General features: G+C 39.7%; 6 protein-coding genes and 1 long non-coding RNA gene across 11 annotated transcripts in view; 2 read left to right on the plus strand and 5 right to left on the minus strand.

Annotated features, from left to right (window-relative positions):
• nsmfb (NMDA receptor synaptonuclear signaling and neuronal migration factor b) overlaps nucleotides 1-14,276 on the minus strand; it is a 66,580-nt gene extending 52,304 nt beyond the window's left edge. Inside the window, exons 1-2 of one of the 3 annotated variants that reach the window (XM_081611270.1) lie at nucleotides 14,152-14,276; nucleotides 13,946-14,017 (exon numbers count right to left, since the gene is read on the minus strand). In XM_081611270.1, coding sequence (XP_081467396.1) covers nucleotides 13,946-14,016 — 71 coding nt within the window. In that variant the 5' untranslated portion in view covers nucleotide 14,017; nucleotides 14,152-14,276. Of the gene's footprint in view, nucleotides 1-13,945 lie in introns of all 3 variants that reach the window. The other 2 variants (XM_081611269.1, XM_008417324.3) reach the window with 2 other exon arrangements.
• A 26,065-nt stretch (nucleotides 14,277-40,341) lies between these two features.
• LOC103469568 (leukocyte surface antigen CD53-like) lies at nucleotides 40,342-51,851 on the minus strand. Of its 2 annotated transcripts, XM_008417318.3 has the most exons (8): nucleotides 51,739-51,840; nucleotides 51,255-51,336; nucleotides 49,622-49,810; nucleotides 49,447-49,521; nucleotides 45,916-46,026; nucleotides 44,898-45,008; nucleotides 43,639-43,722; nucleotides 40,342-42,918 (listed from the first exon to the last, which is right to left on the minus strand). In XM_008417318.3, the coding sequence occupies exons 2-8, from the start codon at nucleotides 51,315-51,317 to the stop codon at nucleotides 42,850-42,852; spliced, it is 702 nt and encodes a 233-aa protein (XP_008415540.1). In that variant the 5' UTR covers nucleotides 51,318-51,336; nucleotides 51,739-51,840; the 3' UTR covers nucleotides 40,342-42,849. The 2 variants fall into 2 exon arrangements, with proteins under 2 accessions (XP_008415540.1, XP_008415543.1); XM_008417321.3 differs by lacking the exon at nucleotides 45,916-46,026 and having other exon boundaries at nucleotides 51,739-51,851.
• A 902-nt stretch (nucleotides 51,852-52,753) lies between these two features.
• Nucleotides 52,754-61,347, minus strand: lman2lb (lectin, mannose-binding 2-like b). The gene is made up of 8 exons (XM_081611271.1): nucleotides 61,114-61,347; nucleotides 59,302-59,420; nucleotides 58,990-59,107; nucleotides 58,336-58,418; nucleotides 58,075-58,236; nucleotides 57,533-57,647; nucleotides 56,741-56,860; nucleotides 52,754-56,660 (listed from the first exon to the last, which is right to left on the minus strand). Exons 1-8 carry the CDS (start codon nucleotides 61,313-61,315, stop codon nucleotides 56,518-56,520), a joined length of 1,062 nt encoding a protein of 353 aa, XP_081467397.1. The 5' UTR covers nucleotides 61,316-61,347; the 3' UTR covers nucleotides 52,754-56,517.
• Nucleotides 61,348-71,437: 10,090 nt separating this feature from the next.
• Nucleotides 71,438-79,728, plus strand: LOC103469565 (uncharacterized). 2 transcript variants are annotated; one of them, XM_008417314.3, is made up of 8 exons: nucleotides 71,438-71,956; nucleotides 72,257-72,580; nucleotides 72,664-72,931; nucleotides 74,729-74,875; nucleotides 75,773-75,849; nucleotides 76,520-76,605; nucleotides 76,671-77,071; nucleotides 78,759-79,728. In XM_008417314.3, the coding sequence occupies exons 2-8, from the start codon at nucleotides 72,321-72,323 to the stop codon at nucleotides 78,993-78,995; spliced, it is 1,476 nt and encodes a 491-aa protein (XP_008415536.2). In that variant the 5' UTR covers nucleotides 71,438-71,956; nucleotides 72,257-72,320; the 3' UTR covers nucleotides 78,996-79,728. The 2 variants fall into 2 exon arrangements, with proteins under 2 accessions (XP_008415536.2, XP_008415539.2); XM_008417317.3 differs by lacking the exon at nucleotides 71,438-71,956 and having other exon boundaries at nucleotides 72,395-72,486.
• A 221-nt stretch (nucleotides 79,729-79,949) lies between these two features.
• tm2d2 (TM2 domain containing 2) lies at nucleotides 79,950-86,187 on the plus strand. The gene is made up of 4 exons (XM_081611272.1): nucleotides 79,950-80,331; nucleotides 81,154-81,241; nucleotides 81,314-81,429; nucleotides 84,599-86,187. The coding sequence occupies exons 1-4, from the start codon at nucleotides 80,066-80,068 to the stop codon at nucleotides 84,810-84,812; spliced, it is 684 nt and encodes a 227-aa protein (XP_081467398.1). The 5' UTR covers nucleotides 79,950-80,065; the 3' UTR covers nucleotides 84,813-86,187.
• A 5,270-nt stretch (nucleotides 86,188-91,457) lies between these two features.
• On the minus strand, nucleotides 91,458-99,609 carry LOC103469603 (serine protease HTR4). The gene is made up of 8 exons (XM_081611273.1): nucleotides 99,516-99,609; nucleotides 99,229-99,433; nucleotides 97,391-97,585; nucleotides 97,251-97,283; nucleotides 96,307-96,421; nucleotides 96,162-96,219; nucleotides 95,355-95,450; nucleotides 91,458-92,836 (listed from the first exon to the last, which is right to left on the minus strand). The coding sequence occupies exons 1-8, from the start codon at nucleotides 99,593-99,595 to the stop codon at nucleotides 92,671-92,673; spliced, it is 948 nt and encodes a 315-aa protein (XP_081467399.1). The 5' UTR covers nucleotides 99,596-99,609; the 3' UTR covers nucleotides 91,458-92,670.
• An 8,174-nt stretch (nucleotides 99,610-107,783) lies between these two features.
• Nucleotides 107,784-108,884, minus strand: LOC145552994 (uncharacterized). Its single transcript, XR_014089163.1, has 2 exons — nucleotides 108,778-108,884; nucleotides 107,784-107,932 (listed from the first exon to the last, which is right to left on the minus strand). It is a non-coding gene; the product is annotated as an uncharacterized LOC145552994 (long non-coding RNA).
• Between the last annotated feature and the right edge of the window lie 35,295 nt (nucleotides 108,885-144,179).

Genomic DNA, 144,179 nt, shown 5'->3' on the forward strand with positions numbered 1-144,179 from the left:
AATTCCATGGAGAGTTTTGTTGCTGCAAAGTCACATGTTTTCCAATTGGAATTCCAATTTGCAATTATTTAAAAGGTGATAAGTGATTTTAAAAATGGCATTTTCTCAATAAAATGTAATAAACAAAAACCCAGAAATGATCTCTGACCAAACTGACGTCCCTGTTATAATGCTTTATTGTATTTTCAGATAATCCTGTTTTATAATCTAAACTCAATTTCTTGGTTGAATAAATAAAACCTAAATCTAATATGTATATTAGTAATTTTGGCTTTATCTTTACTTAGCGATTAGAAGCTTTCAGAATGTTTTCTAAATGTTGAACGTGTCATCTTGGGCTCTTGCAATAACAGATTAATTTATCTCGTATAAATTTATCTATGTATCTTTTCCAGAGGTGGAAAACCAATCCGTGCTGTAAATATTTTTAGAATTTATACTTTATTCTTTTCTGCATATTTAACCTCTGAGTTTAATTTTTTCACTCTCCTATGTTGTAACAATGAATCACTTCTCTTGGTGTTTAATTGTGTTGAAGAACACCAGGCTGTTTTAATGCTTTGCTAATGAGATAGGTGAGCAACAGATCGGCCCTCAGTGTTCACATTGATCTGACTAATTATGGTCTGTATCAGTAATCACCCCCCAGTGAACAGATGGAGAGTGGAGGGCCAGGCTGAGGGCCCGGCGCAGGGCCCGGCGCAGGGCCCCTCCTCCAGCTGCTGCTGTGGGTGAGACACACACTTATCTCAAAATGCAACATATAGTGACAGAGTAGGATGGCACGACACTGCGTTAGTTTCTAACACATTGATGATGCCGTTTGGCCTCTATTGTCTAATTATTGAATTTGAATCCATCAGTCGCTCACTTCTGCTATTGTTGAAGTTTCTGTCTGAACCAGGAAGCAATTGAAAAGAAGGTGAGAAGCAGCTTTAGTTTTCTCTGAGTCATTGCCATTAAGTTTATCTGCTTGAGATGAGAGAGACAGAGATATTTTTAGATTTTCCTCAGTCAGAAGTTTCCATAACGTTCCTTGGCATTTGGTGGATTTTCCTTCAAAAGTTCAAACTTCTCACAGTGCTCTGTTTGCTGTCCCGAGTTCCACTCTCATCCTCGGTTCTTTGTGCCTCCTTTCCGTCAGACTACTTTCCTATAAAGGTGACTAGTGGCGAAAGAAATTCTTAAAACAAACAAAACAAAAAAAAAACGTTGATGGACGTTTGGATAAAACCAAGGGAGTATGCAGTCTACTTATTGCAACAGTGAATTATTCTCCCACCAAAGCAAAACCAGTTTGTAGTTAGCATGTCTAAATTAACATCTGAAACAAAACAATTTCTTTTAAACCTTCCTGAAAATGAAAACCTGGAAATCTGAGATGCTTGGTTTGAGACGAAGAAACATTTTCTTAAGCATTTTTTGAAAACCTGCAGTTTTACATTTCAACCATAGGGTAGTTAGGTAAAGTGATTAATAATGATTAATCACAGCACTAGAGTGTGATTAATCTTATTACAATTTTAAATTGATTGACGGCACCAATATGTACTCTGTGCCTGTGTGCTGTGAGTCCTTGGAAACTGAAGTCAAATTCCCGGTTTGTGAATCATCCTAAGCAATGAAGCCGATTCTGATAAAAGGTTTGACTGTCATCCTGACAGTGGTTTCCCAAACTGATGGTGGTTTCCCAATTTGCAGAGGCCCATAAATATTGCAGTGGGTTGTGTAGGATGTGGAGATTGTAGCTTATCTTTACAGCTTCATTCTTTCTGTACTGTGAGTCCAGATGCACAATGAGGGTCAATGTTTTGTGATATGACCCGTGTCCGCTGCTCTCTCCCCCATTCCATCTGTCCTCACAGCACACCTTAGGAAGACTGATTTGTAAAATCCAGACAACTTCATTAAGGAAACCTTGTTCCTTACACTCCACTGACAACAAAGCTCACGAGTCAGGAAATGATTAGTGATGGGTAGATGAAGCGTCATGTATCGTTTCGACACATAGCAAAACTGTGTCGATTCTGTGTCGATACTGTGTCACTCAATAGTGACACCTGCTGGACATAAAAAATTCCTACAGGCATCATAATGATTTGATGACCTAGTCTATACAATAAGATTAAGTCTTTGTATTTTATTGAATATTATATATTGTATTATGTCATATCTTCAGTTAAATTTTAAATATATTTGATATACAGTCAATAAATAATGTGAACATGTACCATAAAGTGATATTTTAAGTGAATGTGTTTGGAATGAGGATGCTGCAGAGGATCACGTTACTGTTTCTTTTTCCACAAAATTTTATTTAAAAAAAGTTTTTACAACATTTTGAAATTTAGTCTGTTACGCTTTTTTGATAAAACGTTTCCTGCTGTAGAAAAAAATAAATTAAACACTACGTTTACAGCGAACCCTTGTTTTTCTAAGGGGTGGCGTTCCGAAACCCGTGATAGACGGAATCCGTGAAGTAGTTACCTTTAGTTTTTACAATTATTATACAGCATAATTAAATACTCTACACTGAAACCAAAGAACAAAGCCTGTTTTCAGATCAGCGGATGTGCGTGTGAATCAATCGGGCATTAATGTGATCCGGAGTTATGTCATTAAAGTGTTTCCTCCCACCTGCCCCGCGAGATTCACAGCTGTATCTACCGCAGAGTGATGGATCTCGTCAAGCGAGCCTCCAGTTTTGCGCTGCCTCTGGCCACAGTTTTTTTCCAGCTGGCTTTCAAAGTTTCAGTTTCCATCTCCTGAATGGCCAATCTGTATTAAATACTGTAACGTTATTGGCACTCAGGTAGAGAAGAAGCGCGGAGACTGTTTTTACCAATCGTACGGTAAACTAAGAGTCAATTTCAGCTGAATTTGGATTCAGGTACATCAAGTGGAAACTGACAAGAACCGGATGAAACAACAAAAATGAAAACAAATTTATTTTCCAATATAAGATCAAAATGGTCCCACAGTACTGCGGAAACCTTTCCTTTGAAGCTGCTCCATTTCGAAACAGTTCCTGTATCGGTCATATGACTTGCTGAAACCAATACGTGCACTGACACGGGTTTTGGTCTGTGGGCTTGACACATGCGCCGACGCATCGGTGTTGCCGGATCCATCACTAGAAATGATCTTTGCCCAGCAGAGCTCACAGTTCTCAGATAATAGATTGTAGGTTCCCATTCTGCCTCGCATAAATCTCTATATATCAGTTGAAGAGTCTCTTAATGTTGGTTGGAATGGTCTCTCTAGCAATCTAATATTTAACGCTGTATGTTCTAAAACAATACAGTATGTATGGTCTGGTTGAACTGAATGCTTCCTGAACAGATACCAGCTGCAGTGCAGACACACACACACACACACACACACACGCACGCACGCACACACGCACGCACACACACACACACACACACACACACACACACGACACACACACACACACACACACACGCACGCACACACACACACACACACTGCCCTGAAGGAACACATCCATCATCTGGATCCTCAGTTAAGCAAAAGACATCAGCAGCATGTTAGAGCCGATGGAACATGTACTCTGTCAATAAACAGAAATGCTGTCCTCAAATGTTACTTTCTTGTCACTGGTGTTGTTTGGCCACTGAAGTGGCAGGAGGATGGAAAACTATCCTGCAGAGTAAACAGGAGAAACTTTCAGGCTTGCTTTAACCTGGAAAGAGTTAAAGCTAAGCTAGATATGCAGATGCTTTGTTTTTTAGAAAACCAGCAATTTTTTAGGAAGTAATATCAGCTGTTCAACTTAAGTAGATGATAAAAGAATACCTAATGAGAAACTTCACTCAAAACACGAACTGTGCTCATGTTTCAAGGCAAATATACTTATCTTATTATAAAGAAACTTATGTTTTTACTAAAATCATTTTCAGTTTCAGTTTCTAAGAAATCTATTTGACCTGAGGAGGGATTAAGTCTTCTACCTGACTTAGAAAATACGGTACATTTTCTAAACTGTGAGTTTTAGAAAATGTGAATGTTTTATGAATAAAGTAGATCTCAACCAAAACCCAGAATGAGCATGATATTCGAAAAAATGGTCCAATCTTTAAAAAGCCTTAAGAACTGTTTCATTACAAATGTGAACAAAACTTTGTCAATATTCTGCTAATGCCAAAAAAGAAAGCACAATTTTGCAATTGCAGTGTTTCCATTAAATAAGAAATGCAATCAAAATCACACGTAAATAAGTTTGTTTGCACAATAAGTAAAAAAAAACATGCTGCAGTTTCATCCTCCAACTACTTCCTGTCATCTTCATGTTTTGCACCAACATCCGCCAACTGATCATGTGATTCATGTGATGTGAAAAGAAGTGTTTTCATGGCAGTTTTACAAAATCAATCAATTTTGTTACGACCAAAAAATAAAAAAAATAAAAATAAAACTCCTCATCCCAGCACAAAAACTTTGTATCAAAAAAAGTGAGTTTTTTTAAGTGGCATTGAGCAAATGTATTTTTGAAAATTTCAAATTGTGCAATTACATGGTCAATGGAAACACAGCTTATGATAGAATTTAAATGTTAAAAATAATCAGTTACCCCTGCTGGTTGAGAAACTCAGAATTTTTGACCTCTTATGTGGCTTTCAGCCAGAGAATCTGACAGGTTTATGTTTTAGAGCGAGCTGCTGGATGTTTTACTGCTAATAACCACACTGGACCATGGCTGGAACTAATCTGTGCAGCGATGAGGACAGGGCTTCTGCTGGTCACACCATCCTGCGGGGAAAAAGGCCGTGAAATCACAAATTCGCCAAAGTGGAAACTATTAAGGTCTGAAAACTGTTGGGCTGTGCAAATTTCTCCCAGAAGTGACTCAAAACATTTTTGAATTATCAAAGAGGACGCCATCTTTAAATCGCTTGTAATCTTTTCCACTCGAGAGGCAGACAGCAGCGGACAAAGTGGCTTTGCTGAGATGCACTACAAAAGGTTTGTCATTATACGGGACGGAGGCAGCAGGGCTCTTCACAAAGCGCTTCCAGGCTCTATGCATAACAAAAGAACTGTGCTCCCACACTTAAATCAAGCTCTCAGCCTTTTGGCTCTGTCTGTCCCCAATCCGCTTTGTATATCAAGAGTTATACCAGAAGGTTACTGCTACACCATTTTCAGCACAACAAGAACGTAGTCAGAGCAAATATACCTGTCTTTGTTAAAGACATAATGGTGAAGATGTAAAGGACAAAATGGCGTAAAGATATATGTGCAGCACAAAACAAGACAAGACGCCGGACTCCAGAGAATGAAATTATTTTGTTTCAGCAAAACTCATCAACACTTTTTACTTTCACTAAAAGAATAAAGGTTTCACAAAACTCAGTATGTTTCTATGTAGAAAAATTCTAATTCTAAAGTGGTTAAAGGATGAATATAAAGTGTCTTTTGTGTTCTCATCCAAACCCCCACTGATCATGAACATAGAAGCTACTAAAAATATCAGGTTTTGGTGTAAATGACCAAACCTTTACATGTGTTTCCTCTCCCTGAATATGATAACTTTGGATCAGCTGTATGGGATCTTCAGAACACTCCGGGTCACCTGCTCAACTTGTTAAAATCTTGAAAGTTGACTTTTATGAGTTTTCTGATAGAAACACAACAAGAATGCCCTCTAGAGTTTGATTTTGGAACAGAAAAGTTACTGAGGTGAACATATTTGAGAGGCCACATGCACTGGACAATTACTAGTAGTATTTGTATTAATAATTAGCATAACAATAATTTTAAATTTGAGCATAGTATCTATGATAAAGGCAGGGATGAAGAGGATAATAGGATTAATTGTGATGAATACATTATTGAAATAACTGTCACTATATTTAGTAATTGATTAATCACTAAATGACCGTACAGATTAATAAAAGGTCATTTGCTGAAAAACAAATTAGGAGCTATTAGGAGCTATACTGTTTTACTTTAACAATATATTTTCACACATAAGATAAAAACACCTTCGTCTGTAAACGTTTAACCCAAAATCATAAACATTTTATTGCATTTCAGGCAATAAAATGTTTATGATTTAAAAAAGGAATTAAATTATTGGTTTATTTGCATGTTTCATGTATTTCTAATATTGTATAAAAATGGCTGACATGGTTACATAAAAAATCTGTTGAGTACATTTTCTTCATCCGATTCATCGATTAATCATCAGAATAATCGTTAATCGGAATAATCTATTCCTAAAGTAACCAGTTGCAGCTGCTGATGTCCAAATTAGCATTACTAATACCTACAGTTACAACAGCAGGTCTGTTCAGCACCTGCAGTTAAAATAAACAGATTTTTTTGTCCAACACTCGGTTCTTGCAATGTCGTCTTGCAAAACACAAAAACAAAACAGAAAAAGAGAAACAAATCTTTTTTCTAGACCTTCCACTGCTTTACGTTTTGTGCACAACCACTGACAGAAACATGGCCTGAATGTGTCAGACAGGCAGAAAAAACAGCTTTGCCCTGCTGAGTCCCCACACGTCAAATAATCCAGCAGACTCAACACTGTTAATCCCTGTTCAGATGGGATTCAGAGGGATTCAGTGAGGCGGGAAGGTGGGGGGAGCCACTCTCCAGATCTGGATTGTGGCTCACGACTGCTGACAGAGTCACGAGTGTGTGTTGCAAGAGCCTCAGCTGGGGCCCACAGGCGTTGTTCAATAGCTGTAGCAATCAGCACGATTTGTGGAGCCTTAAGTGCACAGGGTGTAGAAAAAAAAAGAAAAAAAAACATGAGCAAAACAAAGTGTGGAATCAGATATCAAAAGGTAGTGATTTGGAGCAGTCAGTGGCTCTCAAACAAAGAATTGGAGAGAGAGATGCACACATGGCTGGAAGAAGAAAAGTTGGATTTGCATCTCACCTTCTGAACTCGGCTTAATTAGGCGCTGCAGAGCAGATCTCATCCAACACGACATTAGTCATCTGGATACCCTTCGACTGATCTGACACCAGTGAAATGAAGGTCTGATATGATATGATCATACCTCTTATGAAGGCCTTTTGTAGAATGACTCAGATATCAATAAGGTAAATACCATTTGAACTGTGCAGGAAGAGAACTGGCTGAATAAGCTGTTCCCCAAAAAGTCATGGCAACGAGAATGCTAACAGGTGAAGGGAAATGCAATATTTTTTCTTTTTGTAACGGTACCTGAGAGGGGGTGTGATACATCAAGCTGCAAGTAAAAAAAAAAGCACCACTAATGGATTGTAAAAACACCAAGGACCTCTGTAGTCTGCGGTCAGTATCAACCAGGGCCGCAGTGGGAGTTTCCTGGTTTAGACCGGCCCACTTTAGACAATGAGCTATTGTTATTAAAATCATGAAATTGAAATCTTATGCTAAGTGGTCATTTAAGTTTCCAAGGTATGGGGCGTTTTGCCATAGTAATATTTAAATTATGCAAGATTATGTTATATGTTACAAAACACACTGACTTAATTGAACAGAGGACTGCCCATTTCATTGTCCTCAATGCCAGCTCATTTTTGTGAAAAAGTTACCAACAATCTGTTTACAGAAATTATATTTAATTCTATTCTCTGCGTCAGCCTTACTCTTTCAACTTTCCACTGAGAGTTACATCAGGCTGCGTCTCTGAAAACAAAACAAAGCAAAACAATAGCTGCCTGTGGCCGATGGCAGGGCACTTAAAAAAAAAAAAACTGCTTCAACATATTTATGGGTTTATAACTAGATACATTAGTTAATTGAGATATCTCTAATTATAACAAAAGTCAAAATGTAGCTGTTTAGTCAAAACTTGTTTATAGATGTCTGGAATGAAACTGATTTTATGTTAAAATGGTCTGCCGTACATGGTTCAGAACAAGAAAACCGCCCCTTATGCCCCAAATTCAGACCCCAAGAATTAGTCTATTTGGACCTGTTAGCAGTCACAGGTGGTCCAAGGAAGAAGATTTGTACAGAAGTGATAACAGGGTCAAATTTCTCTAAGGTTACCTTCACACCATAGGCCTTAATTTCTTGTCACAATTTACGACAGCAGCAGCAAAAGTCAAGTATGATTCAAAATTTTAAACCTGATAGAATGATGAAAAATCCTACCTAAATGAATGGTTTTAATATACCATCGTCAATCTAAACTTAATATTTAACCATTAAAATCCCTGTTTTAATCCCTAGCCTCCTGAAATATACCCTTCTGAAGTCCATCATGCCGCCTCGAATGAATAAGTGACGCAGTTGCAAAGGGTTAATAGCTTGAGTCATGCAGAACTGATTTGACCGTTTCCATAGCAACGATCAGAAGCAAGACATTCCCCCAGAACTACAGAGACTCATTGTAGCTATGACCTCATCTATGACATAGATCAAAGAACATCTGAGGTTATGAATGCTTGGATCTCAAAACAAGAGGTTATATAGAAGCCGCTCTTTGACCCTTAGCACAGTGTTTTACAAAGATTTTAAAAATTGAACAAGTCGCAGGTCGCATGTTTTTTCCCCCCCGACTTTTGGTGCTGGATATTTGATCATCACAGGAGTGAGGAAAGTTATTAACAAGCTACTTCCTGGAATCACTTTTGAAATAAGTAGTTAAAAGGACGAGTCCACTGAGAATGATGAGTTTGATGCTTATCTTTTCAATCCTTCCACAACTGGGAAGCAAACTTCCCTGACTGGGCAAAACTCATCAGGCCAATGTGGGAGTTTAAAGACAGATTGGTTTGAAAATGTTACCCTTGGAGAGACCGCTGTAGAAGGGAACGATTTGGCCAATTTTCTAAAAGAGCAAACTTCATCTGACGTTTCCTCTGAAGAGATGCGACCTGACGATCAAACCTCAACTTCTGTGCTGCAGAAAAGGGCAAAAGAAGAGGATATCTGCAATGTTTGATCTCCCAACAAATCAGAATTTGTCGCCTGCAGTGCTTGCGCTCAAAGGGCTCAATATCAGCCCAAACGTCGCCCTAGAAATTCTTGTTGTTTGTCATCTTCACTGACAGCATGTTACATCTGTGGCGCTCCCCCAGATTTTTAGTATGGCAGAGATCTTAGTCAGCATGTTTTCCCCCTGGGTTTTGGCATTGGATATTTGTTTACCTCAAGGATGAGGAACATTTCTGACAAACTACTTTCTAGAAGCGATTTAGAAAAAAGTAGTTCTCAGGATGAGTGCACTTTCTCTCGGTATGATCTTTTCAATGCGTTTCATTTTGATGCTTCCCCAGTTGGGGAAGTTTTCTGTGAAAAGGCGACAGCTGAGTCTGAACACTCAACTTCTCCTTTGATGAAAACGGCATTAGAAGACAGGACCCCTGAAGAGACCACTGTCCAGGTAATGATTTTTCCAATCTCCCCAAAAAACAAACATGGATGGATATGTTAATGAACAGTGAAAAAACTTGCGTAAAGTGTAAGGGAGTTGTAATTACAACTGTCCATCCATTTCATCCATCCATTTTCTTCCTCTTGGGTCGGGTCACGTAGGTAGCAGCTTAACAAGGGAGGTCCAGACTTCCCTCTCCCCAGCCACTTGTTCCATGTCCTCTGGGGGAATCCCAAAGCGTTCCCAGGCCAGCCGAGAGACGTAGTCCCTCCAGCGTGTCCTGGGTCTTCCCCGGGCTCTCCTCCTGGTGGGACATGCCTGGAACCCCTGACCAGGGAGGCTTCCAGGAGGTATCCTAACCAGATGCCTGAGCCACCTTAACTGGCTCCTCTTGATGTGAGGAGCAGCAGCTCTACTCTGAGTCCCTACCAGATCACCGAGCTTCTCACCCTATTTCTAAGGGAGAGCCCAGACACCCTATGGGTTGAGCTCTTGGGACGTGGAATGTCACCTCTCTGGTGGGGAAGGAGCCGGAGCTGGTGTGTGAGGTTGAGAGGTTTCGGCTAGAAATAGTTGGCCTCACCTCGACGCATGGCTCCGGTTCTGGAACCAGTTTCCTTGAGAGGGGCTGGACGTACTTCCACTCTGGAGTTGCCCATGGTGAGAGGTGCCAGGCAGGTGTGGGCATACTTATTGCCCCCCATCTTGGCGCCTGTACGTTGGGGTTTACCCCGGTGAATGAGAGGGTAGCCTCCCTCCGCCTACAGGTGGGGGGACGGGTTTTGACTGTTGTCTGTGCTTACGGGCCAAACGACAGTTCAGATTACCCACCCGTCTTGGAGTCCTTGGAGGGGGTACTGGAGAGTGCCCCTCCTGGGGACTCCCTTGTTCAGCTGGGGGGCTTCAACGCTCACGTGGGCAATGACAGTGAGACCTGGAGGGGCGTGGTTGGGAGGAACTTCCCCCTAATCTGAACTCGAATGGTGTTCTGTTGTTGGACTTCTGTGCTCGTCACAGATTGTCCAAAACGAACACCATGTTCAGGCATAAGGGTGTCCATATCTGTACTTAGCAACAGGACACCCTACGCCGCAGTTCGATGATCGACTTTGTCATCATTTCGTCGGATCTGCGGCCGTATGTCTTTGACACTCCGGTGAAGAGAGGTGCGGAGCTGTCCACTGACGCTTCACTGTTGCATCTCAGTCCAGTCTGTTGTCCAGATGAACACTGAAGTGTTTATATTCTTCAACCACCTTCCTGTTCTTCTTCCATGATGGAAATGGGGTTTGATTTGATCCTGTTCCTCCTGAAATCAACAATCACCTCCTTTGTTCTCTGGTGCTCCGGCTTCCTGCCCACAGTCTGAATTCATGACTGTTAGGTCAACTGGTCTCTAAATTCTCCTTAGGTGTCAGTAAAAACTAATTTCATGATTAAAATATAAAAAATTTAACATCAGGGCTGCACAGTTCCTAGCACAGTTGCCTAGCAGCAGTAAAGTCTTGGGTTTGAATCCCGGGGTTTGCATGTTATCCATGTGCATGAGTGGGTTCTCTCCGGGTGCTCTGGCTTCCTCCCACAGTACAAAAAGATTTGTGCACATTAGATAATAGATGGATGATAGAATTTTTTAAAAATGGGTTTATGATGATAATTATTATTATTAGTAGTAATAATAATAGCGATAATAATGAAAATAATATTAATAGATGAGTATGTTAATTAATAGAATAATAATTATTGAATAATAATTATTATTTATCATATTGATAATTATTATTACTATTGATAATAGTATTAGTAATATAATAACATAAAGTTATTGTAATTTAATATTAGTATTGCTATTGTTTTATAATAATTATAATAGTACTAATAATATCCTCACAAGAAAACAGAATATCCAGTCCATTACAAGCCATAAAAACAAGCCATGTTTTTATGGCTTGATGTTTATTTTGCGATTATTAACAAGTGATCAACATGTTAGATTAGCTACCGCAGCTATTAGCTCACCTGCTGTACTGATGATCTGTCAGAGTTGGTGTTTAACTGGCACTGGAGTGCATCCCAGTTTTCCATGTCTGGTTTACAACCATTTACTTTAGCTTTTAAACTGGTTCTATTGATCCTGTGTCCAGACAGAGGGATAATCAGTAGCCTATTATCATGACCTGTTTGTTCTGAAGATCCTGCAGCTTCCACTTCGCCTCCTCATCCTGACTCTCATACTGATAGGAGGAACCACAGAGCTCTGTTAAGTTAAAGCCACATCTTCTGAAGTTGGGATTCCAGAGGAATCACCTCAAACCAGACGTTGGACTGGATTTTAGTTCAATGTCATTTGTGAATGTTAGATCCTCATTTTCAACAGTGAAGCTATTGAAAAATGTTATTTTGGAGAAAATCTCATCAACATCAATATTTCCACTAAATAACAGGCAAAAAAATAGTCTGAGGAAAAGCCTCTCAGACTCTGAACTCAAAGCAAGATGCCAGAAAGCAACAAACTATTTTTTTTAAATTACACAATTTAATTTCACATAATTATCGTGGTAGAAGACATTTGTTTGTTAAATACTTAATGAAACATATTTACCGTGTTCTGTTAGATGTTTGTTGTAAATGACGTATACTCACAGACTAACGAGGTAATTAGTTCAAGTTTGTCGTTTATTGAACGTTCAGAAATTACAGCGGCTGTGATGAACCACAGCAAAGGTAAACAAAGGTAAAATAACCCGAACAGGTGATCAACTCTAAACCATTCGCACCTTTTTAAGTTCTTCCTTTGCCATTTAAGCACACCTGTTGCCATGGCAATCGCCACGAGCCAAGCTCCTTAAGCCGAGCACAGGTTACGTTAAAACTTTTAGTCTGTTACAAATGGTAAGGTTTTGAAAATATCAAAACCTTGATATTTTCAGGCTTGATATTTATTTTGCGATTATTAATAAGCGCTCCCCTGAACGTGGTTCAGAGGTTCAGTGGATTAGTTCATTTTAAACTCCTACTCCACTAGTTATTTTGGTAATTGAACCAAGTCTCACATAATTGCGCAACACCTTGTTGAAACAATAATAATTGAGATTATTATTTTTGTTGGGTCATTAATTTGAAAACGTTTTGTTGATTTTTCTGTTGTTCTTTAATAAAGTTACGAACGTTTTGGTAAGGAGTCAGAGGAGAACGTTCTGATCTCAGCCTCCTGGCGCCGTTCAGTTTGTCACCTAATGCCGAGATCGACTCAAAACCTTCCACGATCAACGTATTGCACCGCTGCTCTAACAAAGCACGAACAATTCAGAAACAATATGAAATGGGAAAAAAACAGCTATTTATTAACTGATTAAGTCGTGTTTTAGATTGTTCTTGAAAAACTAATCAGTCACTGCTGATAAGTGGGTGAACTCACAGCTGCACAGTGAACCCATTCATTTCCTACAGCAGACAGCCGCTCCTCTTGCAGGTACTGCGTACCCCCGCTAAATCTTTTAGGGGTACGCAGTACCCTGCCGTACCCCCTTACTTTCACCCCTGGCTGTAATTAAAACATATGGTGTCCAAGGTTTGTCCATGCTGTCTTAAAAGACAGAAGCGTGAACATGGTGCATTAAAACATTTTCTTACGTGGTTGTGTAGCACAACATTCAGTTTCTTTAAAACACTTCTGCTGACTCAACATAGAGGCAGAATTTTCTGGTAATATCCTCTCAACAATAACACTGCAGTTTACACTGACCACACGTGTAAGATTCACATCAACTCACTATTTTTTTTGTTTGTTTTAAAATCATAGTAAAAGTCTGTTTCACTGTGACTGCTCTTTTACTCAAAGATCATTATGTTGCTTCTGCTCCTAATTAAAATAACTGTTTCAAACAGGAAGGTTAAAAAAATACTTTAGTTGCTGTTAAGTCATTGTTCTAAAAGAGACAATGGGTTTGGTAACTTAGAGTCTTACAAACCCAGAACTCAGAAATTGGCCAAAAACATTCGGACCATCTAACTAAGAATGGAAAAAGTGCTTCTGCTCTCACCTCTGGGAAGGAATTTTGTACTGAAGTTTGAAGATTTGATTCTGTAATTTACTTCCATGACCTGGTGGATCTGAATTGCATAACAACTGGATAGATTTCAACTGTTTGTAAATGTAAGTGTGTACTTTGAACCGGACAGAGCGAATCAGAATGAAAGGGGAACAGGAATTTAACAGAAACGGAATGGCTGAAGCAGGACAGCACTGAACCATCAGCAACAACAAAACAACACACAAATCTTTGGTGGGGATGTTGCCTGTAAGCTCTGAATGCGTGTCTCCAAAGCTATTTTGAAGCGACAGTGTGCATGGCAGAGCTTACTGGTTTTACTGGTGCTCATCACTGCAGCTGGTCTCCTGCAGGTGTAAAAATCAACAGCAGATTAACTAACAGAGCCGACCGCGGCTTCGCTAGCAGAGACTTTTCAACTGACAAGCATTCATGTTAAAGTTCCAGCGTTAGGGAAGATCGCCCCGCAGCTCTCCACAGCCCCGTGTCTGTGCGGGGGTTCCACCGCGCACACGTCGCGGGGGTTTCAGCTCCGACACTCACCGAACTTTTGCGGCCACGGAAGAAATCGCGTCACTCCTCAGGTTCTTCCTTTTGGACACCGCAGTTCCCATCCTGAAGTGGAAACGACCCAGAGAAGAAAATGCAGAGCATTCCACAAACTGATCGGCGGCAGACAAAAGGAGAAACCACGAGATAACGGGAAGGTAAAAAAAATCCCCGGGCATCCAGTGAATCACGACTTTTACCTTCACATGTTTGAACTGAGTGCGCCTGTGGGGCCGCGGGGGGCGCAGACAGGGTCAGGCAGCTGCGGGTTTGGCGCACAGCGCAGCAGCTGGGGGTGAAGCTGTGAGGTGTGCCGCGCTTTGCTCTCCTCTCCTCTGATGCATCTGAAGCTTCCAGGAAGGAAGCGACACCATATAAAGAGAAGCCGCCTACACGCACGCTGCGTGCCACGAGAAGGTGCGGGGTGGGCAGCTACTGCGGAGCAAACACGCAGCTTCATCCACTGGTGTGGATGCGATGCAGTGGCGGTTCATGCACGGATGTTTTCCCTGTTCTGCTATAAGTCCCCCTTTTGTTTTCACAAATAAATGACCCATCAAAAACAGACTTACTGTATATATATATATATATATATATATAACAAATGTAAAGACGTGCATATATATATAACAAATGTAAAGACAACAATTACACCTCAGTTGTACAATAACAAAATAAAAAAAATTCTGAGTCATATTTTAAAAAATCTTATATTTACACTTTTGCCCCAATCGATCCAAATGTTGCCCAACACATCCACATATCTGTGTATGAAAAAAAAAAAATGTGCCCGTTTCTTTTCACCTTCACAAATTATTCAGTCTGGGAACAGATTCCATTTTACAAGTCACAAAATATAAAGTTGAACATTTTTGCTGCAGCCAGTCCAGAATATTTGGAGCCAAAAAAGTACAAAATACAAAAGATTAATATCTTCATCAAACCCATTTTGTAAAATCTTTGTTTCTTTATTTTCCTGCTCACACATCCTGAGAACAAAATTGTTGGCATCCCTCTATTTAAGTCTGAAAAATCAACAATGCTCACACTGTTTCATTAGTTTATTTTTTTTAAAATAATTCTGTTGAACCTCAGTTCAAAAGCAACATTTGATTTTTAATGATTTACTTTATGTAAATTTTAACATTTTTATTTATTATTACTCTTGTTTGAAGCAACTACTGTGGGCTTATTAGTCATTAATAGACATTGTTGTCCACATGTGTGCATGCATATGTATTGCTCTTCATCAACCCAGAAATTTTCCTATAATGTTCTGGAGATCATAAAAATATCTCGATAAACGTAGCAGCTGAAGTTATTTTGCTTTCATTCGGGGTGACAATCTGTCATACTCTAAAAATGAATTGGCTAAACATATAGATAAGAGTTTTCATAATGTATTGGCTAAATGTATGTATTTAACCAATACATTAAAAAATGTTTCATGATTATTTGTTTCCAATAACACTAAAAATGCCAACTTTGAATTAAATTGTCATTATTTACAAAATCATGCAAAATTGGCATTTTTAATGGACTTTTAATGTAACTTTTAGAACAACTTTACATTAAAAGTGTCATTATTTACCGAATGACACTTCATGACAACTGTCATAAACATTTATAAAGACTTCTTTATGTTCATGACAGATGTTATGTCATGTTTATGACAGTGTCATGTCAGTCTTATGCACACCCCTTCAAATAAAATGTTACCAAAATATGCAACCAAAGTGGGGGAAAAAAAGAAATGGTATGAGGTACAAAGATGTAGGAGAATGGGACAAAATGCTGCTACATATTGGCGCAAAACCAATATTTAAACAAATTCAGTCAATGTTTTTTTTGTGCCTATCAGGCCATTTTAATTTCTCATACAGAGATGAAAACCTGCCCAGATTTCTTACTGGCCCCTACGAAGCAGCAAACCCTGACGGCCACTCTGTGGATCAACAGAGGCAGAGCCAGGAAACAAGAGCAGCTCATTTGACTTTCATTACTAGTCCCATCAAGGTGTCTACTGACCAGAAAGCCAAGGAGAATATATTTTCCCTTCTGTGGAAACCAAATCAACTCCATATATTCAGACACTGTAATAATAAGAGCGAGAGAGAGAGGCAGCATCCTACATCGTTATTTTGAAAGCATTTGAAATGTATAAGTTTCAGATGACTGTGCAGTGTCCTCAAGGGTTTCTGCTGAGTGTGTCCACATGTCAGAGCAGGGACAGGCAGACAGCACAGAGACATGCTGAGGACAGAACCGCGCTGTCATCGCTAATCAAATGACAGACGTGAAGGAACAGAGATCTCAGCTGAAAACAGCTGGTTACATTCACAGTCATTACGTATACCTGCCCACCTGCATGTCAGCAGAATGATGTACATGTTCTTATGTTTGGTTGATTATTTCCTTGTTGTAATGATGTTTCTTTGCAAAAAAATTTATGTTTTCTTATTTATTTTTCCCAATGGTGCCAAATGTCTGAAGAAAGTGAATGAGTAGAGCAGCAGAGTTGAGTTTGTGGTATCCTGGCCATTGCCTTCCTGCACTGTTAGGCTCATTTTAAATTCACAGACAGTCTGAGATTTCTCCTATTCACTTGGATTCCTTTGGTAGAATTTCAACTGGGCCAATAGGCAAACAGAAGAAGTTGTGAACGATGATGTTGATTTTTTGCACTTTTTTAGAATTGTAGTTCAGGCCATGTTGGCCACACTTCCAAATATGAAAGCAACATTAACAGTTAGCCATTCAGAGTCTTCATCCATTCCCAGTGGAGGATGGTTGCTATGAAGCTTATGGGCAGTTTTTGGTAAGCTTCATAGTGTTCCCAGGTGAAAAAAGTATACCTTAGTATAGGCCTACTAAATTTTAACTTACTTTAGTATACTTTTATCAATGTACTTAAACTGTACTATTTTGGAACAACTAATTTTGTGCTTAGTATACTTTAGTAGTATTTCCATCCATCCATCCATCCATTTTCTGCCGCTTATCTGGGGTCGGGTCTCGGGGGCAGCAGCTTCAGAAGGGAGGCCCAGACTTCCCTCTCCCCAGCCACTTCTTCCAGCTCCTCCAGGGGAATCCCAACGCGTTCCCAGGCCATCCGAGAGACATAGTCCCTCCAGCGTGTCCTGAGTCTTCCTTGAGGCCTCCTCCCGGTTGGACGTGCCCGAAACACCTCACCAGGGAGGCGTCCAGGAGGCATCCTTACCAGATGCCCGAGCCACCTCAACTGGCTCCTCTTGACGTGGAGGAGCAGCGGTTCTACTCTGAGTCCCTCCTGGATGACCGAGCTTCTCACCCTATCTCTAAGGGAGAGCCCAGCCACCGTGCGGAGGAAACCCATTTCGGCCGCTTGTATCCGTGGTCTCGTTCTTTTGGTCATGACCCAAAGCTCATGACCATAGATGAGGGTGGGAACGTAGATCGACCGGTAAATCGAGAGCATCGCTTTTTGACTCAGCTCTCTCTTCACCACGACGGACCAGTACAGCGCCCGCTTCACGTCAGACGCTGCCCCAATCCGCCTGTCGATCCCCCACTCCCTACCCTCATTCGTGAACAAGATCCCCAGATACTTAAACACCTCCACTTGAGGCAGGACGACCCCCCTGACCCAGAGAAGGCACTCTACCCTTTTCCGGCTCAAGACCATGGCCTCGGATTTGGAGGCACTGAGCCTCATCCCGGCCGCTTCACACTCGGCCGCGAACCGTTCCATTGAGAGCTGCAGATCACAGTCTGATGAAGCCAACAGGACCTCATCATCCGCAAAAAGCAGAGATGCGATCCTAAGGCCACCAAAACGGATCCCCTCAACACCTTGGCTGTGCCTAGAAATTCTGTGCATGTAAGTAATGAACAGAATCGGTGACAAAGGGCAGCCTTGACGGAGTCCAACTCTCACCGGGAACGAGCCCGACTTACTGCCGGCAATGCGGACCAGACTCTGACAACTGTCATACAGGGACCTGACAGCCCGTATCAAAGGGCCCGGTACCCCATACTCCCGGAGAACCCTCCACAGGGCCCCCCCAGGGACACGGTCGAACGCCTTCTCCAAGTCCACAAAACACATGTAGACTGGTTGAGCGAACTACCATGCACCCTCCAGGACCCTGCTGAGGGTGTAGAGCTGGTTCAGTGTTCCATGACCAGGACGAAAACCACACTGCTCTTCCTGAATCCGAGGTTCAACTATCCGACGGACCCTCCTCTCCAGGACCCCTGAATAGACCTTACCAGGGAGGTTTAAGAGTGTGACCCCTCTGTAATTGGAGCACACCCTCCAGTCCCCCTTTTTGAACAGGGGGACCGCCACCCCAGTCCGCCAATCCAGGGGACCTGCCCCCGATGTCAATGCGATATTGCAAAATCGTGTGAGCCAACACAACCGTACAACATCCAGAACCTTAAAAAACTCCGGGCGGATCTCATCCACCCCCGGGGCCCTGCCACCGAGAAGCTTTTTGACCACCTCGGTGACCTCGTCCCCAGAGATTGGAGAGCCCAACCCAGAGTCCCCAGGCTCAGCTTCCTCAACAGAAGGCATGTTGGTGGGATTGAGGAGGTCTTCGAAGTATTCCGCCCAACGGCCCACAACGTCCCGAGGAAGTCTTTCTCCATGGCCTCTCCAAACTCCTCCCATGCCCGAGTTTTTGCCTCAGCAACCACCCGAGCCGCATGCCTTCTCGCCCGCCGGTACCCATCAGCTGCGTCTGCAGTCCCACTGGCCAAAAAGGCCCGATAGGACTCCTTCTTCAGCTTGACAGCATCCCTCACCGAAGGTGTCCACCAACTGGTTCGAAGGTGGCTGCCGCGACGTGCATCAACAACCTTGCGGCCCCAGCTCCGATAGGCTGCCTCGGCAATGGAGGTACGGAACATGGTCCACTCAGACTCAATGTCCCCCACCTCCTCCGGAACGTGTTTGAAGTTCTGCCGGAGATGGGAGTTAAAGCTCTGTCTCACAGGGGACTTCCTAGTTACATGGAAAGACTAATTACACAAGATGCCCAAGGTAATTCAAATATTTTGTTTTATTACCGACATTTTAAAATTGTCCAATTTTACTCACAACTTTATGATAAATTATCAGTTTACACATCAAAAGTGAACACAATGAACATGAACATTTAAGTGTGACCATAAAACATTAAAGTGAGGATCAGCAACAGAACACTCCCGTTCACTGCACCTTACAGGAACCTACAAAAAAGAACAATAGAGTAATTAAACAGAGAAAGCATTTGTATTTAAAGAGAGCAGAAAAATAAAAAAATAATACAATTTTAAGACGTTGTGGACTCGCCATGTATGTGACATCATCAGAACTGATGATGATTGGGACCGGATGCCTGGGGTGGAAAAAACATTTCTGGGTGTCTTCTTTGCCTGTTTATGTTAGAAGTAGAAAAAAATAGTCAGCAATGTCATAGAATCAGTTGATGTTGGCATCAACTATGAAGCTGTTTTAAGTGTGGACTTAAAGAGACAAACTACCTTAAAATCTTTCCATCCAAGATCTGAACACACTGATTCTTGCAGGGTAGTGAAGGGGGCTGGTGGTGCCCATTTCCAGCAGCATCAGATGAGAGGCAGGGTTCACCCTGGACAGGTCACCAGTCCATCACAGGGCCATGAAAGTCAACAACAAATAATAAAAAAAAGAAAGATAAATGTTAGATTAACAAGAAGAGAAAAGTACTTTCCAGTTACCTTTTAATAAAATCGTGTCCATTAAGCACTTGGTGTTGGTAACACAGCAGTTTTTGAAAATGTAGCTAGCACCTCATTGAAAAAACAAAAACAAACTTACATCATGAAGACGATGTGAAGGTTCATCCTTAGAGCTGGTTGGTGATCTGGTGGAGCCAGAGCCTCTTCTGTGACAGATAAGTCTTTTGGTTTTCTAACATCCGATTTCTTTCGCTTCTTCTTTCATCTTCATTTGCTTAGTTAGACTGCAAACATATGTTGAAGATAAAATCATTGATGAACGAGTTAGAACAACAACCACCTCACAATATCAAAGTCTCTTTGCCTTATGGAGCTTAATTAAAACCAGGTTAGTTTATGAATTAAAGTATAATTCGCAACAAACAACCTCCATGCAGATATAACATGAAGCTGAATGATTCCTATTGTAATAATCATACAAGTCATAATAAAATTGATAAAATAATTATTTAAGACACCAACGTAAGTTATATATCTTTACTGCACTGTTTATAATTAAATGAAGATAATTAATAAGCAAACTTACCACCAGCTAGCAACACTTAGCAGCCTTTGTCCCCCGGGCTGTTTTTGTGACACACATTTCATTTCTATCGGTTGTTGTCCCGTTGTGTTGTCTTCTAACTCGGACTATGACGTCACCAGCTTGAATTTACCAAAATTAGTAACTATTGTCAAGGTCTTCTCTACTTTGAAGGCAATATTATGCGAGTAAAAATGGCGAATTTGAAGAGCGTCTGTTATCTTCCCCATAGACATCAATACTATGTATTATATTAATGTTAATGTCAATATTAATGTCTATGATCTTCCCTGCGTTCAAGTTTTTTCTTCTCTTTGTGGGGTTTTTTAAATAAATGAAAGTGTGCAATACCGCCACCATCTTGTCTGGAGTATGAACTGGAGATAATTCTGTTGATTATAAGGTTTTTACATCACACATCTGAAAATTGATTGGGTACTTTCTTAAAAATTACATGATGATTATCCTTTTCTTATTGTATGCAATTTTAATAAATAGTAAAAGATTATTAAGGCACTTAAAAATTAATATATATTCATTCATATTTTGTTCACTTAAAGTATACTTTTTTAATATATTAAAAGTGTATTTTGGTACAATTATGTTTTAAAGTACTAATTTCAAAATTGGTACAAGTGTATTTTTAGTATACTTCAGATATACTTATAGGTAGTACACTTAATAATTAGTATACTTAAAGTGTACTTTCACAAATTTAAGTATTGAAGTATACTAAAGTATACTTTTTTTTCGCCTGGGTTGAACTGGGGAATTACATATGTCACAGACAAATGTTAGTTATTGAGTAAAATTTAAAATATCAACACAGTCCATGCCTCCTGGAAGCAATCGGTATCCAATAGCTGAGAGTCCAGACTCTCTGGATGAAGTGTAGAGCAAGAGGGTGATTTTTTTTCCAGACTAAGCTTGTGAGGGTGCACCCATGAAGAACTTGGAAAATCCTACATGCTAATGCCAGGCAGATCATTCTGTTCTTCACTGGAATCGTAGCTCTTATCTTAGCATCTGGTCTCGTCTCATCTTGAGAGTTTGCTATTGCAGCATAATCACCAGAACAAAGCTAACACTCATTACTGCAGAACTGCTACAGTTTGTCACTGATGGCCAATCAACAAGTCCAACTATTACTGGGTTCAACTTGTTGTCAGATTCAAAGATAACTGTTACAAGCCAAACATAACACATATTTGATGGTTAAATTACAAGCATAGCTTCCTGCCTACTACCCTTATCACACTGCAGCAGTTACGTGAAAAGTTCTGGATAGAGATGGGTATGCATGCATCCACCACAGCCTGATGCATCACACCTGCCTGACCTCCTGCACTGCATTATGTGAGGTGAAGGTAATTTCTCTATACCAAAGGATCTTCTGTATTTCAGACAAACAAAAGTTAACCTTATCCACTACAATGGAGCAACAAGCATTTCAGAAGCATAGTTTAATTAATTACATAACCTTGTGGCAAACCTTGCTGACACTTTTGCCCTTTAAAAAAATACCTATGGGGTGTGGCATGGCATGGTGGTCACAGCAGACGCCCCATACAGAGGCTGCAGACCTGGACACGGCTGATGTGAGCTGGACTCTCGTCCTCGGTTCCTTTGTCACATGTCTTCCTCCTACTTCTGCCTTTTTCCTGCCTGATAACTGTTAAATAATCCCACTTATGTCTACATATGTTAGAGAAGCACACAGTCTGCTGTGTGACTGTTTGATGTCCTCATTTTTTTCAGTGTAAGAAAATATGTAACTGAAAATTGCAGATGTTATGGAGTACCAGAGGGTGAAGTTAATGAATCACAAAGTGGTTTTTTTCCCTCATGCATATCCAGCTCCATTATGGATCATAAAGCATCCATTATTCACATAATGGAAAGTGTGAGAGCAAAATGTGAAACTGCTGTTTGAGATCTTAAACCCATTATAATGAGCGAGAAATTAATTAAACCACGTTCTGAAATCATCATAGAAATAAAAAGCCATCAGCTGTCCAGACAAATATGAATGAATCAAATAATCTTAGTAAATAAAATGATGCTTTTATTTATAGCGTACTTGTTTACCCATTTAGGGTTCCCACAGTGAAGCTCCAGTGAAGTTCAGATTTATTTTGGCCATATCAAATAATCTAGACCTTACAGGCAACAATAAACCTCTCACACTAAAAATGACAAATTTTCCAGCTAATTAAAAAACAAACCACTTCACTGTTTGCACAAAGCAGTTTATATTTACTGGTCGACACTGAGACTCCTCAGGAGAACCTGCAGCAGTGATGGGCCCTCTGGCAGGACAGGAAGAACAGCTACCTGCACATTTCTCTAAAAGGAAACCATTCCTGGCCCAAAAAGACGATGATTTCCAGTTTAATGTTTTCCTCTTTCGTAGCCACCAGTCTGTATCTGGACTCTTTCACTGATTTTCCTGAACTGATGATAAACCAAATTAAAGTCAACTTTCTGACTGTAAACTTCATCTTTATCACTCAAAGAACCACTTTGCTCTCAAGAAATAACAAAAAAATGCTTAGAGCTGCAAATGTCAACACTTTTTGCAAAAGGACAAACTTTTATCTACTTTAGGAAATATGTAGTAATTTTTAAAGAACCACCATCTTATGGCCTATTTTTAGATTTAAATATTAAGATAATCATAAAATTTAGCAAAGAGAGGATGAAAAGGTTTTGTTATGCGGGATGGAAAATGATTTAAAAAAAATACAATCTAAAAACACTTTACTGGTACTTTTAGTATCATTTTTGTGGAAATCCAATACAAATAATGAAAAACAACCTGCATTTGTTATTGTATCTATGTTTGAAACATTAACTGGCTGTTATACATTTTTTGGCCACAGTTATTAAGAGCCATTGTGGAAGGTTCGAAGAGCCACTTGAGGCCCCAGAGCCACGGGTTGCAGACCTCTGATCCAAGACATGATTTCCCTGTTTGTTCACATTTCATGTTTGCATCAAACTGAGTCAGCAAGCATGTCCTTCTATATTTCATTACATTTTATCTTCTAAATTTGAATTAATTAAATAAATCTGTCCTCCTCATTATCAGGATCCTCCACAGCAAGATTTAGTGGATTTACTGGGTTTAACTTCAGTCAACCATCAACACTCTACCAGGACATCTGTACACCGTTCAAAATAAGATTTTAGGGTGCGGCGGTGGCGCAGGAGTACACCACATGACCCATGTATGCAGCTGTCACAGGTTTGAGTCCTGGCCAGTTGACCTCTGCTGAATGTCTCCCCCTTATCTCCAAAGCTGCTTTCCTGTCCACTCACTGTCAAATACAGACCCCCAGAGCTAAAAAAAAAAAAATCCTTAAAAAAAATGATTAAATAAGGTTTTATTAACAGATGGTTTGGCTGAGGGAGTAATGAGAGGGATGCTGGGAAACCGGAGCCAGGAACATGGCTGCAAATCCATCACTAAATCACACCAAGTCACTTTACACGCTCTCAGGAGACTGGTTTAAAACGGACCTTAATTCTGATATCCATATCTAAATCTTGTACTTGTTTTGTTTTGTCATAAGAAAAATAAACAATAAAAAAACTCAGATTATAAGAAATAAGTGTGCAAGAAGTGATTGGTTCAACAGCTGCCAACAGACAGCAAATGGTTTGAATCTACATCCGAATTCAATTTTGTTAATTATTCTTATATGTCAACCTGGAAACAAATCAAACTGCATTTCTTTTGCATGCAATTCAGCCTCAGTGCACACAGACAGAAGCAGAGGTTACGATGTAATTAGTGCCTGCTCTGCTCAGACGTCCTTGGAAAGATCTCTGTGACTGACGTCACCAACCAATATAAATAAGTTTATTCATCAGAAATAGGAAATGTTTTTTTTTTCCTCGAGTCTCTTTGGTATTTATTGTAAATATAGCAATATTTTCTTTCACCCTGGATGGTTTCATACCACACAGCTTTTTTTTTATTTCTTGAATTGTTTTTCCCGCTGATAATAAGGCAGGTTTATTTAAGGCAAACGATAGAATCATTCATATCAGTTCATATTTATAAAGAAAGGGGCTCAAATGACTAGATCTGATGTTTGTGCATTTAAAATGTTGTCTTAAATGTATACTAATTCATTTAACAATACATGTTCCAATGATGTTCATTCATCAGATTTAAATTACCCTAAAGGTAATTTATAAAGATAATTTGTTTAGAAATTACATGTTTTTGTATTAAATTAACTTTGGCTGAGAGTGAGCTTTAGGAAGATTTTGGGACAATTCAATCAGACAAAAATAGCTTAAGAAAATATAAAAAATACCTTCAGGATGTGATTTTATTAATTAAGAAATAAAACAACAATACAAACAAGCTTGGATCTGTATGAAGAAATCAAACTAATATCTGATTATGCCACCAGCAGCTGCAGTCCATCATTCAGTGACTGGTAATACAGTTTTTACTGTAAAATAATGTAAAATGATGTAAAATACAGTTATAGTTGCAGCTATAACTGTATTTTATACAGTTATAAAATACTGTAGCTGCAACTGGTTACCTGGTGAAGGTATTAATGTGGGATCTGACGGACTGTGTGCTGTCATGTATTACAAATGCCCAGACTTTGACTAGGCCACTTCAAATCCTGGACATTTTTTGTAATGCCATTTAGAGGGGGATATGCTAGTGTGTGTTTTGTGATCGTCCTGCTGCAAACCCTAACCCATAACGGCTGATAATTCCCTTCCAGTATTCATATCCTCCTCAGGATTTTTCTGATATCCAAAAATCATCCTGCCACCACCAAGTGTAACAGTTCACACACCTTCAGCCAGGATGGATGTTTAGTTGAAGAATTTATTATATTTCTGACTGATAAGTCCACACAGCACCGGCATCTATTTCTTTTCAGCAGAAATTAACAAACCAAAACGTGTAACTTAGCTCTAACAAACTCAAGGACAAGACAGTTTTAAGAGCTTGTTCAAAGTCCTTCTGAGGAACACATGAAATGTAGGAACGAGTTCAAGGATGTGCCAGCAAAAAGCATAAATTGAAACCCTATATCAGTCACTCCCGGCGCAGCGCCAGAAGATTTATCAGTGCATTAGAGCAGGAGGAGCCAAGGTTAGAATTTCCCATTTTAATCTTTGAGAGACGTAGTTTAAATTAGATTGCAGCACTCCAGTGATAATTGACCACAGCTGGTAATTGAGGGCGCAGCACGTTTTACTGGTCCTTCCTGCTCCACTCAGTCCTTCTCCTATTGCACTTAACTTTTATTAAACAAGCTGCACTTAAACTAGGACATGTGCTGTTAGAGGCTGGCTATTCCTCCAGCTGTTACTCATTCACTTCATCTGAGTGTCACATCCCCACATGCATGCGTTCCCACTCAGAGCATCTTACTCCACATGATAGGATTAATGCATCAGTTGTTCTGAATTAATGTCTCAGTAGCAGTCCAAGTGAATCCTATAGTTAGTCTTATTTCAATGGGTTTATGTTCTTGGGTTTCTAGGATCTTCATTCCAGTCAAAGTCATCCACCTCCAGGTCCTAATGCCTGCCTGCCATCCATCCATCCATCCATCCATCCATCCATCCATCCATCCATCCATCCATCCATCCATCCATCCATCCATCCATCCATCCATCCATCCATCCATCCATCCATCCATCCATTTTCTTACACCCTTGTCCCTTAGTGGGGTTGGGAGGGTTGCTGGTGCCTATCTCCAGCTAACGTTCCGGGCTAGAGGCGGGGTCACCCTGGACAGGTCGCCAGTCTGTCGCAGGGCAACACAGAGACACACAGGACACACAACCATGCACACACACTCACACCTAGGTTAATTGGCTTCTCCAAATTGTCCCTAACAGTCATGTTTTTGGACTGTGGGAGGAAACCGGAAGACCCGGAGAAAACCCACGCATGCACAGGGAGAACATGCAAACTCCATGCAGAAAGACTGGGGCTGGGAATCGAACCCAGAAGCTTCTTGCTGCAAGGCAACAGCTCTACCAACTGTGCCACTCTGCAGCCCCCTGGCAATCCAAAAAAATAATAATTATATATATAAAAATGTGGAACAATGTGACTTCTGGGGGCTAGTTCTGGTCCAGTTCTGTGTCTGGTCACTCGATGTTAGAGAGACGTTGCATTGCTTGTGTTTTGGTTGCTTAAGAGGGAATTTGGGTCAGGATGATCTGGACTGCATCTCCTGAGACAAACCAGGGGACAGTAAGTACTCACTGATAGCAAGCCTGACCATTTCTGTTGGCAAACCTTCATCTGAGAGAGAAATAGAGACGGAGGCACATCGCAGGCAGCTGCCTGGGAATAACTGCAAATTTAGTCTAAACATCACATCTAACCCACAGCAACAAAATGATACCTCATGAATTAACCATGAAGAAGAGATTTTTATGTTTTACTCATTTAATCCAGGTTGGAGTGATTTCAGTAAGTTTTACATCTAAAGGTGCTTGACTTTGATTTTTGGAAATTGATCTCATGATCATTTCTTTCTTTCAATGCAATGCAGCTTGTTCATTGCTTGTTCCAGATTGTTTTTATATTTATTTTGGCGGGCATAGACACATTACAAAAGACAGAATGACACAGAAACAGGTGAGAGCTGGACTCCCATCAAATCCGCCTTGTGTCTCTAATTCTGTTCAAAACTTTCATGGGTAAAATTTCAAGGTGGTTTCTTGCTGTTAAAGAGGACTGTTTTCTCTCCACTGTCGCCACATCCAGGCTGGGTATGAGGGATTGCTGTGAAGTCAAAGACACAATGCAAGCGACTGTCGCTAGCGCTCTGCTAAAATAAACTGGAGGATCCATCTTTTCACAGATTGTCTGTTTCATATGAGGTCACAACATGGTGACAGCAACACATTTTTTATAAAAGTTACATACTGCAGATTTAAAGTAAAGAAAATAATTTCAGAAAGACTACTGCAAAGAGTTGCCAGTTAAATGTTTAAAGCAACTCCCCCACAATCGGCACTTAAACGTAAAATGTGGGTTTGGATCCAGAGTCACAATAAAAAACAGACAGAGTAATAAAGACAGGATGAGTTTAGGGACATCAGGAGCCTCAGGTAGCTGAGTTGAGAATGATCACGGGTTGATAACTCCGACCTCCAGGGCTGTCACTAGGCTTCTCCCGTTTCCCTGACGACACAGGCCGCCTGTGGTCTATTACTCTGTGAATGTGTTCTCTATCACACCGCCCTCCTACCTCCTACATCATCCTGTCCTCCAATGCCATCCCTTGCTACGGCTATAAAGTGGTCAAGAATGTCCTGAAGGTCAGGGAGGCCCGATCTGTTGGCTGGGGATGTTGGCTCAACCCGATGGATGAGGGAAGGTGGAGCTGGGGGTGGTTGTATTTCAATGGCTGCTCATGATGTCCAAGCAGCTGACTTATGGACGTCCGTTTCACAGGACGTCCTTTAGGAAGGTCAGAATCACAACGACGCCGAAAATTAAAGCAATTTCAATGTGCAGATGGAAGGATGAGACAGCAGAGGAGACGTGGATCCTTCTCTATATTTCACTTGTTTCCATTAACCGTAGAAATGTACAAACTGAAATGATGAAAATAAATTTGGAAAGAGCAATTTTGAAAAAAACTCCCCTGTTTCAATAGAAAGGTTTTATGGTAGGTTGAGGTTGTTTTTCTGCCGTATCAAAATAAATGCAAACTGCAACAGAAGCATGTTTTTCACATCACATGACTCCAACAACCAGATGTTACTTCTGGCGGAAACAATGAAGAAGACAACAGGAAGTCGAAGGAGGACGATAGTTTGTTTTTGCTTTTTTCCAAACAAACAATGCACCCTTGGCTCCATCAGAACTCTCACAGCGTCACACAGTTCATTAAAAGTTGTGTCATTCTGACATGTTGTATCCAGTAATGTAGAGAAGCAAAATGGAGAGACTGAATCTGGTCTCCAGATACACATGTGCTCCTTCATCCATTCCCTTTGGGAACAGGCATCTATGTGATGTGGACAGAAATTGGCTCATTTTTATTTTTTTCTGGCTAAGAATAGAGTCTGCATTGGTGTGAGTTGAAAACCTTTTGGGTTCTGGGCCATCAAAACTCTATCGACCTGTAACATACAGCATTACAAAGAAAACGCTGAATAGAAGGAGCAAAGTCAGATCCAAATGGTTGTATACATCATGCATTGCACTGTGCCGTAGGAATCATTTTCTTGTTTGCAGCCTTTCGGTCATACAGCTAACTAGCGCTGACCGTAGCACAGAGCTGAGCTGTGTCCGTTGCCTGAAAAGCTTTTTTAACATCAACTCATCATTCCTCGAGTTAACGTCATATCTGGATTATATCTGTAAGTCTCATTCTGTGGTTATCCTTTGAGAATGCGCCACATAAAAAGCAAACATTCTAGAGTCATTTATTTATTACATGTGGTCCATAATGCTCGTCCTGCATGAATACGGCTTATGAGCACGAAACCCTGAATCATGGTGTACTGTGAATTTTGCAAACTACTTCACCCAATAATTAAAATGAATTTAAACTAGATATTATAACAGTGTTGTGAGGTCTTTGTCCAAGGAATACAGTGTTGTTTGTACTGTTGCTTTTGAATGGTTGTCGATATTTGATCTCATTAAAGAGAGATTCATGTGAATTTTGTGTCAGAAGAGAAAAATAACAATGAGTAGATTTTTGAGAGCCTAATTTTCTGAAAAAAATATATTTTTAACTCCTGTTTAAGAGTGGAGTGGAGTGGAAAGTGATCTAAGAAAACACTTTTTTGAACTGGGAAACATTCCAACATTTAAACTTCATCTTTATTCATTAATGTGCTTTCTGCAGTCAAGCAGCTCAGATATTTATGTATGCCTTAACAGCTTTCCAAGACCAGTCAGCCAAAAACTTGTTAGAGTGATACACGTGTTCCTTCATCCATTCCCTTCGGGCCTACCTTCCTCACCTCTGTATGACAAGAAACCCAGAGGGACGGCGCTGACAGGCCAGAGACCCGAGGCAGGGAGTGTTTCCTCAGTCTGACAAATCGCTAAGCCCAGTTCACTGGAACTGTTGGAGACTGTATGCTGCTTGGCACCTTTTAGAAGTCTGAACAGGTGCCAAAAGCATTTTTATTCATGTCAGTTAAATGCCAAATTTATCTGTAGAGGTCTAGAGCAGCTACATGTTTAATAATAGAACCTGAGTAGTGTTAGGATTTGTTGTGTTAGCTGCTAAATGTAGAACACTGCAGCAGGGGAGAACGGCTACAGTGCATCCTCTGACTGCAAACAGCTGAAACCAGAGGTTCACATATATTATATGAAAAAAGATCCCAAGCCGCTTTTTCCTCACCATGATAATAATCTAGATTAAGGGTTTCCAGATTTTGGAAATTTGAGATTAAACACAGTATTACTATGGACTAAATAAGTTATGCAGAAAAAGGTATTAAGTTTTTCTTTCTTACTTTCTTTGTTTCTTTCTTTCTTTCTCTCTTTCTTTCTTTGGAGTCAAGTTTTCTGTTGGGATTATTTTTAATATAGCAGATTTTCATGTGTTTTTACTGTTTTTCTTGTTAAACAGCAGTTTGGTCTGATGTGTTCATTACAACTGCAACAGTGAGTAAAAGCTGTCCAACAGAAACAGATGAAAACTGTTTCTAAACTGAAACACATTACAGTTTTACATACCAGACGTGCAAAATATTGACACCAAAGTCTGGATTGTCTTATTCAGCCTGTTAAAATGAGATCATCACATGGGTAAAATGACAGCTACATCAGCCCAGGGGTCTTTCTGTGTTTCAGGCAGCTTGAGGCTCACAAAGAGCCTCAAGCTGCTCTCTGTGCAGATCCAAAGCAATAAGATAAAATTAGTTTTGTTAGTCCGACAGCTCTGAAGAAGTAATCTATTGTTTTATCACAAGCAGAGAATTTAAACAGCCTGATTAGATGTACTGTGTTGTTAATAAACATGAATTTGCAACCTTTCCAACAATTTTTTTCTGCTTTAATCCTCACCAAGCCTCAGACTCAGAGGGAGCTGGTTCGAAACCCGGACAGCACAGAGCAGACCTCAAAATCAATTTGCTGTGATTTTTTCCTTTTCACAGTTCAGCAGCCCTTCAACAGCTGCCATGACTGATGATCTCAGGACTCACCTCAATAACTAAAACACACACCAAACCCTGAGCTCTGAGGCTCTGGGCCTCTGAAAGGTTGAGAACATGGCCGCCTGTTTGGCTTCAGCTCAAAGAACTCCTGTGAATCCTGCAGGAGTCTATGTGGTGTGAAATCGGGGCATGTGTGAGTGGCGCTCAGGGTGCTGTTTTTAGATGTGTGACGCACAACGAGACCCCCCCCCCCAAAAAAACCTTCATATCACCCTGTGAGCCTCACTCTGCCCCAACAGACACACTCAGATCCGTGTAGCTGATATTGATGCAAATACTCCTCACTTTGCTGGATTGTCCACCATTTTTTTTACTACACTGTAAAACCTAACTAGTTCTCCTTACTTAAATGATTTGCTAACTTCCATCCATCCATCCATCCATCCATCCATCCATCCATCCATCATACACTCTTATCCGTAGAGGGGCCGCTAGGGGTGCTGTTGCCTGTCTCCAGCTGTCAGCAGGGGGTCACCGTGGACAGGTCACCAGTCCATTGCAGGGTCACACACACACACTCACACCAAAAGAGAATTTAGAGAGACCAATCAAACTGACAATCATGTTTTTGGACTGTGGAAGGAAGCAGGAGTACATAGAGGGAACCAGCGTTGTAATTACTTAAACGGCACCCAAAGCTGTTGGTAAGAAGCCAACAGAAACCTCCTGAGTTAGCATAATATTCATTTGCTGTCATGTTTTGTTAAACGGAAACAAATTGAATCCGTCTTCCTTCATGTTTTCCACTATGCAATGGTTCAAATGCAGTGTCTTGAGTGTTAATATTTTGTATGGCTGGGAAAAACTGTGTGCATCTCTCGGGTGATTCATTTAGCGTGTCTCTGACCTTGGCGCCCCTCTCCTTCTCCACTCACTCTCATCTGCAGCTGCATAAAATCACCCGAGGGATTTGCAGACAGGAAAAACATTCGTTGACTCAAGCAGATTGTAAGGTGAGTAACGTGCAGGTGGTAAAGGCAACATGACTTAGTCAAATTCATCAGGATTTAATTAGGATGGATGGACAGAGTTTGCAGACCGCCACACCTGATCGCTCCTTTAACGTCATCAGACAGAGTCGTGTCAGAGCCCGGCTCTCTGCACTGGTTCCTCTCTGATGATCCACCTGTCAGTCAGTTGATCATTTGGCCAAAGTGTTCCTGAGGCACGGCGCTGAGTTGGGCTATTAAAATGGAAATCCTGCCAAATTAGCATACACACTCATCTGTACTGTCCAGAGGGAAAACTGCTCCAGAGAAAGAAAAACTCATATTATTCCACCTCTAACACTGCAGCACCTTATCTCAGTAGCAACAGCCAAATATTTATTTTTCTGAGAATTATTCTATTTTATAGCAGGTAGTAAAGATTCATTTATTTTAATGGTTTCTATTCATAATTTTGTGGCAGCAGATAACTGGAGACTCAGAGAGATGTATAATGTGGATGTGAGCATTTATCAGCATGATTTTAGCGTTTTGTTTTCACTATGTCTCTTAGTGCAGGGGTGTCCAAAGAGTGGCCTGGAGCCCATGTGTGGACCCTCACTGCAAAAACTGAAATATAAGTCAGATTAAATATCTTAAATTAAGGATATTTATCCTTGTTTTCCTTCTGACAAGATAATTTTTCTCACCAAGAAGTTTTTTATTCTACAGTATTTTTATGGTATGTAATATGTACTCTGTTTTTGTACTTTTCTGTCTTGTTTTTGAAAGGCGACTTTTTGCAGTGCTGGACTGATTTTGTGCGGTCCATCACTATAATTCTAAAAGGACATAAATTTGACCTGCCACATTTTTATGACCTCGCTGTGGAGAAACGTGTTGGATAATGGATGGATGGACTTTTGCACTCTCTTACATGCTCAGTTGTTCATGTGACAAACAGTTTGGCCACCATTGCTTTAGTTTAATTGGGGTTGGAAATTTTTCCAGGTGAGTGAGTCATTTCACTAACCGTCAAAACAAAGACTTTAAGAGTCAGGTTTGATTAGCTCATTAAGTCATCCCTAACAACTGTCAAATCCAATTAAAACGAGGAATAAACAGACAAAATCGTCTTTCTTTAAATGTATTTTCTACCACAAACCATTCCAAACCATTCAGTGATTTTTCCACATCTGGCTGATTTAATCCGGCTTTTGAAGTGTTTTGTTTCAAGTTAGTAGCATTTCTTTCAAATTATGATTACATACAAAAAGATGATCTTTGGCTCAACATGATGTGCAGATGATGGGCAAAAGCTAAAAATCCCCCAAAATACTGCAGGATTTCACACGAGAGATTAAATGTCAGAATTTGAACATGGACTTTTTCCAAATCCCAAAGCAGAAAACATTGCAGATTCTTCTAGTTTTTATGGATGGGTGACATTAAGGACTGAATACAGTTGAATATTTAATTCCAAGAAGTATAAAAGTAAAAGGAACATTTCTATTAACAGTGGAAACTTCCGCACAGCTGAGAGCTTCCTTCTTAGTGAATGATGTTTGTTGCTGTATAAATACTTTAATTGAAAGTGGATTAGTCACAGACACAGAGTGAATCAGAACTAATATCCAGTAATGAGCTGGCCTCTCTGCCTCAGTCACACACACACTGCATTTATACATCAAACACTTCATCAGAGTAAGGACCTGATCAAAGTCTGAAGTCTGAATTAAACATAGATTACAATGAGTCACTCAGTCTATAATCCCTTTAATCACAGCAAGTCTGATTAGCTGATTTCTCCATAAACAGTTTAATACACGTTAGGTGCACATTGTGTAAAAAAAAGAATTCTACCATGCAAATACAGTAAAATTCTGGCAACCACAGCTGCTGATATTTAAATTTTTTTACAGTGTACACACAGTGACATATGCAGTCCCTTGCAAAGATATTCCACATTTGTCACATTTAGTCAAGGTACAACCAGCTTTTGATTTGTTTCTTTCTGCCTTCAGTATCTCTGGCGTATCATTGAGACTTTGTTCCACATAAACCATTTCTGAAGATGGTATCCTAATTAATTATGACTTTTTAAAATCAAAACTGCATCCAGCATTAAAGCAAGCCACATTTAATGTAACAATAGAAGAATGAAAAACTTGAATTATGGGCAGGCAGTCAGTCAATCACAGAGGATACTAAAAAAAATGAGACTCTATCTGACTATCTGCATTTGAAAACCCTTCAGTACCTCTGGTAAACAATTGCTATTTCAGTGTTAGCATTAACTAAGAAATTAAATTAAAATCACATGTGTAAGTTTGATCACACGATAAGTCATTAAAATAATGGCAGACATTGACATCTTAGCTATCAGGCCTGAAACCTTGGAGTAGTGATGGAGTCTGACCTGAACCTTCAGAGCCACATTAAGACAATCACAAAGTCGGCCTTCTATCACCTGAAGAACATCTCCAGGATTAGAGGACTTATGTCTCAGTGCGATCTAGAGAAACTCATCCATGCGTTTATCTTTAGCCGCATTGATTACTGCAGCAGCGTCTTCACAGGTCTGTCCAATAAATCAGTCAAACAGCTGCAGCTGATCCAGATGCTGCCGCTCGCGTTCTGACTAAAACCAGGAAGATGCAGCACATATCACCAGTTTTAAAGTCCCTACACTGGCTCCCTGTAGCTCAGAGAATAGACTTTAAAATACTGTTGTTAGTTTATAAATCACTAAACGGGTTAGTACCACAATACATTAAAGATCTGTTGTTGTACCAACCGTCTAGACCCCTCAGGTCTTCTGGTTCTGGTTCTGCTCTGCATCCCCAGAACCAGAACCAAACAAGGAGAAGCAGCATTCAGCTCCTATGCACCACAAATTTGGAACAAACTTCCAGAAAACTGTAAAACAGGTGAAACACTGAGTGCCTTTAAATCTCAACTTAAAACCCACCTGTTTAGAGTTGCTTATGGAAAGTCCTAAAGGGTTAGAGTCTCAGTTGATGGGGTTTCAACTAAAGTTCTAAAGAGTTAGACAACGGGTGTAGCTTTTAATTATTTTTTTTAATGTTTATTCAATGTCACATGACTCTGTTTCTGTTTTTAATGATGTAAAGCACTTTGAAATGCCTTGCTGCTGAAATGTGCTATACAAATAAAATTTGATTGATTGATTGATTGATTGATTGATTGATTGATTGATTGATTGATTGATTGATTGATTGATTGATTGATTGATTGATTGATTGATTGATTGATATTGGAGTGACAAGCTGTTTGTACCTGGGAGCGGCTGCATGTGCAAAACACATTTTGGGGAATGTGCAGTTGGTGATTTTACAGATTTCAACGTGGAATGACACAACGTTTTATGAACTGGGTGATGTTGTAAGAGCTCTGGTGGAGCCAACTGTACATTCGTACAAAAAAAAAAGAACCCTAGCACCCTCCTACCACTTCCTGTTGTCTTCTTTGTCATTTTTGCCAGTAGTAACATCTGGCTGTTGATCATGTGATACGACTGAAAAACCACCTGTTTTTTGTTTTTTTTTTCAAAATCATAATTTTTAGTTGCGCAGTTCTATGGTTAATAGAAACGCAGCTCTTGAAGCATTTTGTGATAGAAGTTCAGAACAAAACTACAGTCACAGAGATAACAAAGCAAACAAGCAAGAGAAAGAAAAGGTGAGGAAGGTGTTTTAAAATGAACAGAGCGTTTAGCACGCTGATTGAGTTTCCTACCAAGAAAGGTGCCTTGCCTCCACATGTCTGATGTCTTAGGGGAGCAATTGGCAGGGTGGCAACACGTAAGGAACATGAGCATGTGCCGAAGCCAGAGGGATTCACAACTTCAACTGTGCGCTGACCCACTTACCTGTGCAACCTGCTTTGTTTTCGATACGGAAATGGCTCCAGAGGCCCCAGAACAGCGAGAGGAATGGAAGAGAGTGGGGGAAGGAGGAGAAGTCGACATTTGCAGCTTGAAGGACAACAGGGCAATGACACACATGACAGCAAATCAATAACTTCCCCAAGTGGAGGAAGAGAATAACTCAACCACAACCTATTTGGCTTTTATGTGTTTTTCTTGCACTCAGAAGTGTGTGACCCTGTGAATCTACTGGACAGCTGCCAGCACAAAGTGTGTGTGTGAAAATTAGTGTGAGTTTGTCTGTATATGCGCCACAAATGAGAACATCAAATGAAGACTACATTACAATTCTGAAGTCTTGTTGCTTGAGTCAATGAGTCATGAACCCACTGACTTGCATGCAGGTGGATTTTTTGGGTGACAGTTGGGGAGTTAAAGTCTTCAGTGCTATTTGATTGTGCCATGTAATAATGAGTTTTGGAAAATGTTAAGTATTGCCACAAAAATGATTTACAGTTTATTCAAACATCTGAAATGTATCATACACTATAGACTGAGAGACTGTGCCGTTTTAGAAGCATAGGCTCAACAAGATGTCAGACATTCCTCTGTTATCTTGGCCCAACGTTCTGTAACACTGTCAGCTACACGTCCACAAGGTTCTGTCTGATGGAGATCCAATGACTGCGGAGAACGATGAACTTATTTTCATGTTCAAGACACCAGTTTGAACTGGTTTATCTTCCAGTATCCTCTCCTGTTAACCTCTAACAGGTGAACAGGAGAGTGTTGTTGCGTGCAACAAATGCTCAGTTGGTACTAAGAGACCTCGAGAAAATATTTACAACACCATAATACCGCCACCTCCAGTCTGGAACGGTTACAGGAACCAGCATGGAGCCATGACTTCATGTTAGTAAAGAAGTAAAGTTGATCTATTTCTCAACTATAAATCACATGTTTTGCAATGTTTAGAGATGTTAACATGTTAACATGTTAACATGTTTAGAGAGTTAACATTACAGTAAAACCCTGCAGAGGTCTAGAAGAAGTTCATATTGAAATGAATGAGCCTCTCTGTTCCAACCATGAAACTTTTTTAAAATTGATAAATCAGTGATTCTTGAGAATAGAATAGGGACAAAATGGGGTTTAATTTTCCCATATTTTTTTTTTTATTATTTCTCAACCTTATGTATGTAAATATGACAAATAATGTTTTGGAAATGTAAAGATGCTAAGGTACAGGCTCCCAGTTGCAACATTTTTTTTTCAAATTACATTTTTAATCGACCTGACCCAGACCTTTGTCATCACCATCTGACAAAAATAAATATAAAATGATTTTTAAAATATCCTGTTAGTGATATTTTTACTCATTTTACAGACAAATGCTTCTCAAAAAACAAAAAAATATTATTTAAAATAAAAAAACAACAAAAAGTCCATCTGACAGAGTTGACAGTGCATGACGGAGTTGACACAGAACTGAAGGTGGTGACAAACTAGTGAGTAAAATGAAAAACTTGATACATGTGCAGTAATGCAATTTATGTAAAATACATTAAAATTTATTAATTGCACATTTAAGTGAGATTTGTCAACAATTTCACTGAAATAGTCTCAAAAACTCTGATGGAGTTGACATCTGACGGAGTTGACGAAATGCCAAACTACCTCAATTTATATGACGTTATTCTGAATGAGGCCATATTGTAGCTCATCAGGTCCATGAAATCTTTACAATATACCAAAATTAAGCTTTTATTTCACAAAATTTCATCAAAGTTTTGTAAATTGTAATATGGTGTTGACACATCATGGTTGTGACGAGTAACTTAGGAATAAAACAGAAGAAAAAACTAAAGAATAACATAAGCTAACCAGAGCTAACTAGCCCTCTTGGCAAAGGAAGAGAAAGGAAGTGGTCATGGGGTCCTCAGAAGTTCTGGTGCCCCCCAATAATGCCTGATTATTTTACATTCTTTTCATGTCTGACGGTGTTGTCAAAAACTTGGGACAAATTTCAATGGAGTTGGAAAATATCTAAAAATTATTTTTAATTCAATTTATTGATACTTTTATAATTATTTATATGACTACTTAATTATCATAATATATAATTTTAGTATTTCTTTAATTATTTTAAACTACTATAATATATTGAGTTCTGATCCTGGACAAGGGATTTTACAGGCATCATCCACCGACTACAATGTTTAAAATAAAAAATATTCAGAAAACATCAGGAAAATATACATTGTTGTGCTCACATGGCCCAGGTTAGTTTAGTCAGATATTTGAAAAATTATATTTTGTCTATATTTTATTCAAATGTTGTGCTTCATCCATAGGACCTGTTTTGTCCCTATTCTCAAGAATCACTGAAATATGAAATGTATTTTAAAATATTCTAGATGAGAAGTGAAGTGCCCTCCACAATTTTTAGATTCCAGATTTTATTAAACTTATTAAGGATTTGAGTTAAATTATGTTTTTTGTTCTTTACAGTGGTTTATTTTTTCATATAAAAACCCAGCAGGTTTAGAGTAGTGTGTGTTTTCCTGTTCCTGCCCCCACAGGTGAGATTAAAACACTGATTGTTTTCTTGGTACCCAATAGCTCACACAGCTCAGCTTCATCCTTCTGTCATAACTGGGCAATAAATCCAGCAGGCAGTGGATTATATCTGGGTAGAGTCAGTTTGAAAGGAAATGCTGCTCAGGGTCCATCAATTACTTTATGGACATGTCGACCGGTCATACGGACTGCTGCAATAATTTACATGCAAGTGACACTTCATAATAATTTGAACTGTTTATATTAATTATACAATTTAATCCCCAGCTGTTTTTGGTTATGAATGATTTTTAAGCTGCTCTCTGATAACCAGTGGTACTTAAGTAAATTTTTCCTGTATCTGTACTTTACTTAAGTAGATTTAATAATGGGTACTTTCTACTTTTACTCCACTACATTTTACAGTAAGTATCTGTACTTTCTACTTCACTACATTTCTACAAAAGTGTTGCGTTACTCGTTACATCCAAGTTGCGTTGACATGCGCAGTGGTTTCCTCTGAGCGGGAGAAGATGTCTGTCTAATCGTCAGTAATATAATAGCGCTGCATAAATCATAAGATATGGCGACATGTAAAATCAGCAGCGCTTCGCTTTCACAGACGGTGGGGACTTCGTCCAATTTTTAGCGTCGCTTGGAAGGAAAGCTTAAAGAAAGGTAAGCTCTGTGGACGTGATGCTAGCAAAGCTAGCTGTACTGACTGAGACACACATGTTGCATCTGCAATGAAAAAAAGTTGTCACTCATACGCTGAATTATTGTGTGGAGGTGTTGACTGAGGTGTCACAAATATGGGACAACGCTGTGACCAAAGTCTACATTGATATGACATTCAGGAATGATCCGATTCTTCTGGACGGATCTTTACTGATTATATTTAATTCAGCTCAAAGTATTTAACATCTAGGTGTTTTATGGGAATGTGGCTCTTAAGATCAATTTGAGAAGCAATTTTGATAGGTAAAACTTAATTTTTTTGTGTCACGTAGCGCGGGGTGCTGGTCTTGACTTGGTCTTGGGTTCGGTGGTCTTGACTACAACTCTGCTACATGGCTCCTCGGTTGCCTGTCCTCCCCCACCCACCTTTCTGCTGGATTTCTTTACAAATAAATGCCACTAGTGGCAAAAAAGTTAAGTTCATGCTATGTTAGGTCAGGAGTCAAGATGTTTCCATCCCTGAAATTATGATGCATAGAATCACATATCTAAGTCTAAACTATGTTACAGAGTAAACACAATAAAAACATGCTTTATCTGTGGCATTGTTCATTAAAATGGCACATTTCTAATGTATTAAAATTAAATACGATCGGTTCTCTTAATGATATTGTATTAGGGATTAGGTAATGCATTCAGCAAGTACTTTTACTTTTAATGCTCAAGTATTTTTAAAAGCCAGTACTTTTTTACTTTCTTAAGTACAAATGTTAATGTGGTAGTCTTACTTTTACTTGAGTACATTTTTGTCTGTGTATTTGTACTTTTACTTAAGTACATTTTTTGAGTACTTTCTCCACCACTGCTGATAACAAAGCAAACAACATGCTAATGAAGCAGCCAGCTACATACAGCCTTCTCTACGTGAAGCGTTCCTGCTCAGGGTCTTGCTCTTCATTCTGCACTGAGTAAGTGTTCGAATGTGGCGTCCTCTGCTGCCACCTAGTGGTTGTTCAGAGGAACTGAATTTTGGGCACATTTTGATGATACGCTTCATAGTTTTCCAATTAAATACATTTTTATAAATCGTAATGCATGGCAAAAATAAAATATTGTTTTTTTGTTGAATCATTATATCTGTGATTTATAATCCAACATCATTAAGTTGTCTCTTCAGATGCATTTCAGTGTTTCACTTGACAAAATCATTGAGAAATGTCAAACTTTTAAATACAGCATATGTGTCAGCTTTAATTCTATCCATGGATTTTACTTCACTACATTTGAAATCATATCCATTAGTGATATGGATATGAAACCAACCAAAAACATGATCAGATCACAGGATCCTGCATCAATTTAAAACATTTTTAACACCAATAAATTCTCATTTCCTTTGTGAAATCAAGGAGTAGCACAAATACCTTAGTCAACTTAAATTAAGACACAACTGACTTAAAAGAAACGTATATAAAAAAAGCTTGTTTTAAGTAAATAATTCCTTAATATTGATGAAAAAGCATTAGTCCCATTGGCTGATTATTTCACTAATTACATGGGGAATCGTCTTGAATTCATCTGTCAATAGAACTAGTATTTTTTCATCAACATTAAGGAATTATTTACTTGAAACGAGCTCCCATATCTTGCTGAAAAGATACTTTTTGTACTTTTACTTGTGTACATAATTTTTGTCCACCTCTGCCTGCATGCGTCTTGTTTGTCCATCTTTATTGAAGGGCTTTAGACGTCTGCAGGTTTCAACAATGTATTTCCAATAAAAAAGGTTCTTTACCTGAAAAGACGAATCAAGAATATTGTGTCAGTTAGAAGAACCATGATACCAAACCGACCGACATCAAACAAGAAATCAGTGAGAGACTTTTACTTGTTTATTTGTTTTGGTCACGCCTCATGCGCATCATGAAGGACTTTCTATCACATGCTCTTGCCATCTGGCCCCATGCGGGTTCACAGTCACCGACAGGCTGTTAGCTAACCATGTTGTTCACACAAACAAGAGTCCCAACGTCATACGGGTTCCATGAACAAAACATTCATCATTACAAACATCTTTAAAACTACGAAGGTATTTTGTTTCCGTGTTTGTTAAAACATTTCCTGACTGAACAGCAGACACTGGCAGATTACTGGCAGACAGTCACTAGACGGTCTGTCTGTGATCCGGCTCAGCAGAAGCTGCTCAGACCTGACACGGCCAGGTTTCCTCTGCTGATTATCTACATAACTAATAATCTAAAAATAATGTCAGTCACACAAAACAAGCCACATTTCAAAGCACAGAGTCCATTTAGCTCCCTGGTAAACTACCAGCTGAACTCCTGTTTTACAGTCTGTCGAATGAAGCTGTTCATTTTGATGCACAAAATCAAATTAAATCAGCAAAACATGTATGCAGTAATGACAAAAATATGAGTTTTTCTAAGACTACTTAGAGGTAAATATAATGTTTTAAAGACATGGTTCAGATATATGTAGTAGACAAACATGAGTGATAGGAGGCTAACCGATAGCCAGATAGCTTCTGCTATTAGCTGAAGTTAAATGAGTGTTGGGATAAAACTCTAGCAGACATGAAATGTTTCCACTTTCACAAGAGACAGTTGTTAAAATTGTCACTCAAAAACCTCAGTCTCTTCATGTGAAAATACTTTTACTGAGTCTGCAGGCTGATATTAACCCATCAGCAGGTGAAAGCGTAATACAAAATCCAAATGTTTACTCAGTTCTTAGCAGATTTAGGACTGACTGCAGGGTTTTACTGTAATGGCTATTGGAGCCAGTGTTCTGTCAGATAGCCATACGCTGTCAGGATAGCATACATGCAGTGAGTACCAGGCCCACGCATGCGCATTAAGAAGTCCAACCGTCAGTGGAGTTGTCAGTTCAGCATACGCAACAAGTTATGACAAAAATAAGTCATTAAATTGTTTATAATATGACATAATATGATTTATAATGTGACATAAGTGTATTTAAAGCAGGGTCTAGCTGCAGCTGCAATCAACTACAACACACGCCTGTGTAAAACTCATTAACCTACTTAACCGCCAAGTCAGGATGCCATATAACTGATGATCTACGTCATGATTCTATGTTGCTGATTAAATAAAATCATATGGTAATGACAGCCTGTACATGTCTGAGCTAAGCGTATGACTATCTGAAAACGTATGCTGATCTGACAGAACACCAGCAGCATCGACCAGCTTAACCTGACAGCAACATGAATGTTTAGCTATGAAAACTGGGGGCCTACTGGCTAGCAGCTAGCATTCCACCACTCTGAAGAGTTCTTCACTTTTTTAACTCGCAGTGATTCCCTGTCTACTACAGGTAAGAAAACTATTAATGATAACTGCATAGAGCCTCACTCACAGTTTTTCTCGATAGTTTACACACAAACACTGGTTTTTGAGACATTATGTAACTCATGCACCCATTCTGCTGCTGTTCATCTGGTTCTTAGAAATGTGTATTCATATGATGGTTTGTGTGTGTCATCTGAAAACAAAATACAATTTTGAGAAGAAATAACATTGTTTTGAATGTAAAGTTTCAGTTTGCAGAATCAAAGGGTTATGCTCACTGTGTGTGTGTTTTGACTTGTGTTAAAACTTCTGAAGCATGCTTCCAGAAAAGGTCTGTAAACAATCGAGAAAATCTGTAAAACAATCTGAACCTTTTAGGTTGAAAGAAAAACACACTGAAATTCAAATATGACATTTCTAACAGTCATGCCATTAATCTAACTTTTAATATTTTTTGTAATAATGTTTTAAACAATTTAGAAAAAAAAACAACATTTGACACATTACAGACCCTGAAAAGCTCTTTCAGACGGAACACGGTCTAATAGACTCATGTGACCTTTGAACTTCCCATTCTCAGATTTGTTTAGGGAGCAGGAGCAGCCAAACAGAAGACCAGCTGAAGGAGCCAATAATGCGTTAGGTGGAGCTGACAGGTTTCCATTAAACATGATAAGAATCATGTTGACTCTTATCAGGATTTGCCTGTGGCCTCTAAAAAGCTCAATACCAAGTAAAAGCTTTGTGAGAACTGATTAGAAAATTCTAGATTCACAGTCGCCTTTGCAAAGTCTGTTGAAACCTGTGGGCATGAATATGATTTTGTGCTTCAGCATTAAGAGCTGCTACATTTCAGAGGCGCTTTTTAAATCAGCAAAGTGATGATGTGGAGTATGGACCATGCTGGAAACTCAAAACCAATCATTAGAACTACACTACCATCCCTCACATGTGTTATCTTTCTGGGTGACAGGCAGCACTTTAATAGGATCCAGATGACCTTGTTGGCGTGAACAATTTTCTAAGTTGGTCCATGGAGCTTTTTCTCACTTGTAACCCAGTCCTCTTCGCCTGAAGTGGCAGAACAGAGGGACGGTGACGCTCAGGCACATGAACTGGAAACAAAGACGATGAGGATGCTGATGAAGCTGCACCCAATCACGGCTCATATCATGTCAAAGCACACATCGGGGCATTTTTGAAGATTTCAGTTAATCTTTTTGATTTCATAAGATGAAAACTTCACATCAATTTCAAGAAATGTATTTTACTAAACTGTCTAATTAATACAAGGTGAACTTTCTTTCTAGCTAGAAGAAAAAGACGACAACCAAAGTCAGCGAACAGGATTTTCTAACTCAACACCTAGGTGTGTCTTTGTGATGTTCATCATAACTTTGGTGCTAAAAACAAGGACTTCTCTGACATCATGGATATTTTAGACACCTGGTGACTGAAGTTAACTGAGATCGAGTGGAGGCTGAGAAATATAAAGTTGCATTTCCTCATAGATGTGAGGGTTGTTGTAGAGTTTCTGCACATTACAGGTTGCATAAGGACAGTTGGGATTTATTGTTTGCTTTTCCTTTGATTAAATTGAGAAAAACACACCCTGCACATATTGGGTTACCATAACAACCCCCTTCAAACAAGTTGAAGTTGCTACATACAACGCATCTGACAGGGATGTGGATATTTAGCGATTTGATCAGTCCATGTGGTTTTCACGGTTACAAACAGGACCAGTAACCTGGACACTGGTATCAATACGCTTCTATGTGCATTCATAAAGCCAAAGCATGATTATGGAAATGGGAACGCTGAATGAACTGTACCTGAATCATGAACATGGTGACCACTCCTGACGCAGTGCTGAGGTAGTTTGAAGCAAACCAGTTCCTGAGTTTCACCAGGCAGCCCTGCAGGTCCAAACACACAGGAGGATTTATTCCTGCAGACCTGCAGCTTGAACAGTGACACAGAGGGAGCTGCCTCTGAAAGCTACACAAAGTCACTAGATACAGCACACAAAGTTGTTGTTTTTTTTCCCTAGATCATCTTAGGATCAGGTTTTAGGCTTCTACAGGTTTCAAATTTCTCTCTTTTTTTTCAGTTTTGTCTGCAGGGATATTTTAGTGAACACAGTTCCTGATTCGAACCCTGCAGCTCACTTGTATTATTAACTTCTGTTGTGACTTTCATTCTGCTACGTTTGCATCCAAATACAGAACTGGTTTTTGATTTTTGTTAAAATACTAAAGAGTTTTAGATGATAAACACATTTTTCACATCACAGATATAGAAGGAAAACCTGACCAAATACAAAAAGGCAGCTTTAAACTAAATGATTCAATCCCTCCTGCCTGGCAGCTCTTTATTGAGCACATTTGGACTAAAATACCCCAACCCGTCCTCTGTAAATCAGAACAACCCTCATCCATTTATGTCTGTTGTCTGCAATGAATCTGCTTAATGACAACCTACACTGCTTTACAAAAAGCACAGAGACCTCCTGAACTTTTCCCTTTGTCTCATTTCATCCACAGACATCAGAGGAGTTTATTGTTGTCTGTGTGGAAAAACCAATACAGAGCAAAACCTGATGATGAAGCAAAAAAAAAAAAAAAATGAGACAAAAATGTTTGGATAATAAACATCTGAAAATGATTGAGTGAATTTGTATTTTCTTCTTCTCTTTTTGTTTGCCACAGCGAATCATCATTTGTAAAAAACAACAACAAAAAAAATCATACAGTATGAATACTTTTTTAAGCCGTTGTGCCTTTTGCATAATAGCAGTGTAGTTTCTTTATTGACCACTCTCATGGTTTCCTGCCCTGCTTGGTTTCTCTAATCACCATCTTTGTGTTGCTGTGTTAAATAACCATCTTTAAAAGGTTTTAAAAAAACAAACAGTAGTAAGCTGGAGCTGGGCCTCGCTAGTATTGTCCTCGTCTCAAATGTATGTTCAGCAAAACTCTTCCAACTTTTCAGAGCATTTGGTGATTATCATAAAATGTAATGAAGACATTTCAGACTGTTCTCCTGACCCACCACAGGCCCCACTAATGTAATGAGTCATGCAGTGAATCACCTCCTGCCAGTTGGGCTGGTGGTCAGTGATGTTGCAGGGATTCTTGGTGCAGCAGGACAGCGGAACTTTCCCCTTCCAGTCATCTGGGCTGTGAACTCCACAGCACTTAAACTGAACAGAGGAGGAGTTAATGTTGCCACAGAAACTAGAAGCTGCTGCCTCTAAACTGCAAAACACAACTGACAACCAGTCAAAGTTAAAAAAAAAAGAAGAAAAAAAAATAGTTGGCTCCCTCAATACCTCTGGGTTCTTTCTGGTTTTCAAGTGTCTCTCAAGTCTCTTCATTTTATAGTGCACAAAAATGTGAGCTGTTCTGAGAAGCAGTGCTACAATTGACCAAAATTCACAATTTTGTTTTTAACTTTAGCCAGAAACAGACTTCTGATTTCTCCCTCTTTTATATAAAGATGTAGAATATTTCAAAGAAAAATTTCAATCGATCTAAAATGTCTACATGAGTGAATGTATAGAAATGTCAGTTAAAAGTCATTATATGGACATTCATTCTATATTACGTGTCAAAGCACCAAACGACTATTCTTCACATTATTCGTTTCACATTTTAGCGTCACACAAAAATCACATTTATTTCATTATAACCCACCAAAGTCCCGTTTTCTGGATGGAATGTTTAATTAATTTTTTTTTTTTTTACAATTTCATTAATAAACTGAACTTGACTGCATTGTTTTCTCATTAGGATCGACTGAATTGACTTTGGGGTTTTTGGGGTTTTTTTGTAAAATGCCTTGAGGCAACATGTGGCTCTATATGAATAAGATTGAATTAAACTGAACCGGGTTTTATTACAGTCATAAAGAAACCTTTTTAGTACAGCTAATTAGTCGATGTACTAAAAAGGTATACTCCATAAAATGGCTGTTATGGGTCTATCACTGTGTCACTTAATCAAAATTTGTGATAACTGACGCAGCGTCAAGAAACGCTGTGGCAGTTGGATCTTCCAAATATGTACTTTCATAAACAGAGATATTAGAACGGGTGGTTTATCATTTACCAGGTACTGGACGGCATCAAAATCATTCTTAATGGTTTTGTTCCCCTCTGGGCCAGACTCCATGTAAACCTCCAAGCTGCGGGTCAAGTCCTTCTCAAAGTATGTGTCGATCTGTTCAAGACAAAGGCCAACATGGCAGTCAGGACAACTTGCTGCACGTTGGAGAGGTGAGGAGAGCCACTTGTGTCTGTGGTCACAGTGATGGACAAACATTTTTTTTGGAAATGTGCATGCAGTGGTAGTTTTGATATGGGCGAGATGGGCAGTTGCCCAGGGCGCCATCGGAAAGGGTTGAGGCACAAAGTCACAATTTCTTCAGTGATTTCCAAAAATTTCTGCAATAATAAACAAAATGTGTCTCAAGTTCCCATCACTTTTTTTAGCAACTAAATTCAATGTATGCAATAAGACTAGCCAGGTGTTACTAGTGCTGACCCTTGTTTTTGTAGCCTGTAACTCTGACCCGTTTTGGTCTCTAATCTTTGTAGAATTGTTATAATTCAGCTGCATTGGAGGGTTTTCCAGCTCCAACAGCCTTTTTTTTTTTAAGATCTTGTAACTGCCTTTAAATAGTATTCAGGTCAGGACTTTGACTAGGCCACTCCAATGTCTTCATCTTGTTTTTCTTCAGGTGCACTTGCTACTGTGTTTTGGATCTTGATCCTGCTGAAGAACCCAAGTTGGTTTCAGCTTCAGGTCAGGCTGCAGTATTCTTCGCCTTGGTTTCCTGCACATTTTGATGTGTTTAATTTTTTTATTTTTTTATAAAACAATGATTTTGAACAAATGTGAACCTCTTTTATTGCAACCAGTCTGCTGATGAGATTGACAGAGATGGAGTGGTACCAGCTGGAGTCTGACACGCCATCACCTTGTGACGGTGCCGCGAGAGATTGGAGAAGGAGTTAGCAGTGGTGGTTAGCCACTGTAACCCAAAACAGCAGGACGCACTTTTGAAGTATTCCACACTTTTCATTTATTTAACTTCGTCCACGTAAAGCCAGATCTCCATGGTACTAAGCATTATATTTCCATACATGAGAAAAGTAACGTTAGTTTACCCCTCTGCACCTCATCATCACCTATGTTCTCTTCTACAACAAAATGGAAGACTAGATCTTCTTCTGTACAATAGTGCAACAACAAAAGGAACAGGCGCCCCCTTGTGGTGATACCTACTCATCTCTAGGAACCAACAGCATAATGACTGTTACAACCTGCTCTGATCTTATGACTGAAGTTCGGTTAATGTTGCTCATTTTTAGGGAGCGGTACTTAAATTCCTTTCTGTCTTGTTGGCCTCTTCACAGGCAGGTATGGAGCTGCTAGTGAGAGTGGATCCAAATAAACCATTTATTGCATCGTCTCTATAGAACTTCAAGGAGATCGGCTCAACTGTTCAGGTTGCTGTGTTGAGGGGCAAAAAAAAATTCTGGTTGCTATGAATACGTATGTGGAAGATTCTACAGGTCAGGACAGGATGACTGGGTCAGCCTCTGATGTGGTAATCACTGTCTGAGCTGGCACCGATAACACACTCAGCTGGAGCACAAACAACCCCTGAACACACACACTCAGATACACGGAGAGCAGAATTCCTGCCTTTGATGGTAGTGTGATGTCACACATTGTGACATTACACTATACTGCACTGCACAACTGTGAAACTGTGACGTCACGTCATGGTTTCCTTATAATTCAAATTCAAAATTGGTCCAAAGGGAAATTAAATGTCATTGTAACTCTTAATTTAGGTTTTTCAAAGAGTTATTGTAGATTGTGATGATTGTTGGTAGGAAAGATCTCTTCTAGCAGTCTGTATTACAGCAAATCTGAAGAAGCCTCTGACTGAAGACATTCTGTTTTCCCAAGACAGTCTCATGAAAAGGATGGTTTGGGTAATCCACAATTTTCTTGGTTTTATGAAGAATCCTTCTTTGCAACATCTTCTTCAGAGGTTCCACAGTCGTCCTCAGAACAGAACCAGCCTTCTTTATCAGGTTGTTGAGCTTTTTTAGGTCCCTGTTTCTGATGCTGCTGCCCCAACAGATGATGGCTGAAGAGACAATGATCTCAACAAGACTTATAAAAGAACTACAGCAGGTTTGGCTTCCTTACAAAGTCCTGTTTGATCATCTATTCACAATAGCACTTTTTAGAAACTGTACATTTCAAAAGAAAACAGTATTTTGATTTTAAAAGGCCCATGAAGCTTGAAGTTGAGAAGTCGTTTGAAGAGAACTTTGGCATGTGTTTGTATTGCTAAATGCTTAATTCCCCATGCAAGAGATGTCGTATTATTTTAAACAAACTAAAAAAATCAGGCTTTAGCATTTTTTTGGTTGGTTATTTTTTGCCATCTGGTGTTTATAAGCAGCATGTAAAAACATGTAAACGGTTGCTAGGCAACATAATGAAAATTTACATAATGAATAATGAAAATTATGTACTGTAAAAGTGTCACAAAAATCGCAACAGACACGGCTCAACTGCGTCCCCCGTTAACTTTCAGAAAATTTGTCCACATTGACCTTACTTTATCATAGAAGCATGAAAACTGGTACACTTGCATAACTCCCTAAGACCTACAGAAACCCTCTGGCACCCATACACCAAACAGGAATGGCAGAATATCAAACTCCTCCTCGAGATTTTGATCAATCGGTTTCAAACTTGGGTCAGTTTACTCATAAGGCATGGGGGAATAAATATTATCAAAAATGTGAGTTTTTGAGCACAGTGAAGGGTCGTGGTCTGACATTGAAGTTTGACATCTCACCATGAAACACAATATCATATCTCATACACAACAACTCACTGGGACACCAAACCTTCGGTGATTGATCCGCATCCTGCCCTTTTGAATGCCCAATGTTCAAATCATGACATCACTTCATCCACAGATTGTCTTTTTTTTACACACATTGTATCTGAATGAACTCCTGAATCACTCAGAACAGTCTTGAGCAATGTTCCCTCTAATTTTCCATGTGTCACAGGAGTATCTATTACAGAAAACCCACTGTGGGCTGACCCACCTTTGTAATGTCATTGACACATTATTTGTCTTGTATGAAACTGAGTCTGATTGTTTTCGTTTTTTAAGGAGGAAAACGGTGGATTTCTCAAACGTGCATGGAGGGAATATCATAACGTCCCACAAAGCTCAAACATGTCAAACATGTTTTACATGACATTAGAGATGTAAAATTGGCAAAAACTACATCCCCATCAGTCTCAAAACTGTCCACAAAGGCAATGACAGTCAATGAACCTTTTGATGTGACTCCAGCCTTTTTGTAAAATCTATGCACATCTGATCTGATCTGTGCACCAATCTAAAAGAGATGGGGATTATCATAAAAGCAAAAGTATTCAAGTTTACAAATCATAGCATTTGTTTTAGATCACAAAATATTATAAGAACTTTTGGTCACGACAGTAATCTTAAGGATGTTTCAGCACACTTCATTAGGAAAAGACATCAAAGAAGGTTCCATAACAGACATATGAGTACCAGAAGTTTCCCACCTCTCTGTTGTAGACGAAGAACACACAGGCCATGGCCAGTTCCACCAGCATCAGGATGAACAGCAGTACATAAAACTGAGACACAGAAAGTTGGGTTATTTTTGAAGCATCTCATTTGGTCATTCAGTGAATTCAGCCCACTCAGGCAGTAAACCCCACGTTTCCTCCCACTCACAGTGATGAGCATGCAGCGGTTCTCCTTCATGCCTCCCAGCACTCCCAGGTAACAAACGCAGGTGACGATGGTACCGATCACTACGAGCGTGTTGGCCGGGTAGATGGGCAAGAAGGTGGTGACCAGAGAGGCGAACTTGGAGTGCATCATCTGGAATTCCCCGAAGGCCACCACGAAGGCTCCACACAGCTCCACGGGAGGCAAGAGAGACGAGGCAAAGCTCACATTATGAGAGTTGAAGGTTGAGCTGAGTGAGGCTGGCCTCAGTCTGTCTAACAACCTTTATAGACACCAGCAAAGACAACCTCTTCACATCTTGACTGAATGTTCACTGCCTCACTGAGCTGCTGCCTCACAGCAGAGTCCTAAACAGGCTACACAACACAGACCTGCATTTTCACTCGATATGTTTTGCGTCCACCCTTTTTCATCTCCAAACCTAATTCCAATTAAGTTGGGACGTTGTGTAAAACATAAATAAACACAGAATATAATGGTTTGCAAATCCCTGTTCAATGGAATTCACCACAAAGAGAAGACGCTCAGTGTTCAAACGATGAGCTTCATGTTATCCATTTAATGATGCCTGCAATACGTTGTAATGTCGCTTTGGGTCGCCAGGTGAAGCTGACGATAAAAATTCTGATTTGGTCGATAAAGTAATCTACATTAACTATTAACAACAAAACAAGTTGGTAATAATTGGAATTGGGGTACGTTCCAAAACTTGCAGATGTTCATACATTCATGGTTGCAGTAAATGATAAACATTCCTTAATGTTTCATCTAAAACTTTTTATTTTTATATAAATTATGTGGTTGAGAAGTAAACTGGTCCCTCTGATGACTTTATGCGACATTTTTATTCAAACTATTAATTTCAGGCTTGTAGGCATTTATTTAATGAATAATTCATAAGTTGGTGCCCAAGATAAGAAAATAACTAAACTAATTATATATACATAGAAAAAAAACTAGAAATCTGCATTATTTAATGCTAATAAAACGTGAGAAGAAAATATTTTAATACTGATCTGGAGTTCAGTGAGTTAGACTTTAAAGGATTACACAATGATGGAAAGTTTGCTACTTACATTTTAAAAAGTGTATAAAACATATTAATGCTGCTCCCAACCACAGTCTAGTTCAGTTCCTTAGTTTGCCAGTTTGTATTTAATTTTTTTCCTTAATATTTTATAAAGAAGTATTTACTAAAGCCACTGATATCAGTTTATCTTTTCATGAATTACTTAGTCTGAAAAACACTAATATCTTATTTATGTCATAGTACTTGTCTTTTTGACAACAGGATCACACAGCACAGCAACTGATGTTAGCACTTCAAAATCATAATCTTTGAAGCAAAAAGACAGTAAGACAATCCTAATGTAGTCAGAAATACAATTTTGTGTGGGTGTGTGTGTGTGTGTATCTGTGTCGCTCTGTGACAGAGCCCGCCTCCACTAGTGAGTACAGATAAAAAATGTGCTACATATTCTACATAAAGACTCCAATCTTGACCAATTAAAGAGTAAATATGTGAGGAGGGTTTTAATATTTGCAGGATGACCGGATCTAACCAGCCAGTGTGTGTGTGTGGGTGTGTGTGTGTTTGGTGCTCTCACCACCTTACCCAGCAGAGGAAGTGGAGAGACACCACCAGACTTTTCAGACAGCTGATGCAGGAGCTATTCATCCTTCCTGAACCTCTTCTTCTAAATGTGAGGAGAAAAAATTCAACACACGCACACACACACTCGTCTTTAAGATCTGTAAAGGTGAAACTGTGGCTGCATTCAGCCGAGTGTTTAGAGGACACTGCTGTTTGATATGGCAACACTGAGCCATGAGCCACAATGGATCCCCTTGTTGGCTGTGTTAATCATTATCTGCTCTCATCACCAGATTAACTTTTTGTCAAGTTTTAGACTCGGTTAGCTGGAAGCAACTTCAACTTCCTGATTCTCAGCAGCACAAAATATTGGAAGCCTGAAAATATAATGAAGATTTTTTCTGCAGGGATTATTTTTGAAACGTGTCTGTCAGTTATTAAGTTTTCATAATAACTGAAAATATAATAAATCAAAAGTCATGGGAAAACTTATGTAAACGCTTACCTTAATTACAGGGAAATATCCAGTAATGTCCGAGCTACTGGGAAGTTCATTTGGCGTTCCCAGCATTCCAAAGAATAACAGAGATCAGGCAGGAACTGCAGGAGTTAAAGCAGGGGGTGGGGAGGGGGGCATGGCTGAGTTTTATCAACTAATATTTACAGAAGCAACAATGAAGAGATGGAGGGGGAGGGGGGGGGGGCAGCACATGGTTACACTGCTAACCTCCAGCAGGGCTGAATGAAGGCTTCTGTTGCTGTGTGTGTTGATGTGTTCAGAGATGCTGGGTTAAGCTAGGGGTCAGGGGTCACTGATCAGTCTGATGTAAACAGAATGAATTATCTGTAACTAGTCGAGATCTTTGTTCTAGAATCCAATTCTAGAGCAACGAGTGCTTTCCCTGATCTGGACTCCTCCAGCTTCATCAGACACATGGTGCTCAGGAACAGCTTGGATATTTGGAGATACATGCATAACAAAGGAAAAACACTGGATTTAAAGGGACAGTGTTGTGTAAACTCCATCATGTTCCCTCATTCCTTCATAAACATACCTAAAGGTTGTCTTGTATGTTGACGGCAAATATGAATTATTTGCAGCCATTTCAACTATTAACCGTTATTTTTATTTTTGAGCCGATACCAAATAAATACAGTGCAAGCATCGCCAATATCTATACTGATACCAATACTTATTATTCAGGTTTGATATATCAAACTTCTGACATGCAGACATTGTGTTAATATTTTTGTTAAAACCTAAGCAAGAAATTTAACAAAGTTGATAGGTCTCTAGAAAATACTTAAGCTCAGCACAATAAACAGAAACGATAGAAAATCAAAACAAATGTGTGAACATTCTTCCTAACTAAATAAAGTAATAAAAGTTATATTTCATGTCAGCTCAAGACATCGTATTTTCGTTAAGGTTGAGAAACTACAAAACCAAAAACAAAATGAAATATTAAACTAACGTATGGATCAATGGAAACATGTAGCAAACAAAAAGAAGGACCAGATTAAGGGAAGAATAGAAACTTTAATGGAAAGATCAGTGTCAGCATTGATTTCTTCTCTAACATTTAAACCTACAGAACCAATTGGTTCACATTGAAATGAATGATTGAGGTAAATGGCTCAAAAATGCAAGAAATTTGCATAGAAAAATGAAAACATGATGAAGATCTGACAGCCTGTGAGTCAGCTGAAGCTCCTCTCACTGGACCTCCAGGATCTCCCAAGAGGCTTCGCAGGCAGAACTGTTGTCATGTTGCGTAATAAATTGCATTGCTTGAGCCCTCACAGATAAAACTGGTTTCAAAACAATACAGTAGAGAATGGTCTCTGTCAAATCACGTAAACCAGGGGTGTGCAAACATTTTGTGACATGGGTCAAAAATAAAATGAAAAATAGTTTTAAAACTAAAATCAAGTTTTGAGATTTTTTTTCTAAGCACTAAATACACTGCTCAAAAAAATAAAGGGAACACTTAAACAACACAATATAACTCCAAGTAAATCAAACTTCTGTGAAATCAAACTGTCCACTTAGGAAGCAACACTGATTGACAATGGGGACCCTCATCGGGTCAATCAGTGTTGCTTCCTAAGTGGACAGTTTGATTTGACAGAAGTTTGATTTACTTGGAGTTATATTGTGTTGTTTAAGTGTTCCCTTTATTTTTTTTGAGCAGTATATTTAAATAAGAGTCAGATTTGTTGTACGACACAAATGTGGTCCTTTTTGTCCTTTGTTGAAGGAACCTGAAAGATTTAGCCAATTCTGAGCAATAAAAACAATATAGAGGTCCCTGTTTATTTTTAAAACACTTGATGAATTTGGCCAAGTTTTAATAGTGTCTTAATGTAGGATACACCAATTGCTTATTTTTAATTTCAATTAGTTTTTTCCTAATTAAAAAAAAAAAAAAAGAAGTCAAATTTGTATCATTTGGAAACAGCAAAAGGTCCCCAGGCCACAGTTTGGACACCCCTGCCATATCTAGAAACAACATGTTAAAGCTACAGAAGGACAGGACTGTCTTTACTGGTACTAATGAGGCACTTCAACAAAACTCCAGCAACAATCCACAGCTTGGCTGTTTGTCAGAGCAGCTACATTTCAGATTAAAGTGGAGGTAAACGTTAAACGGGCCGCTACGTTCTGCAGATTGAAATGAAGAATGCCGGTTTGGTCGGATTAGCAAAAGAAGTGGACTGGAGGAAACTACAGTGGATAATCTCAAACAAACAGTGACCTGATGGGACCCAGGCCCATCTGTGGATGTGTCTGCTTCAGCGCATCACAGGGAACCAGTGAAAAGTATGCTCTTTTTTTTTATCAGTGTCATTACTTAGCAGCGATAAGATCACTAGCTTGTATATCAATTTTTTCATAGACAGCAGCTGGAAAGTCAGCCAGTTCCTGAATATGATGCCTGTGTAGAAAAAAGCTGAGATCTGCAAAGACAAAAAATACCTGAATTAAAGAGAAAACTATGGAGCATGCTAGGGGACATTTTGTCCTGTGTGTTAAGTCACAAAGATATTGCATTCCCTCGCAATAAATGAGCAAATACACTCTGGTCTAATTTGTATCCAATCATAATTACTTAATTTTTCGGAATATAAACCTTTTTCCCCACGCTTTGAAAAATGCGGCTTTTCTGTGGATTTTTTGTCAACCGCCACAGGGCTCTTTAGCAGGAAATTAATCATTAGAAGTCAAAATAAAAAAATACAAGGAAATAGCAGGAAATTAATCATTAGAAGTCAAAATAAAAAATAAAGGAAGAAAGCGCCAATTTTCATTTAGAACAAGCACATGCTAGCAGCAGGCAAGACGTAGACATTTCTTCAAACTTACACCCCCTCATGGAAACCACACAAAGAAAAAGATGTCACTTATAAGTTGAGGGCTATCAACCTGGCAGCATAGGAGGGAAATGGAGCCGCTGCCTGTAAGCTCGGCATGAACGAATTCATGGTTCGGCGTTGGGGACGTAGGGCTGCGTCCTTAATAGCATATTTATTAAGAACGCAGCCCTGTGCTGTGTCCTTGTGAAAAACAGAGATCAGCAGAGATGCCAGTGGCTTGTAGCCCGGTGCGGCTTATATATGTACATTTCCAGTTTTTTTCCCATGAAAATAACTCAAATATAGTTCAAATACTTTGTATGTAGTTTTTCTTAAGGACAGTTTCTGTCTTGAATGAAAGCCCATGTTCATGTGTATCCTAAAGAAAAAGGTTTAAAAGTTGAGATATATCAACGAGATTTTAACATACATGAAAGAACCTTACAAAACCCTTATATTGTAGTAGAAAAACTTTCAGTATTCAAGATTCAACATGAACTGATTCGTACATTATTGCGAGAGAACGCAAAACATTTGTGAGGGAAACTAATACTTTTGCTAGGTATCATAAAAGAAAAGGAAATCCCTTCATGTCCCTGAGGAGTTTCTGTAGTAAACAGAAAAACTTTAGTGAAAGTCTAAAAATCTTTTTTCAGGAGTCACATTTTCCTGAAACTCCTGTGCTCTGAATACTTCTGATGTTTTCACACCTCAAACTGATTGGTCAGCCTGGACTTACTGCCAAACCTAGTTGTCCAATCAAAGGACAGCAATTGCTTACAGAATTGTTTGGATCACTGAGGCAGAATCAATCTGTCCATGATTGGATAATTAAATTTGTGATGTCACAGATATAAAAACTGGAGCTAAATTTACCCTCCTAGCAGAACAAAGGAACTTAAAGGGATAATTCAGATTTTTTTTGTGACCTTGCTTCACCAATGATTTTCCTGTTGAAACCGGCAGTGAGAACAGAGGATGTAAAGATACTGCCTGATTAAAAACACAGGCAGTAGGTAAACATTTGCTGGCATGTCCATTTAGATAAACCCAGATGCGTTGTTCTAGGAGGCTGAAGATGGCGGCTGGAACCATCTCATTATTACAGGCCTTTCACTTTCAGAGCTACTGACTGAGAAACCAATGACTAAATAGGAAGTGGCAGTTGAGGGCGGTGCGTCACCAATTAATGTCCTGCTGAGGACGGAACTTATTTAGGGTCAAACTTCCTGCCTGGTGTAACAGCAAAGCAGTGCTCATATTTACACTGCTTTACTTTCCTATCAGACATTTGTCCGTGTTTCCCTCAGGAAGATGATTGGTGGTGCGCTGCCTCAAACTTCAGCATTAACTAAGCATTGGCTTCTGTCCATGTTGTTCTTTTAAAACTGTAAAAGTCTGCTCTGCTGTTGGTGCCGTTAGATTAGTCTTCAGTTTGAGTTTCAGACACCAAATAACAGTGATAACAGCTGCAAGTAGACAATACCTACTTTAACAGGACTGCAACTGGAGCAGCTTCCAAAATGTTTTCTGTTATAATGCAGGAGTTTTATTTCTTTACTTTGTTTACAGGTGCAACCTGTGAAGTGACTGAAGAGCATCCCCCAGAGGTGGGGGAACTCCCGTTATCATGACGTCAGTGAAGTCCATGCAGCAATTTGATTCCAGAAACTTGATTCTTTTGTTGCCTCCTGTTGGTGAGGACAGAGCCTCACTCAGCAGATAACCTGCTGAGACCTTCACATCCTCCAGAGAACTTAAAAAAAAAGATATAAAAACACTATCCACCTGACTTATCTGTCCATCCCGCTCGTGTTCTCTCTACGTTCGACCCAGAAGGCCGTCGGTCTGAGTTCTAGTCACAGCACGGCGGTCTCTAGTTGATCTAATGTGCACCGAGGACCTGTGTTCTGAGAAGCAGCGCCTCTCAGTAGAAGCGTTTGCGCTTGTTTTCCTTCCAGCGGCCGTAGAGCACCAGGCCCACCACGGCCAGCACGGCCAGGCCCAGGATGGAGAACAGCAGGGTGAAGAACAGCTGCAGCCCACTCATCCCCTCCTCCTCCACGTCCACTGGGAAGCCCGACAGGAAACTAAAATGAAGCCTCAGCTTTGAAGGATCACTTTCAGCCACGCGATAGAAATGTTTCTACCTTGAAACTGGTACATGTCGTCCAACCGCGGGACGGTGATCACCTCTTCCTCCTCCTCTTCCTCTGGAGTCCTCTCTACAGTCAGCTGGTACACTTTTATTGAGATGATGTCATGGTTATCTGTCGATAGCCGGTGGGCAACATTAGAACATGAGACTTAGCAAGATTTCTTTACTTCATCTATTTTGAACAAAAAAAAAAGAATACATACACATGTGCATATGTATTCTTTTAATCTTATGTTTTGCAACATAAGATTTATCTACCGTAGTTGTCTGAAAAGGAGTGAGAACTTTAGTTTTTTTTTATTCCCACTTCATTATGCTATTCTTCAATATACTTTTATGTTACAGGACAAAGGACATAGCAATGTCTTATATAGATTTTTAAATAAGATAAAAATCTTAGAAGTTCTGTTCTCAGTGCGTGTTTCTAGATCTCCATGTTTGGATATCAATAGATATACTTTCCTCCAAGCAATAACATTTGGAAATATGTCATAATTAAAATTTAAAAATCTGCCAGTAGAACTACTGCTTTTACATAATCAGCATTAAAGATTTATTCACATAAAACTAGCTCCTATGTCTTGCTGTAAAGCTACTTGCTAGTTTGATTTTTCTTATTTCAAAGCATGCCAAGATATTTTCACTAGTAGCCAGACCAAAAATACAAAATTTGTATCATTTTTAAACTGCAGTTGTAGGCCACACAAAATCAGCCCAGGGGCCACAAATGGCCCCTGGGCTGCACTTTGGACAACCTGCTGTAGGCTGTTTGAATGCTGGATACCTGATAAGTCTCCAGTAGCAGAGGAGGCACCCAGGTAGTATCCAGAGGGAAGCCTCAGCCCACTGACTTCAGCACAGTCTCTCCATTCCTGTTTCCCGTCCACATCCACCATGAGCTGCAGACACAGAGGAACACATCAGTTTGATACACTAGGCGTTTATTTATGGATTTGCAGCAGAGGAAAGTCAAAGTCATTTCGTTTTACATCGGTGGCATCCAAACAATTTAAGTTAAAATAAGTCTCAGGCAACAAGACCCTAAAAACACTGAATTCATTTTATGCTTTAGCTGCTATAGACAAAAAATGAGGTTGTCAAGTTAGTTTCTCAGGAACTGCAGTGGAAGGCCACTCAAAATCATTTCACGGGCCAAAATTGGCCCCTGGGCTGCACTCTGAACCCCCTATGAAAGATTTCATATGACATAACGTTAGCAGCTGAATCTCCTTATCCACAGAACAGCTCTAAACATGTATCAACTCTTTCATGGTGTTCAGATGAGCAGTTTCTCCCCGTCCCACTAGATAAAAAACGCTGCCATACCGTCAACTTGTTTTTGGAGTATCTGACCAGCAGGAAGGTGTCATAAATGGAATTGCGCGTCATGGCCGTGCATCCTCCGAGCTCGGTGGTCCGCCCGTCACGGTCGTGGTCGTACGTCAGGGTTCCGTTTCCGAGCATCACCGAGATATACGGAAAGGTCCTCTGCAACAGAGGGGCCAACCGGAGTTAAACTCTCCCTGAGAGAGGAGCTCGTCTCAAGCTGAAAACAGGGTTCAGAGAGATGTTGGAGGTTTTACTCACATCATGGGTCTTATCTGTGTTTGGGTAAGTGTCCACAAATATTCCAAGTCCAACAAACTGATTCATGTTGCCAAAAACGGGACCTGGAGACGTTGAGGAGGAGCACAGAGCGTGGTGAGGGAGGAACACAGAAATTCAGTTCAGTTCAGTTTATTTCTATAGAGCCAATTCAGAATAATTTGCAAAAATAAATAAATAAATAATTTCAATTCAACCAGACATACATTCTAAATGACCCCAGCTACAGCAGACTCGGTTTATTAGTCAAAGTAGTTTCAAACTTTTCTATGTAAGGAAACCCAGCAGATCGCATGAAGTTATTGACCTGCAGCATACACCGCTCCTGGACCAGCAGGGGGCGACAGTGGAGAGGAAAAACTCTCCTTTAACAGGAAGAAACATCCAACAGAGGTGGATAGACGTAGGATAGATGTAGCATTCAGGAGGACTGATGAGCTCCTCTGCCTTCATCCATTTAATTTCCTTTAATTTAATTTCCTTTTGGAATCAATAAAGTATTTTTGCATTAGGATTACATTTTCTTCGTCCAGTCAGTTTTTGACGCCTTACATCTTTGACTGTGTCTGCAAAGTACTGAGCATAAAAACAAAGGAGTGTCTTCAGTACTTATCTGTGTCATTGCTGCCAGCTTACCATTCTGCATGCGATCTCTGGTTAGCCAAATGGCAAGTCCATCTCCGTTTAGGTTTTTCTTCCCGATGCCATGGATTTTAAAGTGAACTCTAAGTTCCCAATCCCTCAAGACGAACGGCTGCACCACAAAAGATGAAGAGCAACAGAGGAGAACATGACACTAACGTACACATCAAAACCGACACCGTTTTCTACAGTGAAGCTACATGTGTAGCAGCATATTGTGGTGGCATCGTTTGTGAGCAGCTGTGACAGAATGAAGCAGGAAGTGGTTGGGTAACGTGGAAGCATGTGATGCAGCTGCAGACTTACGATCCGGCTCCACACCGCTCCCTGTCTGCTCTGCTGGTCTGGGGTCAGCCTCACATGGTCAGGCGTCACCACGGCCGTTCCCATCAGATCCCACTGGGAGGAGCTGGAGAAGCCCAGTCCTGCAAAAACAGGACACGTCGCCTTTCAATTGGAGCTGCACCCTTAATTCTCACTCTTTTTTTTTGTTAAGCATTACATCAAATATTTTTTAGAAGTGTGTACAGTAGGATATTTGAACGAGAACGGCAGCTCCAAGGTCATCATCTTTCATGCATCATATCCCTAACAAACAAATATCTGATTTTTACTAAACCCACATGAGTTCATCCTTCACTTTTCCCACAGTAAAATTCAAGCACTTCTAAAGGTATACCTTAGAGATAAAAACAATTAAAATTAACTTAAAGAAATGTTATGCGATACAATTTATTTCTGTAGTTAATAATGTGATAATATTATACATCCTATGGCAGGAAAAAGGTAAACTAAAATAGAACAGAATTTTGTGTTTTCAAAAATGTCTCACACACACCTTATACACCTGACTGGTAAGAGAAAAAAATACTAATTTAACAACAAAAAAACAATTTCAATAACATGTATAAAAAAAATTAAACATAAGTTAACTTTAATTCCAATTACACAGATCAACATAGTAACTGAACCATTAGGAATAATAAATATTTGTTACATTTTAACAATCCAAACAAATCATGTTAAGGTAAATTACCTTCCTGTTGAAATTCATGCTTAAACACAAAGAAAGTTACAATAAAAATTGTTAAAAAATGTTTTACGTTTTCTGTCATTTACAAATAAAAATATTTTTGGTCATTCTATCTGAGCTAAAACAACAGAAGTTGGTTCTGATTTCACTTCAAACACCAAGAAAAAAAGTGTATTTTTATTATGTATATATCTTGCGTCAACTGTAAATAACACTTTCCGAAGGTATACATTTAATTATATGCTAGATTGCACTTTATTACAAAACTGTGCAGTCTGAACATCAAGCACTTTCCAAACTGAGAACACCTCATTGAAATTCAAGCATTTTCAAGGATTTCAAGCTCTTGTATGGATCCCGATCACAGGTGCTTCCGACTCATATATTTGTGTCATCATGCGCAAGTCTGAAGGCTGCCATCTGCACTGCAGATGCTTCAACAATCAGGGCTCCTCAAGTCCTGCATCCTAACTTCAAGCTGCAGAATAAAGGGCCTTTTAGCTGAATATTACAGGTCAGTTACCTGATGACCTCATTATGAAGACAGAACGTAATCACATAGTGAGAGTACATTGAATTCTGCAGTTTTCATTTCTTTTTGAGAATAGAAAAAAAAAATCAGTATTTGACAATCACAACCAATCAATGTGAAATTAGCTGACTCCGACATGGAGTCAATTGATTGGTCTTCAGTTTGAATATTTAATGTTAACTCCCTTGAAGTGAAACATCCAAAGCACTGATCAGTGAGCGCAACCTAAACCAAATCAAACTACATCCGCCTGTGGAGAATGTGAAAACTGCACTGACTTTACTGGTTTCCGTTTGGTTCCGTCTGCTGAGATTTAATACCAGCTCTGCCCTCAACAAGCGCAGCCATTTAGTTAGGAGAGCAAAGTTCCTCTTAGTTAATCATTATCCGCTGCTGCTAATATGGCGTGTCGACTAGCTAGTTAACTAAGGAGCTCAACCCTGGGTTGTCGGGAGGATTTGCACTATTGTTGGTTTTTATTAATAAGTTTGAAGCGGCTCTAAGCCGTCAGCCACAATGCTCGCTAGCGCTGCCAGCCTGACAGTAAACTTACCTCGATACGGTTTCACCAGAGAATACTCCCGCTTCAGAAAATCCTCGAAAAACTCCTGCTGGTCTGCCAGCGACTGCTGCGTCAGAACACAAAAAGCCACCAGGACGCAGAGCAATTCACGGAGGAGATCTAACTGGAACACTGAAAACACTGAACTTCTTCTTAATCGAGCCATGTTTAATTTGCTGACTTTGGCTGCCATCTTTACACTCCCACTTTAAATAAATCACGTGATTCTATTCGCGCCTGCGCGCTGGTTGCTGGGACTCATTTTAAATAACAGGTCAATGCCGCCGCCATGTTGGTCAGGGTCTTTTAAAGCATAAATGTTTTGCAAATATCATCATGCCAATGGGTTATGGTCGGATATATATCCCAGACGTGTGTTTATAAAGTATTTTTTGTATTAAGTCCAGCAGAAGACGTATTATTCTGAAATACAGAAAACAGCGAGGTTAGTGCCCGTGGCGCCCCCAAGAGGGGAAAAATTCCTAGTTATCCACAGAGTCACTCTTTAGTGAAAGTTTGTTTTTTTTTCATTATGTGGTGGCCAGGATGAAGTCTGCAAACACATGTCTGAGTGTGCTCCAGATGTTTGTGCATCGTCAGCACCTCTCACAGATCAATATGCAAACAGAAATGGGATTTTTTCATTATGAACTCTATGTAACAATGGTGTCTTTATTGTCAGTGGATTAATTTGGAGTCAGCTCCTTCCTGAGTGGGGTTTCTGTCCCAGACTATCCTGAAGGGTCTTGTAAAGCAGTTGGTTCGATTAATGGACCAGACCTGCTATCGACATATGATAGGAAGTGCCAGATTTCTGTCAGGATCCTGTGAGGAATTACAGTAATGGATTACAGGGTGGTACTATAGTAGCTCCTTGGAGACATACAAAAAGACAAAAGCTGGAATAAGAGAACAAACATGAGGTGTTTATGATCAATCTGGGACCTGGGGTCCTTAGCGCTTCCTGTCCATCTGTGTCTCCAGGGAATATAAGACGCTCTTGCACCAGGAATGCTGGAGAATTCCAGCTGAACCTTGAAACCCGAAACATCACTGTCTAGCACTTCTCCGGACACCCACACACCACCATGTGCGTATGGTATAATCCGCAGCAGAGACAGACACATGCCGCTCTGGGCTGAGTGGGGGGCAGAAACTGTGGCCCGGCTTACTGGGCAGATAGACGTGCAGGGCATTCTGGGCACAGTCGCCTCCTGCTGTGACAGACATCAACTGTAATCCATGTTTGCAAGGTCAAGAGATATTTTGATATCCGTCGGTCACCATGAGCTTTAGCGTTCATCTTTATTAAAACTGTCTACACCTGTTGCAGTGTAAACAATTGGGCGCGAATGTTTCTCAGGGGGATGGGGGGCGGGTATCACTTCTTACCACCATGCACACCACACACTCCATGGTGTCAGCAGGGCGGCCATGTGTCCCAAACAGGAAGATAGTTTTAAGGGGGGCCTATTGTGTGTTTTCCAGGCACATAGTGCCATTTTGTAGCACAATCAGGTAACTATGTTACCTTCGGTTGGCATAAAAATGCTGTATATTTCAAAGATTTTTTACAATAAATTTGACTTTGCAATTTGACTCTGTGAAATTGGGCCTCTGTCTCTTTAAGAAGCTTCTGTTTTTTCTGACACTTTGGCTTCAGCAAGTCATCACAATAATGTTATTCCGTTATGCAGTCATAAGAAGATCTTTGTAAGTTTGAAATTGCTGCCTACTGTTACTCAGTCTAGCCAATCCATATTTAATCTATTTGTCAGATTAAATTTACCAAAATAATATTCTAATTTATTACGTTTCAAATCACTGAATCCAGCTGGTCTAGTCCCTTTCATCATCACAGGTGTATAAACTCAATCAAGCAGTCATGCAGACTGATCTGTTAAACCAGCGGAGTCCAAACTTTTTGTTATGTGGGCAAAACTCAGCAACAACTCAAGGATACTCAATGTTTTTTTCCTTTTAACTAAAGCACCAAATGTTTTACTGATCATTTTTTCTCTGCTCAACAACAACAACCAAGCATGAACTATTTTAATTCCACAAAGAAAATAGTCAGATTTTCTTTTGTAGGAAAGGAATGTGTGAATCATTCAAAACTTCAAAAAAATTTCTCTGCTGAAAGAAAGGCAGCCACTACTAAATTGTTTTGGGCCTGACTGAAACTGAAAATCTTTTCTCAGCAATAAAAACATGATTTCGGTCTCTCATTATTTGAAAACTTTTTTAAGAGTTTTGTCCAAACTGAATTTGTTGAGACAAATTGGTTTCATTAAGGGGTCACACTAAATCTGGTACCTCAAATGGCAAATGGACGCCCCTGTATTAAATCCTATTGAATCGTGATAGATTGTGTCTGGGTCCTATGCCGTTGTAAGTGTCTGCATTTTTGTTTCCATTATGTTTGTTAAGATTTTTAGATTATTGCAAAGTAAGCTCACACATTCTTGGATCTCTCTGGTGGATCCTTGGTAGATTTTTTTTTGGAATAATCAATCAGTGGTGATACAATATCTGGGTATCTCTTGCTACTTCTGAAAGTTTTGCAGTAAAAGGTTATTTTGCTTACTATTTAACCTGTGGAGGGATAAAATATGTACCGTGTTGGACTAACAGACTGTTTGCTCAGCTAATAGCCTGGAAATAACAGTTAAAGATGGGGTGGGGGGGCATTTCTGCAGACAATCTACTCCATGTTTCAGCAGATTTTACTGAATGCCTTTAAAACAAGCTGCTTGAAGTGATGGAGAGCTCTTAGTCCTCCTAACAACTCATCCACCTGTCTTTTGTTTGAGCTTTCAGAGGCTCAACACTGTAAACTCAACACTTTCAGCATAATTAAGAGACGCTGGCACACTGTTGCTAATTTTCTGGAGTAGCAACAAAGTCGATCTTTTTAAGGAGAAGCAAACTCTGCATTTGCAAATTTTGCTCAACGTTCATTGGGGTTCCAGCGCTCTGCATCTGTGACATGATGCTGACTGTTCCTTCCTCTCTGATGAACTTTTCAGAAACAGGAAGTTTAGCAAAAAAAAAAAGAAAAAAGAAAAAAGAAAAGCTGAAACTGACACAAACAAGACACTAACTGTATATAAAAATTAAGGGATGCTGTTGTATTTTTCACAAAGTATGTCCCAGAAATATCACCTCCTACATCCAGGCCAGACACTCATATTAGTAGGAAAATTTAAGGAAATTTGTCCAGTTAACAGCAGGCAAGAAGAAGAGTTTCACTAGGGAAGATCTGTTTTCGTTCATGTCAGCACAAACTGTAAAGAGACCCTAAGTGCATCTGAAACGAGCTGCGACTGTATTTCAGCTCCACTGACTGATGTGACGATATTCCCTCAGGTCCGTTGATTTGAATAGTGTGAATATTTATGTCCAAAGGTGTTTTCCTGCTGCTAATGTCCACACTGCTTAAGGAGACACTTATTGTCGGCTAGAAGTGGTTGTTCATTAACAGCAGCTGGTCCTGCCAGAGGAAGCATTAAGGTCTCCTCATTATTTAATCGTTCACTGTCTCACCCAGCAGCAGTGTGTGTGTGTGTGTGTGTGTGTGTGTGTGTGTGTGTGTGTGTGTGTGTGTGTGTGCGTGCGTGTGCGTGTGTGTGTGCGTGTGCGTGTGTGTGGTGATGGAGGGTAGGGGCAGTCAGTGCCATGATGGATTTAACTCGTCAACCCACACTGTGTCAGGTTTATCTCATAAACGGTGATATGAATGCTTCTGACAGCCTCCACTTTTCAAATGATTTAAAGCTGTCAGCTCACAGTTTGAAAAGCTGAACACAACATAAAACAAGACTAAAAGTTTGACATTTGATATCCTCAATATTTGATACAAATTAATTAGCTTAGAGAGCCCTTTAAGATGTATAAGTCCAATATTTCCATGCTGTGTGGAAAGAAAGCCTTTTTTTAATCACTGTGTGTCATTAATAAGGTTAACCTTTACCGTCTGTTAGCATAACTAAATTACAATGGACCTCCACCTATTTGTGATTTTTCTGAAGAACTCGATTCCTCAGTGGTAGCGAAAAATTTGCCTTTTCACAGTGTTTTTTGTTTTTTTGTAGACCATATGTGAAATATTTAAAGAAAATGAAGCTTGGGAAGCTGAAATACCAAAGTGCAAAGCTATTTGACACGCTACTGGCTGCTAAGCATCCAATCAAGGACTGCCATTCATTTTCCTTTGTGCTGACTGGCTGTATCCCCAGCACCAGAGAACACAGCAAACACCGGGATGAACTGTGTTTCTACTTGAAAATGTCAAAGTAACCAGAGAATTCTTTTTATTACATTCACATTCAAAAGTTTACATTTATTAAAATCTACCCATCCATTATCTTACACCCTTATCTCTAGTGGGGTTGTGAGGGCTGCTAGTGTCTATCTCCAGGGGTCAACGTGTGAGAGGCAGGGTCAGCGTGGACAGGTCACAATGCAGGGGATTTATTAAAATCCGGTTAAGATAAAGATCACAGTATCATATGGAACATTTACCCTGATAAGATTTGTAGATGGAGGTAAAGCTAACATGGCGTAGCTTTATGTCATAATATAGTTCCCTCAAGAAAACCTGGGTGTTTTGATTCTTTCATGCATGTTTAAGTAATCCTTGAATCTCCAGAGGAATCCATTCCTAAATGCTTGGTCTTTCTCATTCCACAAAGCTTCTCTTTGCAGCTGCGGCCTTTAAATCAGGTCAGTGATTCTTGAGAATAGGGACAAAATGGGTTTTAATTCCCATATTCCCATATTTTGTTTTTTATTATTTCTCAACCTTATGTATGCAAATATGACAAATAATGTTTTGGAAATGTAAAGATGCTAAGGTGCAGGCTCCCAGTTGCAACAATTTTTAAAAAAAATACATTTTTAATCGACCTGACCCAGAACTTTGTCATCACCATCTGACAAAAATAAATATAAAATTATTTTTAACAAAAAATCATTTTCACAAAAACTCTGATGGAGTTGACATCTGACAGAGTTGACGAAATACCAAACTACCTCAATTTATATGACGTTATTCTGAAGGAGGCCATATTGTAGCTCATCAGGTCCATGAAATCTTTACAATATACCAAAATTAAGCTTTTATTTCACAAAATTTCATCAAAGTTTTGTAAATTGTCATTTATGGTGTTGACACATAATGGTTGTGACGAGCAATTCAGGAATAAAGCAGAAGAAAAAACTAAAGAATAACATAAGCTAACCAGAGCTAACTAGCCCTCTTGGCAAAGGAAGAGAACGGAAGTGGTCATTGGGTCCTCAGAAGTTCTGGTGCCCCCCAATAATGCCTGATTTTTTTTACGTTCTTTTCATATCTGACGGTGTTGACAAAAACTAGGGACAAATTTCAATGGAGTTGGAAAATATATAAAAAATATTTTTAATTAAATTTATTGATACTTTTATAATTATTGATATGACTACTTATACTTAATTGTCATAATATATAATTTTAGCATTTCTTTAATTGTTTTAAACTATTACAATGTTTTGAGTTCTGCTCCTGGACAAGGGATTTTACAGGCATCATCCACCGACTACAATGTTTAAAATAAGAAAATATTCAGCAAACACCAGAAAAATATAAATTTTTGTGCTCACATGACCCAGGTTAGCTTAGTCAGATATTTGAAAAAATTATATTTTGTTAATATTTTATTAAAATTTTGTGCTTTAACCATAGGACCTGTTTTGTCCCTATTCTCAAGAATCACTGAGGTTTTTATTCCTTGCACACTCAGCTCCTTATGGCGGCAGCAGGAATTAGAAAACAAGGTCACCATAGTACCTACATCTCAGTCCACAGCTCCTATTATTAGGAAAAATACAAAATACATAACTCTAGGGAAATAAGAAAAGAAGGAAAAAACATAAACACGATAAATTACTAAATAAAAAACAAAAAAACAAATAATTTAAAAAGGTTTAGCCAAAGGTTTCATGAAAAAATGTTTGTTGTAACTAGAAACATATTGATCTTTTCCTTATTAATCAGTTAATCAATGCACAAATAAATGTTAGTTTTGACAGAATAATATTAGGTATCAAGTTTGCAAACTTTCATTTGTGAATGCAAGATTTTGCATATTTAATGATAAAATGGAGCAAAATGTTCAAAATGACAGTTTTCAGAGTCACTTTAATAGCACATAACATTCTTGAGTTTTAACATACATACAATATTTATCCAATGGAAAAAGTGAGATTTAAGGTCATTCCTAAATATTCTGTTTTTTTTTGGACACAAACAGCTGCTTTGCGGCAATGACCAGTTTACATTACTGTGTCTTTACCATTGTTTTAATTATTATAATATTGGCCTTGTCATAATGAGACAAGATTATCCCATTTCATGAGGCATTTTTAATAAAAAAATAAATAAAACGTTTTCAAGACGGGTGCGCTGATCGCTTGCATAGAGCTAAATGTTCGAAAAGCAACAGCGACTCTCCTGAGGGAGCATCACTTTTACAGTTAAAGCGCTATTTAACAACCAGCCTTCAATCTGTCTCTCCTCTCAATAAGCTAATCGGTCTAATGTGTCTAAATTGATTTCTGGGAGCCTTCAGCCTCGTCCTTCCTCCCGTCTCTTCCTCTTTCTTTGCATCTGATTTACAGTCCAGATTAGACGTTTTTCACCCAAGCTTTGGTTTAGTGTTAGGTTTGCTGTGCAGGCAGTCTTCACCCAGACACCTGATCGAAATTTAAAAAAAGTGTAGCTTTGCGATTTACAGGCATATAAAGCAGCAATCTTTTATTTATTGGAAATGTGGAAAAGCATCTGTAAGCTGCTGATGTAAGACTGCACTCTTTAATTAAGGTTTGTGTCAGTCAATCAATCAATCAATCAAATTTTATTTGTATAGCACATTTCAGCAGCAAGGCATTTCAAAGTGCTTTACATAATTAAAGTAAAAATAAGAACAGAATAAAGAGTGAGAAAGATCAGCAAGTCAGATCTCTACGACCATCAGGGTTACTGTGGAGAAAAGATAAAGAAGAGTAAATTAATAAATACCAGAAATTTCTGGATTTATTCTACATATTTAGAAGAAAAAAAAAATGTTTGAAAGTCATAAATTTGCAAAAAAAAAAAAAAAAAGAAACCCACGATTAAAGGCAGAGAATTACTATCTTAAAAATAAGATATTTTCTGACATTAAAAAGTTACAAACTTGTAAAACAAAACATTTTTTGAGACGTTTAGTCATTTTATTATAAAGTCAAAGTAAATTTTCATGTTAAAAACAAATAAAGAGCTGATATTTAAAGGGTTCATTAAGCTTGAACCCGGTCACGTGCCATTTTTAAATTGTGATGTTATGAATATTTCTACTCATGTGTTTTCTTATACCCAGGACCATTCTGCTAAATCACTATGTAAACTTACTTGCCAGTTTATTAGGTACACTTTGCTAACATGATGTCAAGTTGCCTTCAGTTGAACTGCCTACAGAATCTTTATATCACCTCAAAACCATACAAATATGTATAGAAGAACAACCTGGACTCTTTCAGATACAAAGCTGTCTAAACAGAAATATCTCAGACACAAATATGCAAAAGATTTACTTTTCAGTTTGCTTTGTTTCAAGTAGTTTTTTCTTTGACATTTCAGCTCACTGTTCCTTTTGCAGTTTGATTGACTGGTTATGAAGCATAACATAAATTGTCGCCCAGTTCTGAGTTGATTAATTCATAAAGTCATATAGAAACCTACCTTACTTTAAACATATCAGCTTCCTCCCTGACCAAGTTTCTCGGTCTCCATGACGATACTTGTTCTCAATTTACTGGTGAGACGACTTGTGATGACTCTGTGTTTGTCCATCACATTAAGTAAAATACAAATCAACAAAATATCAAAGTTTGTGGATGTAATCTGACAAGACTGTAACCTTCTTAAAAGTCTTTTTTACCAAAAGATGGCAAAAAAGACTTAGTCATTATTATAGGGAAGTGACGACATGAGAGTTTGAGTTTCTAACGGACAGCACAAAACTCGTAACCTGGCCATTGCTGCTTGATTCTCATCTCTCTTCACAGCACAGCCTGGTCTTTCTCCTATTGACTTGGATTCCTCTAATATAATTTCTACCACAACAGAATAACTTGCAAACGATGAGACAGATTTTTTTACACTATAGTTTTAGTGGAGGAAGTGAACGAAGCTGTTCACTCTGTGTTGGTTACGCTTCCAAATACTGAATCAAAACTAACAGGTTTCTGGTTTGGGTCAGCACTTTTCTGTTCACAGTGCTGGATGGTTGTTTACAGCACAGACAATTTCTGTAAAGCTTCATAGCATCCAACTGATACATTGCATGCCTTGTGGACAAACGTTTCAAACCTCAACAGAGGCCACGCCTCCAGGAAGCAATCATTTCTCAGAGGGTTCAGATCCTCTGGACGAAGTAAAGCATAGAACAGAAGGGTTGATTTTTACCAGACTGAAAAAACTGCATTGATGATAGTTAATCTTGGTTAACTATCATCAAAAAATTTTAATTAAAAGAGAAGTCTTTGAATCGGATGATTTTTACCAATAATCTACCTGGACATTAAAGCCATTGCTGCCTGGTAGAAGTTTTCATTCTCAGGCGCCACCGTTCTGTGAAAGGAATTTCCCTTCCCACCACATCGACTTCCCTCTGAACGCCCAGCTGTGTGGAGCTTTAACCGGGGAGCATGTTACTGGGCGCCGACCCAGAGGAGATCTGCAGGTTTATCCTCGGGGACAGCCTGTGGGCCAAACCCACAAATAACAGCAACGCGTCTTGTTTACCAGGACTCTCCAGCCTGACTCAGATTACCGCCTGGCACTTTGAAGATGGCCGACAGTCAGGCAGGGGTTTCCCCCCGCTTCCCTACCAGAAAAAGACCGAGTCATCACCCGCTTTACCACCCACTGAATATCTTTAATGATATCTGGAAAAAAAAATAGGTATGCAGATTTAGAAACCAGATAAAAGAGACATCAAAGATCTGTGACAAAAGTTTCACAGTGAGGTGATTCCTAATTTCACAGTGATGTTAGCAGAGTAACACAAGTTTTAGCTGACTTTAGATAAAGGACGGTAAAACTTCTCGTCTTTGCTCCATCTAAAGCAGGAGGTTCAGTTTTGGGGTTTTGTTACAGCACAGTTAATATGATGAACAAAACTGATTATTGTGTCTAATACCAATGCTTTACAGTCAAGGGGGCAAAAAGGAGGACACTTGTAGATGTTGATATAGGAGCCGGTACTGGACTGAAGTATAAAGATTCAAGACGTCTAAGCTATTTAAAACATGGATTCTGAACCGTCTCAGAGCCAAATTCATCCAGCTTCTCCTGCTCTGTGTTGCCGTACCAGAAGACCAGAATAACTGAGTCCATCAGCACAACTTCACTTTCCAGACTATTTTCTCAGATTTAAATCAAGTTAGTGAACCAGGGTTGCCTAGCAACAAGAAGGTCCTGGGTGGTTAGTTAGGTAGGCAGGTAGGTTGGTTTTATTAGTCCAACTCCTCGCATAAAAGAACAATCAATATTAACAAAAAAATTAAGAGTATATAAAAATACATAAAAAGACTCCTGACTTTTTAAAATGATTAATCTTAATTATTCCCAGTCGGCCATTTTGAAGTCTGACATCCTCATCAGACGTCACTGAAGTTCCTCCACTGGATGGAATAAACAGTGAGATGGTAAAAATGATGCTGTATAGAAATGCACAACGTTCTCTTAAGAACTTTTGTTCATATTAAGAACCATTTTCCTCTTCTGATAACATTGACCTTTCACCTGTGAGGTAGATAGCACATTGACCCTTTGGTTCAATAATGTTCATAAAGTCAATAAAGGGGGTATATGAGTATGTCATAAAGTCTTAAAGTCTGAGTTTTGCTACTGAGACTTAATTGATTTTCATTAAAAGTCTTACTCAATATTGTGAAGCTTTTATTTTTCATAAACCCAATTATTTTAATCCATTACTAAATTACAAATAAAAATGTATCGCAGCTGTATGAAGTTGCGGTTAGAACCACTGCCTCGTACCAAAGAGCTCCTGGGCTTAAATCCCAGCTAGAACATTTGTTTGTGGATCCAAAATATCATTAATATGATATTTTGGAATCTACAAAACTGCTGTTTTGTAGATTCTAAACTTCCTCCAAATTCTTCTAGGTTTGAAAAAAAAATGTTCAAAAGAAAGAAAAAAAAGAACACGTAAGGATCAGAAGTTTGATATATCAAATGTAAATAAAAATTATTACTATCAGTATCAGTATTGGAGACTTATTGTTTCTCCGTTCCAAATTTGATCCAGCAGGAGAGCAAAGTACAGTAACCCTCATTTGGTGGAGTTAATTTCAGGAAACACCTCCTCCTCCCAGAACGTCTACCAAACAGTTTGTTTTTTTAATTAAATTAAATATAGAAAATTTTAAGTTGGCCTCCTGCTATTTCCTCATGGTGACACCCCCTCTCCCCACCCCCACACACCAAGACCCTTTAGCTCCTGATAGTGACGCGCATCACGGAAAGTTCCCGGGACGTTCCTGGACCACTGAGCAGTAAAAAGCCTGTAACCAAACCCAGAGTCTAATCCAGTCGGGACAACCGCTGGCAGAGGGCATTCCTCTCCACCGAGCCGAGAAGCTTTCTAACGCAGCACTTTGTGTGGGAGGAAATATCACGAAGCAGTTTTTTTTTTAAATTTGCATTAAGAAGAAACCACACCCACTGCTGGGATTCACTCAGAGGCTGGAAACGGGAGGGAGGACAGCATCGCGGCGCACAGACTGATCTGTGAGTAGGAGCGACTGACCAAAGTATCCACTTTTATCACTTTTATCTACTATTATTAGTTTAGGACTTTCTACATTATGTATATATATATATATATATATATATATATATATATATATATATATATATATATATATATATATATATATATATATATATATATATATATATATATATATATGTAGTAGTAGTAGTAGTTAAAACAGTTTAAACTACTACTACTACTATATATATATATATATATATATATATATATATATATATATATATATTTTTTTTTTTTTTTTTTTTTTCGTTTAGGATTCCATGCTGCGTAAAAGTTCCAGCCAATCGGCGTCGTGCGTAAAAGTTGCTTTTGGAGAACATGCGCAGCTTTTGCGTCCCAGAGGCCGCTCAAAGTTTTCCATCGGGAGTTGGGACTCTCCTGTCAGAACCCGCTCTGTTGCTCGCTCCCACTCTGACCTCCAGAAGGCTGACCCAACCTGGTTTGGCACGCTGCAGGCCTGAACTCCTGGACAGCGCTGACACAGGTGAGGAGGAGCCCAGGGTGTCTCTGGAAGCTGCTGACCTTTGGAAGCAGTTCCACACACACGACACGGAGATGGTCATCACTAAATCCGGGAGGTAAATAAATAGTCCATGTTCACGCGTGCGGGCCGCAGCGCGGTGTAATGTCTCGTGGTGAATCCCCTCTCCTGCCCGCGCAGGCGCATGTTCCCGCCGCTCAGAGCCAGGTGTACGGGCATGAACAGGAAGGCCAAGTACATCCTGCTGATGGACATCGTGGGCGCAGATGACTGCAGGTATAAGTTCCACAACTCGCGCTGGACGGTGGCCGGGAAGGCGGACCCGGAGATGCCTAGGCGCATGTACATCCACCCGGACAGTCCTGCCACAGGAGAACAGTGGATGTCCAAAGCGGTCAACTTCCACAAGCTGAAACTGACCAACAACATCTCCGATAAGCATGGATTTGTAAGTTTTACTTTCAGCGCTTTTAACGAAAAGTTACAGAAGTCAATGTTCCCTTCAGGTTTAGAAGTTCCTGATTAGTGACGTAGGCATACCTCACAAAAGATCTTCCGGAAGAACTAGTGATGGGAGGGGAAAAAATTCATTTTAACAATTTTATCTCCAGGAAAATGAAATGGATGTCTTTCGGTGTACATAAGAATAGGTCAAATTTAGAGAAGAAACATCTGTCTTCAGTGTGCTTCTACTACTACTACTAAAAACTATACTATTTAAATATATAGTATAGTTTTTACAACAGCATTGTAATTTTTTTATTGTTTGCAACAGCATTATCGTTGTGCATTACAGGACCATTCATTAAATTAGAATATTATTGAAAACTCATTTAATAACCCATTTGTTGAAAACCCATTTCCTATATTAAAGTTCCATTTAATATAGGAACTTTATCATTAAGTGAAACATTTTATATAGATTAATTACACACAGTCTGTTGTTTTCCAGTCTTTATTTATGCTGCAATTATTTTTCACTTACGCCCAATGAAAGCATGACATTTAAAATCAGAATATCACATCAGACCAATAACAAAATATTTTTCAAACAGAAATGTGGACTTGGTGAAAAATATGTTTAACAACTGCTTAAAGTTTATTTTTAAAAGGTACTTATAATCTGACAAACTTGGATTATAATACATGTAGTCTATAAATTAGAATACATGTATTCTAATGTATTAAATTTGACTGCTTACAATTACTCCAAAAGCCTTACAGACATTTTGAAAGCAATGTTTTCAAAATGAAAAAAGGTGTCATGTTTTTAATTGTTCATGTTGGACCCAAATGCAGAGGAAGCGGGAAGTGGAGTGGCCATAAACAACAAATTAAAAGTATTTAATTTAATGAAAAGTTAAGTGTTAAATTGAAAAGTAAATACCAAACATATGAAAAACACGTGGAGCACAGGAAGCCGGAGTCAAATAAAATGCAATTCACAACGAAAAGCCAGCGAGGAGACATGGGGAGAAATCAGGGAAGAAGTAGCAGGAGGAACCAGCGAGGAGCGAATGAAGGAGATGTGATTAAATACTGGGAGAGTGAATGTTGGAACAGTAGACCTGGGATAATGAGCCAACAGGATGCAGGTGTGAGGGGAGAGAGAGAAACAGGAAGTGACATGGGGCGAGGGAGATCACACTGGGAATAAATCTAACAAAATATAACAGAAAACGGAACAAACATAACTAAAATATCAATCAATCAATCAATCAATCAAATTTTATTTGAATAGCATTTCAGCAGCAAGGCATTTCAAAGTGCTTTACATCATAACAAACACAAAAACACAAAGTCATGCAACATAGACTCAACAATCAAAACATTACAATAAGTCAATACGCCATCATTAAATTCCTAATTGATTACGCTACAAATACAACTCTAAACAGGTGGGTTTTCAGTCGAAATTGAAAGGACGTCAGTGTTTCAGCTGTTTTACAGTTTTCTGGAAGTTTGTCCCAGATTTGTTCTGCATAGAAGCTGAATGCTTCTCCTTGACTAGACATAAGAATCCTATTAAGACTAGAGTGACTAAGAAAGGACCAGACACAAGAAATAAACATAACTAGAATCAATGAGAAGGAACTGGAGTAAAAGTGGAAAAAGGCAAAAGTAATAGAAATAAGAAACCAAGGAACGCAAATAAAAATGAAACAAATTAAAAAAAAAAAAGATCCTGACTAAAGGTCCCACAAAACTGAACTGATTTGATTTGTTCTTCCTCTGTCTTGCACAGACAATTCTGAACTCGATGCACAAATACCAGCCGAGGTTCCACATAGTGAAGGCCAATGACATCCTGAAGCTTCCATGCAGCACCTTCAGGACCTACGTGTTCGCTGAGACGCAGTTCATTGCAGTGACAGCCTACCAGAACGACAAGGTCAGAGTCTGGACTCGTTTCCATCCATTTTAGAAATATGTGAACAAAATATACCTTGTCTTTGTAGTGAATTCAACTGAATAATATTCAGTTTTTATTTTTTATTTGTTACACCCCACTGTAAGGTAGTTTAGGCTCAAGGATCAGAGGTGAGCAGAAAATCAGGACCAGCCACCGCTTCAGTTTCTTCCAATTACTTTTTTTTATTCAGTCTTTACTCAGACTTCTCCCCCAGCATCCAAAAGCTCACTGTTTTTATACACAACTGGCACCACACCTGTGCTTGATTGGACACAGCCACCAAGGAACAGGTCAAAAACATTTACACAAAGAAACACAAAAAACTACAAATCAATTTACAAACTCCTACATAAAGTTATCTGCAAAATAAATTAAATACAAGATAACTCAAGGTTATTTTTAAAAGGAAAAACAAACAAACAATACACAAAAGAAAAACCCTCTAATTGGTAGAACCCAATAAGGTAATCACTGACATCATCCAGCCATTTAACCAGGAAGTACTGGGCCGGCCTCTCCCATACTCCTGCAGATCTACAAGGACAAATGATGGTGAGTACAAAGAAAAGTAAATACACCTTGAAACAACTTCAACCCATAATCCAGAAATAATAACTTTAACCTAAACAGATAGATCTTGCAACATAATGCCAACACAAACAAAACCGGGATAGTAAGTGAAGCAAAATGGCAATGTTTGAATTAATTATTATACCCAAATATAAAAATAAGTGAATGAGAAAGAATAAGGGACAAGTGGTGAACACAAACTGAACCACTTTGTCACACCCACCTTCATTGGAATTTTGGTTGTACAACTTAATCACCATAATTACATCATATTTAAAGATGTGTCTGCATTTTACATATGAACAGATCACACAGCTGAAAATTGACAACAACCCTTTTGCGAAAGGATTCCGGGACACGGGGAACGGACGGAGAGAGAAGAGGTGAGATGGAGATGAAGTGCAGCTGCAGTGTTAGATATTTACACACAGACTGGAGTAGACCTGTGAACCTGGAAGGGATTAGTTTCTCAGTCTGAAGACTGATGGATGGAAAAATATATCTATATTTGCCTAAAATATAGAAGTGAGGTCTTGCCTATTAAAATTCAGCTTTAGTCTGTGCAGCACTATTTCATTTTAATGGGATGATGTAAATAATTAATTTGCAATACTTCATTGAACATAGTAGAGAATAATTTAGAGTAAGAAGCAGTCAGCACAGCTTACAAAGCAAATGATAGACATAGATAACGGTAGAAAATAATAGAAATGCACAAAATGCACATTTAGGAGTAGTTTTACTTCATAATACTTTGTACTTTTACTTGACTAATATTACAAAGCACTGTTACTCTTTTAATCAAAGACGTATACATTCTTTCATTCAGGGAAATCAAATGTTTGATCAAATTCAGGGAAATAAAATATTTTCTTCTTTTGTTTGCTTTATTTATTCCTTTTTTTGTAAATAAATCCCTCTGGAGTTATTTGAACTGAATTATTTAAAGTGCTTAGGTAATAAGCTTCATGTTTTTAAAATTCTTTAACTTTTATATCACACACACATATATATATATATATATATATTTATTTATTTTTTTTTCTTCATCAGGAAGCTCCAGCAGTCTGGACGAAGGTGCAGAGCGGCGGACGGGAAGCGTGCTCCGCCAGCTGACTACGGTGACGTCAGGTCTTCAGGTGCGGAAAGCTTTCTGTCAGTTTGTGAGACTTTCCCTAACCGCCGCCTCCTTTGTTCCCACCAGATGCTTACACGAGTGACAGCGACAAAAGCTTTAACAGTGAGGAGTGTCCCGAACCGAAGCTGTTTCGAAGTTACAATGGAGACCAGCCAGGGGTTTCCTTCACAGCAGGGACTCTACAGGCCTCCCACCCCACAGAAAACTCCTCTGATGTAACGCGCGGCACGCAGGACTCAGGCAGAGAGCGCTCACTCTGCAGCAGCTTTGCACCCAACTGTGTTTACTCCCCGGACTTTAACCGACACCTGTTGGATGTGAACGCCTCGGGCCATCTCCCCCATTTGACACAAGTAAACAGCTGGTACAGATGTGCCGCTGATGGAGGCGTGCGGTGTGGTTTGAGACCGGCAGTGCCTCCTGGGACTCCGCTGTCGGTCGCCCTCAAGCAGCACACAGGGCTCCAGGTACGAGGCAGCCAACCAAAGTCTCTAACTGGGGAAGACAGGGATCTAGCTAAAACACTATCTGACAGATCACTGTTGCTAGAGCAAGGAGGTCCTGGGTTCAGATTCCAGCCTGGGGTCTTTCTGAGTGGAATTTGCATGTTCTCCCTGTGCATACATTGGTTCTCTCCTGGTACTCTGGCTTCCTGAAACAAGACTGTTAAACTGGGTTTGTGTCTCTGTGTGTCTGCTGACCAGTTCAGGAGGGTCAGTTACATTTATTTGATCCTTTAGAAATGAAAATGCAATGTAAACATTCAGACGCCTGGTTAGCAAACACCACGCACCTCAGTCAGGTCAGGGAGAATGTTTGTCTCGCAAAGTAAATTCAGACAGAGAACACTACTTTTTATCACATTAGTATCCTGATTACTTTTTTTTCTAAAAACATAAATCAAGGCCATTTGTAATAATTTCTATGGTATGTTTTACAAAACTGTAATTTAAATGGGCAGTATTATGTATTTCCAGACACATTGTGCTATAAAATATCATTATCAAGTAACTAAGTTTACTTCAATTGTTATTAAAATGATACACATACCAAACAAGACTTAAAAGAAATTTTGCTTTGCCTTGAAATTGGGCCTTTGTTTCTTTATGCTGCCATCAGCATCAGCATGTCGTCACAACAATGCTCCTCCATTATGTCGATCACAACTGTTCTTGGACTAAGAAATTGTTTGTATGATGAGCTCAACAGATGGGCAGCTCCACCAGGTGTTCATTAATTGCTGCCACTAGTCTGGAGGAGCTGAGTGGATAAGTGGAAGGGTAGGGGGCAGGAAGGCGGGGCTTTGTGAGATCAAATGTTTAGGCGCATGTGAATGGTTGCCATGGGAGATTAAAGGATTTCTCAAATATGCATGAAAGAATCAAAGCAACACTCCAGGTATATTTTTGATGAGGGAATAACATTATAATGATGTAAAGCTCAAAAAATAGATTTTCAGCCTCTGGGTAACAGAGCTCAGCTGGCATCTCTGACTTCATTATTAGCACTTCATTATTAGGGGTAAACTAGCTAAAATTGGATACAAGCAAAAATGTTAATAATGATTAAAAACTGAAAACTGCAGATAATTTATATTAAAAAAATTAAAGCGTTAGAGTTGAATAGTTTTAAGGTTTATTTTTCCCGGGTTCTGAGGAGCTACATAGGAAGGTAACTTAAATCTATTTTTGATTTAAAAGTCAGACATTCTTCCTATTTAACCGAAACAATAGTTGGTTTGTTATCGAGTTATAAAAGCTTAATAACCTTTTGCAATCTGCTCACTGGAGGTGACTTGAACCCTTTTGTTTGGACAGCAGCCCCGTCGGTCCAGCCTCTGGGTGACAGAGCTCAGCTGGCATCTCTGACTTCATTATTAGCAGAAGTCAGAGACTTACTAACAAAAATGATAATGATTAAAAACTGAAAAATGCAGATAATTTATAATCATTTTTAAGTAAGATTAGCAGCCTAAATCAAGTTAGAATTTATTAATTTGCAAATGAAATGTGTACTTTTTAAAACTGATGTTTAATTCCCTCCACATTTGCATTTTCCAGTGTTTTAATCTGATCTAACTGTACGTTGTGGATTGAAAGCCTTTAAGCCACTTTGCAAACACTTCACAATGTTTTCTTTACTTCTACCATGCAGGATGTGATGAGCTTCCCACCATACGGAGGCCTTCTCTTCTACCCGTACTCCCCCATGAGTTCATCAGTCCAGCACCAGATCCCGATCATGCAGTCCAGACTGGATCCCAGTTCCTCTCCCAGAGGTTCTGCACAGAGTTTATTCTCCTCTCTGGTTTTAGCGTCATCTGTTCTCCCATCAAAGGAAAGCAGCTTCAGCTCCTACAAGCCAGAGTCACTAGCAGGGGGAGAACTCTGACTCAGATTCCGACTGATCTGCTGGAACCAAACGTAATTTAATGTCCCAGTCCTCCACACCACCTGCAGTGCAGACTCAGAGGACGAATGAACTGCTTCCTCTTAGACGCTGCATGAAATTATTATGACAGTAATCTTCATGTTCAAAATTGTTGTTTCCATTGATTGACTTTAAAATGATCTCAGATGCAATAAAAAGAAGAAACAAAAGAAGTTTTAATGAAATATCTGGGTTGCATGTAAACAAAAGCACCACCTCCAAATGCATCACTGTCAGTGGAAATGTTAGCTCTGATCGCCACAAACGGTAACTGTTCAGGAGTAACTTACAAACGGTTACTCTGTTACCATTTGTAACACAGTAACTGTTACAAAAGGTAACAGTTACCATTATTTTACCTGTTACCTGTTATTTTAGTAGCATCTGGGTAAATGCAATCTAAAATGAATAACAATACTTCACATGTTATATAAAGTGTCGTAATTTATTAATTATTTAAATCAACTAAGGCAAAATGTGGGAACAGCTTCTGAACATCTAATTTCACTCTGGTTGAAAACACATATAGTAACAACATCTTAATTTCATTGGCTCTACTGTATCACTATGAAAATAACTCTTGATACTATAATCCTGAACTCAATGTGCTAGAAAATGACATGCTGAATATAATTGCCAGCTATGTTTTAAAGGATTTTTATTTGCAAAACAATAAAAAAATGTATACTTTGTATTGGCCAACCAAATGAAATTACAGTAAATAACATTGAATTTTGTAATGTGTGTTATGAAACTACATGTGAAAACTTCCAAAGGGTATTAGTTTCTCAAGGCTTTAGAAGTCCCAGCCCACGTTAAAACCTAAAAGAAGAAGAAGAAGAAGTCCCAGCCCGAACCAGTCAAGCGGTTACTTCACACTCCAGTCCTGTTGGTGGCGGTAACGCGCCAAAAGTCAAACTCAAAACAGGAAGAAGAAACTGATAAACAATTGAGAAGGAGCAGCTATTTCGTACATCTGTGACGATGCGGAGCCAATTTCTGTGGATTCCTGCTGTTGTCTGAGGGGAGCCATGATTTCAGTCAGCTACATCCTGCTCTGCGGACAGTTCCTGCTGCTCTTTGCTGCGATTTTGTTGCAATGTCTGGAAGGAATTCACTCCCAGAACTCGAGCACCGCAGCTTCCACCGCTGCTCCGGCTGCTTCTCCCACACAGGGAGCCTCCTCGCTGCCCTCCAGCGAGCTGCCCGAGCTGACGAAGTATGAAGCCCCGGCGGAGAACAACACAGAGCCGTATGAGTACAGGCCCCCGTCCCCGGTCGTCCTCTGCAGCCATCTGTGAGTAACCCAGAAGCTAACATCATTAGCACTTGCTAGTTACGTTCAGATCATTGGGATAATCTGTCACATTGGGACTATTTCCATGGTAACTAAGAGCCTAAATTAAATAAATGTTAAATAATTAAAGTCTTTTTTAAAATGGAAACGTAGAGAAAGTAGCTACGTTCCTTGTTGAAGGCTTTAGCTTTTGTTGTCTCTGTGACGTACTTCCTGCTGCAGCTTACCTGCTAAACCCATCCTGGACATGAATGTTCTCTAGTAGTGTGAAGGTAAAGTGTAGCTTTATTTGAGGATTCTCCAGGTTCTTTCTTTGGGTGGTGCTGAAGGTTCTAGAATATCTCTGATTGTCTGACGAATAAAAACCCTAACAGAATCTTGGTAGTGGTCACATGACCGCTGATGGTATTTTCTGTTTGTCAGCTTAAAACTGATTTGTTTGACGGCACAGATTGGATTTGTTAAACTTTAAAGATCAAAGCAACCCACTGAAAAATCTTTTAGAATGACTACAGCATGTTGGAGCAGCTCTGTCATGTTAGCTCGGATTGGTTCTTTTACTATTTTATTTATTTATTTATTTATTTTATTGGATCATTTGGACCACTAGTCCCTGGTTCTGGAAGGATTTTGCTTTTATGAAATCCTTTTGGACAGTGTAGCTGTGGCAATAAGGTTGATTCTACAACCTGAAGCAGCCGATCAACATCTCAAAATCTCACGTAGCAAAGGAGCAGATGATTTAACGCTCTCATACTACAATCGCTGCCTCTCTGTGTTGTGTAATCTTTCCTCCTTCTTGGTTTGTCTTTAACACTGAAGGCCTGAGGAGTTCATCTACTGCCAGGATCCGGTGGACCATGCAGGAAACTACAGCGCCTACCAGGAGATGGGCCACGGCTGCGTTGGGGTCAGTACTGTCCTCTGCGAACGTCTCGGTCGTTAAACCCTCATCTCATCTCCACGTTGTGCTCTTCTTCAGTGGGGTGGGCAGACGAAGAAGGAAGTGAACCACACCCAGGTCATCTGCACCGCCCTGGACGACATCGAATGTGCCGGATCCCGGGAGTTCCTCCGAGGCGACGTGCCTTGCATCAAGTAAGAGGCGACCCAGACGGCTCGGCGCTGATGTTCTGGTTAGCTTCCATCCAGACAGGGAAGCTCCTGCTCTGTCGAGGAGTTTGGTGTAAAGTGTTGTTATGGAGAAAAATGTATCCAAGCGCTGTTACGATGGTTTGTTGATATTGTTGACAATGTTAACGCCAATAAAACACACGTAGTTGTATGGCCAAGGTTGCAACAGAGGTTCGTCTAGTTAACCCTAACTCTAACTTTCCTGCATGATAAAAATGAGATTTGCTGGAATTGTTTAGAAAAAGCCCAATACCAGCAGTCCCATAGTGAGGCCAGTCAGGCCCTGAAGTTCACCTGGATTCTGACAACTAGACCACGGCGTGTTCTGTCCGCCGGAGTCCTTCAGGCCTGTCGGTATTTATCCATGGAGTCGAGGCTGACTCTCATCTGGATGAACACATGAAGTCAGTGGATGCCTCTCATCTGGATGAACACATGAAGTCAGTGGATGCCTCTCATCTGGATGAACACATGAAGTCAGTGGATGCCTCTCATCCGGATGAACACATGAAGTCAGTGGATGCCTCTCATCTGGATGAACACATGAAGTCAGTGGATGCCTCTCATCTGGATGAACACATGAAGTCAGTGGATGCCTCTCATCTGGATGAACACATGAAGTCAGTGGATGCCTCTCATCTGGATGAACACATGAAGTCAGTGGATGCCTCTCATCCGGATGAACACATGAAGTCAGTGGATGCCTCTCATCTGGATGAACACATGAAGTCAGTGGATGCCTCTCATCTGGATGAACACATGAAGTCAGTGGATGCCTCTCATCCGGATGAACACATGAAGTCAGTGGATGCCTCTCATCTGGATGAACACATGAAGTCAGTGGATGCCTCTCATCCGGATGAACACATGAAGTCAGTGGATGCCTCTCATCCGGATGAACACATGAAGTCAGTGGATGCCTCTCATCCGGATGAACACATGAAGTCAGTGGATGCCTCTCATCCGGATGAACACATGAAGTCAGTGGATGCCTCTCATCAGGATGAACACATGAAGTCAGTGGATGCCTCTCATCCGGATGAACACATGAAGTCAGTGGATGCCTCTCATCTGGATGAACACATGAAGTCAGTGGATGCCTCTCATCCGGATGAACACATGAAGTGAGTGGATGCCTCTCATCTGGATGAACACATGAAGTCAGTGGATGCCTCTCATCTGGATGAACACATGAAGTCAGTGGATGCCTCTCATCTGGATGAACACATGAAGTCAGTGGATGCCTCTCATCTGGATGAACACATGAAGTCAGTGGATGCCTCTCATCCGGATGAACACATGAAGTCAGTGGATGCCTCTCATCTGGATGAACACATGAAGTCAGTGGATGCCTCTCATCTGGATGAACACATGAAGTCAGTGGATGCCTCTCATCCGGATGAACACATGAAGTCAGTGGATGCCTCTCATCTGGATGAACACATGAAGTCAGTGGATGCCTCTCATCTGGATGAACACATGAAGTCAGTGGATGCCTCTCATCCGGATGAACACATGAAGTCAGTGGATGCCTCTCATCCGGATGAACACATGAAGTCAGTGGATGCCTCTCATCCGGATGAACACATGAAGTCAGTGGATGCCTCTCATCAGGATGAACACATGAAGTCAGTGGATGCCTCTCATCTGGATGAACACATGAAGTCAGTGGATGCCTCTCATCCGGATGAACACATGAAGTCATTGGATGCCTCTCATCTGGATGAACACATGAAGTCAGTGGATGCCTCTCATCCGGATGAACACATGAAGTGAGTGGATGCCTCTCATCTGGATGAACACATGAAGTCAGTGGATGCCTCTCATCTGGATGAACACATGAAGTCAGTGGATGCCTCTCATCTGGATGAACACATGAAGTCAGTGGATGCCTCTCATCTGGATGAACACATGAAGTCAGTGGATGCCTCTCATCCGGATGAACACATGAAGTCAGTGGATGCCTCTCATCTGGACTGGATGAACACATGAAGTCAGTGGATGCCTCTCATCTGGATGAACACATGAAGTCAGTGGATGCCTCTCATCCGGATGAACACATGAAGTCAGTGGATGCCTCTCATCTGGATGAACACATGAAGTCAGTGGATGCCTCTCATCCGGATGAACACATGAAGTCAGTGGATGCCTCTCATCTGGATGAACACATGAAGTTAGTGGATGCCTCTCATCCGGATGAACACATGAAGTCAGTGGATGCCTCTCATCCGGATGAACACATGAAGTCAGTGGATGCCTCTCATCAGGATGAACACATGAAGTCAGTGGATGCCTCTCATCTGGATGAACACATGAAGTCAGTGGATGCCTCTCATCCGGATGAACACTTGAAGTTAGTGTATGCCTCTCATCCGGATGAACACATGAAGTCATTGGATGCCTCTCATCTTGATGAACACATGAAGTCAGTGGATGCCTCTCATCTTGATGAACACATGAAGTCAGTGGATGCCTCTCATCTTGATGAACACATGAAATCAGTGGATGCCTCTCATCCGTATGAACACATGAAGTCAGTGGATGCCTCTCATCCGGATGAACACATGAAGTCAGTGGATGCCTCTCATCCGGATGAACACATGAAGTCAGTGGATGCCTCTCATCCGGATGAACACATGAAGTCAGTGGATGCCTCTCATCTGGATGAACACATGAAGTCAGTGGATGCCTCTCATCTGGATGAACACATGAAGTCAGTGGATGCCTCTCATCCGGATGAACACATGAAGTCAGTGGATGCCTCTCATCTGGATGAACACATGAAGTCAGTGGATGCCTCCAGCTTCCACACTGTGCCCTCGCTTTCATCGCAGCACCCATCATGAAGCATGTGGTGGAGGATTCAGAGATGGTCTCCTCTCTTTTCCTTTGATAATGTCCTGATTTGTTCTTGTGGTTACCGTGGTGATCATGGCTCATGTAGGAGGTTAAGTGCAACAAACTGCGGCTGTTGATAGAACGCAGGCTGAACACACCTTTTATACTTCGCCACTAGAGGGCACTGTTTACTCACTTTTGGAACTACCATAGGTGGTTGTACTGCCACAGTATGTTAACCTATGAAACAAACATCATTTCACTGCTGTTCAATCATCTTCTGCTTCCTCCACAGATACACGGGACACTACTTTATCACCACGCTGCTGTACTCCTTCTTCCTGGGCTGCTTCGGCGTCGACCGCTTCTGCCTGGGCCACACGGGCACAGCCGTGGGGAAGCTGCTCACCCTGGGAGGCCTGGGAATCTGGTGGTTCGTGGACCTGATTTTGCTCATCACCGGCGGTCTGATGCCCAGCGACTACAGCAACTGGTGCACCTACTACTGAGGCGGGCGGTGTCAGCCTGCAGGGGGAGAGGAGTGTGGGCTGTTTCTGAGTGGAACCCCGAGGCCTCTGGGGGACTCTAGGGACCGAGTCCACAAGATGAGGGACAACGTGTCCTTTTGGAGCTGTAGAGGAGCAGCAGTTGGTGTTTTCATGACTATTGGTTCATTATGCCCTCAATCAGCCAAAAAATGGTTTGGTCTATTTTCTATGTATTTAAGCTAATTTATTTACAACAAATATGGACAGAAATTACTCTTATTTTAAGGTTCTACTTCATAAATGTACTGTTTGTAAATTTCAACCTGAATTCAGGATGTAGTTTAAAGCCATGTGTCCTGAAGTCTGATACCTGTGACCAGTTGTAAAAAAATAATCTTTTACCACAAACATGTTGCTTTTATATATATATTTTTTTGTTGTTTGTTTTTGTTTTTTATGTGTGTGTTTACGCCCAGAGCTGTATCATTTGAACAGAAAAGCATGCTGTTGCTATGACATTGCTTTTACTCATTTAACTTTTTTTTTTTATAAATCTTGGACTTAAAATAAGTAAATAAAATGTAGCAGAAGCACCTATTAATTAATATAAGATGTATTTTATTCATCCCAGAATTGGGAAACTACTGTGCAGCAGGGCATACAGAAAACGCACAATAAGCTCCACATAAGTAAGAATGAAATGTAGAATACAATGTAAATTTCTATACAACAAAATACTGCTGTCATAAAATGCATGGTAAAGCGACGTAGACTCTCAGTTGCTTTCACTTGAACTTTACCAGTGGAACAATCAAACAACTCTAAACACTCTTATAGAGTGTTTAGCTCTGCAGACGGCATCAATGTTATTTTACCTTGAATTTAGTAAATAGTGATGGATGGCGCTCGCGTCGCCTCCTCTGGTTGCTGCTGTCCGTAAACACATTTTGCTCATAGAACACTGTTATTCCGCAAAGCTGCCGTCTGTCTTCTCCCTTCCCACGTCGCAGTCTTCATTTCTTTAGACGGGGCGACTGGGAGTCCGGGGTAATCAGCAATCATCGAACTTTCATAGCTAGCAGCTAAACAGAGGAATCTGATCAGAAAAAAAATCAGATACCACAGGAACGGTGGGTTTGAAACCGTGACTTTTTCATTTTGCGGTATACCCACTAGACTAGAAGCTCAACCTCTCTTGGTTTCCAAGGTTACTACAGAAAGTTTGAATTTGCCAAATTGAGACATGACCAAAATGGATTGGGCTGCGGTTCTGCCTGCTCTGACCCAGCCAGTGACCTCGTGTTCACCGCATCTGCTTAGTTTGGATTAAGTAAATGTGGACTGTTTTCTTTCTTTCTTGGCGTCACGTCACATAAATGAAAATTTCAATGCCAAATCATGGTTTGTTTGTCATTCTTCCTTCACTGATGTGCACATGCAGGTTAAAGGTTCACCGTCAAACCAGCGGAGACGTTTGGTCTGTGCTTGGAATGGATTTCCGTTCATTCTCACCTGCTCTCATTCATCAAACCCGGACAAATCAGCTCGTTTTCTTTCTGTCTCAAACCTCCACCGACGTGTTGCTGAAGATGTCTGCTTTAGAGACTCCGACTATCCCCCTGATGATGTGTTTTCACTCAGCGGCGATCTTCCAAAACATTCAGCTGCTTCTCCAGGTCACAGCCTGCATAATTCACATGTTGGTTTTAACAGGTTCATCTCAGCAGTTGGGTTTTTTAAAGCTTCATGTTTTGACTGATTCCAGTCGCCGTCCTCTCACACAAGACAAAATGAAACTGCAAACCCCAAGACAAAATTATGTTTGGGTGTTTTTTAGGGTAAATATGAGGAATATCAGGATTTGCAGAGCAGTGTTGCTGTGTCCAGCTGCTGAGCTCCATCCCATTAAAGTCCTAATCTTAAGCAAACTTCCACCTTCCCTGACTTCTTGCAGCGAGGCTTAGGCCTCAGGTTAGATCATTATTAAATATTTAAAACTTCTTCTGTTTATTTTCTAAATCTTTTCTAGGTCGACCAATCGTTAGCCAGAGATCTGAGCAATCTTTCAGATAGAAATGCATCAATCCTGCGCTTCCTGGCCAATAACACTGTCCGATTTTCTTTTATGTTTGACCTGCTGACTTATTTATTCTTTGCTCCCCTGAGACTAGAACACATGAAAGGTCAGAGGTCACACTTTAAATCTAATAACAGCTGCATTTCCATTGACAACATAGTTGCGCAATTTGGCAGTTTAAAAATAAATTTGCTTAACGGAAACACGTCAGTTTTGAAAAAACATTTTTTGCTAGAAAGTCTTGGTGTGAGGATGAGGTGGTTTATCTTGCAAACAAACATATTCACGTGAATTTTTAACTGCTTTTTTCATTTAGTGGAAACACCTCAATTGCGAAATTGTGTTTTTTGGACATTAGAGGAACATTGACAGAGTTCCGTGTATCTGTAATGGAAACGCAGCCAGTGAGCTACAGGACTTTTATTGTACATCAAAACATGTTATGCAGATTTTCCCAGTCTATTCTAAAGCCATGCAGAGCTGACCATGCAGAGCTGACCATGCAGAGCTGACCATCATAACCAGATAATCTCCGGCTTCACTTCAACTGGGTCTCAGTCTCAGCTCAGTCCAGACTGCCGTGTGTTTACGGGTTTGTCCTGTCTGTTTCAGGTGTTGATCACTGTGGAGAAAATATACCTTCTATTCATTTTATTTTTGTCTTGAAAGAAAAGTCTTTCAGCTACTTCACAAAAGTCACATGTGAGCCCCCAGAAAGTCCAGTTGATCTGGTAGCGGTCGAGTGGAACCCAAAGTGTCTCATGTTGTTAATCACAGCTCCTGCTCCGCATGAATCAATAAAAACCTTCTTGTTCTTGGTGTTCTCTGAATTCTCTTGATCTGATTTAATGAGCAGAGGGGTTGATAAAAGAGATTGTCTCTACCCATTACTTCCAACAATATCGACCTGGGTAAGGTTACAAGATTAGGATTGATTAAGCTAATTGTGTTCCTTCATCGACGCAGCGGTCGGTGTGCACAACGTGTCCGGCAGCAGTGGAAAACAAAACCTAACAGAGTTTATTACAGAGAGAAACATTGTTTTCACGCTGGAGAGCGGAGATGAAGCTGGACCAGCTTCTTTTAGAGACAGAAGGATTTTTTTTTCTAGAATCATTAGGAGAGTGGAATAAATACAACAAATTAGATCTAACCCGTGGTAATTCTTAAACGTCATATAACTGCCTTCATCATTAAGCCCAGATTCATTTTATGTTGTTTAAAATAAATATATTTCTGCCACAAAGTGGGTCCAGAGATATTCACACCACCGTGTTTCATTTAAACATAATAAGTGCATACTGGACTGAAAGATGATGCATTCTAGTATGCAGGCCAAAAATGTTGCTTAGCTGGCAGGTTTTCCTATGCATATTGTGAGTGAACCATATGTTCAGCCTCATATTCTTTTTACAACCGTAAATTCGCTGGAATCTCTCCACTGCGCTTCCTCGTAACTGTTTAAAATGCTGCATAGGACCTTTTTTAACCTTTAATAAACGTGTGTCAGTGTTTCTAACAATATATATATATATATGCTTTGCTTGTATTTTTAAAACAGATTTTTCAGACACGTTTAGGGAAAAACACTGCATCCCATTCAGATGAGTCAGCCTGAACATTTTCCTAAGATGTTGGAATCAGGATCAACATGGGACCTCAGCAGAGCCACCGTCCAGATGCAGGAAGGAAAAGCAGCAGGATTTCAAATTGTGCTGGGCTTCCTCACATGGAAACTTTTTCCATATAAGGAATATCAGTTCATTTGAATAATGAACTGATGTTGCTGGACCCTTTGATCACCAGGACCAGATGGAATGCATGTGTGATTGAATTGAAAAGATTTTTCGCAAAGCGGCTCGAGACGACATTTGTTGTAAAGTAACGCTATAGCAAAGAACTCAACTGAATTGAACTCTGATTTAAGTTTCTACCAAGGTGTTGGAGGTCAAACATATGTACACCATACATGTAACTCCATTAACACATCACACATCAAAATAACCAATTTGATTAAATGCTGTGTTCAAAATGGATTTACAAAATTAATTTTAAAAGAACCTAAAACTTCTTTTAGATTCATGTAGCCAGCATGATGATGATAAGACAATCTTGCACAACACAGTAATTCTGCTGTCAAACATAGCAATGGGATCCTCATGATGAAGAAACTTCACGGCGATGGGGGAGGTAAACCTCATTGAGGCTGCAGAAGACTTGAGCCGAGGGTGGAGGTTCACCTTCTATGAGGACGACGTCCCTAAAACTGCAGCCAGTTCTTCTTTGGAATGGTTTAGACCAAATGAAGGCTCTTCAAGTGTTAGAAAGTCCAGGACGAATCCCACTTGAAAAAATTTGAAGACTGGACAGAATCCACTCCCTATTCATGATAACTGCATCATTTTCCTTCCACTTCACCCGTATGCACCACTTGTGTTAGTCTTTCACATAACACCTCAATATACATTTAGGTTTAGTGGTTGTTATGTAGCCAAATGTGAAAAAAGTTCCGCAGGGTACTCTACACTGGTTGTTTGTCCACTACATTTGCTAAATAAATGGCAGAAAAGACAGTCCTTGGCTTGTTGTTCATAAGCAGCACCAACAAATGAACCTCTCATTTATTGAAACAACTGCAGCAGAAGAGTTCTAGTTCCCCACTTTAGATAGTTTTGCTAAATTAGATTTAGAAAACATTATAGAGGTTTATGAAAGAAATAGAAAAATGGCCAGTTGGGTAATTATAGTGAGGGAATCTAAAGAAAAACAGCTTTCAAGGTACTTCAGAGAAATGGCAGTGGACTATCAAGAGAAATCGCCATGTATGTGTGGAAGTACGGGCTGGTAAAGAACATTCCTCCACCTGTAAGCAGCACAAAGAGAAATACAGTCTTAAGTGTTTCATTGTGACAGGAGTAAATACATCAGAGAACAGTTTTTTGTTATTGTGCCGCCAGTACCAGCAGGTGTGGAAATGGTTGGAAAGAGACTGCTGAAAACAATTTAAATTTATAACTGACTTTCAACTAAACCTGTACAAAAAGTAAGGAAATGTGTGTTCACTACTTGGATGCCTGTTTTATTCTTATGAAATGGTATCACATTTGAAAGCAAAGTGCCTTCTGTAAGGTAAGCAACTGAGTTCATGTCAAATCTTGTCTTCCAAGGCCAAACAGATAGTTCAGCTCTTAGCTCTTGTTTTGAGCAGTCAGTAATCTGACCCAGCTGACTGCTGCAGCAGACTGTGGGTGTGTGTCCCCAGCAGGTGAAGCCTTGTATCATCTTGACATTGAAGGACAAGTACAGTGGACCCTCGCCTATTACTGGTTCAGTATTCAAAGATGTTTTTTTGTTGTGGAAAGTATTTCCAAGTAATTTGTGGAAAATTTAAAAAAAAAAGATAGATTTTTTTTCGTAGAGTATATCTAAAATACTTCAAAATAATTTTCAGCTTTGGAAGCTGAAATACCTTAACATAAAGCTACTTGACATCCTACTGGCTTACAAGGCAGCCAATCCCAGAGCTCCATTCATTTCCCTTGCTGGTAATAAATTTGTACCCATAATAAACTAAAAAAAACCAGCTAGCTAGCAAGGGAATGTTAGCAGTGTCTGCGTGTGACTCAAACTTTTGCCTGACAGAAAAAAAAAAATACATAGACTACACAAAAGACAATATATAACACCTATAATTAACATATTTAAGAACAGCTTATTTTTGTAAAATGAATTCTAATCATTTTAAGGTCTTAAGTTTAGTAAGATAAATTTAAGTGAACACATGCCTGTTGCACATTTTTACAGACTTAACTCACTTAACCCTGCCTTTTGCCCAAAGCATTGTTACAGCAGAAACATAAATGTCCTTCCTTTTTGCGCTAAATTTACTTTTACTACTCCTGTTTGTTACTGCCATCCTTCTAAAAGTGTCGCTGCACAGCCCTGACCTTGAATGCAGCATGCCAGTAATGGCTTGGCTCGCTGCATTCATGTGTGATTAGGCCAGGCTTGTTGCCTCAGAGGCTGTTCAGCCCTCAGGCTAACATTCATCCTGGGTGTTGCGGCTGCCATTAACATGGGTTACACACATTTTTCCTGAGTGAACTCTTGCAACTGGATTTACTCTGCAGCTGCATCACACAATCAGCTCATTAAACAGACATGAATACATTTCACATTTGGAGATTTTTATTTACAGCAATTTAGATGTCCAACAGATGCAACACAGCATAGGTTCAGTAGAAGAGCAGCACGATATGTCAAATTACAAGAGCTGTTAACTGCATTAATGTACTCTTTGTAAAGTTTAAATGTGCTGTTCTGAGTTCCAGTATTTTGGAGTGGCGAACTGTCCAGGATGTACCTGGCCTCTCGCCCGTTGATAGCTGGAGATAGACACCAGCACCCCTGCTGACCCCAATGGGTTGCGGGTGTAAGAAAATGGATGGATGGATATTTGTACATGTGGATGAACTACATCAAGCTAGCTACCGTTAGCATTTTGTACTTTCAAATATTCCAGCAACATTTTCCCTGAAGGGGGCGTTATAGTCCTGTGTGTATGAGAAAAACTTGGCAAGATACAAGCAGAAAGGCAAAAGTTTTTACTCAGATCATTAATCAAAAGCAAATACACATCAAATATATTGCTCAATGTTCCAGTTATTAGGAACCAAAGGCAACTATAAACAGGTTGGTCTTTAGCCTTGAAATAAAGGAACTCAGTGTTTCAGTTGTTTTGCAGTTTTCTGAATGTTTCAGATTTGCAGCACTTATACAATACAACTCAAAGGTGACTGGGGAATATTTACAGAGTCAGATTTAAATATGAACATATTTCACAGGTGGGTATAATATACACCTGTTGCCATGGAAGTGACTGGAAATCTCCAATTTAATGATTCAGAAGGACAAACAAATGATTTGGTAATATAGTATAAATGTGATTCCAGTAACTGAAAACCAAAATTCTTAAAACATGTCAGTCTACTGCATGATTATTTTTCTAATAAACAATGTATCAAACTCAATTCTAACAAATATTGAGTTTGAATTATTCCCCCTTTCAATCTGAAGCAGTAGATTGAACAATCATAATACTAAAGATGCTATCAGAATTAAAACCTTTAAATATTTTTAGTTTATGAGCCTTCATTAGAAACATTTCTTTTGTGTGTTAAATCCAGTTTAGATAGAAGGAAGCTGGTTTTCACTACTTGGTTTGTGGAAAAAAATAAAAATAAAAAAACAACTTACTTTGCAGCTATTTAAAGACTCTGAAACATGCGGTTACATGTCTCAGAGTAGAAAACCAGCCTCTGATGAAGATGTTTCCACAATTTGCAACACAGCTGTCAATTCTCATATCTTTGCATGAAACTAAAAACAATATGGAGACAACAGTGATAGAAATACGTGTGGCACCAGGGAAACTGCAAATTTCAACCTATTTTAAACCTACAGTATTTTTAACAATTTTTTTCTTTTTGTTTATCCTGATTTTTTTTTAATTAGAAACAGTTCAATTAGAATAGAATAGAGTATATTTCATTGATCCCCCAGGGATAATTGCCTGTTTGCTGACAAGCTGCTGCATCCAAGGTGTAAATGTTATGTAAATGCTAATGTTGACAAACCTGAGTCCTAGAAAAGGAAAGGATGTTCTATTCTGGGAGATGAGCCAGAATTAGCCTCTTGGCCTGTGGCACATTCACAGAAATGTCAATTAATGTGCATTGTCCCAACCAAATAAATTATATTAAAGTTCCTTGGATTGAAACCCAATGAGCTGCAGTGTGTGAGTCAGTCCTTCTCCTCAGGAACGACAGTCAGCAGAAAGTCCCCGTCATTCCTTCTCACCACCACAGAGAAAGCAGCGCCACTCTGGACGGCCTCACTGACTTCCTGTTTGGTGTAGATCGGCCTCCCATCGATGCTGATGATGACATCATGATCCATCATCCCAGCACTGCATTAAAAATATGATTAAAAAAAACACACTGCATCAATTGTAGATTAGTCGTTACCAGAAAATAACTACAGATGAAGACTTTTCCTGCGCTTAAACAACACAACCTGATTTGACAGCAGCGTAAATCCATAAATCACTACCATATAATTATGTGATGCAGCTTATCTCATTGAGATCCAAGAACGAATTTAGAACTTACACCTGTTTATGCCAATCATCATGGATTATAGGAATTCACTGGATAAAATGATATGGAGAGTTAAAATAGGCAAAAACTGGAATCAGCAGGTCAAAACTTTACAGATCAAAAATCGGTTGATGAATAACTACTTTTCACCTATCCGCTGCATCTTCTGGATTAAAAATGTTGCATTTATTGTGAAATCCATCCATCCATCCATCCATCCATCCATCCATCCATCCATCCATCCATCCATCCATCCATCCATCCATCCATCCATCCATCCATCCATCCATCCATCCATCCATCCATCCATCCATCCATCCATTTTCTTTACACCCTTGTCCCTTAGTGGGGTCGGGAGGGTTGCTGGTTATTGTGAAATAAAAAAACAATTAAAAATATAACTCATAGAAATTCCAAACATTGATTTCAAAAGAAAGAGCTGCTTCGTTCCATTGTCATCTAAACTGTTTTTACAAAAAAATTCATTTTTTGCAGCCTCCACCTGTCCTCTGTTTGTGAAACATGGAGACAGTCAGCGGCCTGTTTCTGTGCAGTCGACTTCTGCATGCAGACGGAATGCATGTGATCCGTCAGCGGAGGAAGGAGGCTGCGCGGCGCGGTACGGCAGCGTCGCCATAGTAAATCAGCAGACTCTACTGTACAGCTCACGCTACTGCTGCTTGTGCTTCAGAGCTTCAGGCTTCAACGTGACAGAAAGAACAGAGGACTATTAAGAATATAGAGCAGAAAGCAAGGCAGCGAGAGACCCCGTCTCACCAGGAGAAAGATGTCAGCGCTCAGCCTGTGGGAAGAACAAGTTTAATGAGAACAACGGACCGCGGCTCAATCTGGAGCCCCAACAACAGCAGAGTTACTCTTATTCTTTTTTTCTTGGAAAATACCCAGAGGCCTCCAGATGCCAGGTTCACAGCTCTGTTGTTGCCTTCAGTAAAGCCAACACAAGCTGTGACTCTGCACTTCACTTATTATATCTAGACAGCGCTTCCTAATAAGAAGCGTCCCAGCAGTAAGCTGCGCTGCTCTACTTTTAAAACAGACATATTCCAACTTCTGTCAGCGTAGCCTCTTGGGCTGAACCGATGCAACAGACTCTTGCAGGCGACATGTGAACAAGTGAAGTTTTCTCGGCGCGTGTTTGGGTGTTCTGTTTAATCTAACAAGTCTCAGTGTTGAAGAATTGTGGGAGGTAAAAGTTTCTCACTTCTTCTCAGCTCAGCAGTAGAAAACCAGCCTCCTGACTTCAGTGTGCTAATAAGTAACTGCATGTTTTCATCATGAATTCATAATTTTACTTGAAAATGAAGTGCTAAAGCTTGATCGCTGTACCAAATATTAGTTGTTCTGCTTTTCTTTGTCACTGAACACACAGATCTGGAATGTGTGCATACCTCTGATGAGACTTTAAGAAAAATCTAAAAAAAACTGAATCATTAATGAACTTTTTTCACATTTACTTTTGCAGATATTTCATAAATTTAGTTCATATAAATGTATATTTGAGATTACTGTGATACTAAAAAGAGAAATTCATAACCGCCTGATGTACTGAAGTGTTCAGAATTTCATTAAGCGTAAAGCCGCAGTATGCAACTTTTATAGAAAAGTTGTTTTTTTTACATATTTGTTAAAATTATCATCATGTCGTGACAGAACAATATGAGAAAGATAATGTGTGAAAATATCGATCTCCATGAAGTATTATTTCCTTCTGAAGAAATGCTTGGCCAAAAACAACCAATCAGAGTCAGGAGGAGGGGCTTATTGAACACAACCAGTGCTTATTGGAAGTTCATGAAGATCCTTCAATGCCTCTAGGTAGCCTCGTTAAAAAGTTTCCATCTTGTTTTTTTCACCACTTAATAAGAATGGAGATCATTTTATTGTATGTAAACCTGAACTTCAACAGACCAAATCCAAAAAATTGCATGATTTTTAAATAATTAATCAGATTTTTTCTTGAATGAGTGTGTGGACTGGTGTCTTTTCTACAGGTTGAGTTCAAACAGATCAAATGAATCCAGGTAATGGATTAATTACCTGGAAGGAAAACTAACAGGTGTGTTAGAGCCAAGATTCTTGCTGGTCGACAGGCAATCAAATACTTATTTAATTCAATTAAATGCAAAGTAATTATTTACAAATCATATGTGATTTTCTGGATTTAAAAAAAAAAATTTGGTCTGTCACAGACGAAGTGTTTCTATGGTGAAAACAGAAGACCTCTCCAATATTCACAATTTCACAGGAACCATGTTTATTTATGTGTACAGTGAAGCCCATAAATATTCCCTGTGGCCCCATCCCTACCTGGATGCAGCTGTTCCGGGAATAACTTCATGAATGTAAACCCCTGAACTCACGTCTGGGAATCTGTCCACACGTTCTCTGATTTCCTCAGTCAAACTGGACAGACGGAAGAGAACACATCTTACAAAAACACAAAACATTCTGGACATGGATGGCAGTTTGACGTGTAATTTAACTTTAATTAAAGCAGTAAATGTTTAAACAAACAAAAAACTTTCCATCTAGAGAAAATCTGAGTTAAAAATGAGGGGAGCAATTTAATCTCTAGCTCTTCACAAAATGATGTTCTTGTTCATAGAGTTACTTCCATGAAATAACATATTCATAACGCTGAGCAGCCCTGAACTCTGGGAGGAGGTTCAGGGATCCTTTGGTTAAATGCAACCGTCTTAAACTACAGACGACGTCCAGGCCTGAAGAGAGAAACAGGAAGCTCAGATGATGAGAATGAAATGGATGAATCGTATGTGGATATGTACTTCATGTCTGTGTGGATATGCTGTCCTTTCGAAGTCAATATGCTCTTTTCTTGCACGTTGATATTGCGTACCACGGCGCTTCTTTTGGCACAAAACTTCATGTGCATCCACTTACCCACCTTTGTAAAATAATTTCTCCCACTGGAGAGAAATAAGTAATCTTATTTTATTATTTAAGATTACTAATCAAGAAATTAATATGTTTTAATTAGGAAAGAACAGCATTTTTCCAGCTATTTTCTATTATTAGGCACAACATCACCTGTTCCTCTATAGACCATCTGATCAAAACAGTTTGAAAGAACATGCGGAAAAAAAGTTGACCTACGATGGTGTGAGCTGCATCATGCGGACACCTAAGAATTTCTTTCTGTGCTCTGGGTCACCTAGTAAAAGATAAGCATAGGAAAACGATGAAGTGTGAATAACACCAGGATGTTTTTTTTTTCAGGAGGTTGTGAACACATCCTTACCGTTTAGCTGCCTGTTGTGGAAGTCAGCAAGAAACTGACGTATTCTGTCTGCAGGGATAGCAAACGAGATCCCGGCTGTCACCTTTAAGGTATTGATGCCTATTACATCTCCGTCCTGTTGATCAGAGGACAGGCAGCTGTTAGGCCGTGGCTATCACTGAAGCTGCTGCTGTGTCAGATGGAGAAAATACAAAAACAGAAATAATCGGTTGAGTTTCTTTCTCTTCACAGCCAATCAAATTATACATAAGCATCACCTTAGTTCTGAATGTTGTGTAACAGGGTTTCTGCAGGTTTCAGCAAGTAACGCTTACGATTTTTAAAGATCTTTTTGTTGCCACCTTGAGTGAAATTTAAGAGCAAAAAAACTGGAAAGTTTAATAAAGTTATCATATATGAGGAGCCTACTGTACCGTAATCAAGCATAGCTAAAGTTGTGAAATTTTGGAGGTCTTTTTGTGGTCCTTGGAAGTGGCGTTGGGCCTGTCAGTCTGAACCCGTACAGCTCCAAAGTTAAAAGGGATTTTTGCACAGAATCCACTTAAGACTCTTACAGGTTGGCAACAGAAGAGTGCCAGAGCCGAAATCGACCGCTGTCCAGTCAACTGGATAAATTTGTGCTAGAAAAGATTGCTCCATCTCCATTCGTGTCCTATGGACACAGAGGCAGCACGGCCACACAATGAGATAACAGTCTGTACCTTTCCTCCAGCCAAGGAAAGGTGCAGCGCTCATGCACATAGATGAGCACACAAAACAAGAAAGCTGAAAAATGTTCAGCTTTTGTCGGTGTTATTTGTCCCAGGTGTCAAACCCATCACCCATCATAGGGTAAGACTCAAAAAAGGCTTTAGACTCCATCAGCGGCAGTAGGTAGGGGAAAAAAAACTTTACAGATAAGAAATATTATCTGTTCATAAAAATAGCAGCAGAAAGTCTCTCACCAAATTGACAAGTGGTCCACCAGAGTTGCCGTACTGTGATGCGAAACAAAATTCATGATTTTTCAAAGACAATTTAGAAAAATACTTGCAAACACAGACCATGCTTGGGTTTTTGATTCTCTCTGTGTTAATGCACTCACATTTATGATGGCGTCAGTTTGAATATAGTCCAGGTCAGAGTCCTTGAAGCCCAGCTCCAGGCCTTTGCGGTGAGCGCTGCTGATGATGCCGACGGTGACAGTGTTCTGCAGCGAGAAGGGGCTTCCCACCGCCACCACAAACTCACCAGGGCGCATATCTGAGGACCGGCCCAGAGGCAGCACGGCCAGCTGACCCTGCAGAGAGACGGGCGAGCTGTGGTCACTAGGACATAGGAGTACTGCCCTCTTAATGAGCCACATGGTGGATATTTTTTCTTCTTCTTTTGTTTTTTTTTACTCTTAAAATCCTTACTATTGACATTCAAAGCTGAATCAGTTTGAAATTTACAGCAGCACATGTGGGAAAGAGATTTTTGTTTATTAGTCAGTTTTTTAAAGTCTTCCCAGCTCCTTTAAGAAGTTGCAGTTTAGATTGACTAGAGTGTGTTTGTTTATTTCTACGTGGTTTCAATTGACCAGGACATAGAAAGTTGGGTAGAGGGATGATCTATGGGTGGATAGAAGATATGAAGACATTAATAAATCTGAAAATGTAAGATATAATGAATGAATCCATCTGGGACAATCGGTGGGCTATTTGTGTATATTTTTTAGGAATCCTAACCATCATTTACTTTAGAGAACTGATTTTCCTGTTAAACTTAACTCCAAATTTGCCTATGGGTGATTTTTTTTCATGGAACATATCTAATATTTTCAAGAAAAGATGCAGCTTGGGAAACTAAAATACGTATAGGACCAGTGCCACTCGACACACAGCTGGCAGTCGTTTGCAAATCAGCCAATCCAAGAGTACCATTCATTAGCCTCCGTGTTGATTGGCTGCAACCCCAAGAATAGAGACAGCATTATGAAATCCATCAGTAGAGCTACATATTTGCTCATTAATTAGCATTAATTTTGACCGATACATGTAGAGGGTCGTTAGCTGGAGACCCCACTAAGGGACAAGGGTGTAAGAAAATGGATGGATGGACGGACATGTAGAGAGTGAGGCAGGTTAACTCTACCAGCTTCTGGATGCTTTTCTTCCCGACTGACCTCATTCATTCATCTCTGGAACCAACACTAAACCGCATCTCACACAGCATGCAACCCATCTGGTCCCAGCCAGACCTTAAAACTTATACAGGAAGGCATGTCTGAAAGAAACAGCCCTGAACCGCAGGGTCCACATCATTGTTGCTATGGGACAAATCATTTTGCCTTTATAACACGGAGGATGTTTGTTTTCTTTCCATGTGCTCTTGTATGCAGATCAGTTCTAAAAATGGTAGTGATGCTCATGCTGAGTGGAGACTGGCTGAAGTGGTGGGAAACCTGCTCCTTTCCACCACACAAAGCAGCTTGATGTGTTTGAGCAACATGTTTTATTCAGGTCACTGAATGGAAATCCATAAAGAAACACAAATTCTACATGTTTAAAACAAATAAATGTAGACTTAGTGGGTAACCTTCACACAGTCACTGGTTAGATAAAAACTAGAGAAAGAACGAGACTGCATTGAACCAATTCAGTAATATCTATCTATCTATGATTGGTCTGTATTAAAGTGAATCTGAACAGTAGTTGTTGATCATTTGACTTGTGATGTGAAAAAATTGTTTCCATTGAAATTTGCTTTTATGCAGCTGAAAAACCACCTTATCCTAGAGCAAATACTTTTTATGGAAAAAGGCGTTTTTCCAAATTGGCGCATTTCCATTAAGCTAATTTAAATCTAAATTTAAATTTGCGCAATTCTATGGTTAATGGAAACGCAGCCTGTGTCTCCAAGTAGCGTCTTTAAGGAACTGATGGAAACAGCACAACTCACATCTGGCTCAATTTTGATGAGGGCAACATCCATCTGCTCATCCACATCCTTGATCGCGGCTTCGTAATGCACACCGTTTCTCAGCTCAACCTTCACCCGCTGCTTGTTCTTCAGTACGTGGGCGTTAGTCAGAATCCAGCCATCTTCAGAGACTACAAACCCCGAGCCGCTGGACACGATCACCTCCCCGTCGGGAAATGGGCCCCTGAACACCAGGGACAGATTCATTAGTAACTGGAAGGAACATTCGTTGTCGGGGTGAGACTTAACTTTCTGCCACATTTTACCTTTGGAAGAGCTCCAGATGTGCAACAGCTGGTGCGATCTTTTCCACCACATCTGCAATGAAGTTGAATTTGTAGCGCATGCTTCCTGGATGACGCATCCCTACAGGATGCGAGGTAAGACATGAAAAAAAAAGGATGTTGCATGGGTCAAGACTTTGACAATAAAAATCCAGTTTTGGAGAAAAGGCAAAACAGGTTAACAGTTAATCCAGGCAATGAGTGAATGACAGGAGGGTTCCTTAATGATACCAGATCTGTGAGAGACAGAGTTCCTGCCAGTTGGTTGGTGATTCAATACTTATTTCATGTAATAAAATGCATTTGTTTTAAGATTCTGTCTCTCGTGGTTAAGGTGTATCTAATGAAAATTATGTGTTTGAGTTTGAAGTTGTGGCAGTATGTGTGTTTTCCACTCACATATAGTCGATTTTATATAACAATCAAGTAGCTATGTTCCCATTAGTTGTTATAAAAATGACCTTGTAATTTAACACCTTGAAATTGGGCCTGTCTCTTTAAAAACTCCTGCTGTCTGAAACTCCACCTTCAGGAAGTCATCATATTGTTCCTCTATTAACCCTTAGATCATGTTTTACCAGTGAGAAAGTAGCTCGTGTCATTAGCTCGCAAATACGTAATTCCACCAGGTGTTTGCTAATTACTTCTGGCTAGTCTGAAGGAGTGTGGGAGCTGCTCTGTGAGGCGAAAGCTTCACAGAGCTTTCGCCTCACAGAGGCGAAAGCTCTGTGAAGCTGCTTCCAAGCTGTTGCTTCCAAGCAGGGACCTAGCCCCGCCTTCGCCATCTCGAAGGCGGGGCTAGGTCCCTCCAGGCATTTTGCACTGCTGAATAGTTGCCAAGGAGACTGAAGGATTTCTCAAACATGAAAGAATCAAGGTAACACTCCATGTCTTTGTGTTTAAAATAGTCCATTTCACATTCATAGTCAATATTATTACTGCCCCTGTAAGGAGTACCTAAAATTAAAATGACATTTTTGAGTTTGGAGTTTTAAGATAGCAGAGGCCTGTCTTTGTTTTGACAACTCCGCTGTTACCTTTATCTCCTGATACTAAATATTTTAAAAGATCAGCTGGGTTTTTTTAAACATAGTTCTTTCTGCTGGAACTAGCTTCAAAAAAGTGGTTCCAGTTTTTGCCAACAACCTTTCAAGAAGTGTTCTGATTTTTGAAGTTGGTCTTCAGTTAGTGCTTTACCTACCTGCTCCTGTCCCTCTCAATCAGTTTCTTTATTTTACATCACCCATTTTCTGACTGTTTTCAGTTTACTGCTCACCTTAGCTACTCATTACATTTTAATTGAACTGCCTATCTGTTTAGTCGGTGGATGAACCTTCTTTTTCTCACAATGTTCCTTCCTGAAAGTCAAACTTTTATCAGCAGGACGCAGAAATGACACAGATGAGACAAGCACAACAGAGTGACATGAAGATTGGCACATTAATTTATGCTTACATTTCAGAAAGTATCTTTTCCAGCGCTCACTTATGAGCCGAGGTTTTTCCGCATGACTGCTCAGATGAGACGGCTGGTAATTTCACTAGGATCAGTGGCTAACATTAACAAATAAAAGCCTCACTACACACTGACACTTACCATAACCGCTGATGGAGAAGATGATCGAACATAAAATGAGTCAGAGATTTAAATAGCTCCTAAAGACCACTGGGCCTGCAGAGGTTTGATTTCAATGTAACATGTTTTGGACGGTTATACAGGATATAACCGTCACTGGAGGACAGTGAAAACGTTTTTCTCAGCAATATGTTCAACGCTCCCCTTTTTTTGCAGTCTAAGCAGTCATCACTGTCCTTAAGGCAACAGAACGATGACGTGTTTACAAAGATGGTTAAAGCAACATGCCTTTGCAGAAGCATCCTTACATGGAAATGATACCTTGTGCTTTGCCGGGAGCTTTTTTTTTTTTTTTTGGAAAAATACCAACTACTTTTTCCTGACTGTGAGTTTTGTAAACCAATCAACATCTTGCTGTGTTGACAGAATAATCTTTTGTTTTTCCTGTCATCTCCTTTCTGCTACGACATGCCAACAAGAACAGAGCATCAGACGAACCGAACAACGCCTGCGCTAGACGTGTGATCCAATCTGCCATCAAGTCTTCAAATAATAAAATGTGAGAATCCACTAATGGGACAGATCACACACTGAATTAATTTAACATTTCACCTCAGATCAACAATTTTAGTCTGGTATGAAAAAATCCATCACTGCATAATACCATTAGTGGTTTTATGATGACAAACGTGTTAATCATCAATTTCCATCCCGTCATCATGTTTGTTTTCTTGTTGTCTCTCAGAACTGGATCCTTGGTTCTTTGTGAGAAAAACATGCGTGTTCTCTGAAAGGCACTTCTTGAGTGCAATGTCAAAACTTCAAATTCAAAATTGAATTAAAAAATACTTTATTTTTATTGATCCCAAAGAGAAATTGAATGAATTGATTTGACAAAAATTACAGATAAAATATTTTAACATAATTTACAGCTACTGTTGTATGAGGTTGGCTTGGGTTAGACCAATTTCTACACATAATCTAAATAGTATTGTATGCTGTTTTTCAGAGCTTTGTCTCTGATACATCTAAATAAAACTTAAAAACATCTACTGTTTCTCTTGGAGGTTTTAAACAGCCTCTCTGCCTTATTTAACAGAACCTCTCCACCTCTACACTCCCTGTCAAACACTCAGGTCTGCTGAGTCGACAGACTCCTTCACTGTCCTTTTTAAAACCTGTTTATAAACTTAGTTTTACTCATTGGCTTTCAATCCAATTTTACTTAATTTTTATTCATTTAATCTTTGAGTTTTTAATTCATTGTGCTTAGCTTTTTCACTTTATTTGTATGCTTTCACGACTGATGTTCAGCACTTTGCTTCAGCAGTGGCTGGTGTTGAAGCACTATGACGATGGTGGTGATGATGATGATGATGATGATGAACTGAGTCAGGTTTGTTTTCCACTTTGCTCTCACACTTAAATTCAACCCACCTCTTCTCCACAGGACTGCGATCAGGGCTTTGCGATGGCCGCATGTAAACGTTGACCTTGTTGTCCGTCGGCCATTTTGTTTCCACTCCAGCTGCATGCTAAGGAATGTCTTCGATCTGACATGCTTCGAGCTCATGCTTCAGCTTCCTGGCTGATGTCTGTGGATGGCTTTGTTTCAATATTTCTACATGTTTTTTTTTTTTTTCCTTGTGATCAGTTTTATGGAACGCACCACTTCTTTCTGGAGCAAAACAGCCCCACAACATGATGCTGCCACCCCCATGCGGTGGATGGTACAAGCATCCCAGTTTTTCTTCCAAATGTAACGATGGGCATTAAGGTCAAACTGTTCCATTTTAGTTTCATCAGACTACAGGACATGTCTCCAAAATATGAAGATTTTTTTCCCTGTGGACATTTGCAAACTGTAATCTGGCTTTAATGTTTTTTTTTGTTTTGTTTTGTTTTTTTTGTGCAGTGATGGCTTTATTCTTGCAGAGTGGCCTTCCAACCCATATCAGTGCAGGAGACGTTTCACAGTGATGACACTGTCGTACCAGCTTCAGGAGCATCTGCAGGAGGTCTTTGGCTTTTATTCTGGAGTCAACCTGCACATTTTGAACCTGAAGACATTCATCTCTGGGTCACGGAACTTGTCTCCTTCTTTAGCATTATGACAATTGTACATTCCCATCATGTCTATGCTTGGTATGATTGTTTGAACTGCTGAACACAAAAATAATCTAGAAATTGTTTCCATGGATGAATAAGACTTGTACAAATTTCCTCCTGATATCATGGCTGATTTGTTTTGACCTTCTTATTGTGTCAAACAGAAAAGCTGTGAGTTTCAGGTGTGACCAGGGGCGGATCTAGAAAGATATTTATGGAGTGGCAAGAGGGTGGCAGGGACTTTTTCAGGGGTGGCAGTATATATATACGAAATTTTGTTTTTAACTTGCATTGTTTCAAAATGAGCTTCATGTAGCACCGAGGCTTAAATATAATTTCTTAATGTAGTATATAGTTAATTATTTTTACGTCTTTCATACTCCTGCTAATTGATATGCATTTCTGGACTGGACGGCGCCTATTAGTCACTATGTGATTCACTGTGTCCAGAAAACCATTTTATCCCAATGCAGGACAAGGAGAAATCTGTCTCGAAAATATTAGTAGCGCCATCATTTGTTATCCGATATATCTATTAAATACGACTTAAAATAAATATTAGAAAACTGATGTTTGATAAATTCTCCATGATACAAATCTATAAACAGTTTAGTTTCTGTTAGTTCTGTCAAGATGCAAGAAGGGGCGAATTTCTACTTATATTGGTGAATCGTTTTATTTTAAATATGCTGTAGGAGCCGTAGTTTGACGACTGTTAGAAATATCACCATGTTTTTAGAATACAGGGGATTAGCTCAGTTTTTGTCGCTTCTTTTTAGGAATTGCAGCGGCTGCATTGCGCCACAATAAAGGTACAATAAAGCTGATAAACAGGTGAAGAACCACACTAGACAGAACCACTTCTGATTGTTTGCTAAGACAAACATCCAATAAAAGTTCCACCAAGCCACTACTAAGGCACTGGGGTCATGTTTCTCGACACAGGCAAAACAATGTTCAATGTCCAAACTTATTGATTGATCTTGGTGATTTATTTTTCTCTTTCACCAAACAATTACAGACATCAAACTTTCATTTGTTCTCATGCTACCTCTCTTAAAAACCATCGGCCCCAAACCCAAATGCCAGCTGGTCCTTCTCCAGGCCCCTGCACTTATAGAAAGTGGACTGACTCAGATTACTTCCTGTCTAAATTTAGAAAATAAATAAGAAAATAATAAAACAAAAAAATAAATAAAATCAACAATCATCAACCTACAAATAAACTCTGTAAATAATAAAAAAAATAGAAATTTAAGAATAAAGTAACAAAATTCAAATGGATAAAGAAATAAAGAAAAAATAACTCCAACAACTTCCATTCTGCCTTTTCTCGCTCTGTGTGTCGGTATTACACACGACCCGTTGCCATGGCAACCGACAGACAACAGCTCAACGAGCACATAGAGCAGAGATTACCAATCATGGGAATCAACACCAAAAAACAACCATTTCCCACACAAAAAAGTAGCAAAAACACTAAAACAGAACATCCAGTCTGTTACATTATGCTGTCAGGCTTAATGTCTATATTTGGATTATTAATACGTTTTCGCCTGAGCACAGCGGCGCTTGATTAACTGATTTAAAACAGCTGCTCTACTGATGACTTGGTGGACGGGTTGTTTAGTGCCAACGGAACCAAAACACACCGAACTGCGCAGCACATGTTAAGGTTATCAAAGTCAAGAGCAGGCTAACAGTTAGGCTAGCATAACTGACCCACTGCTCACTTGTTCAATGTTTTCTTTAAATTAAAACTTTTTCCTCACCTGTGAAATCTGAAGCCCTTATTACCATTATCTATTGTTGAATTAACTGCTAAACATAGCGTCTGTTCTGATTCTTTGCGTGATTGTAGTAGTTTCCTGACCACCAATATTCCTGATTCAATGGACAGAAATGGTGCATGTGTGACTTACGATAAATCATGTAATGTCCAGTCCAGTAACATATATATCCATCAATGCTGTTGTCTCGCGCTGTCCTTCTCTCGCACTTCCCGCTACTTAGCACTTGGTGTCAGGTTACATTGTGTTGCATTCAATGTTGTCGGAAAAAAGAGTTTCATGTGCTTAATGTCCGATTTGCCATAACTATTTATTGAATTCATTGTCGCCAGCTGGGGTGGCAACAGGGGTGGCAAGGCTTTCGTTTGGGGTGGCAACTGCCACCCCAGTAGATCCGCCCCTGGATGTGACCTTAACATACATCCACAGTTGTGCCTCCTACAAAGCCTCCAAAGTCATCATCTGGGCTTCCCCACATAGAGATAGTTAATGTTCTGGATGAAAACTTCTGATTTTGAAGACATTGATAAATACATCTTTGACATATTTTTTCTCTCCTTCTTTTTGGCATTTATACCAACCACAAATAACTTTGGTAATTCAAACCAAGAAAGTTTGTTCTAATCTGGAGATAGGCTTCAGCCCCTCTTGACCCTGCGAGTATAAGTGTGTTATGATAATGGATGGTTTCACCCAGCTACAAGGTAAAAGCACAGTCTAGCTATTGAATGTGTTTGAGTAAAAACCGTTTTGAAAATAGGACATTTTCTGAAGGACAATGATTGACTTGAGGCTGCTGTTTACACAGAATGTACCGTCACATTACGACAAGGACAAGCACCAGCAGAGTTGAAATATTTGCTTTCACTGCTTTCACAAAAATGAAATAGTCACTGCGAACATCACTGACTTTCACATTCAGTGGACGACCCTCTGAAAGGAACAGAAATCCATTATTAAGGACACATAAAACATTTAGAAGGACATGCGGTGAGATTTTCAAGGTTCAAATTGACTATTTACAACCACAGAAAATACCATTACTCACACACAGGCAAGTTTGTGCTTTTAGCCATATTAGCGCTACATACTAACTTCCATTCTTTTTAGTTCCTGTATTTATGCCTGACCCTAACCTAAACTTAACCCCTAACCCTTACAGGACATCTTCTTATGAGGTACAAGCTTTGTGTCCTGTGAGGAGCACTCTGTCCCCACCCATAGCCCACCTATACCCAGGTGATCTATAATCTGGAGGATGAGTTTTGCTTGAAATGCAAACTCATTTGGACACAAAGAGGCAAGGGTTGGTAACTATCCTTGTGGCAATGGTATCCACAGAGTGTGTTTCTCAGTTCAGGTCCTCAGTGATTTCTGCCCTGCTTCATTTCTGCCATTCAAGGTGATTAAACACCTTCTGTAGCACTTTGATGGCTGCAGAGGAGGTCATGCAATCATTTGCCTAACAGAGACAGATGTAAAATATGGAGTGGACTTGACAAACACTGCCGTAGAGGATCCTCTTTGAGCCCAATGAAGAAGAAACCTGCTCATTTCTCTGGGTTTGCTCCTTGGTGACTCAGAGCCAGAGTCCATTACACCGTCTTGTACTGCATTCAACAATGCAGAGTGGGTGAAAAGATGAGCGATGAGAATCAGACTCAACGGCAAATTTCACTTTAAAACACACAGCAGTTAGAGCAGGCGCCTCGGATACAGAGGCTGTAGACCTCAGTGAAGGCGTCCCGAGTTCCACAGGACGTCCTCGGTTCTCTCTGCCTCCTTCCTGTCAGATTACCTTCATATAAAAGTGACTAGTGCTGAAAAAAATTCTTAAAAAAAACAAAAACAACAGAAATGGACGTTTGGATAAAACCAAGGGAGTATGTCATCTACTAACTGAGACGGTGAATTATCCGTCCACGAAGCACTAAATGACCAAACTAGATGACTTATTTTAAACCTTACTGAATATGAAAACCTGGAAAAATTAGATGTTTGATTTGAGAAAATTAAGATATTTTGAAAACGCCCGTTTTAACATTTCAAGATTACAAAGGTGAGCTTGGTGATTAAAGCCCCAGCGACAATCCCCAGTGTTAACTGTATCTTCACCTGACCTCCAAATAGCACAACAGGTTCAGCTGATAGAAAATAACATATAAAATGGAGCTGAACAAAGAAGTCTCAGCTTAATGTGATAATTTTACTCAAGTAAAAGTAAAAAAATACAGTGCAGGAAGACTACTCTGAAAAGTAAGTTTTACAAAAGGCTACTCAACTATATGCAGCTGAGTAAAAGTAACGACTCACACCTTTGTGTGTGCTTTCACAATAAATTCTCAAAATTTTGAAAATACTGTTGATATTTAGGCTATGAATACACTACTACATTCCACTTATCCTTTCTAAAATCTTGAAATCTAATTCGATTCCTGGTAGCAGACTTGAAGGCCCTTATGAACCAGAAAAAAGCTGATTGCAGTTAAAAGTTTGTACTGGTACTTTGTTACCCTTTCTGTCAGACTGTATTTTCTGTTTCTGTGCTGTTTGCCTAACAGAGAAGTTATTGGCGACCTTATAAATGAGTCTGCAGCAGTGTTTCCACTCTGTGCCCCATGGACAAATGGGATAAATCTAATTAGCTGAGAATACGTAACTCTCCTGTATGCCCAATGATTTGTGGCTCTAACATCCTGGTGAGCCAAAAAGCGGGCGGCACCCTGTCAGTGATGAAAGCATTTTGCACAGTGCAAGGCAGCAATCAGTCGTCTGCACCAGGATCTATTTACACTTTATTGTAGCGTTCCTTTTTCCATTCAGCATGGCTCGGTGTGTGCTGGGGCATTTTGCATAAACCTGCTTCTACTGGAGAGCGGTGGAAAATCAACTGCGTGATGAGTTCTCTCGTCTTCGGGGCTGTGGCTGTGATAAGGAAGCACACATTATCAAAATGGACAGGCCAGGATGGGAAAATAAATAGGACGTATTTACACAGCGAGGCTCGGAGATTCCCTCCGGGAGACTTAAACGCCATCAGCGAGAGAATTTGTGACTAGAGAACATAAATGTGCAGAACACCAGAGGCACAGTACATAAATCAGAAACCTTCCACTTTGTTCACCAATCTGCCACGCCGACTGCTGTCAGCTGTGCTGAATAACACTGATCATCTTGTTACATTGTTGGGCTCCGTTGGGAAAACCTAAAAGCTAAAATGCAACGTGTAAAAACATGCAAACATCCTGCACTCCATAGATTCTTTAAGTATTCTTTAAGAACAGCCCAGCTGCCGGCTGAGTTCATAAAGTTGTACAAGCCAGTAGGCAGCACATCTATCTGATATATTTACCCAAGCCGAGACTAGAGCGATGATGGAAATGCTTCTGCTACCTTATGGCTCCATAAGAATCATGAAAACATGTGGTCACCTTGAGAAATGGCTGCAATAATAGCAGCAGTAGATCTAGGAATTCAAAAAAGAATCTGTTCAGATGAAATAAGGAGGCATAATAGCAAAAGCATTTCCTGCAAAAACACAAAATCTAACCAGGTCATTCTGGCTGTGCAAATACCTTACAACACTTTAAATAAGGAAAAACTAACTTACAAGTAACTTTTCAGCTTGTTTATGAGCTTGTTTTAAGTCAATCATTTAGATGAAAAAAAGTACTAGTTCCACTAGCTGATTATTTCATTTATAACAAGACATTTTTTTCCCACGTTACAATGAAGAAAGGAAGAAATAAAGGAAATAAATCCATTTTCACCAGAGTCACACGGCCGTCGCTGCCGCACACCTCTCCCACGGAGACGCACACACAGGAGGGTGGACCCTGCCGGCGCGCCCCGGCACCTGGTCGCACCTCAGTCCGTCCCCTCAGGACAGGTACACGTCGCTGCTCTCCCCGCATACCTGTCCTTCCCCGGCCCCGCACCGCACACAGCAGCCGCAGGCGTCCTTCACCCGGCCGTGGTGGCCTGCGTGTGGAGGGGCGGGACACTGGGACTGGGGGCAAGCGGTGGTGTGTCTTTTTCTCAGCAGACGTCCTTGGACCTCAGAGGTCAGGAGGGCGAAGAAGGCTACGAACTTCATCATTACCCTGGTTCTCTCTTTCTCTGGTTCTGGTTCTGCTCAGCCCAGGTATCCGTTCCCTTACCAAAGAACATCTTTATGCTTCATCTGTAGTAGCCTGCCGAATGGCTTCAGGTCAATTAGATATCCGTCCAGTAGCAGCATGTTCCTCCTGGTTTCTCCTCCGTGTCGCTGTATGCTGTGTTCTCCTGAGCACTAACCTGTGTGGAATGTAGCACTTACAGGTTTATGGTATATTGCAGGATAATGAGGAGTAAACCTGGAGGCAGTTCAGTTCAGAACTGCTCGACGTCTGAGACCACAGCAGACATTGTGGGAAACTAGATTTGGAGTTGAAGAAACAAAATTAAACAAATTAAGCCTGAACGTCATGAATTCAGAAATTTAAAAGGGTCCAGTCAAAGTCTGTGCATCAAACCAGGGGTTCCGATGCTGAAAATTAGCAGCAATGATAAGGTTTGCTAAAATGTTGTCAGTATGATTACGTGACTCCGTTCAGTTTGCTATGGAGGCGTTCCTGTAACCATAGTTACCATAATCTAGAATATGAAGAATATGACTGTCTTTTTGATCAAGGTGTTTCTTTGTGGCAAAGGTAAAGATGATTTGTTATAATACAGGAAACTCAATCATGTTGTGTTGAATATTTTTTTCAATTTCTCACAGCACTCTATCATCAACTGCCCGGTCTCCTGATCGCTTCCTGAACGTAAAGTGTCAGAAAGCCAAGAGGTTCTTAAAGAGACAGAGGCCCAATTTCAAGACGTTTAATTATAAAGTCAAATTTCTTTTAAGTCATATTTGATACATCATTTTAACAACCAAAGGTAACAGAGTTACTTGATTGTGTTAAAGTTAAGGAAGCACTGGAAATTACATAATACTACCCTTTAAGTCTAAATACCAACTGTAAGTGGTATACTTTTAAGTTCCTTTATCTCACATTTACTGTTAATCATTTCTGCTTAAAGAGACAGAGGCCCAATTTGAAGAAGTTTGTCATTAATGTGAGGTAAATGTGTGGTTTGTTGTTGACTCTAACCTCCTGATCATGACTGAGTCTGTTTATCCTACTGATCACTTCCAATCAGAAGACTGTCCTGAAGCTCCAGTTTCAATCGAACAACACTTCTTTAGAAGTTTTTTGTTCCTTGTGAAAGGACAGAAATAAAAAACACAACTTTAGATCAACTTTTCAGCTCTTTGTTATTTGCTCACAGTCAGCTTTCTTTAAACAGACACAGGTTTAAGTGTAATTTTCTCAGTCTTTAATCTTCTGTGTTTGGTCTTGTAGACACCATAATGAACTGTCTGCTCTCGTTATGACCAAGAGAATAGGTGTGTATTGATCAGAGGCCTTTAGTTTCCCCTCTCCCATGTTGGTCCTTGTGGGCGTCAGGACTGTTGTTTGAATCAAAGTTAAAGAAAAGTCAATGCTGCTGTTGAAAAGATTATTTCTACTGACTCAGTGCCCAGATCATATCATACTTAGGATGTCACCTTAAAAGACTCTATGGACCATTTGATAAGAACTTCCTTTTTTCCAATAAAGATACTTGAAACTGCACTCCATGAGAGAAGAGTTGGACATCCAGAAAGCAGGGTCCATTGTGGATGTCGTTTGGTCCACATGCAGATCAGTGATTGTTTTGCACGTGTTTCTGTTTGCAGGGATCTGGGAACTGGAACCAGAGGACCTAAGTGGTTCATTACCAGTCAGATGACTGTTTAGAGGCAGGTGCAAAATCCTCCAGTCAAAGAAGAGAAAGGTCACCGGAAAGAAAATGTCTCAGAAATCCACCGTATGCAGGGCAAACTCCTACACTGCCTCCACCAACCCATCGTAAATCACAAAGATCTCAATAATTTCCTTCTGCATGATTTATCATTTTTCTCTTTTCTCTCTTAATCCCCAAAACTGGATGTGAAAAGTCTTCAGTTTGGTGCTTTGGCCTCAACTAGCCCTTATTTTGAAGGACTATTTTGTTTACAGGCTTCATAATTCATTCTATTTGTTGTTTCTGTTGTTTTATTATTATTTGTTGAATATCTAAAATGTCTTCCAGTTCCAGTGTTAAATGTTTATTAGAGTTTAAAGTTTATGGAGCTTTTAGAATGTGTTCTTGCATTTTGATGCCATAAACAAAAAGCATAGAAATAAATGTTATATAATTTTTCATTTCCCTGCTCAAAAACACATTAGGCAAGCTATATTTAATAAACAAATAAAGTAGTCTGATTATTTGTACCAAAGGGATAAAAAATCTTAGCATTTATTCTATTTTCAGCAATAAGAAATGGACTTGGATAAAGCATTCTCTAAACAAAAAAACTAAATATATTCATCCAAGTTTAACGGCTTAATTAAAAACAGATTTGAGAGCCATAAAATCAGCTTTTTAGTCATTGCGTGTTTTGCTAACCAAGTCCAGGGTTTTCCTCAGTGTATAGATTTTAAAGGACTCTTCTTATTTAGTGTTGATGGAGACAGATTGTCCATCTGTGTATTTCTCTTCTCCACACTATGGTCAGTGACCCTGTCATTCTGTCTATTACAGAGACGTGATAAATGCTCGATAGGCTCTGATCAGCAGCCACACTGCAAGCAGCTGCACCAAGCACATAACACGCACACACACATGCACACGCACACACACACACACACATTGTAAAACACTGTAGTTAGCCGGTGGTTGGTGGATTTCACTCCGTCCTGCGAGGTGGGAAGTTGGAAATGAAGTGCAGATGTTTTTGGTGTGTGCATAGTGATCTCATTCAGGATGCAGTAGCTGCGCCTTGATTGCAAATGTGTGCAAAACTTTGTCTATATTCTGCTAATGTTGACAAAAACAATTTTGCAGTTGTTGTATTGCAGTCAATTCATTTTACGGCCATGTTTAAATTATTTAATTTTCCTTTGGAATCAACAAAGTATTTTTCAGTCTAAACTTGAATGGAACATGGCTCGACATGGACGTCAGACCATTTGAATTATTAACATCTACTCCAGCATCAGCACCGAAGTGGCTGTTTAAAACATCTGCTTGAAGCCCCGATGATAGCAGTCCAGTAGGTTAAACATGAATAATAAATGCCTCACCTGTTGACTGGTTTTAAATTAAACAGACTTCTAAGGATGACCTCGTGACCATACGGTGAAGGACAGGGGATCAAGTAAGAAACAACATCTGCCAGGTTTCATTTAGCCTTTTTCTGTGGTGTTGAAGACACTCTAATCTAATCACATTTTCTTAAACTGATCGATCAATTACATGCAGAAATACCTAATGCCTTCTATGCTGTTCAGCTCTGTCTGAAGCTGAACCCTGCAGCCTGTGTTGTCTGAGCCAGTCAACAGGAACACGCTCTGCGTTGCATTCCTCCTCCAGCCGATCCCATAATCACCAAAGTGAGACGCAGTGAAGGCGGACTGGGTGGAATTCAATTCTGCTGATTATTGTGGTATGATTATAATTGCAGTATGACCACAAGATAAATGGATCACATTGAACACGGTGGAGATAAAAAGACATACATCAGACACAAAAAAGCAGTCACCCGACATTTCCGTAACGGCAGTGTTGCCAAGCAAATCTGTATTTTTTTCCACTTGTAGCAGCTGTCTGTCTGCCTGCTTCTTTAGCATACAAATCCAGTCATTTCCTCTGGAAAATTCATAATTGTTAAGTGTGTTACAGAGGGTGTGGAATAAAGCTGGCTGTGTCCTCTGTGGAACCTCCTGATCAGAAATGGCCTAGTTTCACCTTTTGGAGGTTGTTCCACCGACTTTGAAACGATGTGCGTTGTCTTCCTGTAACAGAAAGTCCAGATCACACACACCTCCTGCTCCCCTGGTCTGGAGTGAGCTCTGCTGAGCCAAGACTCTTCACAGTGCTGAAGTGAGCCAGGCCTCTGCCTCTCTGCTTTTTTTGGGGTTGATGTCAGCGAAGCTGCTGTAGCTGGAGTGCCCACTCTCAGCCAGTAGGGGGCAGAAGCAATCTATATTTGATCCTAAGTGTGGTCTGGGGCCCCCATCTAATATGGGGCAAGACGCATAACGGAGGGGTTGAATTTTTAGCTCCGCTGCTTCTGTAGACCCGTATGCAGCAGGGAAGGGCTGCTGCTCCCAAGGTCAGCCATCTGAGGACCAAGCACCAATCGTATCCCGGCTCCACTTCCACTCTCCACCGCTGGACTAATTGGCTATGAGTCGCCTCTGCGACACAGGAGATGAAACTGAAGAGAAATGACAGTCGCTCCCCTCCCACCCCTCACAGACACTGTGTGATGCCGCCTCTTTAAAGGTCCCATATGGTGATTGTCAGAGCCAAGCCTGTTTGCTGGAAACTCTACATATCTTGTTTCATTAGCCTCATCTGCTGTTGTGGATGAGATGCGGTGTAATGGCAAAGTGCAGCTCAACGTCCTCCTGTCTGAGGCGAACTGTCAGATCAGCATCAGGGCAAATAAGCTTAGTCACGGACATGGAGTCCAGTCCCTCACTGCCTCTGTTTGCTCACTGATGGTCGCTGGTTTGAGTCGGTGGTCAGGCGTCCTTCTGATTGGACGCGTCACAGGATTGTCACAGATCTTTGTGTCCAAATTGAAGATGTTTCTCTTGGTCACAGTATGCAGGATGATCTCATACCCCAGTCTGTACTTCACTTATCTACAGGAGAATTCTGACATAGAATATATGGAAGCAGAAACCAAAGTGTTCAATATCATTCTTATTGAGAGAAGGATTTATATTTGTTCTAATTGGTATTCTCAGAAGGTGAAGCTTTAAACGGAAGGCCATTGTGAGGAAATAGGTCAACACAGACATTAATATGAAAGAGAACGGCACACCTGGGGCGTCAGAGGTTTAAATCAAATAATGCTTAAAAAGCTGGAGCCGTGATCCTGCAATCCCTGGCTAAATATATGAAGTTTTGTCTTCAGCTTATAATGAAGCTAGAAGAAAAAAAATCCACACAAGACAAATTTTCACAGCTCAACATTCATGGTTTTGTGAAACAAAAGGACTTTGTGCTTAATCTGTTGCGCAGAGAGACTTGTCATACGATTTTAGGTTGATGTTTTTAGTTGCTGTGCTTTCTTGCTTTTTTTTTGGTAGTCTGCTTCCTTTTGTGCACAGTGTTCCGTTTACTTCATGTTACATTTACGTGCTGCTGAGTTTTGTTGTCACCTTTTGGTTTGATATTTTGTATTTGTTTGGGTTTGTACAGTTTTCTAGTTTCTGTTCTCTATTGGTTGCCTCAGTCCCTAGGTTTCTCTCCCTGTTGTCCAATAGTCCCATCTGTGTCCCAGCAATCAGTCTTACAAGCACACAGACTATCTGAGTGAACTTCTCCGTTCACTCAGATAAGAAAGATCTAGGTTTTCTTGGTGAATATTCCAAGCTTCTCCCTGTGTGTGACAAAAGGTTAAAACGGTGTCCACTGACGGCTGATAACCACACAAAGTGTGTTTTGAAGCCTACAGAAAATTGTTGACAATCCTTTGTTGTCAAACAGGAACTGGCAAAAACTCCTATCTGGAAGGCCAAAAGTTTAAGACTTGTGGTTTACCGTACTAGCTGGTGGATACCAGCAGGGATCGTGTGATGACTTGATGATGGTGTTGAGGAGGCGGTGCTTACTGGACATGGCCAGAGAATCGGTGAACTGTGAGAGCTGGCCGAGGTCAAGGGTGTTTACAACTTTAATATTTAGATTTCTGTTTTTGCAGTGATTTATTAAAGGGGAAGTATTATGTAAGATTGACTTTTTTGAGATTTACATGATGTTATAATGTTATTCCCTCATCAACAAGCGTACCTAGAGTGTTGCCTTGATTCTCTCATGCATGTTTGAGAAATCCTTTAATCTCCTGTGGCAACCATTCAGCTGTTAAAAACACCTGGGTGGACATAGCCCCGCCTTCACAGTCACAGCTCCTCCTCAGAGCTGCTGTTTCCAAGCTTCTGCCTCACAGAGCAGCCCTGCCCCGCGATGCTGCCACTCAGCTCCTTCAGACTAGCCAGCAACAATTAGCAAACACCTGGTAGAACAGTGCATTTTCTGAGCTCATATCAGTGCAACACTGGTAAAACATTGTTTAAAGTTTTAATAGAGGAGCCATGTTGTGATGGTTCTTGAAGATGGAGTTTCAGAAAGAGCAGGAGTTTTTAAAATGACAGAGCCCCAATTACAGGGTCATATTTGATATCTACAGTGTTTTATAACAATTAGAGAGAGCATAGTTGATTGTGCTAAAAAAATGGCACTGTGGAATACTGCCTCTTTGGAGTTTGATCCTTTACCAAACTCCGAAGATTGAATTCTGTTTGTCAGTTTGTATAGATCCTCCATTCAACACAACTTTACTGCTTGTAAGAAGGAACTATAAACTACTTGTATCAAAAGAAAAATAATAGTAATTTACATTTTCCAAAATATAAAAAACCCTACGCAAGTTAATTATACAGATGAGTTCACAACTTAAAGAAAGCCTCCTGAATGAAACTAAGTTACTGAGCTTCATCAGATCTTTTTATTTAGCACAACATAAATCAAACATATTGCTCTCTTCCTGGCTACATGTTGATATTTTGATTTCACATGATGTATATGTGGTATATGTTTTATATCAAAAGCAGCAGTGGTCTGTGAGCTTTTATATTACTGGCCAAGACGCCATCAATAAAATAAAGGCTGTTTAACCTGCAGCTCACTTCCAGAAATTGGAAAGAAATACTGTAAGGTTCTTTCCAGAGAATTTATTTCCCAAATCCGTTCCAACAGACAGGTCTGAGAGAAGATTCATCTTAGTGGTCTGGCTTCTTATTGGATTTCACTTAGTTTCATATGAAATGGTTTTGAACTGTTGGCTTCTAGGACTTTGGTGGCCATCTGATAAGAGAGCACAATAATGATTTGGCTTTACAATTTCCCCTCTGAAGCAGGGCAGCAGTCACAGCTGTGAAAGGACAGCAGTGTTTGTTTCAGAGCAGAAATACGTGTCAGAAAGACGTGGAGGGGAGTGGAAATGAGCTAACTGCTGTTTATGCTTGATGCAGACTTCTAATCAAACTTTACAACAGTTCATGTGCCCAAAGTTTGACTTTCATTGCTGCTATTGTAATTTTTTGCCAAATGGGATGAGATCTTAAAGTGCAAGAATATCATAAATTGCAGTATTATGTTAATCTACTAAAACAAAAGAAATACTGAGTTTGGCTTGCTAAACATACGTTTGATAATCAAGGTAGCTTGGCAAACTGTCGCATCATTTATTCTGCCCTAAGTTTAGTTTCAGCCAACAGTAAAAATACATAAGTAATAAAAGATCAGCAACAACCAATAAAATCTAATTTTTAACAGTAATTATTTCCAATTGTTGAGTGAGACATAATTAATTCACCTTTATTTACCGGAAAGAGCTAAATCACATCCTAACACACAAAGAATCTGTTTTTCCACATGAAAGAATCTCAAATTCACAGCATAGTTCAGAATCACCTTTAAAAAAAACACATTTTAATAACTAGCAGAGACATATACTCAAATGTTAGATGGACAGCAGAGTCCCCCCCAAAAATATCCATGTTCCAGCCATTTTTACTACATTATTTGCTTTTACCGTTTTTAGAATACACAATCTCTGCACAATCTGTATGATTGCTGCCATCTTTCATCAATTGCCACTTGAATCAGCCCCACAAATCTGAGGAAGTGCTTGCATCACACTCTAAAACACCTAGCTCTGCTCTCTGAATGACACCCATTTAGACCTCACTTTGGTGCTCCTCATCCATCCATTTTCAACTCTTAATCAAAGATTGGAGGAAGCAGCCCGAGCAGAGAGCCGCACGCCGCTGCCATGGCGCCGCTGAGGCAAGGCAGCCGTGGAAACGACGCTATCTTTTCCAGGGAGTCCTGGATGCCCAAGACATCTCAGCTCATCTCAAATTTGATATGGGGAAGCAGCAGTAATCTCTGAACTTTATAGATTGTATATTCCTGTATATAAATTGGATTTGTTTGCTTAGTACGGTGAACAACGATTCCCACTTCAATGCATTTTAAAGTCCATTCGCTCACTTTGCTCTCTAACTGACGACACCTCGAAGATCTCTTGCGTTATTGGATTATGCAGAGATGAGGCAGTAAGGGGAGCAGAAGGCCATTAAGAAATAATCCATCATACATGGAATATATTTAAAAATATATAATTAAGATTGCAATGTTCATTTAGCGAAGCTGGGAACTCTAAGAAACCATAGAGTTTTTACAGCAGTTCTTTTTCTTTTTTGTGTCTCTGCTCCGTCTTAAAGTGCTCACTCTGAGCCGGGTTCTACTAGAGGTTCTTTTCTGAATGGGTAGGAGGATGGATTTCATGTAAGGTTTGACTCTCCATTGTTAATCTGCGGTGGAGGGACAGAAAACAAGATGTTAGCTGGTTGGAAGCTAACCAAACTCTACTACAAGTGTGCCTTGCCACTCCACTTTCTGATGACGGTGTAGTTTGGTGGCGGTGAAAATGCAGTATTACATAAGTAAAAAAAACACAGACTTGGAACTGACTTAATGCACAAACTTAGTCATGTAAAAACAAAAGAATCAACTCACCTCAGCAGAAGAGCTCTGGTTGCAATCGGGTCAGTTTCATTTAGACTTAGCAAAAGATTCATTTATGAGATCTTGAGCCAACTGGCTAGAGAAAGGTGAAAAGAAGATTAGAAAAAGAAATGTTAAAATAAAATTATATCACAGTTATTTCAATCCAAAATGTTTTGTTTATTGTGTTTGATTAAAGAATGCATCAGTCAAAAACAGATGTCTGATACAATGAAGCAGGTTATCATATCTTGTCTTCTTGCCTCATTAAGATGCCTTAATCTGTCCTATGAATCCTACGTCTCTCAATTGATTATAAGATTCTGACCTTAACATAAACTAACAGACTAAAGAAAAGTCTACTTACTATAATTGCTGAACCCAAAATGTTATAAAAAAATCAACATATAAGTATTAACATTCAAATAATTTTGGACTTTCTTGTTTCTAGACTTCTATAAAACCATTGAGCAGAATGTGCAAAAAGCCCAATGAGAAGTGCAGTGCGTAATCATGTCTTTCTCAGCACAGCTAAGGCTCCACGTAAAAGATTTTGCTGTGGATATGCCTTCATGAATATTTCATAAGTCAGCTATTTACGTTTTACAGTTCTCTGCTGGCGAGCCTGCTGGTTATCTTCCACCTGCAACGAGCAGACACACGAGGGAGTGTTTGAAAGTTTATTATTATAGCGACATCAGAGGGACGATCCAGTCCGCCTCAGCATGACAGTAATACACCGAAAACCGCCATGGCAGTGTGGAGCTAAGGAGGTGAATCCAGCAAGCTTGCACAGTTTTTCAGCAAAGGAGAAGCAAATGTAAGGAAAGCAGACCAAAGCAAACGGAGGAGAGATTCTTGTGTGGCTCAGGGTGCACATTCGTCTTCCGTCGCATGTGCTGCTGTTACAAACACTTGGGTTGATGAAAGCAAATGAGCACAGTGGTGTGTTAGCTGATCTTCTACTTTAAATTGCTGTTACAGGCGAGTTTGTGTCCAAGATGGTTTATCCCGTGTGTCTCTCTGTTGCCCTGAGGTGGACTAGCAAACAATCAGCAAACGCTAAAAGATTCTTCAGTTTCTGCTAGATGGGGAATTTGCTAATTTGCTGTATTTCTGAAGTCTGATGACTGATTGGCTCCTAATGTCATCCAGCTTATCGGGTCCAATCTGTGCACAGAGTGCTAACCTGACACAGACAGCATGTAGATCCCATGTGTCAAATTCACAACATATTGTAGGTAGTCATGCTCTGGCTCATTTGTGTAATTTCTCAGATGTTCCACATATTTTGATTCTCCAACATAAAAGCGTGAAGGAGTCAGACTTTCCTAAACTTTAAACTATTCTTGTAAATCACATCAGGACGTCTCTCTGATGGTCAACAACCTCTTCTATCTTGTTGCTTTCGGTCTATCAACTGCTTCCAAAGATGAGGGGCATTCCTATCTTTCAAGAGTATTTTGCAAGACTCTAGTTCAAGAAAAAAAAGACCCCATTGACCAAGACATCTACCTAGGCGAAACTAAATGTTTCTGTTTACTTTATCCCTTAGAGCAAACCTGGAGCACATTTCCTCAGTGGACTAGAAAGCAGAATGGTTAGACTGAGTTAACCTGGAGGTTACCTCTTTAAGGAAAAAAGTGTTCTGAACAATGCTTGTTCAAAACTGACCGGTTGGAGACACAACCTGACTAAGGAAAGAATTATTTTTGACTTGATCTAGATGAGAACCACATCGTCCAGACTCTGATAGGAAGGCAAGTAACTGAGTATAGATGCAGTACTAAGTAGATAACCAATTTTGACTGCAAGCTATTAGGTTACTGACCATCTGCTCTCTTTGGAGACTTTAGGTCATTAGTGCCAGAGCTGTACTTCAGGACACAAACAATTCATTTTGATGGACTTCACCTTGAATTTTCCACATTTCCTGCTTTGTTCCAAGACCTTATTTACTTTCTTTGTGTCACTTTGAAATGTTTATTCAAGCTTTGTGATAAAATTGTGATAAAATATGTAATCTAAACAAATTTTATCACAATTTGTTTAGTCCTTTATGTTGCTCCTAAGTCCTTCTGGACTCCACTTGGTTTGAAAGCTGCTGCTCAGCTTTTAACCGGCATTAGGAGCTGAGAACATGTTACTCCTGTTTGAGCGTCTCTTCACAGGCTTTCAGTATATTTTAGGATAAATTTTAAAGTTTTTCTCTTTGTTTTCAAATGTCTGCATGGCCTCGCCCCCACAGTATCTGTCTGACCTGTTCGGCCATGTGTTCCCTCACTGAGTCTCAGGTCAGCAAATCAGTCATCCCGAAAATGAAGAGGAAGCTGAGACGTGACGGCTCATTCCCTGTGGCTGGCCCCAAGGCTGTGGAATGATTTACCATCACATGTTAGAGTTCCTTAATGTTTCTAAGTCAAACAGAAAAGTACTGGTAAAAAAATTATTTTGTTCTTGGTTATGTATGCATATGTTTTCTCTGTACTACTGATTTTCTTGTTTTTAAAAAGCTGATTGAAATATATAAATCAAATTAATTTAAAAAAGGTATTCTCTTAAAGCTTAATTTTTCTCACTCATCTTGAAGTGTTGGTTCAAGATGACTGAACCAACACTTCAAGTCTTGTCTTTATTTCTGGCTATGGTGTGCAGCACGTTGGTCACCTGCCTTGTTTTGTGAAGTGCTTAATAAATAAACCTGGACTGCAATGGAATTGTGAAACTAACTGGTAATTGTGACTGAAACCATAAGCAAGATGGCTGTTGTTCAACAGTATCGGACCTTTGTGTTTTCTGTGTTCCAAGGTGAGGCTGACTGTGCGGGACGCTGATATTTCCCACATTTTGCTCAGCCTCTGAACGTAGCAGTGAGCAACTCTGACATCCTTTTCCAGTTTTTTTATCCTTTAGTATGTCCACCTCATTAACTTTTAACTAGTGATGGTGAGGGAGGCCTTCATTATGAGAGTGTTAGTGAGAGTAACAGATTGTGATTGATGTTTTCTGAGATGGGGGTGGAAGAACCATTAATGTGCCACACAGCGCGCCAGCAGATGGCCAGTGGTATAAAGCAGCAGCCCTGTTCCAGATAGGTTAATTAGTCTGATGAGTAAAAAATGTGTTGAAATTGGCACCTTGTCTGCACCTGGTTGATATGTTCTTTCACACTACTTATCTATCAATATTCAGAAGCCAGCAGCTGAGCCTGCCCATTTACTCTGCTGAGAACCAACCGCACACGTAGGTTATTTCAGCTTTCTGCGCATTTTTAATCACAGGCGTTTTTAAGGGAAAAGGAAGAAAGATGGAGATAGTTCACATGTCTCAATAAGCAGTGACACTCTGTCCTCTCATATTTTAAAGAGACAGAATTATGTGTTTTACAGCCACAGTGTCATTTTACAGCACAATCAAATAACTATGTGACCTTCAGCTGTCATAAAAATACTACATATATCAAATATGACTTGGAAAAAATTTGACTTTGAAATTGGGTCTCAGTGTCTTTAAAAACTCCTGCTTTTTCTGAAGCTCCGCCTTCAGACAGCATTAACCCTTTGACAACATTTTTACCACTGTTTTGGTGAGTAGCTTGTACAATGAGCTCAGCTGATGCCCAGTTCCATGACGTGTTTGCTAATTGCTACTGGCTAGTCTGAAGGAGCTGTATGGGGGAGATAGAGTGAAGGGCTTTGTGAACAGAAACTTGGAAAATATAGTTCTGAGAAATATATTCATGTGCATGCATAGTAAACACTGGATATTGTCACTGGTGTAGTTTATCTTTTTCTAATATAGATGTATGTCACAACTTTTAAATTGAAATAAATTAATTTGGATATTTTTTCCTGTCTGGATTGGTTTGTTGTAATTATAATGTTTAATTGTATTTTTTTCTTTTTGAGCCGGAAAAGGGTAGAGTGCCTTCTCCGGGTCGGGGGGGAGGGGGTGCCCTGCCCCAAGTGGAGGAGTTTAAGTATCTTGGGATCTTGTTCATGAGAGGGAAGAAAGAAGCGGGAGGCCGCAGTGTCTGCCGTGAAGCGGGCGCTGTACCGGTCCGTTGGGGTGAAGAGAGAGCCGAGTCAAAAAGCGAAGCTCTCGATTTACTGGTCGATCTACGTTCCCACCCTCATCTATGGTCATGAGCTTTGGGTCATGATCGAAAGAACGAGATCACAGATACAAGCGGCCGAATGGGTTTCCTCCGCAGGGTGGCTGGGCTCTCCCTTAGAGATAGGGTGAGAAGCTCGGTCATCCGGGATGAACTCAGAGTAGAGCCGCTGCTCCACCACGTCGAGAGGAGCCAGTTGAGGTGGCTCGGGCATCTGGTCAGGATGCCTCCTGGACGCCTCCCTGGTGAGGTGTTCCGGGCACGTCCCACTGGGAGGAGGCTTCGGGGAAGACCCAGGACACGCTGGAGGGACTATGTCTCTCGGCTGGCCTGGGAACGCCTTGGGGTTCCCGCGGAGGAGCTGGAAGAAGTGGCTGGGGAGAAGGAAGTCTGGACCTGAAGCTGCTGCCCCCGCAACCCGACCCCGGATGAAGCGGAAGAAAATGGATGGATGGATTTTTTTTTCGCACTTAACTTTGTTCTGTGTCAGGACCTGATCCAAACTAACTAACTACCATTAATTCTAGGTCCGAGCCCGAAAATAAACCCAACATACGGTAATTAAGATTTGACTGATTTCATTTTTTGATCACAATTTGCAAGAGCAGTGTAACTTCTCCTCTTTTGTCCATTTCATTGCTTATTGGAACTGCAGGGGGTCTAAATCTTCTGGGATGTGTGACTGACAGGAGCAGGGCAGAGCAGGGCTGATGCGCATCTACTGTACCGCACTATGCTTGTTATGCTCTAATGAATGTCGACGCATTTCTTCCTTTCCTCAGAAGGTTACATTTTACCCTTTTTTATTTAGACAATGATAAATAGATTATCACAACTTTGTATCTTACATTCTCGTTTGGCATCCTCTGTGCTAAATCTGCAGCAGGTTTACCAAATGTGCCACAGACACTGGAGCCCAAACCGACCATCAGGGAAATAGATTTTGGTTTGGGTCGGGCTTGAGTGGGTCCAGAGAGAGGAGTGAGGAGAGAACGTTCATCCACAGCAAACAAAGGATTGATTGTAGCCAGGTGTGGAGACTGCAACAGGAGGTGCAGGTCTTCCAGCAGAGATCTTTTGTTCAGGGAAGAGCTCTCACATTCACACAACCACACATACTGAAGCTAACATCGAAATGATCTAAGTAACAGTATTAAGTAACATAACAGTAAATAACAGTCTAAGTAACAGAAGCCATTTCTCCATACAGGGTTTTCCTCCTTTCTTCTGTGTGCTGGGTGAAATCCCCCAGCAGCTGCACTGGAATCCAACACATGGAAAGCCAGTTTAATTGAGCGACGGAGTTGGCTCATAAATATCGATTCCTGTTGCAGTTCTCAAACAGTTTTTCTTCCAACAAGTCACTTTCTGGAAGCTCCCAGTAAGCTAAGGAACTATTTGAAAGATGAGGAGGATTTTATTTTGAGCTCTGTTAGCGTTCAGAGCGCTGTCGGTGCAACATCTCCTCACTCTGAGTAAGATGAAAGAGCTATAACTTCCCATAACAACTGCAAGTTGTCGTTTTTATACGTGTTGCAGCCGGAGCTCAAAGCATGCAGATCCTGACGGTGTTGAGGAAATGCTGAGTTTTTCAGCCTTCAGGGCGATCTGATACACAGGAAAGGCTTCCGAATGCTTCCAATGTTAGAAATGCTTGAAGGCATCAAAGAAAGCTCCAGCTCAGTTCTCGTCTTCCTGTCGTGTTAGTCTGACTCCCCTGTTCTGTTCCGCAAAACTGGTTTTCATTATAAGCCGCGCAGTAATTGCTAAGCAAGCTACCTGAGGTCATTGGTGTGGTAATTATCACAGAGGCACCTTTCACTTCATTTCAGTTTGATTCAAAATTACCTTAAAACCCCAAAAGAAAATTAAATTTTGCCGTACCTCATATTGTCCAGGTTTCCTTTGAGGAGTCGCTGTAGATGTTGATGTCTGTGGTCTTTATTTCAGTCCTCTGTTGTATGACAGTCTGATGAAGAGGATGCTCAGGGTTGTCCTTGTGCTTTGTTTTGCATCATCATCTCCAGAGGTCCTACTGTAGTCCTCAGAACAGAACCAGCCTTCTTTATCGGGTTGCTTACTTTTCTTAACTCCGTGGTTCTGATGTTGCAGAAGAGATGACGCTCTGTTATTAAAGATCTGCAGAATTTTGAAGCAAACCTTGAAGGATCAAAGCTTCTCTAAGAAGTGAACTCTGCTCTCTTCTTTCTTGCAGACGTCCGTAATGTTGTGTCTCCAGTCTGTCATCCAGACGAACACGAATGTGTTCATGCTCATCGTCCACCTCCACTTCTTCTCCCACGATGGAAATATGATAGAACACGGTTCACGATTTACCTGAAAGTCAAAGAGGTTGATGTGTAAAGCTGCTGAATTGTTTGGATGCAGGATTTATCCTCAATAAGACATTAAACAACATTGTTTAGTCATTAGTTTCGCAATATCTGCTTATAGATACCTGACTGAACAAATCTCTGAGAGATTTTTCAAGTTTGGAATATTGTTTCATAAACTCTTCTTTGAATTTCTTCACATCTTTCTCCCTGACCTGTCTGCCATGTTCCTGAAAGCTGGTTGTTCTCTAGCTTGGTAAAAACGCTTGTGCACTACGCACAGCTTCGTTCAGAGGGTCTGGACTCTCAGCTATTGAAAAATGATTGCCTCCCGAACTTTGTTGAAGTTTGAAATTTTACCTGGTCGTTTGTCCACATTCTCTTTGTACGTCACAAACGTTTGTCCGTGATGTATTTAATGCACCAGTTTAACGCTGAGTAGCTTCCTGGAGATTGCCTGAGCTGTAAACAGAAGAGAAAAAAGCTGATCTGAACGAAGCAAATGTTAATGTTGATTCAGTATTTGGAAGTGTGGACTGAACGGCTTTTTACATTTATTTATAGTAATAAATATTCTTCATTTTATGTCCTTCATGTTCTCAGAACTTAATTTTCTGTTTGTTTCGTTTAGGTTCTTGACATAATGGCTATTGAAGATACAGAAAGCTGCTCTCATTGTAGCTGAAATGGCAGCCGACGTTACTAGCAGCCTAAAGTTACGAGATCCACCCATCAAAGCTGTTCTCCCCGCGATGCTGCTGAGCCCGGTGTCGTCTGACTGTCGCCTGATGGAGGAAAAGATATTCCTGGGCACAGGCCTGCTTCGCAGATCAATACCAACACCCGGTGAGTCCTTTCCAATGATTCATCATGTGCAGCAGGAACTCAGTGAGATGGATCACTTTGCTCAGCTGGGCACCTGTGGAGCTGATAAACAGGATGAGCAAGCTGCAGATGTATTTCTGGATCATCAGCTTGCTGCAGGCAGAGAGGCCTGATGAGGCTGCAGGGTTCGATGCCACCAGTTTGATGCCATGTGTTTGTGCGGGTATCAATAGGTGATTTGTCAAGCAGTTGGTGAGAGGAGCAGATTTGTATTCCGGTGGGAACACTCGCGGTGGCACAGAGGGCTGGGAGCGAGCCTGTCACGGTGTCAGCTCGGCTTTTGGAGGCGGTGAGGTTCGTCACAGAGGCCAGGGCGTTCTCTGCAGGGTGGAAAACATAGGTTTGAAGATGAACCTGGAGTTCCCCTGAGCTGATGCTGGCCCAAGTTTCAGGGAATACTTTTCAAAGTAAACAAACTGAAGACTCAAACCATGACTTCACAGCAGGGTTGATATGGGTAGTTGATCAGTTTCATCTCCAGGAGGATTCATCTTTTTAGGGCAACGTCTAAAGCAAGATTAGAGTAAAGTTTAAATTTACAATTGATTTTTCCGTTATCTCCATGGTTTAAAGGGGAGGTATTAAGTAAAATGTACTTTTCTGCTATAAAGTTATCCCCATATCAAAAACATACTTGGAGTTTTGTTAGGACGGGATACAGCGTGATTCTGACAGGAATTCAGAACCACTACATATCGACCACAGTGAGATTGAACAGGGGAAACAGTTAATGTTACGTAAACTAATGAGTCACAATGGTGTGCTGACGTCCAACACAGTTACACTCCCTGAGAAGACAGTCCTCACCTTTAGACAAGGACAAGACACCCAACAGAACCTGAAGCAAAAAGCCCAGTCTGGCACTGAGAAAGTGAGCGGCTTCTGACCCTTAGATTCTCTCCTTTCTGTCATTTTGTGAAGCTGCTTCCTGAGAACCAACCTTTCTTTGTTGGGACAATCTCATGAAGTCTTTCCTGAAACTCCAGTCAAGTATTTAGAAATCCAAATCCTGTACCAAAATCAATGAGTTTAGAGCTAATCCTACCCATGTGTAAGCTTTAGTAATGAGGAAGTTATACCATAACTCCAATCTCAATAGAGTTAAATAAATGTATTGTATTTAAATATTGTCATGTTTTAGAGAAATAATGATTTCAGCTGCTTGCAAAAGTTGTTGGGTCACTACCATTACTTAAGTATAGTTCCTTGCTAAAAGCCTATAGAGACCACATAACACACAGGACCAACTATAATGTGATACATCTGAGCTCCAAACTGAGCTTGGATGTATTTCACAATGAGCAGAAGTTGGGAGTTTGGACCAGAAACAAACAGAACATTCTGCTGACAGCCTGAAATTGATCTCAACTCTGAACAGATTAAATGATGATGTAGTCAGTGTTTCTGATTTTTATTTTTTTTTAAAGAGGGGGATTGGTACGGAGCTTTAGCTTCCACTAAAAAAAATAGTAACAATCAATAAAGTCAGTTCTCAACAGTTATAACATTGGAAGAAAATACCAAAAACTAATAATAAAACAAAATCTGTCTTGGTATGAACTGCAGCCCCGCCTGGAAATAACTTTCATACATTATTAATAATCCAGCAACATTTTGAGCATTAAGATTTGAACTTATCTAAATGAAATACATTTCCCATATAAACTGGGACATGAAGCCACTGCAACTTATTTCAATAATCACTGCTAATTATTTTTTCTTAAGTCGGTATACAGAGTATAAAAATCTTATTATTAAAAATGTCTTATATTGTAACTCTGAATTACAACATTTGGTTCCTTACGATATAACCCTGAATGACTCCAAATAATAATTTCAGATACAAAACAGTTTTGTTTTGTTGGTTAAGAAAAAAAGAGGACTTTGGGCTTTCCGACTTTCTTTGTTTTTCAGGAAATCAGCCAGACTATACAACACTAAAAATGACAAATATTGACCATAAAAAGCAACAATTCAGCAGTGAGGACAATTCAGAGTGTTTGGTTTGGTTTTCTGTTGAGAGCTTGCCTGTGAAAAGAGGCTACATCTAAGCACCAAAAAAGAGCAAACCCAGACTCCACTTAGTCTGATTTAGTTGTGGTGGTGTGTCTACTCTCACACAGTTACTGCTGAAAGGTAAGGTGTAAGGAGGATTATTGTGTGGACTTGCTCAACTGAGACCAAAAGAGACCAATTTATGGACTCTGTATTGTGGTACTATAAAAGATTAGTGTCCACTTTCTGTGCACATTCTTTCCAGCAAACAAATCTTTGAAATCTTCACCAGGTCTGCTTAGCATTTCAACCTAAAGCTTAGGAAAAGTAAGCAAGTTTCATCTTATTCAGCTTCGTCTTTGTCCAATAAGAATAATCTACTCGTCTTTGTTGAGTCACAGAAGGGCTTTGGTATTAAGAGAATAGAAAACATTCCCAATCCATATCCATCACCGTGGGGCCTGAAACCTTTTCTCACAGACCTCTCGCAGCAGGAGTAAAACTGTTCTTGAATTTCACAGAGTCAGGTTCCCATTGATCTTTCCGGGCTTATGAGCTGGATATACTGCAGAAATCAGGATGTTGTGACCGCCGGAGCAGCTTAGAGAACGAGCACCATGATGCATTTCTTTTGCCCCATCTTGCTGTAGTTGTTGGAACAATTCAAGAAAATTGAAGCGCAGGACAATGACATTAGTGTTTACGTAACAATTGAAATCTAAATCATTCCCGAAGCACAGACCTTCTTAAAGGGCCAGCGCAGTCAGATGTTGATGCCAGAAAACCAAACCAAATCTTGGTATTCCTCATGTAAATGATTCACAGTTGGCATTTCTATTGTTTCTTTCAGGAGTTAACTAATGCTGAAGCCTTTTTTTTACTGCAGTGTCTGTGGAATCTGCACCAACACGGATTGATGATGTGTCATATGGAACAGCAGAGCACAGTGGGCCACTGTTAAGAATAGAAACTGATTGTTCTGTTGAGAACAAAAGGAGCTTTCTCAATGGTGGTGCAGCAAATAATTGGCTAAAAGTTAAAATGAGAGCCCCCACTTTCCTCAAGGCTCGGCCCACACAAGAAAAGTGGTTTAGATAGATAAAGGTGAATATCTGAAGAGGGCAGATTACTGCAGTCAACAGCCAGACCTTCAAGCCTGTGGGTGTCAGATTAAGTTTCTTAGATAAGAAAAAAATGTTTTATTTTGGTGTTATTAAACACTCCGGAGTCCGTTTTGGGCTTTGCATAATTAAAAAGAACAATCACATTTCTTCTATGTTAGCTTTCCGTCATCCTGTTAAATCCAGAATAGAATGCGACATTCTCCTTCTCACATCGAAAGCCCTTAATAATCAGCTCTGTCATACATCAGAGATCTGATTGGTCCAGATGATGCTAACAGAGCACTTTGCTCTCAGGCTGCAGGTCTACAGCTCATCAGTTTAACTGTGTCTCTCATGAACAGGCAACCAAAGGAGCTACTTCTGCAATTAATGATCTTTACTTTAACATAGAAAGTACTCATAGATCAGTCCTTGATATCTAACATGCTGAACTTGACTGCACTATCCTAAAGAAAAAGATAACACTTCAGATTATCTCGCAAACAAGATACTAACATACATGGAAAAACTTTATGAAAAAACTTATACTACAGCAGAAAATAATGTGCCCACCGTAACAAAGATTTTCAGTATTCAGTTATCCCGCATGAACTGAACAGTACATTATTGTGAGACAACGCAAATCCTATTGTGAAGTAACGCAAAAGTGTGAGAATATATGAAAAAAATATAAAAAATATGTGAGAGAGATGTGATGTGAATTAGCACTTCATTATACTTGAGGTAAGACGGGCCTGATAATGTTTACTATAACCCAATAGCTTTCTCTTGGACCAAACAAAAAGAGATCTGCTCTTTCTGCCAAAATTGCATCAATGTATGTGAAACATTTATCTTTGTTTTAATTTTTTAATGAAGAATGCTCAGCTGCTGTACAGCCTGGCAATCCAGAATTTCTGTTTGTTGTTGAAAATGTTGAAATCCTACAGATAAAAGTACACAGATGGTGGGGTGTTATGTTGAGATAATTCTAGCAGACACAGAAACACATTTTCATCTGTGAGAAATGTCAGCCGTAATCTTCATGTTTCAAACGGTGTCAGGGAGCAGCACTCACCAGGGTTGGGCTCTTGAACGAGGTGTTGACAGTTACCCAAACTGACCACATGGAAATAATTTAACACCTTGTGGGTGTGTGTGCAGTATATTTACATATTCACTGTCTGACTGAAAAGAAACTGATCCTCTCTTTTAGAAAAACAAAATAAAGATCACCTACTGAAGGAGCTGTCCCTGCACAACGTGACATTGTACTATAAGTTAGAGTTAGAGCACATAGATTAATTAATATTAGCTAAAAAAAAATGGTGTGTTGTTATTCGTCAACAGTCACTGCTTGGCAACAGTGTCAATAATTTGCCAGCAGGGGTCAGTGTTGGTCCAACAATGACAAAGACATCAAGGAAGAAACGGAGTTCTCAGGGAAATATTGTATCAGACAGATTGGGAGATGACCTTCTAACCTACAAATGAACATGTTCAATTAAATTAACATGTAATTTAGCCTAGCCAAACCTATTTTATAGGGAGGATGACATAAAATATACATTACCATAAGTTTCTATACCATGTATTTCTAAAGGACAAGTTAATTGCACACAAAATCACAAGAAACTAGTGACAATTGGAGAAAAACTCCTTTCTGGTCCATTAAATAATAAATTATTTATTTAATAACTTGTGTAATATGCTTCAATCACATATGTGTGGTGTCAACCGCAGTTCCCTTTAGATAAGAAGCTGTTGGTGAAGGAGGCAGGTATTCTAACCTGAATGAGGCCAAAATTGTAAATGATATAAAGAAAGGCTGACAGAAAATAAGCTGCTTGGTTTTTGGATTGATTTCTCAGCTACTGAAACTCGGCTGCTCTCCTGCCTCTTCACTCGCTCTTCAAAAGTCAAGTCACTGTTAAAAAATCACCCTGAGCTTTCTGCTCACTGACTGTGCACTGGAATGCGCACTGCTGCTAAGATGATTTAAAATGCAAAACCTGCCACGGTGCTGTTATCTCCCCTCTGCTGGCTGCACCAGATCAGACATGAACTTCATTCCATGACTACATCTCATCTGAGGCGTTGGGCGCCGTGAGACGAGGTCGCCTGCGGCTGCTGCTCCCATCCTGTTTGGTATATTGCGTCTTAGAAACTGTTATCCATGTTGGTCAGCCAGGTCCATCTTCTCCATCTCACACTGGACGGGCAGCAGAGCGCCACATCATCACTTGTACAATGCTTGACTCTGATTGTTGCTGGTCACTGCTCTGCATTATTTCTCTGAACACTTTTCTGCTGTTTACAGAAAATAACTTCATAGACCTGATGTAAAACCTTTTTTATTCTTTTTCTTTGCCTTACTAAGGCAGTATGATGGTTTTCTGGTCCGATGGTGCCATTTTGTAGCACAATCAAATAATAGTTGTCAGAAATGTTAATAATCAAATACCTTAAGATGTTAAAAAATGATATGTATAACAAATATGACTTTAAAATTGTTCTACTTTGGCTTGAAATTATGCTGCTGTTTCTTTAAAAACTCCTGGTCTCTATACAAGTGGTTTTTCAGTTTTTCAAAATTAGTGTTTTCCACAAAAGTGCAATGGAAACACTTTATTGCATCCTAAGAGTCATGTGACCAACAACTGGATGTTAATGCTGGTGGAAAAGATAAAGAAGACGACAGGAAGTGTCGTCCTCATGGCACAACATGTTTTTAAAATGACCTATTGCATAAACAAACTTATTCCCATGTGATTTTAATTATTTAATGGAAACACTGCAATTATGAAACTGTTTTTTTCCTATACCACTGACAAAAATTTGTGCATATTTGTAGTGTAAATGATGCTAATGTGAGAGTCATGTCAGCTCCAGGTTATCCAAAGTGCAAAAGGCAAGTGTCATGTTGTCCTCTTCCCTTTTAAACCTTTCCATAATCATTGTTATGATAGTTAAACTAGTAGTGTCAGAGTATGTTCTATTAATCCACTAACTCATTACTAATGCATGACTACCCCTCAGGCAGAACCAGGTGTCTTCTATTAGCTGTTTAATTCATACTCACGTAACCATCAGCCCCTTCCGTTTAGATGCTCCCTCATTATTTTTGCATTGATTGTTGTTGTAGCAACTAAAACACCGACTCCACTCTGCCTTACTTTGTGTTCAATGTATTTCTCCTGCGACACCATTCACATTTAATTAACCTTCTCAACTTGGACATAAATCGATATGGAGATCAGGAAATCCATCAGTAAGCAACATTAGATAACAGATGGCTATGCAAACCAGGCTGGTTCAGAGTCAAACGGAAACCCTTGTTAGAATAAAACCTCACTCCACGTTTGACACACATGGTTATTGTGTTAAAGCTGAAGCTGTCAAAAAGTGTTTGTCATGGTTGGATTATAATGATAGGGGAGAAAAAGAGTTGGCACCTTTCTGTCTTACAGATATTTTATCAATAACCAGAATTTGTTCTAAGACTTTCAGGAGTGAAGAAGGTTACTGACATGAGATAAAAGCTCAAGAGTGACCCATAAACCTGAAGGAGAGGGACTTCTTCACAGTTGTATTTTTACGGGTTTTGTTGGCAGTAGTGGCCGACAGTCACAGTTGTTAGACAGGAGAAAGGGGGAAGACATGCGCAAAGATGTTTTCCTCCAAAGTTGGGTCTGGGGCTCGAACGGCTGCGTCGAGGACTGAGGCCTCCAGACATGGGTCGTGTTTTCCCCCTGCTCCACTGGCGCGCTCCAACACGGTTGGTTTCTGTCATTAATCTGTACATGCTGACTTCTTGTGAGTTCAGAAACAATTGGCCACAATACTGATGAGAAGTGATGCTCAATTGGTACTAAAGAGTCCAAGAAAATATCACACCACTATTCTACCATCATTATACTACCAGCAGCAGCCTGAGCTGTTGATATGGAGCATGAAGAACCCATGAATTAATGTTGTTGAAGTCAGACTCTGACCCTAACCCCTGAATGTGAAACCCACCAGGGATCGTATTCCCAACGTGGTAATAACCACTAAGTCCAAACCTTTCTTCTTTGCTTCCATCCACCCAATAAACATTGCTCCAGAATTCTTGTGTAATTTTTCAGCAGAAATATGGTCTGTTCTGCATATTGGGAGGATCAAGAAAGTTTTACTGTGAACTCAGGGCCATGATGGCTCTGTCTCTATGGCAGTTTGTCCTGGTTTCCATTGCTCTGTATCTCTTGCATGACAGCAACAGCTGGACAAGGCAATGTCCAGGATGTGATGAGCCTGTGACATATCTACTGCTGAGGCCTTTCCGCCATTGGGAGGTGTACATTTGTTCCATGCCAATTATATTTTCCACCGACCTGACAAACCCGTGGAGCCATTTCCTTTCTGAAGAAGTGCAGCTGCTGTACCACACACACACACACACACACATCTGAATGAAGACTTCTTCATTGATATCTTCTCTAACTGAGGTCTATAGAAACCCTTCAAAGCTCTTGGATGATGAGTGTTGCATCGTGTACAACTTGCTCAGACTGTTCTAAGCATTATCCTCTTGCAAACTGATGGTGTGCTGTAAAAGACTGTTTGTAGTTTGATTCTCTGTCCGTGGCATAAACCATATTTTGGCTTAGTCTGACAGGTGTTACTCTGACCTGTTCATGAATGTCTGATTTTGTAAGCTCATATTATACACATGCAGTAGTGACTCCAGGGGGCGCTAGACGGTGCTATAGCTCATCCTGGATCAGACATGGTACTCCCAAAAAAATACAAATCTTTAAATGTTATTTTTTGTTGTTCTATAATTAAATACTTTATCAGCTCTGATAGTGATTAAATATAAACAAAATGCAAAAACTATCCCCTAGTCTGTTATTAATATGGTTATGAATGAACAACAATATGGACAATCGGACTGCTTGGTGATAATACAGGCAGAAAGACCAGTTTTGCAAAAAATATCCATGTCTGTTTTATACGACAATATATTACAATCATTGTAGATAGAAAAAAAGAGTTCATTTTTAGTAGGTTTTCTAGAAAAAAACAAAACGAAAAAATGTCTGAATTTGAAAAGTTGAAGATTTGGTCAAACAAAGATAGAGTTTAACTTGGAGTTTGAAAAGTCAAACATTTTTGATCCTATCTATAATGGCCCTAATAAGCCATCATTGAGATTATTATTGAGCCATTTCTCTATTGAGCCTAACAGCTCAATAGAGAAGTTTCTGAAAAAGTGATCAAAAATGCACTGTGCTGATGTATCTCTGTGGTAAACGAGGAGAGCTAGGAGGCAGGACTCCACCAGCTTAGCAACATGTTGCAAAGCAACAGAGATGTACTCAGGAGTTCTGGTATATTAAGCAGCATTACAAACAGATATATTTAGACTTTAATATGTGGATAAGTCTTTAACATCTCCAGTTCATCTGTGAGCTTTGAACACAGTTTAACTTCTTTGCCTTGTTTGAAAAGCCTATCTGAGGAACACCACTGATCTAGACAAAAATGTCCACAATCCTAGAATAAGACTTTTCTTAACGCCTTTCTCCTTTACTACAACTACAGCCACATTTTTCTATTGTGAAGATATTTGATAATAAGTGAAAAATGTCCTCTGTGCTCAAATCTTGGTGTTGAAGGCCAAGTTTGTTTTAAAATAAAGTTGTCAATGGTCTTGTTTATACGGCATCACTGAAAAGCCATAGATTGATGATGTACTGTATTTATTCAGCACGCTGTTAGTGACTGTAGGGTATATTGAATGTGATAGAAATGTCGTCGTCATGGTTTCAGAATGTTTCCTGACCCACATGCAGAACCAAGGGCTGACATAATCTTAAAATGTAAACAGGTTTATTTACAAAGATAATTTTACTTATAACAACCAAGTTTTCCCATGTTTTAGGTGAAATAATAAGCCAATGGAAGTCATACTTTTTCATCAATATTAAGAAATTATTGCCCTACAAAGTTACTTCCAAGTTAGTTTTGTCTGATATCAAGTAAGATGTTCACACTAGAAACAAGACACTTGGTAGGATTGTGTGTTTAAGGAATTATAATTTAGTGAAAGTTTACGTTTACCCTGGTGTGATTAACTGATATCCATTATGTAGCTCATGTATGACTTTGGAAGTCAGGAGGGTTTTTCTCTTCCTGTTGCTTGTCTGTCAGGTTTACCCTGGATCCATGCAGCAATGTGGAACATTACCCATCAACACACTGAACTCTCTCCCTCTATTATTTCTACTCTTTTTACGTTCAGCTCTGTAAATCAAACAGTTACAGAATAATAACTATAGCAGACATTGTAATTGTAGCATGGACAATTAAATAGTCCAAAAGCTGCACAGAGTAGAATCCTATTAAATGTGAAATATTTAAAATTACATCGGTGGCCTGCAAAGATATCTCATTCTGTCTATTAACACGTTGGGCTTCTCATGGAAAATTGCTTTAATGAATATGGCTATGTGCAAGTCAAAGATTGAGGTTTAAAGGGAAGTGGAGAAAAAGGCAATAATTGCAACATTAACAGCATTGGACATGTCTGCAGATGCTCAGCTTCACTGTGTGTATTTAAAGAAACAGTAACTGGTTTGTCTTTTCAGTCTGCATACAGCCAAAAAAAAAAACCCAAAAAGAAACCAATGATGTGGCTCTTATTATTAATGATGTAAAGTAATATGCATATGAAGACAACATGGATGTCGTTAATGGGCTGTCCGGCTCTTCTCAAAGATTTGACTCTTTGGACTTCCAAATAATTCTTCAGCTAGAATCATCTCATTTAGAATGGTCTGGGTTGAAAAGCTATACTTTGTTCAGTTATTGTTTTTCATTTTCATTTTAAAAATATTTTTACTAACAAAACCACTTTATTGCTCAAAACATTCATTGGACAACTGAAATTGTACAGATGAACCACAACAAATAAATCAATTCAATAAAAGACAAGTTTTAAACATTCTATTCTATTCTATTCTATTCTATTCTATTCTATTCTAAAGCAGTGGGACACATATGCATTTCAATCTGTCCACTGGTTTTAATTGGTTTCTCTTTACTTAACCACATGCTAGCAGTAATAAGCGAACATCTGTGCACCCACCAGACATTCCACTGTGCTGTTCACATTAGATACATTAGATTATCAGAACAAATCATTTATTCTTGTATCTTTCCACCTGGTGATTATTTCTCACAATCCATGAGCAAGGGTTGAGGTTTTGGAAGAAGTTCAGGGTGTCCATCACATGATCAACATAGACACTACAAACAAACCTGCTCTGATATGCAAGGGTCGATATAAAACAATGCCTTGATGCCACATTTACCACCAAAATTGGAATTGTTGACAAATGAATAAAGATATCGACAAACTGCATTTGGATGAGGGAACCTATGTCCAGATGCATTTAAAGCTGCAGTATATAATGTTTATTTAAAAAATTGTATTTTTAACTTTTTCACAAAATAATCTGTGAAAAGATCACCTCCCCCTTGCTAAGCCACAGCTGGTTCACCACAATATAGCCTCACAAATATAGTTCACAAATGCTAAGGCTAGTTAGCATAGCCACTGGTTATGAAGGATAAACAGTCTTTCCACCATAAGCACAATGAGCAGCGTACTGGAGGTGATTGACAGCGTTAAGACCCTCACATTTTTTCAAAGATTAAATGTCTCAGCATATTGTCACATGATGACGTTTGTAATAAATATGGAAAAAAAAAAACTTTTTTTTTTGTTAAAGTTACATACTTCAGCTGTAAGTGCAATCAGGCATAATATTTTTTCTCAACCAAATGTAGTAAATTGATATCTGTCTTAATTATTCTGATATTCATATGAATGCTAACAAATTCATTTTTCTATTAAGAACTCAACATAATTAGAAAAGTACAAAGCTAATGACGCAGAGAGGATGATTTTGTGACAATATAAATGTAACGAGTAATGCTGCATGAATAACAGACTGAAAGCATATTTGAATGTTTTCAACTTGCTGGATTTTTTCTGCTCTCAATCTAAGCTCAAGGGTTTGTAGCAGGTAATAATCCCTCTCATATTCCGATGGTCTTTCATTATGATAAAGGATGATTTTATCCCGTTTCAGGGGTAGGTTGGATGAATAATGTTTGCAGACGAGCCTTGTTAAAAGAAATAAAATGGGGGAGAAGATTCGGTTGTATCAGGAGAAAAAAAATACAAGTTAATGAGGTTTTTTAAAGAAAAATTAACTAGGATAATTCAAATATGGGAAGAGAATAAACTGAATATTTTTCAAGGCAACGTTAAGATGGTATGAAAAAATTCAAAGAAGTTGCTCTCAAAATGTCTCCTGCATCTGCTTTTTTTTTTTTTTTTTTAGCTGAAGTGAGCAAGTAAAATCCTGCTTCGTTTTTCATGCAAACAGCTCATGATAAGCTACTGGCCAAATCTCAATTAGCACTCCAGAGACTGACATCCCACCAAAGTACTCCTAGCATGCTGGGAGACCGTTCTGCACGGAGCAGCATGAAAGTACGCAGACAAAACCCTGCAGCGCTGCCGCTGCTAGCATCTGACTCAATGAGTTCCTCTATTATTTGGTTAGTGAAAAAAGATGTGAGGGCTTTGGATTATCAAAATCATATCCAACATTTGTCCTGGCTTGCAGTATGAGGCAGACATGTTTGTTTGAACACAGCAGCAGTCAGCATGTCTGGTAAAGTAAACATTATGGTGTTGATTTTTGTCTGGCATGCAGTCTTATGAAAGGTGGCTTTCTGTTCTCACTCTGGTTCAGACATTCAGGGCTGAACCAGAGAACTGACCACAGTGAGAAACACTACAGACATTATATGAAACCTCATATAATTATATATATATATATATATATATATATATATATATATATATATATATATATATATATATATATATATATATATATATATATATATATATATATATATATATATATATATATATGTTGGCATTTACTCCAGTTGGAAAAAATGGCAATTATTTTGCAGCAAAAACTTAATTGACAAAATATATACATATATATTGTAGTTTTTTGGAAATTGATAACAACCTCTTTAAAAATGTAGATTTTTTCCTTTAATTATGTTATTTTATTTTATTTTATCAGAGCTAACCCTAACCCTTACCTATTTACTGGTCATAATGTTGGGTTTATTGTTTCAAACTAATTGAATAGGCAAAATATTAGAGCTGCACACTGTATATTTGGTTAAAAAAAATAAAATCCTTCCATTGCTTCACTTTTTAAAAGTTCAACTGATTACTTGTATTTACTCTGGGACAATCTGGATCTGCTCCTCCTCAGTAGCGACAGCAGCAATTAGAATTCAAAGTTCCTAAGGACAGCTGTAAACTGCATAAAAGAGAAGCATTTTTCTGATAATGGGCTGAAGGTGGAGTATTGGAATGACAAAAATGACAAAAAGTAGTTTTCAATTGATTTTCTTTGTTGAAACATTTGCCTTTTGAGATTTGTTACCCTACTTCCTGTTGTGAGAAAGGTTCTTTTTTGGGTGATGTTTTGATCCTACAGGTCAGGCAGTACTGCGTGGATGTTATTCATGAACCTGAAGCGAACAATTTGGCTAGCTGTTGTCAATTCATGGTGGGGGGGCGGCCAACACACAGCTCTGAGCAGTACATTGGACCAAAATGTAAATCTGATGTACACCCTGTGAAACAGCTAGCTGTGGGATGAATAAACCCTTGCACTCTGTTCAAAACGTCAGAGTGTAGAAACAGGATGGGAAATTAAGCCCATCAGTCTTTCCATGAAAAAATGATATGCAGAGATTCATCACCTCAAGTCTGGCAATTTGTCAGATGATTGAGCTCTTTTCGTCATTTGCAAGTGGGGATAATATTAGAATTGGAGATGACTTGTCTGCAACTCAGCACAGTTTGGTGGTTCGGCGCTGCTGAGATGGAGCGCATGAAAATGTCGGAAATGACAGGTGACCCAGACACAGCAGTTTTCAAACTCATACTGAACTAATTGAAAGCACCAATCACTGCAGGATACTTTTGCCGATCTACATCAGTGGCAGTAAACTGACTCGTGCATTTAGTATGTATGTAGTCTTTCTTCAAACCTTTCCAAACCAATCCACTTGTATAACTCTTGAATGGATGTGTTCATATATAAAGTGAGAAAAATGAGCAGCCCTCTGCATAAAGGCTGTTGAAGGCGTCCATTTTTCCTGCACCTTGGCGGCTGCCAGGTAAATGAGACCTTGGGGGAACTTCACATTTTGTCATGTTCATTTGTTGCTCCGTCATATTTCCCTGTTTGCAAGTCAATGCCAGCAATGTTTCCTCTGACAAGATAACGAGAGCTGCAGCTCAAAGGTGAAAAATGAGTCTGCTTTTTTTTCATTTACTTCATATAATTACTGTTGATAAAATCTCAGAATAATCTCTCCTCATGAAATAGCTGCTTGTGTAATTTAATCAACTATAAATGTAGAGAAAATGATTAAGGATCTTTAGAGGGAAGTAATATTTTACTCATCTTCTAATTATGTAAGCAGTAATCTTGTCTGTATGCCGGTTTTCTGTATCTACTGCTCATGTATAATGTGAGACGTCTGTTTATTAACTCTATTAACTCTCTGGATTTAGCATTCAATATTGGATGAACAACATCGGCACGTTTACATGGACATAAACGATTATACTTCATAGTCTGTTACATTTTTTCAACCATCAGACGTCTGTGCTTAACGATCTAACCCACCATGGACGGCAATATCTTTATTCAGCTCTATCCCTCTGATTCAAACGACGACCTACTGAACAATCCACCTTCCACTTTTCCTCCTGCATTAATGAGACAAGATTCTTGTCATAATCATCTGTGTTTCCGATCCTTTATATCTGTCATGCACTATTATACCTTCAGTTCAGCCTCAAGCAATAGCCAGATTTTCATTAACCATAGATTTGCACAAATTGAAATTACAAAGATGAATTTGCTTAATGGAAACATGTCAATTTTTCCAAAACACATTTTTCGATAAAAAGTTTTTGCACAAGGATGAAGTGGTTTTTTTTAGCTGTATGTGTTTTGCAATGCTGCAATGAAAACACTTCATTCAAATCACACGAGTCACATGATCCTCAACCGGATGTTACTACAGGCAAAAACAACGAAGAAGACCACAGGAAGTGGTAGAAGAATGATGGTTTATTTACGTTTTGTTTTTTTCTAACAATGTGCCGCTGTCTCCACCAGAGCTCTCACAGAATCACACAGTTCATAAAAAGTTGCGTGTCACTCCAATGTGTCTGTAAAATCTCTGACCAGAACTTCCTCAAAACGCTGCATACGTAGCCGATCCCAAGTAGGCGGGGCTTGTCACTCCAACGCCTGAATAAGACGCCGATGACTCCTCAGGTTGATAGATGACGAGGGCTAGCACCATGGCTGAACTATAAATATATCTCATTTAACTGTTGACATCTGTCATTGCCATGATTTTTATTGACTTGTCATGTGAACAAGTCAATAAAATAAAATCACACGTGAAATTAAATTCACATGTGATTTCAATTTAATTTCTTATTTAATGGAAACATCACAATTGCAAAATTGTTATTTTTTTATTTTTTTATTGTTAGTAGAATAGCAACAAATACTTGCCCATCCCACCTGGAAAAGTCATACCAAGCTTGATGCCAATTAACCTTTTGTGTGAAAGTTATAGCGTTTGATAACTTTTAATGACGCACAAGATCCATGAAAGAGCCTCTGGTTTGTCACCCCTGGTTTAGTTCATTTGGTAAACTCTCATTACAGTTTCAGTTCATTTTTCCTTTGTTGGAAAAGCTCATTTTTACTTTAATTTCATTTAATGAAAATGCTATTTTACTACTTGTTGTTTTGTTATTATGTTAGTTTTGTTAATGGTAATACGTTTGCTGTAAACAGCTACATTTTAGAGCCAAACTTTGTGACAAACTAGAGGTGGGCTGTTTAGGCAGCAGAATAACAGACACAATCCCATTCCATCAGTCCCCGTCTTTTTAACTTCTTGCTGATAAGAGCCAGAATTAGCAGTGGTAATTAATAATAATTTAAAAAAAAAGCAAAAGCTGATTTAAATACAAAGTCAGTTTAATGCTTTCTCCCCTGGAGGCTTTGTGTTATTGGTGGTAGGAGCAGCGAGACGTGCAATGACTACCTCTCAACACATTTCATTGACACGTTGGGTCGATGGAAGATGTTGGCGAGTGAGGATAAATATTCTATGACCCCTGTCATGTATCAAACATGAGGTGAATGTAAACACAAGAGCAGTCGATACTGGGAAGGAATTCCTCCTGTCTTGCAGACGTTGTTTTTGACCCATGGAACGATGGGGGACACTTGTGCTGCAGCACTTCTGACATGACACTTGTTTCATTCCACTCGTTTTTTTATGGTAGAGTTGAAACATCTGTCTGCTAAAATGTACACACATAGATTATTATTGGTATTGTTTTTAGATTATCTCCCTCTGGGTAAGTGTGTGGTTTGGCACCAGGTTCAAATCCTGACATGGGGGTCAAACCCAGTCAGAACAATCTTTCACTCTGAATAAATTGGACTATGTCAGAAACAGGCCTCTCAAGAAATTAGCAGTATTTGTGCAGGATATGTCCTCTCCTCTTCCAAGACACACAACAGGCCTTGCTGCCTTCACCTGTGTTGGTTAGACACAGTTTGATTTATGGATGTGATTATATATTGTTCTTGGCCCTACCTGCTTCATATTGCCACACTGCTTGGTAAAATGTCAGCAATACTGGCTTCCAATGTTAGATCATAAAATGTTGTTACAACGCGTTGGTGTTGTAACATGTTCTGTCAAATCACCTACTGCAATTTCCCCTAAATGTCGCATTCGTAGCCTCTCACCAGTTCAACACCTGAATAAGATGCTGACGTTTCCTCTGACAGCTGACACATGAGCCGTGGCTGAACATGCAATTTGTAATTTGACTTTTTTTTTTTCAACAAAGATCTGCACACATTTGTAATAGAAACACAGCAAGAGAAAACATTAAAATTGTATTTTTTTCATTATGTAAAAAGTCCACAATTATGTAAAAAGTCCTTAGCTCAGCACTTTTATTTGAGGCCTGCAGTTTATCTCTAAAGGCTTCAGCATCACTAAAGGCTCATTAAGAAGGTCCCATACTGCAACATAGGAATCTTCAGACTCTGTAAGAAAAAGGACCGTCTACAGCTTCTTCTGTTGGTCCTCCAACGTCTTTCTGAAGAAAGATTTTTTCTGTAGTTGGAATATTCATTCTGTCGATTAATGTTTGAAAAGACAGTTTCCAATGATTCTATTTTATTCGATCCTCACTAAAGGAATGGAAAGCCTATCAGCTGATATTGTTTCAGCCAGTGCTTTCACTTGCACCTTGTACCACCTTAAGTCACTTCTCTTGGATCTGCAACTTTTTCTGGTTGTGTTGACTGACACAGATGGTAAACCTGATTAGGTGTTTGATTAACTGAAGGCAAAGAATTTTGCAAACCAGAAATTGCGAGGAACACCAAGGGCACTTGAGATGGGTTTGGTTTACATTCCCAGACTGGATGGATCTCATCTTCATCATAAACTTGGACTCTTGCTTTGGCTGCATTGAGCCTTTTCAGCTCCTCCATATGCTGAATCTCTCATTCCAGGTCCTCAACAGAACTCCTTCTTGCTGCATTACCTTCGTGTTGTTTCCTCTGAAGAGCTGCCTCTTGACATTCGCTGGATCCTATCTAGTAATTGATTTTTTCAGTGACTTTAGCTGGAGCCTTCCAGCGTTCATAAAGACTGTTGAAGCAAAGCAATTATCTATTCATACTTTTTCTCTTTATATATTCTTTCCCCTTTTCTGTGGACCCTTGTGGCTGTTCAGACTGGCCTGATGCTCTGCCTGGCTGGACTTAATGTCCAGTACAATGTCTGCAGGAACCACACAGTTTTTACTTGTTCCTGATATTCTGATTTATTTGAAGATTACCTGCATGCAACTTTTCTCAATGGGTAGTGTACTCATTTATTCAAGAAAACCTTTAAGGCATCTATCAGCTGACATAACAGAGGTTCATTACAATAGCAGGACCTTTCAGTATCGCTTATCGTTGCAGTTGTACATACTGAACCCATTTTAATGCTTGATACAGTAGTGAATAAATTACTTTACCAGTAAATCAGTTCTTAAGAAAAATAATAAATGAGACAAAGAAGGACAAGAGACACATTTAAAAGTTGCTGATCTCTGGTGGCCTTGGGGGCTGCAGTTGAGACCACTGCTATAGACACACACAGCATAGACACGTTCATTGCCAATATCTTTATTTGTGTTTTTTTTAATATTTGAGTAAGTTGGTGTATATGATGACGACTCTCTTGTAAATCAGACAAATGGGGAAAACAAACAAAAAAAAAACCTCAGGTCCTTCCTCCTTTGAGGTCAGAACAACTTAGTTATTTTTCATTTTTACCATGTCATACACTATATGTCAGTTAGAATCTATTCATAAAAGTTTGATTTGAATGTCAAAATCTGTGTGTATGATGAAACGTAACCTTTTTTACAGGATTATTATATTTCTGTGTTAAATCCCTCCTGCTGCCAGAGAAGCGCTCCCAGCCTCTGAACTGTCACGTTGGCAGTGAGGGATTGTTGGAGTGGAACAGCCGCAGATCTGTCAGGGTTTTAGTGCCTCAGCTCTCTTGCGCCTTGAGACCAGCTATTCTGATGTTAGCATTACTCAAAGGAAATTGTGCTATTTGCATTGATGAAGTCTGTTAGAAATGGAAGACATTATTCTAAAGAGGAATTTGGCTTGGAATTTGGGATTTCTATAAACCCGTTTATAGAGCCACTGGTGTGATGATGCATGTCTGTGCGGTATCAGTGTTTTTGAGGAGTGAACTGCATGGCAAAAAAGAGAGGCAGACTGTTCTGAGATTAACATTTTTATTTGCAGACAGTAGAGATGTATTTGCCATGAGCCTCGGCGTGCATCCTTGGAACAAATGCATAAACCATTCAAACAGTTTATCTGTCTGTTGACAGGCCGAGGGGTAATGTCTACATGCAAAACATCGCCGTTTCAAAATTCAGCCCTCTCAACTTGTGCCAGTCAGGTCAACCCAAAGCATGGAATAAAACCTCAGACACTGATTCACAAAGTGAGAAGAGTCAAGGAGCAGAGGTTCCATTTCACTGGTTCAGGAAGGAGGGATCAGGTGATGTGTGTGTGCATGTACGTGTGTGTGTGTGTGTTTTCAATGGGCGTATGCAGGAGCACACACTGTACATGTGTCCTTTACAAAGGCTCATAAATGCAATACAGTTTTCTTTTAGATCTCCAGAGTACTTCACTGAGAATGCAATCCAGCTCATAGCAGAGCGTTCGGCACAAAACAAAGAGGCAGAGGTCAGAGCTGCGGAGAAACAGCAGCATCTATGAATGTGAATAGCCTCTCTGCCACAGAGCTGTCACGCTAAGGCTGCCCACACCATGCTAACAATGCTGCTCATCAACACTCCTCTGCCTCTGCTTTAAGGTTCATCTCAACAGAGAATAGTTTTTTGTTTGTTTGGGGTTATTTTTACACAAATTTGGGATTCTTTGCAGATATTTAAAACACCTGAATGTAATTTTGGTTAAAAATAAAATATGTTTTTGCCATCTTTATTAAAGCAGTCGCCATGTCGTGGCAGTATGTTATGAGATAATCTATGAATAGATGGATCTCATCCACCTCTTCCCTGAGCTGCCACTGCCATCTGAAAGAATGTAAAGCAACCAATCACAGCCAGGAGGAGGGGCTTTGCGCTTCCAGTCACATTCGTGTACCTGCTGCTATATGTGCTGTGGTGGAGAAGCAGCTTACTGTTACAGGAAAACTTTTCATCTGCCATTATTGGTGGCTATGCTAACTAGCCTGAGCATTCATGGCAGGTTTATGCCAATGGGGTCCAAAAGTCG

The sequence above is a fragment of the Poecilia reticulata genome, chromosome 9, assembly GCF_904066995.2.
Source record: "Poecilia reticulata chromosome 9, P_reticulata-male-v2, whole genome shotgun sequence".
Classification (NCBI taxonomy): Eukaryota; Metazoa; Chordata; class Actinopteri; order Cyprinodontiformes; family Poeciliidae; genus Poecilia; species Poecilia reticulata.

Excerpts from the sequence above, each read along its gene's own strand:
- lman2lb (XM_081611271.1), bottom strand. The coding sequence starts at position 61,315 with ATGGCAGCCAAAGTCAGCAAATTAAACATGGCTCGATTAAGAAGAAGT. Across the intron at positions 58,419-58,989 it reads CAGAGATCGCATGCAGAATG|GTCCCGTTTTTGGCAACATG; the intron begins GTAAGCTGGCAG and ends CAACGTCTCCAG. Across the intron at positions 58,237-58,335 it reads ACACAGATAAGACCCATGAT|AGGACCTTTCCGTATATCTC; the intron begins GTGAGTAAAACC and ends CCTCTGTTGCAG.
- LOC103469568 (XM_008417318.3), bottom strand. The coding sequence starts at position 51,317 with ATGAATAGCTCCTGCATCAGCTGTCTGAAAAGTCTGGTGGTGTCTCTC. Across the intron at positions 49,811-51,254 it reads CTCTCCACTTCCTCTGCTGG|CTGTGTGGAGCCTTCGTGGT; the intron begins GTAAGGTGGTGA and ends CCTCCCGTGGAG. Across the intron at positions 45,009-45,915 it reads TTGATGCCGTCCAGTACCTG|TTTAAGTGCTGTGGAGTTCA; the intron begins GTAAATGATAAA and ends TCCTCTGTTCAG.
- tm2d2 (XM_081611272.1), top strand. The coding sequence starts at position 80,066 with ATGATTTCAGTCAGCTACATCCTGCTCTGCGGACAGTTCCTGCTGCTC. Across the intron at positions 81,242-81,313 it reads TGGGCCACGGCTGCGTTGGG|TGGGGTGGGCAGACGAAGAA; the intron begins GTCAGTACTGTC and ends GCTCTTCTTCAG. Across the intron at positions 81,430-84,598 it reads GGCGACGTGCCTTGCATCAA|ATACACGGGACACTACTTTA; the intron begins GTAAGAGGCGAC and ends CTTCCTCCACAG.
- LOC103469565 (XM_008417314.3), top strand. The coding sequence starts at position 72,321 with ATGCGCAGCTTTTGCGTCCCAGAGGCCGCTCAAAGTTTTCCATCGGGA. Across the intron at positions 74,876-75,772 it reads CAGCCTACCAGAACGACAAG|ATCACACAGCTGAAAATTGA; the intron begins GTCAGAGTCTGG and ends ACATATGAACAG. Across the intron at positions 77,072-78,758 it reads AGCAGCACACAGGGCTCCAG|GATGTGATGAGCTTCCCACC; the intron begins GTACGAGGCAGC and ends TCTACCATGCAG.
- LOC103469603 (XM_081611273.1), bottom strand. The coding sequence starts at position 99,595 with ATGCGCTACAAATTCAACTTCATTGCAGATGTGGTGGAAAAGATCGCA. Across the intron at positions 96,422-97,250 it reads GTGGACCACTTGTCAATTTG|GACGGAGATGTAATAGGCAT; the intron begins GTGAGAGACTTT and ends TCTGATCAACAG. Across the intron at positions 95,451-96,161 it reads ATGATGCAGCTCACACCATC|TTTGACTGAGGAAATCAGAG; the intron begins GTAGGTCAACTT and ends CCGTCTGTCCAG.